The 112,459-nt window shown below is 36.8% G+C and overlaps 5 protein-coding genes across 7 annotated transcripts; 2 read left to right on the top strand and 3 right to left on the bottom strand.

The window, feature by feature from the left end:
• Window positions 1-4,498: 4,498 nt before the first annotated feature.
• Window positions 4,499-19,478, bottom strand: LOC149078359 (gamma-glutamyl hydrolase-like). Its single transcript, XM_089242010.1, has 10 exons — window positions 19,368-19,478; window positions 14,863-14,977; window positions 10,562-10,676; window positions 10,015-10,065; window positions 9,732-9,816; window positions 8,392-8,530; window positions 6,784-6,890; window positions 5,981-6,071; window positions 5,485-5,631; window positions 4,499-4,769 (listed from the first exon to the last, which is right to left on the bottom strand). The coding sequence occupies exons 1-10, from the start codon at window positions 19,461-19,463 to the stop codon at window positions 4,573-4,575; spliced, it is 1,143 nt and encodes a 380-aa protein (XP_089098136.1). The 5' UTR covers window positions 19,464-19,478; the 3' UTR covers window positions 4,499-4,572.
• Window positions 19,479-19,680: 202 nt separating this feature from the next.
• On the top strand, window positions 19,681-53,695 carry LOC149078358 (tumor protein p53-inducible protein 11-like). 2 transcript variants are annotated; one of them, XM_089242012.1, is made up of 7 exons: window positions 19,681-19,790; window positions 37,852-37,944; window positions 45,584-45,677; window positions 49,789-49,896; window positions 51,021-51,135; window positions 51,307-51,408; window positions 53,307-53,695. In XM_089242012.1, exons 2-7 carry the CDS (start codon window positions 37,904-37,906, stop codon window positions 53,585-53,587), a joined length of 741 nt encoding a protein of 246 aa, XP_089098138.1. In that variant the 5' UTR covers window positions 19,681-19,790; window positions 37,852-37,903; the 3' UTR covers window positions 53,588-53,695. The 2 variants fall into 2 exon arrangements, with proteins under 2 accessions (XP_089098138.1, XP_089098137.1); XM_089242011.1 differs by lacking the exons at window positions 19,681-19,790; window positions 37,852-37,944 and adding an exon at window positions 41,335-42,739.
• A 1,754-nt stretch (window positions 53,696-55,449) lies between these two features.
• Window positions 55,450-70,977, bottom strand: eIF3m (eukaryotic translation initiation factor 3 subunit m). Its single transcript, XM_089242008.1, has 8 exons — window positions 70,823-70,977; window positions 68,644-68,779; window positions 65,866-66,004; window positions 65,601-65,724; window positions 65,300-65,478; window positions 61,083-61,264; window positions 57,856-57,999; window positions 55,450-55,706 (listed from the first exon to the last, which is right to left on the bottom strand). The coding sequence occupies exons 1-8, from the start codon at window positions 70,862-70,864 to the stop codon at window positions 55,495-55,497; spliced, it is 1,158 nt and encodes a 385-aa protein (XP_089098134.1). The 5' UTR covers window positions 70,865-70,977; the 3' UTR covers window positions 55,450-55,494.
• A 4,058-nt stretch (window positions 70,978-75,035) lies between these two features.
• CysRS (cysteine--tRNA ligase, cytoplasmic) lies at window positions 75,036-104,700 on the bottom strand. 2 transcript variants are annotated; one of them, XM_089242005.1, is made up of 22 exons: window positions 104,334-104,700; window positions 101,247-101,369; window positions 98,621-98,715; window positions 97,367-97,455; window positions 97,145-97,241; window positions 96,130-96,228; window positions 93,828-93,968; window positions 90,386-90,523; window positions 88,499-88,587; window positions 86,958-87,079; window positions 86,531-86,643; window positions 86,306-86,434; window positions 84,844-85,077; window positions 83,574-83,674; window positions 82,443-82,483; window positions 81,889-82,037; window positions 80,967-81,029; window positions 79,569-79,650; window positions 77,098-77,178; window positions 76,786-76,853; window positions 75,771-75,914; window positions 75,036-75,569 (listed from the first exon to the last, which is right to left on the bottom strand). In XM_089242005.1, the coding sequence occupies exons 2-22, from the start codon at window positions 101,254-101,256 to the stop codon at window positions 75,426-75,428; spliced, it is 2,229 nt and encodes a 742-aa protein (XP_089098131.1). In that variant the 5' UTR covers window positions 101,257-101,369; window positions 104,334-104,700; the 3' UTR covers window positions 75,036-75,425. The 2 variants fall into 2 exon arrangements, with proteins under 2 accessions (XP_089098131.1, XP_089098132.1); XM_089242006.1 differs by having other exon boundaries at window positions 104,552-104,700.
• Window positions 104,701-104,813: 113 nt separating this feature from the next.
• Window positions 104,814-112,069, top strand: LOC149078355 (uncharacterized). The gene is made up of 2 exons (XM_089242007.1): window positions 104,814-106,406; window positions 109,499-112,069. Exons 1-2 carry the CDS (start codon window positions 105,180-105,182, stop codon window positions 109,691-109,693), a joined length of 1,422 nt encoding a protein of 473 aa, XP_089098133.1. The 5' UTR covers window positions 104,814-105,179; the 3' UTR covers window positions 109,694-112,069.
• Window positions 112,070-112,459: the final 390 nt, after the last annotated feature.

Below are 112,459 nucleotides of genomic sequence, written 5' to 3'. Positions count from 1 at the left end.
TATGGTTATACCCCCCCCCCCCCCCCGCTGTACAAATTTAGTTGCTGTTGTTCCATTCTACTAATTGATTACTCATTTGTCAAATTTACCTCCCCTCCAAATTTGCTGATGCACCAGTGTAACAGAAAGTGTGATAAGATGACTGTAACACATTGCTACTACTTGCAGAAGCAGATTAAGATTGGTAATCCCCATGGAGGCCCCAGGCACAGAAGAAAATATTGGGCCCCTTAAAAAAAAAATTTAGTTGGGGTTTTTTTGGGGACCAGGGCAAGCACCGTTAAATCCGCTTCTGGCTATTTAGAAAAATTTCTTCTTCATGCCTCATGCAAATGATGGATTGCGCTCGTCAGCAACCAGTCGACTTCCATGCGGGAACAAATTTTCCTATCTATAAAAGATTGTTCTTGATCCGAGTTCAGTATGCATATCATTTAATATAGTTCAATTATTTTAGCATTGATAAGATATTCAGCATGTTCAGTTCAGTAGTTAAATATAGTTTGTCATGTTTATTATTATGGTTTTTCATGCCAAGACCCTGATATGGAATAAAATGAACTTTTTCATTCAAATTTTGGTTTTTATTGAGTGACACTGCGCTAACAAACTGTACATGCACTGCGTGTACATTCCTCTGCTGAATTGCTACTGCAGGAAGACTTACCAAGGGGTTGTTATTGCTCCAACCTCAGCAAGACGTATATTAAAAAGATATGTCAAATGCTGCCATTTGAAATCTGCAATAACCTATAGGTCCTGGCCTAATTATACTGGAATTAAGCCATTGTTTATAGTAGTGCAACAAAAGTGAGCATCGTAGGGCTCCTGTGTCATGCCCAGTTCAGCCCATGTGTTAAGACAGCACTACTTACAAACCCGTCTTTTCAAGTGCTATGTCAGACACAATTGTTCATGAAACTTTCTTTGCAACCTGATACGAACCAGGGTGAAATAAAATGGTGAATTAGAAGTTACAACATTGAGAGTTCTGAATTGTTTGGGCAACAATAATCCTGATCAGTGGTGTGGGACCTGAGGGCATTGTGGGTTCGAGCTCCCGTGATAATTTGTACCACCCTCAAATTCAAGCACTTACAGATGTAATTTACGAATCGAAAATTTCCACATGAAGTTCAAGACGAACATACATCCACAAATTTGAGACACTTCCAACGATCCGGATACCTCGTTCTTAAAGAAGTTTTACTTCTAACTTGTTTTGACGCACACATGTTTTTTCATTGATTTTTTTTATAAAACGTAAGCTTCAAAAGAGTATGTTTAAAATTATTGAGAAAAATAACTTGGTTTTTGTTTCGCTTCATTTATGCTGTTTATCATTTTCATCGTTTCTTGGTAGAGAACGATTTGTTAGCTGCAATGCAAAAATTGTATTTTTCAGATTTGATCAATCACTGTACAAAATGAATGTTTGTGATTGGATTTTTTTTTCTCAATCGTGAAATCTGTGTTAATGTGAATAAATTTATTGAACAATATTTATTTATTTTTAGCCTTTATTTTTTGGGAAGAGATCATCGTACTGCATGCAATGAAAGAGTAAACTAAATTTTAATCCCATGGTTCATTTACGAGGGCTTGAAAGAAAGTAGTAGAAACACATGCGAATGTGCTGTAAACACTCATAATTGTCAGTTTACTGCATGTCTTGTTAATATGGGGGAGTCTTTTTCCCCAGATCTTCCTCAATGGACCATTAATGTTAAGAACCTCATTCTTAGCTTTCTTCTCGCCATATCACATGGACAACGTTTCAAACGGAAGGAAGAGGTTTTATTAGAGAAGCACTGGTTTTTTCGTACAAAAGTAATGTATGCCTTTTTTTTTTCTTATAAAAGCATGTGAAATGTTCTCCATTATAATTTTAGGTCTAATGATAAACTAGTTCCATCCTGGCCAAGAAAGCTGTAACATATCAATATGATCTGTACCTAGGCTGACCTTCTCGATAAAAATATGGTAAATCCATACAAGACATTTCTAATTAAAAAATACTGTCAAGTAAAATTGCAAAACGTTTGCAAAAGTTTTCAGGGTCATTTTTTTTTAGGATCTTGTTGATGAGAAAAGGTGACCAAAAAAATTACCCTGATGCACCACAAACTTGCTCCCAGCTGACCCAAAAAAGTATTCTAATACTGTCTTTCTTCCATTTGATTCTTCAAGTTTCATGATCTCATCCATCTTAAAGAAATTTGACTTCCATACGATATTAGAGCCAACAAATAAACTCACCTTTTTTCACTTCAAAGATCCTATCTCACCCTCCAAAGAATCTGGTATCTACTTTATCCCATGCAAGAATTTCAAAAAGGGTATATTGGCCAAACTAGGAGAAATCTTAATATTCAAATTCTCGAACACAGAAAGCATGTTGAAAAAGGACAGACAAATAGTTCGGCTATTGCCCAACACTGTCTGCAACTTTCACAAAATTTTGATTTTGAGAAAACGTCTATTTTCATAAAAGCAATACATAATTCTGAACTGAATTTTCTCGAAGGATATTTCCTCAGAACTTGCTAGGATTTCCTCGTTAATGATGGAAGGAACACACCACCTATTTCGTCAGCTTAGACAGGCTTTATTAACCTCAGTCGAGACAGAATTTTCAACACTTTGGAACAGATGGCACACCCAATTCGCATCCAAAGACCACTCAGCCTCAGCAAATACAAAGGCAAACTCTCCAGACGACCAAACATAAACATCACCCCTTCAACCACTCACTTGTGTGATTTCTGACCACAAGGTCCTGATGACAGCTCTCTCTTGTTGAGCCGATACGTTCCGACCAATTAAAATTTTATTTGTCTTAAAAGCGTGTCAATTTTTTGTATAAATTAAAACCAGGCAAAGTTATAATTTTTGTGATAAAATGTTAAATATTTGGCAAAAGACAGGAAAGTTCTATGAATGGAAGAAACAAACTTGAAAAACCAAAATTCAAAATCTGGAATGTTAAGATTTTGAATTATATTTCTTCCAGAGTTTTTGTCAGAGAAAGAGCCAGGGAAATTTTTCAGTTGGGGGAAATGATCAATTAGATTTTGGTGGGAATCCTGTAACATCAAAAACAATAAATTAATTGCCTTTTCTTTGAAGTTTTTCCTGAACTGCTATCATTTTCCCTGATCTTTTCCTCTTTATTTCCATTTCTGCTCTCCCCCCCCCCCCACCATTGAAATTTTGTCTATTTTGCTCCCCTGCCCTTCTCTCTTTGCTGTTGTAGACAAAAATGCTCTCTGTTCGTGAAGTGTTATCTTCAGAACAATGGCAATAGCTGTTTCTCATCAAGGCACCAAGACTGAAAATTTATCTAGACCATAAATGTCGCATTGTGAAGCACAGTGTAGTTTGAAGGAAACTGGTGACCTCGATGTGACCAGATGAAAAATCTGGCTTTGCAGATTTACTTAAAATTCTAAGGGAAATATGCATATGTTGCCTAATCTTAAAGTCAGGATATTACATTGTATGACTAACATTTCTTATGCTATTCTTCAGGTGACTGTTGATTTTTGTACTGTTATGTCACCAACTTGTCCTTGATACAGAAAGGCAACATATTAAGCTCACTGTTCCATGCATGGTTTTAGTAGCATGATTACCAACTTGCAGAAAAATCTGATCACTGGTAGACACTTTCCAAAGACCTCAAGTAGAGGGAACATATTTTATAATTACCCCATAGCAGTTTAGAGTGGGGAGATGATCGCCTCCCCAGAGAACTGTATAATATGAAGAGAAATTGGTCTTCTGTGAAATATGGAACAAATCTACACAATCCGCTCCTGCCCCATACATACTGTGATGTGAACGAATTTATTATAAATTAGAATATATATACTGGGTTATCACAAACTTTCCACTGTGAGAGGGCTCTGGAATAGCGTAAAATTTTGAGCATGGCAATGTGCTCACCGTTTATTAAATACAAAAATGTCACAGAACTGCTCTGATAGATGGTGTCACTGCCTCACAAATTATTTTCTACCGTTCAATGTGTTTATCTTGGTTTTTAACAATGCTTGTTATTTTCAGTTTCACAGAGAACAACACATAACACTGTCACATCTGAAAACACTGCATTTTCAGTCTGCTTTAGGAATATACACTTTCTACATGAAAACATGTTTTGCAAATGGAAAACATTGTCGGAAACCAAAGAGGAACATACATTGAACATTCAAAAAATTATTTATGAAGCAGCCGCGCTACCTATTTGAAGATTTTTTACTGTACTTCATTTGAAAAATGACGAGTACATTTTTGGAGTGTGTGTTGTCCAGATGTCGTTAGTACATCTTCCAGAGACCTCTGAGATGGGAAAGTTTAATTTCGATACCAATGTATATAAAATGTGTAGGCTATACGAGCATATGTATATATATAGAATTACATACTAATTCACGTGAATTCTAAACTGTACAATTGTTAATGATTTCTCACACATGCAATACTCATAACTTGCTTTGAGAGTACAATATTCAGCTTTCAATATCCTTGTTACATTTATACAACTCATTTACAAAATATTCACAATAACTAGATATTATACTCTCTCTCTGTTTCACATGTTGCTGGAATTTTTCCTGCCGATGGGAATGACTTTTTCGTGACATTGAAATAATAGTTTTGTGTCTCCGAGGAATGGTACTTGCCAGTGTAGACGGGATTGTAATTGTAAATTAGCGCTTCAATCTCCTCTGTTTTATTTTGGAAAGTGTGGTTGCTTTTCCTTGCTGCAAAAAAAAAAAAAAAAAAAAATGAATATAACGTCAGTGTATGAAAATTGCAATGTTTTTATGGTATCGCATAATAATTACCTTCAACTTGCAATGATTGTAGGGGACTTGTCTATTCCTTTGAAAGGTAATAAAGTTATTGCTATAGATGGAGCTACAAGATAAAAATCAGTTTGTTCCTTGAGAAAAAAATGTATAGCTCCAGCCTACTTTGTTTGAAATAAACAGTGTTTAGTTCACATCCTGTAATGTCAAAAGGGGATAAAATGTCTTCTATTAATGGGAAGGAGAGGGGATAGTCACCTTGTATACTTTTATGGGGGGAGATTTAACTTATTATGAACCCTTTGCGGTCCCATGTTGAGATGGATTCGCCATAGGTGGGGGGGGGGGAGAGACTGTATCAGGAAACAACTGTACTTCATTGTTATAAAACCCCTTATTATTGAGGAAGGCCCCCATTAATTCAGCTTCTCAGTAGAACTCGTACTATACAAAAAAATACAAAGAGACAAAATTCCAACGTTTTCCTCACTGCGGGGGGAGGCGCTATGAAATATGAACTGTACCAACAAAGTGCCAAAAACCTTTGGACCACAAAAGGTTAAAATATATATAAGTCATACACATATGCAATTGCAACTTATAATGAAACTTACAGTGAAATTCAATATACACCTATTGGGGAGAAAAATACTGCGATAAAACTCACCTTCGCTAACGAAGAAGTTTGCAAAGTACTGCGATACTTTCACTGCTTCATAAGTATGGGGTATGTTGGTGTGTGTTCTTGATACATAGTACTCGAATAACACTTTCTCTGGATGGAAGGCAACTGCATAGAATGGGTAGTCATGGGCTGTAAAAGCAATGAAGTTTGATTTAGATGAATGAAAAATTTGCAGGAGGGGGCTTTTTGTGTGAAGAGACATTACAGCTACTCCCCTCTTATATGAACATTCAACTTTGTGAGTTATAAAACAAAATATTTGGCACTTTTGGCATATTTCAGATTGACCTTGGCGATATTTGGCGAAAATGTTTTAACCAGACATGCCTTTCTTCCTTTGGTTTCTGATCCAAATAAGCAAATTGCTATGATTTTTTTCAACTTATTCACCATGCTCAGAACTGATCCTGTTCTTAAGTTGAAAAGTCGTTGCATAGTCATGAAAAATGTTTATCTTGAGAAGAGAAGACTGGCTTACCTTCGATTGCAGAGACATAAAGCAGATTTCTAGCATCTCTGTTCGTGGCTAAAACTTTATAGAACTTGTCCAGGCCAGCGAGAGAATAATTCTATAGAAACAAGAAATTAGGATGCAGAAATTCATTTGAACTTGACTTTTGTCTTGGAAATAAAATCCAATAGGGAATGAAATATATGATGCATATATGTTATTGCCAAAGTCAAAAGTGCGGCCAGTTTGCAAAATGACTGAGTTTTGACCAAAGTCTGATTTGTAGAAATGATTCGGACTTTGGCTGGAGATCCCTGGCTAATGTTCAATGTACTGATGTAACACGGTCCGGTAGGTTACAAATCATTTTTTTTTTTTGTCTCTAATATGTGATATATTGATATATGGCTATATATAGTAGCCATATTGGATTAGCTTCATGTGACGAGAAAAAAAAGGAATTTGAGAGAAAACTATATATAATATTGACGTATAGTTTTTGTCAAATTTTGAAGGGAAAAATGATTACTGCATCATTACTGTGATATGATGGGTTGCCATAGTGGACATAATTATTGTTAACATGGACATAATTATCATGACAAAATTCATCAAATGACTATGACCCACCCGAATCATGCCTTTTCTGTCTGACTTTGGCCAGGGATCTCCAGTCCCTTCATAAACTGGCTGGCCAAAGCCCAAAATTTGGACATCGGGTGGGTCAATTTACAATGAAATCGGCCAATTTGTGAGCTGGTTGATTTCGATCTTTGCCAGTAACATATACATTTATAATGTATATGTTAATGTAGATTATACATGCTTACCTGTGGTGTTAAACACCATCGATGATAATTTATGGATATATTTCGAGTTTCCATCACTCTTGCCAAGTCCTCATCCAGCTTTTGGAGCATCCTACTATTTTTGAATCCTGAAAACCAAGTGGAAACATTAAATGAAAATCTAATGGCAATGAGGTACGATAGACACACAAGGGATAAAACTTGTTAGGATATTACTTTTGCGATTTTGAGATTCAAAGCATGGATTGCATGGCTAAATCGGAACAAAATTCTATAGATAATTCCAAAACTGCAACATCCAACTGTGATTATAAAAAAATACTGGATAGAAAGTACATCTAAGTTACATTTTCTGAACTTGTATCTGTTAGAAAAGTGGTCTCCAACCCTGAACTGCAATTTTTTCCATAGGTGATGGAAAAAATGGCCAACTTATATTGTGGATAGTAATTTGAAAGCCATTTTTGGATCAGATGCCAAGCGAAGACAAGGCATGTACTGGGCCATGCATGCTCAACCCATGGCCTGCAGGCCAAATGTGACTCGTGGTCTCAAACCTAATTTCAAAAAATTGATAAAATCATTGTGCATACGTGGGTATTGTTTGGTTAATCTCACATTGTGACCTTTATCTGTGGATGTCAATGGGTCTGAAGTTAAAATTATATTAAATTCCAATGCTGGTAGCTTCCATGTAAAAAAAAATTATCCATGTTGCTTTTTAATAAGACAATTTTAAAATTATGATTTTTTTTTTTCATTTGTGGCAAGATTACCAGACACTTAACCAGTCAGGTGGCTACCAGGGCATATGCCATTGCGCCAATTTTCAATCTAAATATTTAAATTTTTGGAAACTAATTGGTAATTATTTCAATTATCATAATTTTTTTCATTGTTGATGATTTTAAAAAACAGTTAAGAACACGAGGAAGTCAGTTTAAATGTATTCATAAAATCAGGAAAATTCATTTTATTAGCTTTAAACTTTTGAAAAAAGAGAAATTAATTGGACACTTGGACTGCGTGTAAGTGATCCATGACACACAACACTCAAGTGGCTAGTACAGGGGTTCTCAAACTTTTTCTACCCATGGCATCCTTTCACAGTGAGAACTTCTGGGCTAGTGTGCCACATTTTCAGATCACTTACATGGCCCATGGCATATTTCTAGATCACACAAGAGATCTGCAATGTACTTCCAGATCACTCGAGTGGCCAGTAGTGACACATTTCCAGATCACTCAATATTTGAGTGGCCCAAGACACATTTCGAAACCAATGAAGTGGGCCCCCACTCTCCAAAAGGTTGAGCACCCTTGTGATGGGCAGTTCATATCATTAGCTGACGGGGCAGATTAAAATCCATGACCTGAATGTTAATTTTGCTATGATTGATTGGCTCACTCCCCTCCCCACCTCCCTACACTTGAGAAGCATGGAACCCTAGTGCAATGTTGTTGCTGCTGCATTGGTCCTTTGATTGGATGTCTGTGAAATGAAACATAAATTTGTAACATGTTTGAAAATGTGATTTCTTTTTTCTCGAATTACAGCTGAAAAATCTAGTGAATCATTCCAGATGTGAACAATATCATCATGAAAGATAATGAGATCTCTATACTCACTAGGTGCGAGATCGATCGGAGAAGCTAAATCTTCAGCTGCGCATGCTTTCATCCATGATTTCTTTGCTACCACATAGTTAAACAACTCAAATCCAAGGCAAGTGCCCCACAATGGGAAATAATCTCCTTTCTTGTTTAGCTGCGGAGCAATGTTAAAAACTGTAATGCATTCATATAATATATATATATTCATTTATATGCATAAATAATTACTAAAACAATTTGACATACAAGAGCTTGGGACATTAGTCACGACAACTTTTTTTTTCTTCAAGAATGTAAAACTTATGATTATATGTGGGTCAGTGGCCTTCATCCTTCCACCCAATGTGGGCCACATATAAAATTTCAATGCCACCTGTGGGCTACCAATGCTTAATAATTGTATGTTGTACAGCTATATTGATTATGTTCAGGTCTGTATCTAGGATTTTCGGGGTGGGGGTAGAAAACATAGCACCACTGTAAAATTTGATTTTATAACAATTTTTTTTCCTCCTACCTAAAATTTTCTACCCTGCTAAATTTTTCCACGTGGAGCAAATGTGTCCTTTGCCCCCCCCCCCCCCTACAGATCTGGCCCTGCATATGCTAATCAGTTTATTTCTAAACTATTACTACTTGACCTTACATGGACCTTGTAAATATTTCTCTGGGGAATTTCTAACGAATTTCGGTACAAATCGAAATGTGTGTGTTCTGAGCATATGTGCAGCCTTAACAATTTTTTTTGTTGAAGAGTTATTGATGTTTCATTTTCTCGTGGTGCTGCCATCTTTCACCCATATTTTGAACTGAAGATGGCAGATGCTTGAATTTTCATGTTATGTAAGTGTTGTGTTGAAGATCTGCCTGTCCTTTGTGCAAAGACTTTTCCAAATACAAGACTGGCCTTGATTTCTGAACTCTCTAGTGGGCTACGTGTGGCCTAAGGCTTACACATTAAAGGCCTCTTGTAGAAAATGAGTTTGCTATGTTATCATGGTGATAGAGAATTAATGATTTTCCCCCCCCATCTTTGCGAGCCTGTCAAGGATCTTTGGGGGGGGGACACTGCTGAGAAGCAAACTGATTTTTGCCATACACCACTAACTTCATTCTAAAAGTCGCTGTTGATGCCAAGAAACAATTGTTGTGTTGCTAGAGAGTTTTATCCCCTATTTCTGGTATTTATCTAACTCTGAAAAACATTCAAAGTAGCCTACAGTTCATGTTGGGTCCTGTTTGGTACCTACATACATAAAATTTGCCAGACATTAATAAATGAATCATGGTATTGTGTATTTTGAAACACACCCATAGATTTATAGTTCATTCACAGCAATAAAACAAAAAAATACCTTGAGTGCTATGTTGAATATAATCTTCCCCGTCCGTCCATACCCATCAGTATTCAAAACGTCCCCACCCCCAGTGAAGAGGACCCTGTAACGTATCGAATAAGAAACCTAGAGATATTTGTGTTACAGAAGAGACTGAAGACAACAAACCACACATAAACACACTCAAAATAGTAATTTCAATTATTCTCATTGAGAAATTTGATTTGTTATGCAAGTCTATTTGGTGTCTATCTACTTGCGTTGGAAGACACACGTGTGAGATTTTAGCAGGAAAACTTACCCGTTTATTTTGCTCATGATATCTTCATAATATTCTTCGGGTTGATAAATCCTATAAGAATACACGAAGATGACAATATTTTGAATGTGAATCTAAATTATATACACCTTAACAATTTATGGTCATGATAATAATATTACCATGATTACAGCCAGTTTAAAGGGCACGAGGCTTACATGACAAGTGTTCAGGCCCATGACCAAGCTGGGGCAACTATTCTGAGCATAACCGTTTCAAGAACACCTTAAGGAAAAGTTTGGCCCAGGGCCCCAAAAAGGCATGCTACTCTCCTGCTAGTGTTAGTATTTATTGTGGAAGGATTTCAAGCTTGTTAAAACACACTTTATATTTTACTTTTGTGAAATCGCGCATCAGTACTTGGTCGCACGACCAAGAGCCGCTTTGCTTAGAATGTATTTACAGTAATCCCAAAAATTTTAAATCCTCTTCCACATGAAAAAATAAAATAAGCTTCCAGCGCACTCTTAAGAAAAGTAAAATCAAAAATTGTTTCACAACTTCACGGGTACTAAAAACGATAACTTACATGATTGGCACAACTCTTGCCCCTCCAGCCTCCAAGAACTTCACATAAGATGCAACGATATGACTATTGCCATAGCTTGCAAATTTGCTTCTTCCTATTTCTTCCGCAAATATACCTAAGCATAAATATAGAGAAGTTGTATTGTTTAAGCAAAATTACCTCTTACGAGAATTATTTTTCATCTATTATACTCATTCAAGGGTTAAAAAGCAGGAGGGAGGGAGGGAGGGAATGTTACATCTGCTTAAGTGTAATGCAGTTGTTTTGGCTGATAATATGCCTGATATTTTGAGAAAATACACTTGTCATGATACAAGTCCAGTCTATACCCTATGGTTGTGGGCAATTGGACAATTTATCCCTTTCTCTCTCGGAGGTTAGTGAGTTGTGCCACACACATATACAGTAGAACCGTGTTATAGCACCAACCCTACCACAAATTTTCAGTGAAAAGATCTTCCATATAGGGGTTATAATATAAAAACCTGTTTCAGCGTCATGTCGGAAGTATAATGTAATGGTCATGTAATCATGTTGGAAGGAGTTCTTTCAATATATGAAAAATGGGAAATTTGTGAATATCAAACCAATACAGACTAAAAGCACTGTCGCCATTATTTACCTTTGTTTATTTTGTTTTTACACTTACAAAATGTGTTGCTGAATTTATGCAGAATTAAAATAATTGTGCAAAGTTAAGTGTAGGTGTGTTTCTGTTAAGTTTCATATCAAAAAATATTTATAAGTAAGTAATTCTACAGTGTTTACAATTTTATGAATTTCCTCAATTTAAAATTAAATGTGTATAAAATGTTATTTTATCCATGAAGTAACACTAATAAGACACTCAGATACACTCAGTACTTCATAATAAACTTGCGAATTTATATAATGGAGCTTTTCTGAGATGTTATTCCGACCATGATTCAATGTAATGTCAAACTCGTTATAGAGCCAGAATTCTTTTGGACGTATTTGGTGGCATTAAAACAGGGTTTGACTTATATAAATACATACTGACATCGCCATAATTCCCCCCTCGACCTTTCAAAAGCCTATCTCTGCTCACACATCGCACTGTTGGTCCTTAAACATGCATGCACCTTGTACGCATTTTCTCTATGGAATTTCTAACGAATTGGCACATGCGAAATGTGTGTTCTGAGTGTATGTGTGGCCCCAATGTATTTATGTTGTCAGAGCTGTGCTTGTTTCATGCTCTTGTTAATGCATCATAATGCTGCAAGCATAGAGTGCTGTGTGTCTTCATCTTTGACAGCATTTCACAAAGTGGACAATATTGCTCCCTGGGAGGAGGTATGGAAAGTAGTACACCAGGCGGGCAATAATCATTCTAATTTTTTTTATCACTTTCATTCCTCAAATTTGTAGACCTGCTGCTTTAGTTCGCCCTATAAATATGCCTCTAAGTCCCTCTTTTGGTTATTTGACGCTTTCAAACCTCAGTTTTTTTTTGTCCCTTGCTCCAGGCCCGTCATTTGGGAGGCCCCCTGGCTTTTGAAAATACACTAAAAATTGTATATATATATATACACACATACACTGAGTACATGTGCTTTGCCCCCCCCCCTCCTGAAAAAAGTTGAAATGACAGCCCTGCCTTGCTCACTAGGTCACTTCAGTGCTTAACCCTATAATGATCAGGATAAAATATATCTCAGCCCTGTGTAAACGAAAGAAATACATTCAAGCTCTCTCTCTCCTTTCCTTTGGGACGCTTCATTGGTAATCCTGCAAAAAAAAATTTATTATTTTTTGTCTTAATTGCCTTTTTTCATCTTCTCAACCTCTCTTTCATTTTTGTGAGGACCCCCCCCCCCAGGCCATGCCAGGGTGGGACCATAATGCCGGAACGGCGCAGCAGTAAGATGCTCGTCTTCCACTGAAGATTACTGTCAAGGTCCATGGTTTCGAATCCGGGCATAAAAATCTTTACACTTCAATCATAGTTTGAAAAATATGTGGTAGACGGCAACACTATAACAAGCATTACACAGAAAAAAAGCTTCACGTTAGGTTCACAACACGGACACACACATTCCAACATGTACCAATTCGTTAGAACTTAGAAGTTCGGCAGAGGAATATGGAAGGTACATGTGTGGTTTAGTAGTAGTAGGGTGGGCCCATGCATTAAGCCTATGGAAGTCTGGAGGGAGGGGGCATGATGATGCCAATTCACATAGGCCTATACACATATAAATTAGATCAGTCGACTTTGCCTTTGATGCTCGGGGGACGGGATGACCCGTATCTCTGCCCGTGGTTGAGATGACACTTCATAATAGGGCACTTATACACATATAGCCTACACATTACCCGCATACATCTCTACATGTTGGGAGGGACCATTCCCCATATCACTGCACCCATGCTAAAAAGACATAATAAATTAAAAGCAATAGGCCTAAATTAATAAATTATAGGCATACAAATTTAGGCCTATAGGAGAATCGAAAATCTTGTATATAGGGAGTTAAAAAATATTCTAAATAGTTTTAAGGTCTGGTCTGACTCTCAAGTAGACTTTTATGCTTATGAAAATCTTTCTCCCGCAATGAAAAGCATATTAGATCTCCTCCTTCCCACCAAGGACAGGTTCAAGATTTTTGGTCAGTCAGCCACCCTTGAATATATGCTGTAAAAATTTTAGGTCACTAAATTTTATAGCCCTTCACCAATTTATTTTTACTCTCAGTTCTTTAATATTAATTTAATGTCTAATTGAGGCCTTTGGTGCCATCTATCAACAGGCTGGGAAAACATAATCCGAAACTGATTATAAAACAGCTGTGGCCAACTCTGATATTTATGGAAAAAAATAGAAGATAAAATTCACATTTAGTATCATCTTTCCAAACTAGATGGCAATAAACCCTTCATCACATTTTTTCAGACTATGGACAGGTCAAAGCTGTTCGGTTTTAGAGAAACTACAACTGGTCAAGACCGACCATATATACATCAGTAATGTATATAAAAAGATGTTTATAGATTATTTTGCACTTGTCTGTTACCTAGACAACCATTGCCATATTTTTTCCCAAACTGCAGTTTTTTTAGGGAAAGTTTGTTACATCGATAATAGCCTGCATCATTCTTTTCTTTCTTTCAAACTGCGCACAACTCGAGTCTATCACCATCTATGGGCGATTTATTACCTAGTGAGTTGTGCCGGAAGTGTAACTGTGTGTACCTAACAGTCTGAGTGTTGTGGTTGATTTTTCAGGGCTGCCATCTGTATTTCAAAAGTGAATTGAGTGATGTGTTATGATTGAAACATTTGTACTGTTTGTAGGTCTGCTTTCTTCGTGAGACTTCTTAAATGGGAGATTTCGGCTCGCATTCGTGCCTTGAAGTTGGGAACCACAGAAAACCAACTTCAGCCTACCACCACTGTGGCGACGGTGGGGTTCGAACCCGGAGACCTCGCGACGCGAGCCCGTCATTATGACCACTCGATCCCCAGCCCTAATGTTACTGATGATAGTACAGATACAGGCTATTGCCGCTGTGGTGGTCTCGGGACTACTGGGGGGGGGGGGTCGCGCCCGCGGTGCTGTCCTGACTTTGTCGAGCGGTGGTGTGCCCTGGGATTGGGGGTTTGGGTGTGGTTGTGCTGCTTGGGGGGTTTGCCGGGATGCTGGTCCGAACCGGGTGTGCTTTCCCGGCCGGCTTGCCGATTTGAGTTTTCTCCGGCACGCTCACGATCAATGAGCTTATATCGCAAAAGCGACAGAGCCTGGGCGTGCTCGGTTCTAAACTAAACTATCATTAGTAACATCCCTTCTGAGCCTGGCTGAAAATTCAACATATGGGCTGCCATATTTATTGAAATGTGGAAATTTGGACGGCTTTGACCAGCGCTAAAAATTATTTCACACCATGAATTTGCTGTCATCTATGGTTTATAAATATCAGTAGTTGATAGTTTTTCGATATTATTTCGTTTGCTCTTTAAATTATAGACAGCAACACGAGTCCTATTTCTCTGTTAGTGATTCAATAATGAAGTTCTCAAAGTTTTGGATAGATGGCAGCAAAGGGTTCAGAATTTGACATGGACTTCAAATTCATTACTACAGTTACTAGGCTGGCCATATTTACCATAATTTATCATAAAATCAACATCGAGGGTGGGGGGGGGGGGGCGCCACGGTGCCCAATTCCTGTAACGTATGGTGGTTACACGATAATATCTCATTGCTTAAACTGTATAGAAACCTTAATAAATTTCAGATAATGAAAAATCACTCATGATAATGATCTACTTGCCATACCTATAATAGGGCGATCATTCTCATAGGAATCAGCGGGGATAAAACAAGCGACGATAATTGATAATCCAGCGAGAAATGATGCTGTGAGTGGCGCCATCGTGGTGTCCGTTCTAGCCTTAATAATAGAAATAGCAACGAGAAATGATTAAAAATGGGTCAGATGCGATATAAAACGATAAAGACAGAGATTTGTTTACACACGTGATGCTGGGGGGGGGGGGGGAATTGCTATTGTGAGACGTTGTTATGGTTACGCATGTTAACCTCTGATAAATGATTGCAGACGGAAATTTCTGATAACAACTACGACGAATTCTGATAAACATAGACATTGTGAAACTTGCTAAAATTTTGCAACGTTTTTCTCAAAAAATATACGTACAGGAATCACAAGATTTTTGAAAGTGTTTGACTTCTGGGCTAAATATGTTTTCGTTTGCAGATAAGTTTTCGCAGCCGTGTATACACGTCATGACTATATTTCATCAAAATAAATACGGTATGAATAGGGTGACCATACGTCCCGTATTTTCCGGGGCAGTCCCGGTATTTTCTGGTTTTTTTTGGCTGTCCAGACTTTTTGGCAAAAGTGTCCCGGTTTTCCCCGTATTTTACACGAAGCCTACTTGAATTTTTATTGTTTAAGTCAAAGATTGAAATTATTTTTCAACTTATAAATTATATTATGGTAATTACAACTATAAATGAGAATATTAATCTCCCACATTTGTCTTTTTGAACGTTTTTTTCGTGGAACTCATTTTAATCCACTGCAATTAGCAGTAATGCTGCATTTCTCGCATTTGTGATTTTTCCGTTATTTCAACAATATTTGGGGACTTTTTGGCGTCATTTTTGGCGATAATTGGCGATGTCCCGTATTTTCCCGTATTTGAAATCCCAATTTCCCGTATTTCTCTCTAGGAAATATGGTCACCCTAGGTATGACCTCTGTTTCTTTTTTTTCTGTTGCATGAACTAGGTAACCATAAGACCTGTTTTTCTCGAGACAGTCTTCTAATTTTATCCATCCAGGTCCGTCTTAAGAGCATCATGGGCCCCTGGACTAAGTGATTTTTCTGAGGCCCTACCAGACAAATTCTCGAAAATTTCAACCAGATCTCATTTTTATGAGGCCTTTTTTTTCTTAAGGCCCCCTGGGCCGAGCCTGAGTGGGTCCATCTTAAGCACAGAGCTATAAGTAAACTTTCCTTATAGCTCAGTGATCTTAAGACGGCACTGGCCATCCCAACTTTTTTATAAAAATGTCCCGTGCTTTCCAAATATACAACAAAAATGTTACATGATATTTATGTCGTTAATAGCATTGTGACAAAACTATAAATATTCACAAGTGCGTAGCGAGGGGGGACGACGACTTGGGGGTCTGGTCCCCCCCCGAAATGTGAGAAAATTACCGAAAAAAGGGAAAAAGATGGCCAAATCCATTGTTCTGTCACTTTGGTCCCCCCCCCCCCCCGAATGAAATTTCTGGCTACGCCCCTGAATATTCATCTCACATATTTGTCATGTTAACGTATTTTTTTTTCCTTTGTAGATCAGTGAATTTTCAGTGCTTTTGGCAACTTCGTTCATCTTTGACATCATTGTTGGAATTTGTTATTTCTCGTATTTGGTGCAATAATTTCGGTATTTTTTTTCGAAGATAAATATATGGTCATCCTCAAAATTCACTGTGATTTGCAGTAATCCAGTATTTGGCCTTTAATTTCCCCGTACATCGATGGTTCACGCTCAACTGGCAATTTATTCTTTTTGGCACGAATCAGTGAAGTCCCGTATTTTCGCGTGAAAATGCGTGGTAGGAAAGGACCGTAGGCATAAACTTGTACGGGGGGGGGGGCGAGTTCCCTCCCCTCCACATTTAACACCATCTCTCATATAATTATATAAATAAAAATTCATAAAAGTAGTGCTTGGAAAAAAAATCAAAGTAGTGAATGCTTTGAAAAAAAATTAATTGTCCATGTAGTGCTGGGAAAATTTTTTTCATAGGTAGTGCATAGACAAGAAAAAAATTACCACATGGTAAAATTTTCTTTATGAAGGCACTACTTTTTGAATTAGTATTTTTTTTTTTATCAAAGTAATGTTTAAGAAATTATTAAGTATCCCCCAAAAATTCAAGATAATGCTTGCAAAATAAAGATCAATTTAATTCTTAAAAAAATTATCAAGTTAGTGCTTAAAGAAACAAAATTATTGAGATAATGCTTGATAAAAAGTTATCAAGATAGTTTTTAAAAATTATCAACGTTGTGCTTGAAAAAAAAAGTACTCGCTACCACTTATTCACAAAACTCTTCTGAAGAAGCGTGCATTTTACTTACCTCATCACAAAATTTTGCAACTCTTTAATACCTAATATCCTTATTATTACTAATTCGAAAGACACGTGAACAATATATTTTTTCAATCAGTGACATCGAGAGTTTCTTTTGATCTGTCCTATGCTCTTTACTCAGTTAAATTACATAGGTCTACAAAAAAATACTTTTCAAAAATTGTTTTAGTTTTCATCACTGGTTCTTATACACTACACAGCGTGATTCAGAAAAGATGTGAAAAACTACTTTAAGAGGTGGTAGTACGAACAATTTCATCAAAGAATGCATGGTCTAAAATGAAATATAAACATGCTACAGAGCGCAACATAGTAAAACCGAGGATACGATGAGAAAACAAGAATAACGTATACGTTAAAAAAAAATTTTAATGAATAATTTACAATAATATTGCTCAAAAAGAGCGACCGCCAACGGTGATGCAAGAAGAACAGTGGTGAAGGGAGGCTACGGCAGCTCCGTAAATGAAATGCGTGTCTCCTTTTTCAGTACTACTAAAGTGCGCCATTATCTCGTACATTACGACTGTTAGAACGCGGTTGCACGCTGGAATAACTTCACAGGGCTGGCATCCGCGTCTTTTATTCACTGTGACGCAGATTTACATACCGTTTCTTCTTCTTCCCCAGGTTACATTTGCATGCATTGTGTTCTCTTTCTCCCGATAAATTTCAACAGGAATGCCGTTTTAGCGTTTGCGGAAACACTCTAGTGCGTTTGCGTTTCATGTTAGGCCATGCATTCTCTGATGACAATTACTTGTAGTGGTGTGTACTATCACCTCTCAAAATTTTCCCCATCTTTTCTGAATCACCCTGTATTGTTTTCAATACTGATTCCAAAAATGAAATCTATTTCTTTTCCATCACGTAAGATTTTTTTAACAAAACGATTTCATATTTTGGGGGAAATAACTCAAATCCAGATATTTTGGAATTTTCCTTATTGTTTTATCAATTCATGAATACATACTTCACAATTTATATCGTAGCATTGTCATTATAATTATAGATCCTAAAATCACCATAAAACCAATAAAATATATTTGGCAATGATTCAATGTATTTATTCATAGCGCACAGTTTCAATGTCATTTGTATACTGCTTATGTGTTACCATTGAAATTTGATTTTCTCTCTATCTCAGAAAGTAGAGCCAATATAACAAAACGAATGCCAGATTTGGAATCAGCACCCCAAAATCATTCTAAAATCACTGAAATATCTTTGGATATGATTCACTATATTTGTTTATAACGCACTGTTTCAATGCGCTTTATACGCTGTGTCTATGCATTACTGTTGAAATTTAATTTTCACTTTATCTCAAAAACTAGATGTGATGGAATTTTTTAATTATTTTACCAGTAATTAGCATCCAAAAACTATAAAAAAAACCACTTAGTTTTAAGAGAGTTTTTTTTTTATCGCAGACCTGTGTTACGAATCTATTCGATCTTACGCATTGCAACATTATATTGATTCTTTTTTTTTTTACTCAATTGAAAATCATGCAACGTATACTTCATATAGTTGCACATTCCTTGCTGTTGCCAAAAATACTACAAATCATGCGGAAGTTGTTTTGATATTTGATTGTTTTTCTCATATTAACCACTACAAAAAAAGAGGGGGGGGGGAGGAAAATTTAAGTATTAAATCCCCCTTTTTTACGTTTTTTTAAATATTTCTTTTTAGGTTGTTGATATTGTTCATTAATAAGTAACTGTGTTCATTAGTATTCATTATAAACTTGCAATGTATCAACCAGTATGGGCCTCTAGACCCCTTGGCTGATTCTTTTGTCTCATGTTGTATTTATGTAAGAAATTGAAACAAAGTGAATTGAAATTTAATTAATTATCGAGGTAATGCTAAAAAAAATTATTAAGTAGCCGTTGAAAAATTCAAGATAATGCTTGAAAAAAAGATCAATTTAGTGCTTAAAAAGTTATCAAGGTAGTGCTTAAAGAAAAAATAACAAAACAAAATATTTATCTGGGTAGTGCATAGGAAAAGAATCATCAAAGTGCTTAGAAGAAAAAAAATGAAAATAATGCTTTTGAAAAAGAAAAAAAAAATTATCTTGGCAGTCTTTAAAAAATTGGCAAAAAGTAATGCTTGAGAAAATGCTTGTTACCGTGTTTCGGCAATTCGGAAGTTCTCGCGAATTCCTCAAGATACTTCGACTCCTCCTCAGAGAGGCGCGCGCCTCGCAAAAATGTTTCGAAACCATTACTACAACCTATACATGCCTGTATAATGTAATCTTATGCGTCCGTGGTCATTCCCGTGATCAACATCTCTTTCACTTTTTCCTGATCCAGGTCGATATTTCCTTGTGAGTGAACTTAAAAGAAAAAAAAATGTAAAAGCCCCCCCGTAAATCAGCGCCATCAAGTGGCCGGATCTAGAAAGTCCGAAAGAGGACGTTCAGTCATTATAGATAGTTTTTCTTTTCCTATCAAAACAAATCGTCCACAACAGCTGCTAGACGAGTGGGCTCAACTCGCACAGCATCAAACGAGTCCTGCAAATGCATCGACGACATGACTCTCCCAAGGTACGTATGCATATTAATAATTGTTAAAAATTGAAGTAAATGAATAAAATAAATTGAGAAATTCTAGCAAAATATGTAAATAACCACATCGAAGATCTGCAAATTACATTGCGACCGGCGGGATAATTGAATGTCGACCCCACTCATTCCAAACTACAGGGTGACACTTTGACATGGGGATGGGGCTTCCTGGGCGTAGCAGACTAGTAGCCGGCCGGACCATAGCATAGACCTCCTACATAACCTCCTGTATAGGAGGTCGTGGGAAGGGGGGGGGGACGTCTGAGGGTTCGACCTCTCCTCCCGAAATGCGAAAAAAATTAATAGGGCCGTTTAAATTCATGGGCCTGACCTGTATGGCAAATACCTCATAGATATACGTAGTACCTAGGAGGTATTGGTATGGCCGGGGGACCTCCATGATAATATCTGGTACTATGATTTTTGAGCGTAATTATGTGAATTGCTGGCATTTCCACCCACGGTGAAGCCCTCCCGTGAACATCACATTTGCTCGGAAGCTTGTGAGCAGGGTTTTTTTAACCTTTGGATTGTGGGGTGGGGGTTCCAAGATGGGTTGCCCAAATCCACAAACAGCGAAGCGATCTTGAGGTATGGGTCACGACCCGAACTTGATTCGCAGGGTGTTTTCTGAGAAGGGTCGTACAAATCCACTTACAGTCCTGTTATAAATGCACTTATCGCGTCACTGGTTTCACTAATTTCGAAAAACAACTAACAGTCCCATGGGTCACGAAGCTGACCGTTTTGTTGATTTTCGGGTCGCGGCTTGGAAAAAGGTTAACTTTGCCCTAGAGATACATGGGAGGCTTGTGTATCCATAAAGATGCCCACGAAACTTTAGCATCCCTAGTGAAATGCGAAAAATGCTTGCGTATCCCTAAAAATGCATGATATTTTTACCTACCGCTAGGCATAGGATACTTATCATGGGCGGAATATACGAAAGGGGGGGGGGACAATGCCCCCCCCAGCATCAAAAGTGAAGTCATATCTAATGTATATATGTATAGAGGAATGACTTCATCATCATCGTGCCCCCCCCCGACTTCCAAGTCTATCTCCCCCTGTGATACTTATATACTCCTGAAAAAATTCACAGGATTTATAAATATCCCGGACATGCGTAGGATGCTTTCTTACTCCTAGAAACGAGCAGGATACTGCAGATAGCTTTTATAGGTATAATATAAGGGTGATTCAGAAATGATGGGAAAAACTTTAAGAGGTGATAGTACCATCGAGTTTATAAATGTTTCACTACTACTACTAAACCAGACATGCACCTCGTCCATAGTCTTGTGCGGAACCTCTAATGAATTGGTACATGTTGGAATGTGTGTATATGTATGGTGAACCTTCCGTGAACTTTGCTTCCGCGTAATGCTTGTTATGTGTTGTGCTGCCATCTGCAATCAATTTTTTAAACTATGAGCTTTCCCTCAACTCACAGTGCTTGAAGTGTAATGAATGAATAATTATACCCTTGTACCCGAGACTTTTTAACGGGGAGATCGGCTCGCATTTGTGCCTCGAAGTTGGGAACCGCAGTAAACCTACTTCAGCCGATCACGACTTCGGCGACGGCGGGGGTTGGACTCAGCTTATATTATTGGAGGGAGCATCGACCCGCTGCGGCGGGGTCAAGAACGAATGCAAGGAAATCACGTGACTCGTTGAATAACACAGTTCGTGCCTGGCAATTTCCACATTGAAATGTACAGTTCGGTTTCTAAATATTGCGTTTTAAAGATTAAAGATAAAGAACTCATCTAAAGATAAAAAATAGATTAAATTATTCATTTCATTAATACGTACTGGAATTATTTCTTTCTTCAATTCTGGAATTTTCTTTCATTAATTCTGGATTTATTTCTTTTATTAATGCTGGGATTATTTCGTTCATTAATTCTGGAATTATCACTTTTGTCAATGCTGAAATTATCACTTTTGTCAATGCTGAAATTATCTCTTTCATTTGTTCTGGTGTGACCGTCCATTAATTATGGAATTATCTTTCATTACTACTGGGAATTATCGCTTTCATTTATTTTGGAATTATCACTTTCATTTATTTTGGAATTATCACTTTCATTTATTTTGGAATTATCACTTTCATTTATTTTGGAATTATCACTTTCATTTATTTTGGAATTATCACTTTCATTTATTTTGGAATTATCGCTTCATCAATGCTGAAATTATCTCTTTCTGTAATTTTAGTGTTTTTTTCATTAATTCTGGAACTATCTTTCATTAATTTTTGAATTACCGCATGCAGGCTTTCGCCGAAAAGAACATGCATGCAAATGTAACCTGGAGAAGAAGAAAAAACGGTATGCAAATCGGCGTCACAGTGAATAAAAGGCGCGGACGCCAGCCCTGTGAAGTTATTCCAGCGTGAGACCGTTCTAACAATTGTAATGTACGGGATAATGAAGCACTTTAGTAATACTGAAAAAGCACAGTGACGCAGATTTGCATACTGTTTCTTCTTTCCCAGGTTTCATTTGCATGCATGTTGTTCTTTTTCCCCCAATAAATTTCAACAGAAATGCCGTTTTAACGTTTCAAGAGCGGCCGTTTCGTTAGACCATGCATTCTTTGATGACAATTGTTTCTATTGGTGTGTATTATCACCTCTCTTAAAGTTTTCCCCATCTTTTCTGAATCACCCTGTATAAACTCCCACGGGCTAGTTTAAAGATATACAGGGCACTAAGAGAAAAAATTCTCAGAATGTGATGGTGGGATAAATTACTTTGAAGATTCTTCTAGACCAGGGTCATCCAAAGATATTGAATTTTTAAAATGAATCAATGTAGGAAATGATTACCATCCGGCCGACGGCGATGCTAGGAGTGATGCAGTATATTGTGGCACGAGGCCGATCATCCTCACAGAATTATTTTAGAAATTAAAATATCCTACGAAAAGTTCAAACAGAGACACCACCAAGCACACAGATGTGAAACGATTTTCTTTTTTCTAACGCTTTTCGATAACTAATTATAGATATCCTGTGTATAAGAGGTTCTCAACCTTTTCCGTTCCGTAATTGTTAAAAGAGGTCCCTTGTAACAATAAAAGGAAAGTCATGGACCCCCCCCCCCTTTACCTAGAAAATTAAGGCTCTTACACCAATAGAATGAAGGTCATAGACCAACACCACACTAGAAATACAGTCGAATCCCGTTTTAACGAATACCGTTATAGCGAAAATCTCGTTTTAACGAACACTTTTTCTAATCCTCCAGATATGTGTACATACGAACAACGCAAAAACCTAGAATTCCTTTATAACGAAGTGATTTCACTTCGGTCTCTTGGAGTTCGTTATAACGGGATCCGACTGTATATATCTTTAGTGTGGTGTTACATAGACTTGGTCGGGGCGGGGGGGGGGGGTGCAGAGAAGAGCCACGCGTGCTCTTGATGGCAGACGGGGCTTAAGCTATGCAAACACCAAACATGGCCCCCGCTCTGTCACTTGTGGGATATAAGCAGGCTAGGGCTTAAGCTATGAACAGAGGCTTGATTTTTTGAAAATGTTTACCTTGGAAGGGCTCAGATGTCGGGTGATATGATTGAAATGTTAAACAATTTTCAACGGGGTCGATAAAATGGAGATGAGATATTAATAGGCTCCCGTCAATCGACTGCTTCGACAAGGGGGGACATCAGTATCGATTAATAAATGACAATTACAGGTTGAGGTGTCGCAGGGAATTTTTCTTTAATAAGATTGGGAATAAATGCAATAGCTTACCTCCTGGGGTCGTGAATTTTAACACAGTTGACACGTTTAAAAAGAAATACGATAAACATATTGGAATAAATCGAGAAGCTATCCATACTTAGAATAAGACAATCATTTTTTTGTTGGGAGTATATTTATATTTTTGCCATAGTTATTATTTTTTTATTGCTCTTATTGGGTTGCTGTATTTTTGATATGAGCTAAGGCCGGGATTAAACTATAAAAGTTTTATGAAAATCCTTTTATAAAACATAAAAAATTCCACCAATAAGCTTATCGGTTGCATTTGCTCGAATGTAACCTATGAGCTTTATTGGTTGGATTGTTTTAAGTTTTATAAGAGGGAGTTTATATCAAACTTTTATATAGTGTAATACCGGCCTTAGATATATATTCGACAACCATATTTCTGTTATGGGTATTTTTTTTTTCAGCCAATTCGTTGGACATTTTGTCTGTTGTGGCCTTTGTATTTTACTTTCTGACTATATACAGCAGGGGTTCTTAACCATGGGGTCGATAGAGCCCTTTGGAAGCTTTCGGGGGCGGGGGTTTCTGTAAGCTTGGATGAGAAAATAGTTAACTCATTTTTTTAGTATAGGCTAAATCAGAATACTATTCTGAAAAACGGGGACATAGATTTCATTTTATTGGTAAAAGGGGGAGGGGGGTTCCGTGGCCTTCATTTCATTGGTACAAGGCAGTTCTTAATGTGTGCGTCGCGGCTCCTAGGACCATTGCCAACACCAGCTGAAAAGCAGAGCACCGCCAACCTTCGTCAGGGGCGCGTTACAGTGAGCTGCCGATATTGGTGGGTGCCTGTCCGGTGCTTTGAGGATTCTGGGGAGCCGCGGGAAAAGGTTTGAGAACCACTGGTATAAGGGGGTCTCCGATCTTCATCCTATTGGTAAAAGGGATCCACGGCCTTCATTCTATTGGCGAAGGGATCTGTGGCCTTCATATGTTGGTAGAAGGGATCCGTGGCAGTGCCGTCTTAATGCATGGGCTCACCCAGACACCTCAAGAGAAAAAGGGGCCCTCACAAAAATTAAATGTGGTTGAAATTTCCGAGAATTTGCCTGGTAAGGCCTCAGAAAAATCACTTGGCCTGGGGGCCCATGATGCCCTTAAGACTTCCCTGATCCGTGGCTTTCATTATATTGGAGAAAGGGGTCCATGGCCTTCATTTCATTGGTATGGGGAGGCGACTATGACCTTCATTTCATTGGTATGGGGAGGCGACTATGACCTTCATTCTATTAGTGCAAGGGCATTCATTTTCTAGGTAAAAGGGATCCGTGGCCTTCATTTTGTTGGTAAAAGGAGTCCGTGGCCTTTATTTCATTGGTATGGGGGGGGGGGGGGTCTATGCAACACCACACTAAAGATATTTCTAGTGTGGCGTTGGTCTATGTCTCTGTAGGTATGGTCTCCAAAACCTGACGGCATACTCCAATCCAGGACGAACTAAGCCCCGGAAAAGTGAAAATATCACTTTAGGAGAACGCAAAGAGACCTTTTGAGAATGAAACCAAGCACCCTTATTTGATTTTTTGAACCACCGCTGAGCAATGTTCAGAAAACCTAAGCCGCTCATCAGTAAGAGTACCCAGATCGGTGATTCTAGTTGCATCCGGAATAATAACACCAGCATTATCGTATCCGATTCATTATATTCAACTGAAGGATGTCAATTCGCTATACATATCAGTCGGTGCTCACGCAAGGGAACTTCAACTTGATAAATGTACATAAATCCTCCTTTTATTCGCGACTGAAGAAGCACGCAATCTCTTCTCGCTCGCACGTGTATATTCGATCGATCAGCACGCATTGTGATCGACTTACTCAATACCGTTGAATACCAACCATCTGAAAAAAAAAGAGGATTCCCACTCTTTTGTCACCACGCCCATCAAAAGGATTCCATCGCAGTATTTAATTTAACCGTTAATACTCAAGATGAGTCTCACTATAACCCGGCAGCATCTAGAATATGTATGCATATTAATATATAGCATATCCAGAATTATGCATACCCATTTTTCAATATTATTTAACTCTTTCTAATAAGTTTATTCAATTACATTTTTTTCACGTCTGCAAATCTCAGTCTATCGACGATTTATTCTCTGATAGAGGTGAGTTGCGTTGATTGAAACCTACCGGCTAACGTTGCGAATTCTTTGAGTGCTGCCATCTATTCTATAAAAAGTGATAAATTGATGAGTGCATGTCTAATAAGCGCTAATTTGTGTTGAGGAACTGTATAAAACCGTGAAAAAAAACTTTTTTTATATACCCTAACAACTAACACATTTTTTTCCTGCAAAATAACACTATAATCTTGGCTAAAGGGGGGGGGGGAGAAGGGAATAGAACCTCAATCCCCTCCCTCGCGTACACCAAGGCCCGTGCCTGTCGGCGGTTCCGGAATCCATACACCTTTTTTTTTTAGGTTCCTGATGTTCTATAAAAATTCGGCATCCATGTATTTTCTCATAATGTTGAATGAAATGAAACGTCGTTTAAAAATAATTCCATGATTATTTGAATTTTTTTTTCAGAATTATTGAGGGAAATAATGTCGGTACCGAAAGCAATTTTAGAATGAATAAAAGAAGTAATTAATGAAAACAAAATTTCAGAATTTAGGTAAAAAATAGTTTCAGGATCGATGAAAAAAGGGGCGCGCTAGCCCAGGTCAATAAGATACTCGCCTGAAGTACCAAAGGATGTTTAAAGGTGTCGCGAGTTCGATACCCGGTTCGTCTTTGTCAGAAAACTTTCCTTACACAGGGGTGCAACAAAAAACGGCGACTTGACCGCAGCAAACAATTGCTACCGCAGGGAGTCCCCCATCGAAGGGTTAGCGTACCAACCTCTCGATGAGTATAAAAAAACAAGCCTGCCGTTCGGAATCGGCAATAAATAGTAGGTCCCGGTCTAATTAGCCCTCGTGTGCAGAAAATGACCGTGGTGCGACAAAAATGATCAAATGAAGGAAAAAATAATATTTTGAAAGAAATGGTTAAAGAATTAATTCAAAGTCATGTTTAATAGAAATAGTTTCAGAATCGATGAAAAGTTATTCATTGACAGAAATGGTTTCAGAATTAGTGAAAAATTATTCAATGAAGGAAATGGTTTCAGTTCAGGCAAAATGCCACAAATGCCTTTTTTTCGCCTATTTTCAATTTTTTTGTAAAAATGCCCTTTTTGAACTTTTCCTGCCATAAATGCTTATTTTAACACAGTTTTATGTTTATTAGTTAATTTCAGAGGCCATAATCTGCAAAACTTGGATATTTTGAGCATTGAGAACAAAATAATTGCTCTTTTAAAAATTTTCCAACTCTCAATATTGGTTAGCATCAGAAAGCTCCCCCCACAGCCTTCATTCAGGCCCATTTAAACGCGAATAAGTGGTCTGAGAGATAAGGAACTTGGTGTTGCCAGCTTGGATTTCAATGGCTTGTAATTAGACGTGAATGATTTTATTTCAGTTGAACGCAGCTCATATTAGAAAAGCAGAGAAAAATTCGAAATTTGCTTCTCCACATGCTTCACATAACATGTTTCGCTCAGGCATTAAACCGCATTGTATATGTATAGTTGACCGATGACTGTCCCAAGAGGTCATCAGTTGACACATTACAGCTCACACAAAGAGAGGTAGGAGCAGACAGGGCTCTGAGGCCCAATGTTTTGATTTTATTATTTACACTATAAATTCACTATAAACAACCATGGCGCTATTTATTGTAAATGCATATTTAGTATTCGATTAAATTAACCAGTCACTCTCAGGGTTGTGCGACAGATGCGGCCACACAGGGACCCGCGCTTGAAGAAGTCCCGCATATGTAGGGCGACCATACGTCTCAGTTTTCTTTCTTTTTCTTTCCGTCCCGACTTTTTTTTGCAAAAGTGTCCCGGTTTTACCCGTTTTTTACACGACACCTACTTGGATTTTTATTCTTTATTGAAGTCAAAGATTGAAATTATTTTTCATCTCATAAATTATATTATGATAATTACAACTATAAATAAGAACATTAATCTTCCACGTTCGTCTTGTTGAACGCTTTATTTCGTGGAATTCATTTTAATACACTGCAATTTGCAGTAACGCTTTGTTTCCCGCCAGACGTGAATTAGACGTGAATTTGCCGCTGTGGTGGTCGAGTGGTTATAGTGACGGACTCGCGATGCGAGGATCCGGGTTCGAACCCCACAGTGGTGGTCGGCTGAAGTTGGTTTTCTGTGGTTCCCAACTTCAAGGCGCAAATGCGAGCCGATCTTCCCGTTAAAAAGTCTCGCCACAGAGAGCAACAGTCCTACAACGATAAATCATTCAATCATAACACTTCACTCATAGTTAGAAAATCTGGTGGCAGATGGCAGCACTACACATAACAAGCATTACAGAGAAACAACAAAATTTCACATCAGGTTTCACTACACGTACACGCACATTCCCGCATGTACTGATTCTTTGGGGGGGGGGTTCCGCGGGGGGGGGGTGCATGTGTGGTGTAGTAGTAGTAGGTAGGGCCTCGAAAAAATGGCTCGGGGATCCATGATGTTCTTAAGTCAGCCACCTCGTTGGGCAATTTGCCTGTTGTGGCGTTGTATTTGTATTTGATTTTTTAAAATTATTTCAGCAATATTTGGCAACTTCGTGCACTTTTGGCGTTGTTCTTGGCAATAATTGGCGATGTCCCGTATTTCTCTCGAGGAAATATGGTCAGCCTACGCATATGTGATAATATAAAAAAAAAAAAATTACAACAAAAAAACAAAGTAGCTGTATGTTTCAGCTATAGAAATTATAATGATTATTCCACATAAAAACACAATAAATAAGCGAGAATTATTCACAACTCGAAGGAGCGTCCCACAGATAATTTTCTCTACGGGCTCCGCGTCTGCTAATGGTGGCCCTGGAATTGACCCAATCCTGACGGTCCACTAACATTTAATTTTGGGCTTGAAATCAATTTAACTGGGATAAATAGTTTCAGTGCCTTTTTGTCATAGGCGGAGATGACTTGGAAGTCTGGGGTGGGGGGGGGGCACGATGATGTCGATTCATCTATACATTAGATCTGTCGACTTCACCTTTGATACTGGGGGGGGGGGGGGAGCAGTGCTCCCCACGTCCCCTCGTATCCCCGCCCATACTTTTTGCCTGTCTGTTTCGGCTATTTTCAGTGCCCGAACTCTTCCCCGGGCTCCATTCATCATTAAATGAAAGAAATGATTTCAGAATAAGTAAAAATGTGTGTAGAATAATATGAAGGCCTCCCCTTGTTTTGACTCGGAGCCCGTATGCCCACTCGTTCAGACGCCACTGCTATGAAACATCAATGCCCTCGAGGATGTGGGATATCGTGTTGAAATTCTAAGAACCGCAGTACTGTATGACTTGTATGGCGTAGCACGTGAGCTTAATTGAAATATTTTGGCCCGCGATGCCTAAAAAGTTCAAGCAAACCCCCCCCCCCCCAAGATTTAAGAGGCTCGACCAGAATCGTGCGTTTTCAGATGAGGAAAATTGCTGAAAATCATAAAATTCAATGTTTCATAACTTTGTTAGTTTTGGTCGTGAAAGAATGGAATTTTTTTGGATTCGCCTGTCAGTTAATGAAAAAATTCTCGTACTTGGGGCTTCACTTATAAGACCCGAGGACTGTTTGAAAATTTAAATTTCGTAACTTTTACTTTTCTAAATTTTTTTTTAGATTTAAAGGGTTTTGGAGATAATGTCTGACAACATTTGAAACAGTTTTTCGTTATGATTGAAATTTACCTCTAAAGCAGAGGTTCTTAACTTTGTGGGTCCTAAGGACCGTTTGTGTCAACCAGATTAAGTTCATGAAACGTTTAGGAAACCCCTGCTTTAAAGATTCAGGGATTAGCTGTGGGATAGCGATAAGAGCAAGGGTGCTCAACCCTTTTGGAGAGTGCGGCAACTTGAATGATCTGCGACATAGGCGGAATAGACTTCGCAGGCTGGGGAGGGGGTTTGGGCACGATGATGTCAATTCATATACATTATATGTACGTACATTAGATCAGTCGGCTCAGTCATTGACGCTGGGGGGCATCCCCCCCGTATCTCCGTCCATGATCTGTGAATTTGCCGCGGATCAATTAATTGATCTGAGAATGTGCAGCGGGTCACTTGAACGATCTTTCTTTCTCCCAAACCGAACTCAGATTTAACGCCGTGGGCATTTACTACCCAGTGAGTTGTGACGGAAGTGTAAGTGTGTGTGTGTATCTAACTGTCTGAGTGCGTATCTACTGCTGCTTCTGATTTTTCAGTGCTGCCATTTATATTTCAGAAGTGAAGTGTAATGATTAATTACAGGCACAGTTTGTAGGCCTATTGGTCTCTGTGGCGAGACTTTTTAAAGTGAATGATTTAAGGACTTGAAAAGGACATTTTAAGGACTTGAATGATCTGAAAATGTGCCCTTGGCCGCTTAAGTGATACGGATCTGCACCGTGGGTCACTTAAGTAATCTGTAAATGTGCAGGGGAATCGCTTGAATGATCCGAAAACGTCCAAAGAGTCACTTGAGAATGTGCGCAGGCCACTCAAATTCTCTGGAGCTGTGCTGCGTATCACTCAAATTCTCTGGAGCTGCGCTGCGTATCACTCAAATTCTCTGGAGCTGCGCTGCGTATCACTCAAATTCTCTGGAGCTGTGCTGCGTATCACTCAAATTCTCTGGAGCTGTGCTGCGTATCACTCAAGTGGTCTACAAATATACTGCGGGTCACTTACGTCAACTGGGAATGTGTCGCGAGGCCACTCGAGAGATGTAGAACTGTTTCGCGAGTGACTTGAGTAGCCTATGAATCCGCCGCTTATATATATATATATTTCAAAATTAGGTTTGTTGGTCGCGAGGAACATCAGGTAACTACGACATAGGCGGAGATGGTCTTGAAAGTCTGGGTGGGGGGGGACCGCGATGATGTCAATTCATGTATACACATATACATTAGATCAGACAACTCCACTTTTGACGCTGGGGGGGGGGGGGGGTTAACAATACCCCATGCGCGCCCCCCCCCCCGTATCTTCACCCATGGCCACGGGTTGAGCATATATGGATGAGAATGCATTGGAATAGATTTTTTCCCACTTTTAATTAATAAGCTTTTGTAGCTCCGTTGTCCGGAATCGAACCCCTGAAATCAATTAACGACCGCTTTTCCGTCTCGAGTAAGTACGCGCGTAATGAGTTTCCTCCCGTGAAAAGAGACTCGCGACGCCATCTTGTTGTTGTTGTTCTCCGTCCAGAAACTAATAATGAACGGGGGGGGGGGGGTTTCGTTGCCCAACTATTGAATTCCGCTTTGATTAAAATCGTTGGCGGACCTCATCTCAGTAGAACCTGTTGATTATTATTATATTGAGAAAGCTCCAGTATCGCGCCTGGGAATCGCAATCAATCGGAACGGCGTTGTTCGCATTGGCATCTTAACAAGAAACCTCCAGTACAATAGGAGGCCCGTCGAAATTATGTTTGAGCACTTCGATTAATTCTGAATTGCCATTCAATTCTGAAATTATTACTATTTTGAATTCTGAATTTCTAATGATGACGAAATATGAAATAAATACTTTCCCTGATTCTGTAATTTTTCTAATTCCCCCCCCCCCCTTAATTTTTCATTACGTAATTCTGAAATTTTATTTCTTTTATTGATTCTGAAAATATTTCCTTTAAGAAATTCTGAAATTATTCATTTCAAAAAATTCTGAAACCATTTCTTTTGAAAAATTATGAAATCATTTCCCTCATTAATTCTAGATTTTCATTATTTATAAACTTTGATTAATTCTGAATTATCAATTCTGAAATCAATTGCTTCAAGAATTCAGATTCTCATTTTTCTTTCAATAATTCTGATAGAATTTCTTTCACTTATGGAAATTATTTATTCATTAATTCTCGATTTTCATTATTTCTCAGCTTCCACTTATTTTTGATTTTCATTTCTTAACTCTCATTAATTCTGAATTATCAATTTTGAAATAATTTCTTCACGAATTCCAACTCATACATTTCTTTCATTAATTCTGAAACAATTTCTTTCATTAATTTTGAAACAATTTCTTTCATTAATTCTGAAACAATTTCTTTCATTAATTCTGAAACAATTTCTTTCATTAATTCTGAAACAATTTCTTTCATTAATTCTGAAACAATTTCTTTCATTAATTCTGAAACAATTTCTTTCATTAATTTCCAAAATATTTTTCATTTATTGTAAATTTATTTCTTTCATGAATTCCGAAATTATTTCTTTTATGAATTCCGAAATTATTTCTTTCATGAATTCCAAAATTATTTCTTTCATGAATTCCGAAATTATTTCTTTCATGAATTCCGAAATTATTTCTTTCATGAATTTGAAAAATGTTTCATTCATTCTAGAATTACTTCTTTCATGAATTCCGAAATTAAGTATTTCATGAATTTCGAATTAAGTATTTCATGAATTTCGAATTAAGTATTTCATGAATTTCGAATTAAGTATTTCATCAATTTCGAATTAAGTATTTCATCAATTTCGAATTAAGTATTTCATGAATTTCGAATTAAGTATTTCATGAATTTCGAATTAAGTATTTCATGAATTTCGAATTAAGTATTTCATGAATTTCGAATTAAGTATTTCATGAATTTCGAATTAAGTATTTCATGAATTTCGAATTAAGTATTTCATGAATTCCGAAATTAAGTATTTCATGAATTTCGAATTAAGTATTTCATTAGTTCTGTAATTAATCGTTTTTGAATGTTTTCAACCACATTCTGAAAATGACCGGCGGGCCACGACAAAAAGCTCCGAGGGCCAAATGTGGCAAGTGGGATAGGATATGCGTTGAATGCCCTAGGCCCGAGAAGAATGACCACCTTCCTGGGGCCCACCACATTGTTTTTGAATAATTAATTGAACATCCGATCGATATGGTTATAGCCAGATCCATAAATTAGACATATTTACTGGCGTGACATCGATGGATCGATGTCGCTCGGCGTCGTTTTGTCGCTAGTCGGTGTCGTCCGCAGCCATTTTAAAGTCATGGAAGACCCTAAATGTCACGATAATGAAAGATAATTACTAGAATCGTTATTTTTCTTGAATGAGGGCCGGGGGGGGCGACTTTGACTTAATGGGGCCGCTGTGCATAATAAGCATATGACTGTCCAGTTTTTTTTTTGGGTCAATTTGGCGTGATAATAATGATAGGAAGGCACTATTTGGCGATTGCCTGTAGTTGGCTCGACGTTCCGTTTCCGTCAAAATTAAATATGATCAGCCTAACGCGATAAATAAATGTCCTTATTACACGCGAGATCCTTATCACAAGGATGGCACAAAATGTAATCTAATTGTCAATTGACACCCCGGTGCCAGAACTGCCCAGATGGGCCTCATGCAGTAAGCTAAGTTCTACAGAATAAGGACATGATTTTTGTGGCTCATTAGTGGATCAACTGTGTAGTTTTTGATCTATAGAAGTAAAAGAAATACTACCAGGTGTAAATTGCAAACTTGAGAATGTATCTAAAAGAAAAAATACTCAATATATTATTATAAAACGGTGATTCGTCAGAAATACGATACCTACCTACTGGCAGGGCCGCAACTTGATACTTGGTTAGCCGGGGCAACCACTCATTTAGGCATCCCCCCCCTCGTAATGCTGAAGGGTAGGTTGAATGGTGAAACTTGCGCCCCCTTTTATGATGCGCCCGGGGCACCAGACCCTACTGCTCCCCCCTCCTACTTGCGGCCCTGCCTATCGGTAATATTATGGCCATTCTAACATTTAATGGTTCCTCCTTGGAGTGTTGTTACAGCCTTTATCTCATCAACCGTTCGTCGTAGTGGTATGGTTCTAATTTTAAAAATTCTCAAAATGTGGCCAGAAATCACCCTGTGCGAGTTTTGAAGATGAAAATATAGTGTACACAAAATAAAAAATTTAAATTTTTATACTATCCCCCCCTCCCCGTCCTCTAACTTAACCGATGCTAATTTCAGCATCGATGAGATAATTCCAAATTAATGAAAGAGATAATTTCAGCATTAATGAAAGATAATTTCAACATTAATGAAAGATAATTTCAGCATTAATGAAAGATAATTTCAGCATTAATGAAAGAAATAATTTCAGCATTAATGAAAGAGACAAATCTAGAATTGATGAAAGCAATTATTCCAGAAGTAATGAAAGAAATAATAATTAAGAAAGGAAATAATTCCAGAACTAATGAAAATTCAAGAATTGATGAAAGAAATTTTTTAGCATTAACGAAAACAATTATTCCAGCATTAATGAAAGAAATAATTTAATCTTTTTTCACCTTTAGAAGAGTTCTCTATCCTTTTTTTAATCTTTAAAAAGCGGTACTTAGAGACCGAACTGCACATTTCTAGGGGCAAATTGCCAGGCGGAAACTTTGTTTTCACTGAGTCACGTGATTTCCTTGCAGTTGACGTCGCTGCCTTCGCGGCGGCTGGATGCTCGCTCCAGTAATATAAGCTCGATGCCAAGCCTCAGAATTCTCTGTCGTCTGCTTCTCTCCAGGTTACTTGTTTCGGACGTCTCCTTGTGTCCTAAAAAAATTACTGAACTGGAAGTTCAAACTCCCAGTTCTGTTTGTGAGCTAAGCTTGTAGGGAACCGACTTCTTGTCTGTCGTCTGCTCATTAAGAGGTTCTTTGTTTTGGACGTCTCCTTATGCTCAAATAAAATAGCCGAACTTTTAGTTTGAATTTCCAGTTCAGTTTATGGGCTCTGTTTATAAGGAACTAAACGGAATAAAGGATATAGTTTTTTTAATTTAAACTTCATCATCACCACATCAGTCACTTTTAAATTTGAGATTAGATGGCAGCACATTATATAAAGTATAGTGTGGATAAATTCACTTTTTACGATCTTATTCGTCGTCTGCTTGTGTGGAGGTCCTTTGTTTTGGATGTCTCCTTGGGTCTTGAAAGAATTACTGAACTGGAAGTTTGATCTTTCAGGTCAGTTTATAAGATTCTTTTACAAGGAGCAAAGCTGAATGAAGAATTTAGTTTTTTATACCTGACCTTCGTCATCACCACATAAGGCACTTCTGATTTTGAAAGTAGATAGCAGCACCAATAATATTTTTAAAAATGAATGCCTTAAAGTATTCTAAAATATTAAATTAATTTTAATTCCCTTAAAATTGTTAGTGCCATTGTGAATTCGCTGCAAATGCTAAAAGGGGGAAAAAATGCTATTGGCGGACCGCGTAACGTTTCAAGTCACCCGGTATATACGGGACTCATTACTTCCTAGATACAATATCTATAGGACGTACTGGCCTAGTCGCGACTGGGTGCATTTATCTCACCCACGTCCTGCATCAGGGGGTCGTTAGGCTGGGATCTTTGTTGGGGTCTCAGAGGCCAGATTTTTCACTGGTCTCTCGATAAAAAAATTTATAGTATGAAAGAAACAAAAATTATAAGAAACTAGGCTGAAGCCTTTCAGCCCCCACAGAGTCCGTGCGACCTGTGCAGCCACAAGGGGCACCTCTCTAGGAAAGGGTACCAAATCCGAGTTGGAAGGTAAAAAAAATTTGCTGAGCTGAGAAACGTCATCGGGGGCTAGTTTGAGGGGATGTTAATGCTTTTCTGTTAATGCAGTACTGTTATATAATCCAGCTTATGTTGAAAAATTTCGCTGCAATGTAAATTTGGAAACAATTATTTTATGCTTTACAGCAAATTCCAAATTTTTAGGGCCCATTAAAGTACTACATAACCACCCATAACAGGGGGGAATGAAGACGGGATCATCTTTACACACACTCACCCGATCAATCATTCGGTCACTCACTTCGTAAATCACACGGTCACTCGAATGGTCACTCATTTGATCACTCACTTGATCGCTCATATGGTCACTTGGTCATTCTTATGGTCACTCACTTTGCCACTCACTTGCTTATTATTACGGTCACTCACTTGGTCAATCACAACTATTCATATGGTCACTCACTTGGTCAATCACAACTATTCATATGGTCACTCACTTGGTCAATCATACAATTATTCATATAGTCAATCAAGCGGTCACTCACTTGGTCAATCATACAATTATTCATATAGTCAATCAAGCGGTCACTCACTTGGACACTTACATGGTCAATCACTCGGTTACTCGCTTGGTCACTCATACAGTGAAGCACTCGGTCACTCATGTGGTTAATCAATTGGTCACTCATACAGTGAAGCACTCGGTCACTCATACAGTGAAGCACTCGGTCACTCATACAGTGAAGCACTCGGTCACTCATGTGGTTAATCAATTGGTCACTCATACAGTAAATCACTCAGTCACTGACTTGGTCACTCATACAGTAAATCACTAGATCACTCAAACGATCAATCCCTTGGTCACTCTCTTGGTCACTCATACGCTCAATAAATTAGTCACTCACTTGGTCACTCATACGCTCAATAAATTAGTCACTCACTTGGTCACTCATACGCTCAATAAATTAGTCACTCACTTGGAAGCTCATACAAGCATTCAGTCGGTCAATCACTTGGTCACTCATATGGTCAATCACTCAGTAACTCTCTTGAACACTCATACGGTCAATCACTCAGTAACTCTCTTGAACACTCATACGGTCAATCACTCAGTAACTCTCTTGGATACTCATACCGCCATTCACCTGGTCACTCATACAATCATTCATATGGTCAATCACTCGGTCACTCGTACGGTCAACTACTCGGTTACTCATATGATCACTCAATCACTCACTTAGACAAGGTCATTCACTCATACAGTCAATTCCACACTCTTCTGTCACTCACTTAGTCATTTGTACGGTCACTAATTCATTCCTAAAGCAGATTTCACACTCACTTGGTCCCTCATCCACTCATGTGGTCACTCATGCGTTCAGGGCAGGTAAAATATCAGGTGCGAAAATTTCGGGGGTGAAACGTCCCAGGGGCCAAATGTCAGGGGTGAAATGTGACGGGGACGAAATGTCGGAGGCGAAATTTCCGGATCCCGGTCCACCCAGGGACGTATCGTGCCTTCTAGGGGTCCCGGGGCAGACTTTCGTAAAAATATTACTGTCTTTATACCACGCATCGTGTTTAGTACATATTCTAGAGTCAGTATCACTTATGCATATATATATGCAATATGCATGTAAATATGTGCAATACAGTCGAATCTCGTTTTAACGAATACCGTTATAGCGAAAATCTCGTTTTAACGAACACTTTTCTAATCCCTCAAATAAGTTTACGTAGGAACAATGCAAACAACCTGAAATTCCTTTATAACGAAATTTCATTATAACGAAGTGATTTCTCCGGTCTCTTGGAGTTCGTTATAACGGGGTTCGACTGTATATACAATAAAGTCCCCCGACATGGTTCCACAAGAACAATAGCTAAAACTAGCAAATTTTGCTGGTAGAGCCAGGACTATGTACGGTATGAAATTAAAAAAAAGGTGGGGGGGGGGGGGAGAGTAAAGGATATCGTTGTATCGAGAGAAGTTTATCATTACAGACTGTAGGCTATTCCAAACAATATTTGAAAAAATACCGTTGTAGAGGGATTTAGCGTTATATCGAGTATCGTTGTAGCGAGGTTTCACTGTATATGTATCTGTTTTGTGGGCATTGTAAGTAAATTGAGCATAAGATTTTTTTTTTGTGACATTGAAAACCGTTATTTTGACACGTCCCCATATAAAATGTGCTTTTCCTTTCACACAACCCCTATTCAGCGGTGAAGTGCACTCTTTTGTGGAACGCCGAGTGGCCGGCTTAGAGCAGTGTTTCTCAACCGCTGGGCCGCGGCCCAGTACCGGTCCCTCCCATCAGCCAAACCGGGCCGCGAGTGATACAGTGTTTCATTTTTCCCCCATGAGTAGTGTGTATGACCGGGCCTTCCACTACAACAAAATGAATCAACCGGGCCGCGGGCTTCCAAATGTTGAGAATCGCTGGCTGAGAGGAGTATGTTCACTGGATTTGCAATTTTTTGGAGTGACCCGTAATAATAATACCGCCGGATATTTCTATATTTTTGTGCATATTTAAATGAGTAGAATTTGATGTGTAATTTTTTCGAAACTTTTTGAGGGTGACACCTTTGGAGCCTTTACTTGTCAGTGATGACCGATGAGTACCATAACATTTGTTATTGTGTGTTTTACTTTATATAGATTTGAATAGCATTGTTGGACGAAAGGAAGGTCATAATCGAAGGTTAATGACATGGACACCCTCGAGCAACCTGAAGTTTTTATTCCATACAGGTAAGCTCATGTTATGTTTTTAATAAGGAAATTCAATGTCCTAAATCTTCATTTTACTTTACTTTCTCGCCCCTCCCCCGTATAGAATTGTCCCGGTTGCCATGGCAACACGTGATTGACGTTTCCCCCCCCCCCTCCCCGATATAGAAATATTATTCATACAGTAATCGTATATTTGGAATTCTTGCTATTGGTGAGTGATGGATGGATTGCAGTTTCTTGAAAGAGTGTCAAAAAAATGTGACGTGTTGCTGCTGGCTTCAGGTTGGGACCCAGACCAGTATCCCCCCCCCCCCTAGAGCAGGGCCGTCTTAAGAGTATCAGGGGCCCCCGAGCCAATTGATTTTTCTGAGGCTCTTACCAAACAAATTTTCCAAAATTTCAACCAGATCTCATTTTTGTGAGGCCCGGGTGGGCCCATGCCTTAAGACGGCACTGCCCTAGAGATAGAAGGCCTCCGCACGCTGCTCGTAATGACGTTGCAGATGAACTAGGCAACCAGTGTAGAGGCCTTCTATCCCTAGGATGGGCTGCCCAGACCCAGGTACGGACTTGAAGGAAAGGGTCCAAAGGTATGTAGAAATGTCCTCTCCACTTGTCAATACAAGATTCATCGAAAGACTGGTTATTTGTGGAGATGAAGATTACAAGGAAGAAAAGAGAGACCGGGGTTCGAGTCCCCGTGGAGGCAGTGATGAATTTTCTTCCTTGTAATCTTCATCTCCACAAATAACCAGTCTTTCGATGAATCTTGGGTCCAAAGGTGTCGTCTTCAAAAAACTATGGAAAAATTAAAGTACATTCATCTCACACCCAGAAACACACAAAAACAAAACATTAGCGGCGGAATGTAATTATGAAAGCTACAAAAAATTATTAAAAAATGGCAACAGTTGGCTACTCATCATCTCTCTCGCGCTTCTTGGAGATATCTATAAAATCTTTTCTCCATCCTTTTCTTCTCTTTCTTTGCTGTATTTAATATTGTGTTGTTTGAATGACGTCGCTCTAAGACTTTAGGGTTGCGGGATTTTTTATTTCATTCTTGGCCTCTATTGGCGTTCAAAATAATAATATATATGTTTACTTATTTTCAGTGACGCATAATAATTCCACCGGATAATTTTGTTTGTATTTTTGTGCATATTTGAATAAGTAGAATTAGTGGTAATTTTTTCGAAACTTTTTTGAGGATGACACCTTTGGACCCTTTCCTTGTTAGTAAAATGCAACGGCTGCGATCTCGCTAGGCCGGGAAATGTTTTGGATCAGTAAAAATGGATTTTTTATTACATTGACATGCGAAAATACCCGGGTTTTCTGCTTATAAGTAATTTGGAGCATAAGAGAAGTGACAAAAATAATTGTAAAGAAATAAACATGTTTGAAACGAGTAGTTTGGGAACCACGTGGTAACCAAAATAAATGTTCCGAAAGTCATTGTTGAGCACCAAGAACCATTGTTGCCTAGTTCTGACGAACTTTTGAAGTAGACTATCGTTCACAAGTCGGCTCCCGTTTGTTATACAGTGGAATCCCGTTTTAACAAATACCATTATAGCGAAAATCTCGTTTTAGCGAACATTTTTCTAATCCACCAGATAAGTTTATATAAGAATAATACAAATACCTGGAATTCCTTTATAACGAAATGATTTCCCCGGTCTCTTGGAGTTCGTTATAACGAGATTCGACTGTATTCAAGAATCACACTGTACCGGTTTCGATAGTGAAAATACAGTGTGTCGCAAAATAAAGAATTTCAATTTTTATACGCCTCCCCCCGTCCTCTAAATTCCAATCAGTAAGTTGTTGTCTTGTCTTTCCCGAGTCCAAAAAAATTTCCATGTTTCTTAGTGCAATATTCACTGAGATATTTGAATTCAAAATCAGAGAAACGGTTTGAAAATAAGAGCATACATGAGGGGAAAGAAGTAAAAGAAGTATTGCCCGTCAGTTTATGTTCTTTCCCAACTTTTCTCTGCTTCTGTAATTAAAATATCTCAGCGAATATTTCAGTTAAAAATGTGGATTTTTTTTTTTGTTGGTTGGGCTCAGAAGAGACAGAGCATTATGTTCTGTCCAGCAACAACTTTGCAATAGGAAGTTAGATTTCTCTCTGAGATGGGAAGCGGGGTGTGTCCGGTCTTCAAAGGTCAAAAGTCTAGATGAATGGTTCTCAACCTGGGGTTATATGGCCATGGCCTCCTTGCGGTACTGGAATATTCTCGGGAAGGTCACGGATGAAAGGGGAGCCACGACAGGTGTGGAAGGGGCCAAAGAGAGCTGTGATGTAGTTTTCTTCTGCGATATGGTGAATCGTGCATAAGCACAAATAGAACCAGGGGATCCAGAAAATTAACCCATGGGCGGATGGGCCTCCCATGACCCAGAGCCTCATATTCATAAAGAGCTTTCACGTTGAGATCCGATCTGATGTTTTTCGAATATAAGTATGTAAATATGCAAGCGCTGTCACTTCAGCCAAGTATTGGGGGGGGGGGGAAGGAGGAAAACTTTGCCCAGGGACCCACGATGTTGAGACGGTCATGCATAAAACTCCCCACAAACAAGAAGGAAGCTTACTGAACTCTAGCCCAGTGTAGGTGTAGATCCAGGGTGATGGGTTGGGAAGGTTGATTTATTATGTAGGTTTGTTGGACTGTCCCGTATTTTTTACACGGACCTATTTTTCCCATATGACAGTGGCATCATAGCCAGGGGTGCTGTGGGTGCTCGACGGAAATTTCTATAACAGTTCCGAGCACCTCCATATTTATAAATAAAAACTTCCTACGTGAAATTCAAGACGAGCACCCACAGGTTTGAAACACTTTCGACGTCCCTGCCATACGATTCGGCTCTCCGGAGGGATGATCACTCCACTTTCTGGACCCACCCTTGCATTGCCCAAAATTCCAGAGATCGATCTCATATATCAAATTTTTGTTCATTTTTATAAAGTTTTTATAAAATTCAAGTTCCATAAGTAGAAAGTGACTCGTTCTTTTATGAGTGTAGGGCCCCCGAATAAGACGAGGAGCTACGAGAAGAAAATATAGGGGGGGGGGGGGGCACCGACTGAAAAACGTTGGGAAACACTGGTGTAGATTATGCAACGCCTAGATACCACGTCTTTTACAGACGGGGAAAAAAACCCCATTTCTTAACAACATATGGCTTACGTCAACTCACAAAAGGCTTTTTTATGCTTAAAAAAAATGACCTTCCTTTAAGTTTTTTACCCCCCTCGGGAACACGTGTCAAAAACACACGCACACATAACGCTCAACATAGTTTATTATTAAGTCATGTAAACATTCTTCTTTCTCACTTCCCTCATTGGTCTCTGCGTAGAAGCGATTTCTTCTCCCAAAAAAAAACCCCCACAGATACGTCTGCTTCCAACAAAGCCAATATTTCGAGAATATTTGACTGAACTTGACTTCAGGAGAATATATATTAACTGGCATCCCGAGATATCGACGTCATTGAAGCTACTTATAATTACGCCAAGAGTTAACCTTTTTCAACCACGACTTAAAATCAACAACAAGATGAGCTTCGCGACCCATGTGGGAACTGTTTGTTTTTCGAAATTAGTGAAACCAGTGACGCGATAAGTGCACTTACGCCAGGACTGTAAAAGTGGATTTGTACGACTCATTTGGAAAACCCCTGCGAATCAAGTTTGAATCGAGATCCATAACATGGTTCAAGAGGCCCTGGATGTTATTGGATCTGTGTGACCCACCTCTGAAACACCTGCGAATCCAGTTTGAATCGTGACCCATAGTAGATTTGTACGACCCCTCTCGGAAGCCCTACGGATTAAGTTTGGGTCGTCGTAGGCCACTGCGAATCAAGTTTGGGTCATAGCACATAGCTCAAAAAACCTCTGGCTATAAGTGGATTCGTATGACCCTTCTCGGAAGCCCCAGCAAATCAAGTTTGTATCGTGACCCATAGCTGTAGAATTCCTGTCTGTATAAGTGGATTTGTAAGATTCTCTCGGAAGCTCCTGCAAATCAAGTTTGGATCGTGACCCACAGTTCCAAAACCGCTGGCTATAAGTAGCTTCGTACGGCCCACCCCTCTCGGTAGTCCCTGTGAATCAAGTTTGAGTCGTGACTCGACCCATCTCTGCAAAGCAAGTTTGAGTCGTGACTCGACCCATCTCTGCAAAGCAAGTTTGGGTCGTGACTCATAGCATCAATAGCCTCTGGTTGTTAGTGGATTTGAACGACCCATCTCGGAAGTCCCCTGCGACCCATAGGTTAAGAATCCCCTATTATACGCATGAAATACTGTAGTTAATGTGTGTGACTGATTATTCAAATTATTTTCCAAAACACTCTTGGATTTTGCTTTGAGTGAAAACGTCGTTGAGGAAATAATAAGACCCTTCAATGCCAAGGCGATGTTATAACGGAGCTTCTTGGATGTCCAAAAAAAGACACATGGTCACGAACATTTAAAGGGATTTTCTTATTCAGTTCTTGGATGATTAAACTCCAACAGTGGAAAGTGTTGGCCTCGGAGAATGAACGTTCTCGAATCATAGAGAAGAGACGTGTTTCGCTACTTATTCATGTACGGGTGCGACTAACGGATATTCAACTCCTCACAAAAATCGTGATGAGTCTTTGAAATTATTACGAGTTTTTTTTTTTTTTTCCGCCAACGGATCTGATATCACCCCCATCATCGTGAGCATACCAGTCGCGGAAATGAGTGAGCACGGTGGTGATAAGACTCCATATTCACGATTTCACAAAGGTGAACTCTTAAAAAAGTGAGTAATAATAGTAATTCTTTTTTTTGTATGTGATCGGTATAGACTTTTATTTTCCGAATCTTCGGGTATAGTAGCGGTTAAATCAGCCATCTTCAACCTGTTGCTCGCGAGCAACATGGCGCTCCCCTGAAGCACCAATAGTGCTGAATGCTCATGCACGATTTCGTGCTCGCGAGCACTTGATCAACGCTTCAATTGAAACGCCCTGTAAAAAAAAAATTCACTCAAGTATTATTTTTAACGTGTGCAGATTTCTGGCACACATGAATGATGGTGGGAGGGGAGAGGTGAGTGGTACCCCCCATGATGTTGAGACAGCCATTGATAACCCTTCACAAGAAGGAAGAGCACTGAACTCTAGCCCAGACTACTAGGCGCAGACCCAGAGTGATGTCTAGGGTTGATTGTAGATTCATTGTAGATCGTCCCATATTTTACACAGACCTATTTTTCACTTTTTATTCTGCTCTCCGAAGGGATGATCATCTTCTGGATCAGTGCCTGGCCTAGGGTTCCAGAGAGCAATCTTATTTATAAAATTTAGTTTTTGTTAAATTTAATTCCAGAAGTAGAAAGGGTCTCGATCACTAATGAGTGTAGGGAGCCCCTGGATAAAACAGGAGGCCTGAGCACCTACTCCATTCGCTCATGCGAGAGGCAGACCCCTGCTTCCTTGGCAAAAGTAGGCTCTCCATGCAAAACCCTACACGCGGGTTTGATGCCCCGGGTGATGAACCAGATAAAACCAGACATCTTCAGCTGCGAATGAAGCCTACGGAGATATCTTCAGCTTTGAATGAAGTGAAGGCCGATATCTTCACCTACGAATGAAGCTGAGTTAAACGTATTCCCCAAAGCAGAATGTTTAGCATTTTTCTGCAGCGAGCCTTCGGCTGACTGGAAATGTTCTGCAGTAAAAGTTCCCGTAATAGTATTTTCTTCGTAATAGTGTTTTTTCTTAAAATTCTTCCAGATTGTTCTGCAGTAGCGCTGATTGTTCTGTGACGTACGTCGCAGATTTCGGCATATCCCGCTTTGGGGGACATATTTGGCTTCAAATTGGGATAAGGTGGGCATCTTTAGCTAAGAATGGAATGGAGGCCGCGAATGAATCCGAGGCAGATATCTTCAGCTTCGAATGGAGCGAAGGCAGACGTATTCTGAGCGATGCCTCAGAGCATGGTGGACTTATTGTGTAGGTGCAATGGATCATCCCGCATTTTACGGGACAGGCAAATTTATCCGAAGTTGTTCAGCTCTTGGGAGGGGTTACGGCCCCACCGTGCCCCTCCCCCCCCATACTGGATCCGTGCTTATCCTCGGATGCTAATGTAAACCTGGCGTGCGTCAAAGTGCCGGAGATAATGGAAGACCGGGAAAAATCATTTTAGAGAGTAGCAATGCTGTTTTCGCACCGGGCGCCAAAATACTTAAGCCCGTCCCTGATGTCAAAATGTCTAGACTCAATGATTCTAAAGAATTAAAAAATTCAATTTTTCTGAATGATTAGTCAACACGTTAAGATTTTTTTCTCCATCTCACAAAAATGTTTTACCGCAACCCTGGTTAGGAACCACTGGTCTAGACCTCGGACATTGACCGTGTAACATATTCACTGACTAACCCAGTGGTTCTTAACTGGGGGTGCGGTAAAACATTTTTGGGAGGTGCGAAAATTTTTTTTTCAAGTGTTGACTGACTGACTCTCTCTCTCTCTCACACACACACACACACAGATTTTTCAGGAAAATTGCAATGATGAGAAGAATTGAATTGACTTTTCGAATTTTTTGAAAATATGAATCATACCAGCGTTTGATATCTCAACTTTTAGTTTTCCTTTTCAATTTATTTTCGAAACTAGCCATAAATGACTATTAACCATTGGCCAAAAAAAAATGAACCCTTATAGCGCTAATCCCGAGATATCTCGTCGTCTTAAAACTCTCATTTTAGCAATCCCGAGCCCAGCTAACTCTTTACAGAGAGCTTTGCCTGATAGCATGTTTGCTTTTCCCCCATCCTGTCAATTAACTGCCTATGGGCGGAGTCGGCTTTTGTTCAAAGTTAGATAACAGGAGAGAGGCGGTATCCCTCCACCCCATGTTTTCGGAATCGTATAGAAATAGACGTACAAATGATGGGAAAGATATAGTATTTAACTTCTTCGTTTTTTTATTATTATTTATTATTTTATTTTATATTATTGCGGGGGGAACATTCATCACTACGCGAGATAATGGAAAAAAATATTCTTCTTTTGAAAACGGGTGACAATTTCTGGAAGGTTTAGTGATTTTCACTATGGCAGCTATAATGGATCAGGGAAATTTTAAAGACCGGTAAAATAGAAATAAAAAAAAATTATAGAAATTATTGGATGCACAATGTACAAAGAATTGCATAAAAAGTAAATTTCACAACAAATAGAAAACGCATTATCCAAGGGTGTGCGGGGCGCAGGGCCGCAACTAGGGGGAGCAGGCGGGTCTCGTGCCCCGGAAGCTGGACCCGAGGGGGCGCAAATTTCATTCTGAAACCTCTTCTTCAACATTACAAGGGGGTCGTCAAAATGCACGCTTGCCCCAGGTGACCAAGCATCTAGTTGCGGCCCCAGCGGGGCTGTAAATAGTATTTCACTGGGGGTACAGGATGGGAAAAAGGTCAAGAACAACACTGGACTAACCTTTGACATCTTTGATATAAAGGGTTGCAACTAGGATCAAAGTCCCCAGATATTGGCTGAAACTCGTGCCAACCAGAAACGCGTAGAACTTTCGTGATAACCTAATTATTATTAAAAGCGGCATCCTTGATCGACCTTATTGTTTTTCTTCTCAGGAAGCACAGCAGTGGAGACCTGCAAAGCCGCTTGAAAACCAGAAAGATATTGGGCGTTGGTGAAATCAACAACGGGGATGTACACAGGTCGAAGGTCAGTCAATGCCCAATTGTGGGATATAGTAATACAGGTCTACATAAAAAAAAAATTTTAAACAATTTCAGTTTTGATTTTTATGCTATTTTGAGCGCTGATTATAAAAGATGAAATGAATTTTTTCATTTATCACGTAAGCAGTGCCGTAATTAACCATTCCTGTGCCCTCTGCAAGAATTTGCATTTAGGCCCTTTCTAGCCCCAGAATGGCTCATTTAAGCCCATTCTGGCTCCCCTCCTTCCAAGTGGGCACTTGTGCGGGTTCACCTGCATAGTTACGGCACTGCACGTAAGGTTTTTTCACAAAACGATTTCATATTTTTGGGGAAATAACTTGGATCAAAATATTTTGACATTTTTATTTTATCACTTCATAAATACATACTTTACTTTCATATCCTAGCTCTGTTATCATAATGATTGGCCCTAAAATCACTGAATATCTATGGCAATAATTTACTACAGTAAAACCCCTATTAATGAACACCTTCCCCCCCCCCCCAGATGCGGTCACCCCCTCTTTTACGGCCGAATAATAATTTCCCTTTGTACAATTAAAAGAATGCATTCAAACCCCTGATTAACTGTTACCCCTCTTCTTTTGCAGACGAATTTTTTTTTTTGTCCCGCTAGTAATGGCAAAAGAGATGTTTTACTGTTTATAAATTTAAAATCCACAGTTTCAATCTGATTTGTATGTTGCTCAATGTATTGCTATTGAAATTGAATTTTTACTTTATCTCAAAAAAATTGGAACCAATCTGACAAAATCAATGCTAAATTCGTAATCAGCACCCCAAAATCACTGAAATATCTTCGGCAGTAAAATCAATGTTGCGCGCAATTCAAGATTTTCATAGCACTCTTTTAAATCAACTGAATGCCTCACAGGTACAAAAAACCTACTTATTTACATTATGTAATAGTACTGCTTTTAGACATTTTTTGACGAATCAATAGTGAATTATTAATAATTTAATGATAATCATAAATATTAGTAATTGTCGTTTAAAATCTGTAAATATGTTTAAGGTCATACAAGTTTTATTACGTTGCTTTTATATACAGTAAAACCTCGTTAAGTCGTCACCCTGATAAGTCGTCACTCCGGTTAAGTCGTCATTTTTCTTCAGACCCTTCCAGCTATCATAGACCACAATGTTATTCAACTCTCGTTTATTCGTCGCTAATTTCGGTTAAGTCGTTGCTATGAAAAAGTTTGAGAAAGGAACAGACTATTTTTATGGCTCCCATTAAAAAAAGAGCTTGTTAACAGCATTGCCATATGCTTAAAAGTCACCATAAAATCCTATATACCCAAACGGAACAGTTTAAGTAACGAAAGTTACGCTGGGGAAGTTCATTTGCCGAATAAGGTTTTTACAACGTTGGGGACTGTTCAGGCTAGATCTCATTTCTGCCTGGGCTCCATTGGAGAAACTGGACAAACCGCGAGACACCCAAGCTCTGCCGCAAGAAGCAACGTAAGCACTTCGCCCCCGGGGGCGCAGGGCATCTCCGGCAAAACCAAAATTTATTGATACGTCAAAGATTACATATAGTGCAAAAAATCAAAAATTATGTAAATCGAAGAATCGAATTAATCAAGTTAAAGTGAAAGTGCAACGCGGGCACTCATAATAAATAATCATAGGAAGCATGGGATCTACTAATTTAGGGCTTGAAATTTAAACAAAATATCTTTGTTGAAAAAAATTATACATTCTTTCCCAAGTTGAGGTCTTCTGTTTACTTTTCCCTGCCCTGGGCCCCTCCGACAAGTCAAAAGTGTTCGAGATTACTTTGTAGTTGCATCATGAACTACTGATGAAGAATTCAAACGCTAAAATTAAATTTGATGTACTATATGTAAAATTAATGTGCAATAGAGAGTTCTGTTATGAAGAAAAGCTACTTATTCAAACGGTTGCTCTGTTAGTCTAAATTAAAAATTACTAGTATAAATCAAAGTGTACAGTACATTTCACCACAATAATTTAAGTAATAAGAGATAAAAAATTGCTATTATTTTTTCTTTCGCAATCTATAAATTTTATTAATATATTGTTATTTTGATTCATTCTTTAATAAATGTCACATTACTTTAAATTTATACGATTTTCATAACATCGCACATTAAAACTGACGGAACTCCGCCTAAGTCGTCACTCCGCTTAAGCCGTCATAATTTTTCGGTAACTTGAGGTGACGACTTATCGAGGTTTTACTGTATATAAATACACGAAATTCGTACACATTAGACCTGTGATAAAACGACGCGATGGAATTTTTAAATTATTTTTCAGAAAACATCCAAAAAAGTATTTAAGAAAACTAATTATTTTTTAAGGCAATTTTTTCCATCGCAGACCTGTGTAATTCATAGTATTAAAAAATAATTGCGTTTTGGAACATGTAACCAAATAATGATTTGCAAGCAGTTTCCGGGATATTAGGCCATGGTCTAAGGCAGTGGTTCTCAACCGGGGTTCCGCGGCGACTCCAGGAAAATAAAATGAATCAGTAGATTTGATAGATAAGTAAATAAGAAAGGCCTACACAAGGTTCTGCCATAAAAATTATGTACAAAAAAGGACTCCTCGAGTCAAACAGGGCTCCGCTATAGAAATTATATACTGAAAAGTGCTCCGCGAGTCAAAAAAGGGTTGAGAACCGCTGGTCTAAGGCAGTGGTTCTCAACCTTTTCGAGCCTGCGGTCTGGTTTCATTCATTTTTGTGAGTCAAAGGCCCGGTCAAATACACGACCAACGGAAAATGGAAAATGAATAAGGGGAAATTGAAACGCTAATCGCTCGCAGCCCGGTATGAATGAGGTCAGGGCCCGGCGGTTGAGAAACACTGGTCTAAGGGATTTTCTTCCTGACGTTATGCCCACATAGACATAGGTTTCCGCGACAAGCGAGAAAGGCTTTGTACCCGTTTCTCGCTTGTCGCAGAAACCTACATCCGTTTAACCTCAGAAGATGGCTGCCACAGATGTGGGCGAAACGTTCGGAAGAAAATCTTAGACCATGGCCTGATAGCCCGGAAACCGCTTGAAAGTCATTGAACGCGGGCCATGAAAACCTCAGACAATACTATAACACAGCGTTTCTCAACCTATGGTCCGCGACGATGGCATAGGTGATCTTCAGGAAGACTTGAAAATTCAATTCTTCTGAATAAAAAAAAATATTCATTTGTTGCAATTGTGATATTAATAATACCCATATGATTACAAATAAAAAGTGCACCTTCATATTATTCGGTTTACCATACATCAAGGAAAATGCGAAAAATTGCAATCTTGAATACTGTATATCACTAACTGTAGTCAAAAGATAGACTTTACCAGTTGGCTAATTACTGCATAAATAGGTGGGGGAAATAAAGGGCTGCAACAACCCCCCCCCCCCCAGTGCTTAAAAAATTAATTATTTATGGTTATTTATCAAATGACTAGATGGCCATATTTCATTGAGAAATATAAGAACTGGGATCTTAAATACGGTAAGTTGCCAATTGCCATCAAAACCTTTCCATAAGCTGACAAAATCCCCCTATTGTAAGATGGATACTACTATGGTTTTACTATGTAAGATGGATATTTTATTTACAGTTATAATTATCACACAATAAATTATGAAAACACCGTTTATTCATGATTTTAGTAAACACTACAAATCAAAGTAAGTACCATTAAACAGTTCGGGGGGGGGGGGACCAAAGTGACAGAACAATGGATTTGGCCATCTTTTTCCCTTTTTTCGGTCATTTTCTCACATTTCGGGGGGAGGACCAGACCCCCCAAGTCCCCTCCCCTCGCTACGCCCTTGTCATTAAAAAACGGGACAAATGTCTAAAACAATTCGGATCAACAGAAATACGGGACACAAGTGGTCCGTCGAATTGTTTCAGACATTTTACTGGTCCTTGGGTTCAGAAAGGTTGAGAAAAGCTGCTATAACCAAATAGATCGCTCAGACTCTTCATTGTCATCAATTCCAGTTTAACCTATCGCCATCAAGACAATTCACACACTAAATTGACCGATCAGACTGGGTGGGTTAGATCAGATTTTCAATGACGGCCATACTTTTTCTTACAGATAAGCCAAGTTCTCGGCCACAATGATCACTTATATATAAAATTCCCAAGATGCTACTCGCTATGGCATTTCTTGTTGGCGTCGATGTACACGCTGTGCGGTTTATCTGTAAGTACAAGTCTTCAACTGAGGAACTTTAATATCCAGGTATTAAAAAAAAACCAAACGTAGAATTTAATGGAGCCTTGTTCTCTGTGTATTGTATGAGGAGCTTTTTTTCAAAATGGAACATTTCCACTTTTGCTAAATTTACTGTAAAAGTGAAAAACCCTTTTTCTCTCACCGGAATGGACTGTTTCACAAAAGTAGAAAATAGCGCAACAGGTAGCATAAGGAAATGGTATAAGAATCTTTAATTACAGTAGATGTTCGTTCTAAGGACCCCACGTTACAGCGACCATTCCCTCACAACGACCGGTAGGATAGGTCCCAAATAACCTGTATGTTTTCCTTTCGATATAACATCCATTTTCGACGGGATGATAGGATCGTTATAACGAGAGTCAACTGTATTATGTTTCTTGATCAACATTCAAGGGAGTTATATTTACATTTAAATGTCCCGTTTCGTCTGAAAAATTGGGAATTACATCACCTGTTTGTCCCAGAAGGTTTCACCTAGCCAAGTAAAGTACCCTTACTTCTCTCTCGTGAATAGCATAAAAAAACATGATCATTTTACAGTGGAACTTCTCATAACAGACTTTTCTTTTGAATTACATTGACGGGACTTAATGTATTTTACTATCCATTAAAACGAACACTTCTTGATAGCGGATAAAAATTTTTGGTCCCATGGGTGTCCGTTATCAAGGGGTTCTGCTGTAAAATATGACTTTAAAAGTGATTCTGAAAATGTGCCATTATGTGAAAAAAATCCCTTAATACCAGTAGGACAACCACTTTATTCCCCTTCTGAATGAAAAACACCAAAGTGGATTATGTTTCCTTTTGGTAGAAACGACCAACTTTATATTGTGATTTTTACCAAAAATATTCACTTTTGAATAAAACCCTGTTGCAGAAATGTGTCAGAGCTCATCCCCAAAGATCCAGAAAAAAGTGGAAATGTTCCATTTTGAAAATAAGCTGTTCATATATTAGTGATGCTTAAAAGAGGTATTTCGAGGCCTGGCATCATAACTGTTTACACATTTTTTTTTTTTTTAACTTTCTCCGCTATCAAATTTTTCTTCTTGATATATATTGATTTCGTACAACTTTCTCAACAGAATTTATTCTGTCTTCATCGAAACTGTGAAGCTGTTCCATCACTGACGGAAGTTGAACAGAAAATGCCCCAACATATGGAAGAATACGAGCGATTTTATGGTTGTAAGACGTTAGGTAAAAACCATTTACAGCTAGATTTTTTTTTTGTCAAATATTTCTAGATAAGAATTCACAAAATAATAAATCCTTATGAATATTTCCCAGTGATTAGATATCATATCATATTTTGTTGAAATAAAAATTCCAACTCGAGTCGAACTCATCCATCAACCAACTTTTACGTAGGTTTTGGTATTCTCTTGTGGATTCTCTGGGATAAGGCTGACAAGAGTCTAGCGAGAGCCCTCATGGCAACGATAGCTATCTGTGAATTTCTTCAAGTTGGAGGTTTGTTGAATGTTTTTTTTTACTTTAAAATTTCTTGCACACATCATCCAGATCAAACCCTTACACGCGTGTCAACTGTCATTCAATGGTGACTGCTTTTCGGTCAGGTAAGCGAGCACTACGGTGCTCCCTGAAATACCCAGAGTGCTTGCAAGAACTTGATCAACGTTCCAATTGAACACTTTGTACAACTTGCATTCAAGAATTGAAATCATCCTAATTGTATGCATTCGTGAGTCAAACTTGCCGTAAGTTGCTCTTCTTTTTATCATGTGTATAGGTAGTGCTCGCGAATGGAAAAAGGTTTAAGACCTCTGCACTACACTGTTAGGTAGCATGTATATTTGGGTGGCCCTTATTTTTCAACATTTTAAAAGTTTAGCTCCCATCTCCCCTATCTTATCTAAATAAACAAAAAAAATGATCAGTGCAAAATTTCGGCTCAATCTGACAACTTTTAGCCGATCCTCAAATGCCTTGAAGTTGAAACAGAGCAAGGTTAATTCCGTTCTCTCTCTCAAAAAAAGCAGTATACTCTCCACAATCTCGAAAATTTGTCTCTTCTTAGAGAAATTTATGAGGACATGTATGTTCAGGCAACCCTAGCAATTGTTTAAAAAAAACATTCTGAATTTTATTTTGTAAAAAATACTCAACTGCCACTGAATCCTCTTTTAGGAAAAAATAATGTTCAATGTTCGTTCGTACCCATTATTTCTGTGAATAAAAATTCTCTCTTATAGAATTTGTGTTATTAAAAAAACCGAATGTTTAATGTTATTTCAGGTATTTTTCGAATCGGGACAAGTTTATTTTTAGGAAATTGGATTCAGAATGTTTTTAAGCAATTACTGGGGTTGCCTGAATGTGTCATCATAAATTTTTGTAAGAGAAAAAAATGGTTGAGACAGGGCAGAATATATAGCTTTTATGAACGGAATTACTCAATTGCTTATAGGGAATCGCCATCGCTTATTATGTTCCAACTTCGATGCTTTGAAGATCGTCTAGAAGTTGTCTAATTGAGATAAAATGTTGCACAGATCGTTATTTTTCCTTTTGATTAAAACAGGATTTTTTTTGGGGGGGGGGGGAGAGAGGAGAACCAGCAAAATTTTAACGTTCGGAAAATTACCTATAGCTAAGGGCCACCCTAATGTTTATGTTACAGTAAATGAGATAAATCCGGGTGTTTTTTTTTGTCATAACAACTGCTTAGTATGAATAATCACCAACCATTTTAGTAAGTTTAATAAACTTCCCTAAATTTATCACTTTTTACAGTGATTATGCATAGCACCCAAGCGTTATTGGTAAACATGATAAATCATACTAAATTAATCACATTTGCCAGTTATTATGTATAATCATTATTTCGTTTTGGTAAATATGATAAATTGGTCCCACTGCTGCGATAAGATTTATTTAGATGACCGTACTTGGGAGCAGAGTCTAAACTGGACATAATGAACTCTAATTTAACAAATTTTTCCTAACATCCCCAAAATAACTCCTATTTGAAGAGTTCTGAAATTAGACCTTAATATAATGTACTCCCATTTAACACAGACACAAAAATAAATGGGGAAATAATTTGCAGACTGCAAAAATAAATAAATGTAAGAAAACATTTGCAGAACTGCTGACGGCTAAGATAGAAATAAAAACCAATAAATAGAACATGAAGAACTATAAACATTTCCCAAAAGAAAAGGTAAAATATTCATTGAATTTAAAATTACGTAGCGATTATGAGAAATGTTTTGCGGACTAGAGATCACAGGTTGAACACTGTTACAATGGTTGACTAGTGAATGTCAATGATCTGGATAGCATGTTTATTTTTAAATATCTTGTTAAATCACAACTAATTTATAACATTTCTTTTTGTCTCGAAGTGATATGTTTGTCCCTGTGGAAAGGAGAAATTCAAAGCTACGAAACAAAATGTCACCTCATTCTCAGCACAGCATTAGCACTCGTCAGTACACATTTCACAATGGCAATAGGCTCGAGTACAGCTGGATTGAGAAAAGCTCTATCCCATAGAGATATGATGGAACAAGAGGTTACTGACGATGTCATTACATCAAGCCAGGAATGTAAAGATGCTCGCACTGAAATAACCCCCAAACCAAGCGATACAGAGTATTGCAGCCTTAATAAAAAGACGGAGTAGATGAATCACCCCCATGAATAAACATACTATGAATTGTATGAACTAGCTGTCTCTTTTTGATAAAAATTTTTGTTTGTATTTTCAATACAGTAAACATCTCTAAAATAATGAGTATCTCGCTATTCTGAGTGATTAGCAAAGCACCATCAGCAAGCTAATGCTACACACACATGCCACTTACTAAATTGGGTAACATTTGCTATAACTTCAATAAAAATTCTAGAGAATGTTGGCTTTTCTTTCACAAGATTTGCAAGGATGGACTACTACCACCACTACTGACTGCACATGCTACTTAAAAACAGAAGTGAATTAATAATTTTCCCACCTATGAGCTATACAAATTTTTTCGCCCCCTTAAGCCATTCGTCTAATTTTCTTGTGTGTGATCACTCATTATTTAAATTCGCTGTCTTGGGCTATAGCCCAATTAGTCCCTCCTCATCTCTCCAAGTCACTTGATCACTCATGTTTACACACGCTCCAGCTCCATTTACATGTGTAAAATTGGGGGTAACTTTGGTGATTATTACCTGCACTGCCACTTTTTTTTTTCATGGGGGAAAAATGGTGGGACGGAGATCCGTCAACAGTCCCATCTTTGTTGCAGAATAATGGTGGGTGACTTCGACCTCCTCTCTCATAATTCTTTTTGCACCACGAAAATTGCTGTTAGCTTCTTTGTCGGCCATATTGAGCCAACCACCAGTTCAACCCACGTGACCAGTGATGACTTCTGAAAAAAACAGGAAATACCGGCATAAACTTAATGCCAAGTAAACAGGTTGTAGTGAAAATCCCTGTTACCGGGAACTTCCCGGGATATTTTATTACACATGTAAATGGGGCTTCTCTCATAAAAAGAAATCAACCAGGCGCAGGCTTTTGAAGGTTAACTGCTGCTCTAGATCACTCAGCCATTTATTGACCCGCCGCTTTGCTTTCTAGGTCACTCAGACTTGTTCACCCACTACTCAGGTCATTCACATGCCTGCACACACTATAGGTCACTCACTGATCTGTCTCACTCTCTAGGTAGAGGCGGATTTATGGTTTTTCCATCCTTTTCTCACTTCATTTTCTTGACCACTCTTTCCACAAATTTTCCGCCCCTCTGAATTTCACACACTGGACTATAGGTCCCCCTTCAAATATGCCTCTGCTTGCAAGCGTTCTTTCCAAATTCTAATGGCTGAGAAACCATGATAATCTTTCACTGGCAGAGCTTATTTGTTCATATCGAGCTATTTTTTACATGGATCTTACAGTTGCAAATGATTTCTGAGACGTCAGGCTGAGTGGAAAGATATTAATGAGCTCTCGTTACAATTATTACGTTATTATTACTCGTTACAGTTATAGTAAAACTGATGTCTAGTGAATGTTCACAATCACTGACTATTGCGGGGTGAGGGGGGGGGGGGTCAAAGCATTTTTCCTACAAGAACTGGGTGGGGGGGGGGGGATATTCTTAAAAACAGGTGGCATTTCTAGAAGAAGGTTTAGTGATTTTCACTATGGCAGTTATAATGTGGATCAGGGGAATTTTAAAAACCACTTAAAATAGAAGTATTTACAGAAATTATTGGGTATATAATGTAATTAAAAAAACAAATTTTTGATTTAATGTTCTTAAATAAAAAATTTATCCCATTTAGCAGCTACTATGACAATTGGTGACTATGCATAATAAACCAGTTAATCACTTCTACTATATTATATAATTCACTTGTGAGACTAAAAAACCTGATCTACACAGCATAATAAAAAAACACAGGCAAACAAAGTTAATGGAATGCAACAATAAAAAGATTACTATTTCACTTTTTGCAAAACACACTAAAGGAACTGAAGCAATTGCATAGTTTTAAAATTTTTTATCTACGAATTATTCGTATATTACAGCCTCAAGCTTGCATCGCAGGTAAGCCCTCAAATGGTGCTCTAAGAACAGCTCCCAAACTGGTTTCAACCTGAGACATGTTGTTACGCCACTGTAATAATGTTTCACGCAGCTGTTGCCACTGTGGCTTTCCGAAAGTTCTGTGCATTGTTGAGCTGACGAGTATACGTTTGTTGGGTTGATCCACCTTAGCTCTCACCAATTTTGTTCGTAGCACTTGTAGAAAAAGAAAAAAAAAATCATATACCATTGGTTTTCACACTTTTAAAGCAAAGTTTCATGGCCATAATGTCAAATAATGTTTTTATAATGATTTATTTCTAAAATCCAGTGGTTTTCAAAGTCTGCCTCGTGGCTACTACGGGTATCGGGAAACTTGGTATGGCAAGCATCATCATCATCAGCACCATATGGCAAGCTGGTGATATTGATGTGTGCCTGTTTGGTCTTTGAAGCGATTCTTCATAAGACCATTCTAGAAAGCAGAGATCCATGTTGGCAAGGGAGCCACCGGAGACAAAAGTTTGAAAACCATTGCCCTATGGGGATCATGATACCCCCTCCTAGGGCAGTATTTTCAACCTGTGGTCAGCGGACACTGAGTACTTTGTAAAGGGGCCACAGGATCACTGTTACTACCGTTCCATGACACATTTTGTGCTGTGAAATTAAATTTTTTATGACTTTAAAATCGTAAAAAATATACACTTTTGATTTTACGGATAGGGCATCCAAATTGACTTTAACACTGCTGGGGGTCCACGCAGAAACCACTGACCTAGGAGGCAATGGAATGGCCCAGTAGAAGCATGGGTATCATACAGAATCTTATGAGCTGTCCTTATTTGTAGGGGGCAATGAAAAAAAAAATTCTGAAGGGATGATAGGGTGGGGAAAGTTTTGGAACCTCTGGCCTAAGCCATGCACTTGAGAATGCTTCATGTGCACAAAATCACAGAATACAACCTAGGTGCACAACACATATTGTCCTATAACAGGAAAAAAAAATTGATGGATTTTAAATAAAACATTACAGGAAGCGTTGGTCGAGTAATTGCCATCTGTTTATTCTTTGAAATACCTCAACAAGCCATTGACCATGACAATGATTCCTTTCTTCGCAATAAATCTGAAATTCATAGTAAATAAGTCGCTGAAAACAATAAATTTTGGTCTCATTCCAAATTTCTGGTTTTCTTTTTTTAATTTTTGAATGACTGCATTTTCCACTTTTTATCCAATCAAGGGCAAAAAACAGATGAAATACAGAAAATGTGATTCCAAAGCACAACCCCCCCCCCCACTACAACATTTATTTGTGAAAATATTTGCAGAGATATAACTCCCAATACTACTTTTACCGTAAACTTTTTAATAGTAAATAAGAACAGTGAATCCGCGCTCAATATGACTACATCGGCACTATTTCGAAAAAAAAAGGAAAAACTACAACCGTGGCGACTTCTTAAATGGGAAAAATGCCCCAAGTGGGTTCCCATTGTATCTTACACATTAAATATGCTCAAAAATTGAAATTAAAGTTATACAGTCACACACACGTGTGTGTGACTAGCCACAAGGTAACTTAACCAATGTAAAAGCCCCTAGCAGCCATAAAAATCAATGAATGCAAATGAAAATTGAGATACTAGTGTTTCAAAGTATGCACTTGAGAATGAAGAGGAAAAATAGAACTCTAGTTCTTGCCCACAAATTTTAAAAAATTTGAATGGCAACACTCACTTTCACGCATTACAAAGTGGTCAACATAGTAAACAATCATAAATGGCCTTGGAACGGTACCTATAGTACCCCAAAAGTCAAAGCGGATAAAGAAAGATCTCGCCAAGGGGTTTTTCACTTCATCAATTACTCAGCAATACATAAAAAAGTGTTGCCATTTTGATTTTTCAAAATTTTGTTGCTGTAACTACTGCAAACACAAGAGCTAGGCTTTTTTTCTTTTCTCCTTCTCCAGCACATACTCTGAAACACCCATGTCTCGAATTTTATTCACATTGGTTGATTTTTGCGGCTGCTAGAGCCTTGAATATCTGTAAAGTTTATTTTATGTGCACCCTGTATATACCAGATACATACTCCTATCCTCACAGGAAAAAATTAACTGCAGACGGAACAAAACTAAAGATGTCCCCTACCCCAAAGCAGAATATACCGCTATCTGCGACATACATCACAGAACAATCAGTGCTACATCAGAACAATCTGGAAGAATTTAAGGAAAGTGTAGAAAACACATTATTATGAGAATTTCCTACTGCAGAACATTTCCAGTCAGCCAAGGGCTCATTGCAGAGCAATGCAAAACATTTTGCTTTGGAACGGAACCTGTTTACATACATACCATCGATTATGAAACCTTCAACATCTTCAGGCTTAATCTTCAGCTCCTTCGCAATCATTTCAAAAGGAATTTCTTTTTGGGTTTCGGCCATCTGCATAAAAGTTAGCAATCGCATCTTCTGCACATTTTGCTCATGCGAAAGACCTGAAAATAAAAGTAATCCTGTCACTGAATATTTGAAGAACAAACACACACAAGTAGTTCAAGTTCAGTCAAATTTTATGATCAAAGAGCAAAGCTATGCGTGCAAGATATTCCATTTTTGCATCTCATTATACGCCCACTTTTATAGTCTGGTTCAGATTTTTATGTAATGTGTTTTGTAATAACCCAACGATATCTGTGGTTAAAAATCCAGAATGATGCCACATATTTTGTCTACATCTCTAGCCAATATTCTAATTACTAAGTGTTCATGATTATTTTGATTCCAATCAGATTTTCACATTCAATTAAAAGAATTTTTCAGGATAAATGGCCATCATATATCAGGATGTCTACCATTATGTAGAAGTCATAAAATGAGAATAAGGTTATGGGAAGTCATGTAAAATGAAACCTCCTAAATGCTTGGCTGAAGTTGGTTTTTTGTGGTTCCCAACTTTGAGGCACGAATGCGAGCTGATCTCCCAGTTAAAATTATTGCCAGAGAGAGCAACAGGCCTACAAGCAGTACAAATATTCAATCATTACACTTCAATCCCTTCAATTATGAAATATAGATGGCAGCACTGAAAAATCAGACAACACTAGATACACACTCAGACTGGTACACACACACTTACACTTCCGACACATCTTACTTGGCAGTAAATTGCCCATAGACAGCGATAGACCTGAGTTGTGCTTGGTTTGAAAGGAAGAAAAGAAACCTTTAAACAACAGCCACTAACCGGACAGAGTAAATCTGGCCATTATCGGGAGGTTACCCGTTGTTAAGAAGTTCAATACTTCTGCAAAACATAGATTAAAATTTTTGGCTGCTTGTAAAATTATAACAAGAATAAGCTGTTTTGTAGCACACATGACATTTACTTTACATTGAAGATGTGCAAATTTTTCATGAATTTTATTCATGATTTTCTGTTGTTCCGGATACTTTTTTACAAATCCTTGAAATAAGCACAGGAGGGAAAAACTTTGCAGAACGGTATGAATTCATTCACAGAACAGCAATTTTTACATATATTTACAAGCAGAGATACACGCTAGCCAGACCAGAGTTCTATTATTGAGCATAAATTCCAATAACTCATCTCTTGATTACATCATTTTTATAGATTCATTGAATGTTCGAGAAATAGAAGATTTCAGCATCACTCATAGTTCTCGAAGAGTGGTGCTTCATGACAGGGGAAGACTTTTGAAGGAATGTTCTCAACCAATAGAATGGTCTTTTTTTTTCCTCATGGCTTTGTTAACTTTAAGTCGTCAATAAATTACGCTACCGATATTTTTCGTAATACCATGTTAATTTCAATCAAAAATTTCATGAAGAAAAATGCATACAGCTGCGCTGTAATTCCACTGTAATTCTTGTATCCTAGCATATGTATTCTTCAGATAAGATTTATCCTCTGATGTAATTAGGTATTTTCTTGTTTTTTACCTCTAGGACGGTATTTTCAATTAATACTTACCCGGACATCCTAAGTCAAGCCAGCATGGAAAACAAGGACTCTCTGGTCTATGACATAGCCACTTGCCAAACTATAACCTAATTTCTGCTTTAATATTTCTAAAACACATCTAGTGCACCTGTTAGCATATACTTGAAGACCCCCCCACCCCGAGTCCGCGGACCACATTTTGGAAACCACTGACATAATAAAGAACTCATAGTTATTTTTATGTTCGAAGGGTTCAAGGAAAGTAAAACTCTTTCAAAGCAAATCTTGAGGGCTATTTTTCATCATGATGAAATGCATATAATTTTTCTTTCATTTTAATTCCCAAAAGTGGCTGTTACTCGGAAATCATTGTTTGAAGTTTAACCTTAATGTTAATCCAATGGGATGTGGCAGTTGTTCAGAGGTTACCGTTATGGGAGATTTTACTGTAATAAAAAAGGTGGTCACAGATTCTTTTTTAGAGAATCTATTTTTGGATTTTTATCCCAGCAAGTTTTTGTTTTTATCCCCCAAACAATCATGGAAACTTATCAAACTTCCCATCGTGAAAGTCAGATAAATATCTGCGATCGTGAAGTGTTGGTCAGCTGAAGATGGTTTCCTCTGATTTTTACAACTTTAAAGCACAAAATGTGAGAATTGGTTTTCAGAAAAAAATAACCACAGGGAGCAGCAGAAATAACCGAGGTTTCTGTTGTTCAGCGTCATTGTGTCAAATCTTGAACTGTTTAATTTTGTGAGAAAAAGAGCTATTCTGCATAATGAGTGTTAATTTGCAGATATAGCTAAATGGTGAGTGTTAAATTGCCTGTCGCCAAATAAGTCAAGGAAAAATCAAATTTTTCTTCAGGTATGTGGTAGGCACCTATGTGTTATTTGAGTGGTTAGCCTACTTAATGTCTTTTAACAGTTTTCAGAGGTGCATACTGTTATCATAGGCTCCTCTGAAACTGTCAAAAAGGTGCACGTGCAGCGACAGCAGCACTGTAAAACCCCTCTTTTCAGACAAAGGTGGGAGAAAAAAAACTTGTCTGTAAAAGAAGGGTGAACAGGGGTGAAAAGATCAGGAGATGGGAAATTAACACTTTTATTATACAAGGGAAATTATTTCCATAAAAGTGAGGTAACCAAATCTGAGGGATGACAGTTAAGAGAGGTTTTACTTATAGTTGGTTTAATCATGCCTATTCAATATTAATGACATCACAAATATTACTCTGCATGTGTTAAAAATCTGACTTACCTCAAGGGTTTTAATGATATTAAGGATTATAAAAAGCCAATGTTAAAACCCAGGAATATTAAAAATACAAAACAATAAGATGACTTCGACCAATTTGAATATGTGGTATATACTGAGGTCAAAAATGGAAAATATGAGATGCCATTTGGATTATACATAAAAAAACATGTTATCATAACTGTATAATAACATGAACCAATATGGGAGGGAGCCCTCTCCTAAATATTTAATGCAACAGCTATTGACCAACTACTTCAAAAGTGCATCAACTTGAATATATAGATTGCGATCACTGCAATTACCAAAGTTACAAACCAAAACTAATATAAAAGTCGAATTATCATATGACTTACCCAAGGAATGAACAAAATCTTTGTTTGCCACATAGAATGCCATGTATGATGAAAGTTTTTCCGAGACAAAGATGGTTAACAGATCATGAATAAGTTCACCTTCAAGAAACCTAACTGGCTTCAAGGCAAGCAGATGGTCCATCAAAAATGCATTCGGATCTCCCAAGCAACCCACTATACACCTAAAAATTGAAAATTACAAGCGCAAATAAGTATAAAAGTAAAAAAATTATTCTACTATCTTTCCACTTCAAGACCTAACCACTTTTCACATAGCAGGGTCTGTCTAGACATTTTTTTGTAGGGTTGTTTTTGTGAAAATTTTCCTTATGTTTTTGAAAAGATAATTTTATGAGAAGCAAAATAATCTAGTTAATTTATCACAAAAAAATAAATGAAATGCCAAATTTATGGTTTCCTTAATATGAATTTTGTGAAAGGTCCGTTTTTCAGATTATGAATTTTGTGACGGTCCCAAATTTTGGCTGGACAGACCCCTGTATAGGTGGACACGCTCACATCAGGGTTTGAGAAATTGTGAAGAAAATTAGGAGGTAGCTGAATTTCCTAGGAGCCAGATATTTTTTATTTTCAAGGCGGTTTTTCTGGAAAAAACTAGAGTAAAAAACATCCTGACAAAAATAGGTTTTTGCAAAGCATAAAACAAATAGATATTTCCCACATCCTATTTATGTCCAGTATAATTTTTAAAAAAATAGATGTAAAAGAATTGTATATTTCTATAACGATCCCGGATGACAAGTAGTCATTGCATGGAAAGGAAAAATATAGGATAGTTGTTCTATGAAAACATTAGGGACTTTTCCTACAGTTGTAATGGAATGATCACTAAAACGTGGGGTCATTATAATGAGCATAGACTGTATTTATTTATTTGTAAACATATTTTCCACCAGATTACTTCACAATGCAACATTATAAAGTTGATTGTTGTAATGATTCCATTGTCTTACACACATAATACGCATTGTTTTATGAAAAACTCAACTTTACCTTAATTTTTACTGGTTTTTTTACTAGTCCCAGCAAAATACTCAACCCTGATTAAATGAATTCCAAACATTTTACATGGTCTTCAGACTCTGAAATGGTAACCACACATAGAAAATTTCAGATTCCAATACAGATTTTAGATATTATTAGTCACCATGGTGAATGGAATTTGTCAAGCCCTGGCATTTTAAAAATGTTATGTTGTCCCCGAACTATTTAGTAATCACACCAGGGTTCGACAAATCAAAAAAAAAAGTGTAACGGGCCCAAAAAATTATGTTTCTTTCAACTTTGCTACAGCATAGCTATCTCCTTCCATGTTGGTAGGTATGAATTCCAAAAATTGTTTGTCCCGACTCAAATTTAGTAAACACATACACATGGCTCTTACTCTTTGAAAGTAAAAAAATTCACGGGCTATTCAAGCACTTTTCCAGGCAAAATTTTAAAATTGAAGGACATTCATATCGCATTTGATCAAAACCATGATTTTGTACAAAAATGAAATTACATGGATTTTTTAAATTTATATTCAACATTCACTCATTTTTAATTTTGAAATGATAATTTTTTTTAAAACAATTATAATTTTCATTTCAACTTGTAGACCAATGTCAAGTTCCAAAGGTCTTGCTTTTAAAAAAAGCCATTGCAGTTTAGTATGCAAATGATATTTAAGCAGAAATCCTTTATGTTTGAAATAGTATTGAACTTTGCCTTCTATAAAAAAAATAGGAAGCATATAATCATACATCTAGAGCATAGTCTCCCAAACTTTTTGTTCCATCGTCCCTTTCATCAGAAATTTTTTCCTCTCATCTCCCCCCAACTCAAGTAAATCCATAGGATCCTATGTTAAATCAGTAGGTTCAATCGCCCCCCTGGACCATTCTATTGCCCACCAGGGGGCGATATTGCCCACTTTGGGAAACACTGATTTAGAGCAACTGTATGGAACTGTATTTCCTGGAACATTTCCATATCTTCATGTAATTTTAGCCATCTCAAATTTATCATGAAAATGTCCCATTATTTTCCATATATTTTCAACAAAGCCTATTGAAATTTTTATTCTTTACTGAAATTAAGCATTAAAATTACTTTCCCGCTTCTATAAATGTTCAAATAATATTACGATAATTATGATTTTAAATATTGTCACATGTTAATGTTTTTTTGGAGGAGTCATAGTACCTATCAAGATGAACAATATTTACAATGGAACCCATGGTTGCAATCCACTCAGTGTCAAAAAAGTGTAACTAAGTGTAATCCACCGGAATTATTCTTGTGGGGGACACATGAAAGCATTGGTGTATGCAGGGGTGGGAAGTGACTAAGTCCATTTCGGAGCAGTTTTGGAGCAGCAAATTCTGGATTTGGAGCAATTTTGGAGCAGCAAAATGTGGGATTCGGAGCAGATATTTATAAATTGGAGCAGTGAAATTAACAAGAATATTTTCGTTAACCTTCAACCCTTTTCAAAATAAAACTGCACTGTCTTTTGCTATGAAACATCTCTTCATCAGCTTGATTTTTGTTTTTGGTGTTTTAGTCTTTTGACACCTTGTTTGAAAGAGCGGCTGTCATAAAATTTTTTGCACCCGTCTATTTAGGATGATTTTTACTTACTGAGGGCACTATTTGCTGCCTTGAACAGCAGCACTTCAAATGAGCTAAAAAAATGTTTATAAGTTTTTAATTTTTTTATACTTGGAAAGAAATTGTTGCAAAATGGGAGAAAATTTCGGAAGTATCAACTCGATGTTTGGCGATTCAGCACTCATTATCTGGCGAGATTGGCGATCTGACACTCGTTATTTGGCGAGATTGGCGATTTAACGCTCGTTATTCTGCACCATTGGCGATTTAACGCTCGTTATTCTGCACCATTGGCGATTTAACCCTCGTTATTCTGCAACATTGTTGATTTAGCACTCGTTATTCTGCAACATTGGCGATTTAACACTCGTTATTCGGCAAAGTTTCTAAACTAACATTCGTAATTCGGCGGACATGCGCTTTTTACTCCCGGAATGACAATTTTTTTCACGAAACATCGGGATTTAACACAATGACAATCGACTACAGTAATTTCTGCTGCTTCCAGTGACGACTTTTTTTTTAAACGGAAACACAATTTGCACTTCAAAGCTGAAAGGCACTGCAAACCATCTTCAGTTCCACGATCACGGGCAATATCGGGATTTCGCAATGGAAAGCCCGATCAGGGGCCGATAGTTTAAGTATAGTGGAATAAAACACGCTCTTTTCGTAAAGAAACGTTTCGTGGCTAGCAGGAACAAAAAAACTTTTGGCATCCTTTCCGAAATTCCAGGCATACTGAAGCGAAATTCGCTATTTGGCGCAGAAAAATGCGAAAATACACTATTGGAGCAGGATGGCGCAAGATATTAGTTTTGGCGCAGTGCGGCGCAATTGGCGCAGAGTTCCCACCCCTGTGTATGAGACACTCCCATATATTCTACAGATGATCTTGCCGTAAGATTCTTTGTTGCAGCGGACAAGACACCAGAAGTTTACGAGATGGTGCGCCAGTCTTTCATTCGCCGATGTGAACTGTGCAACAACACCCTCAAACATTTCTTTGGACATCTTTGTGGCTTTTGCTGATCTGCAAGGGATTGCTCAACTCATGATTTTGTTGTCTTATTTTTGATTGTTGAAACTTCAGAGTGGACAATTTATTTTATGCTTTTTTTTATATTCTGAGTGGATTAGGACCATATGTCTCATTGTATACAGTAATCTCTCACTTATGTATCGGTGAAAGGGAACAAGGGGAAAAAACTTATTGGTGTATAAGTGAATAACATTACTATGCTATATGTTTGACCAGGAGTGCAGAAAGTAGTCTTATAACTGAGAGAAACTTATGAGAGATCACTGTATTTAGAGAGCAATGTCCATTCCAGTTTTTTTAATACAAGATTTTCAGAAGACTGGTTATATCTGGAGATGATTTAGGAAAGAAGACGCATGTCTGTGTCCACTGCTCTCCATTCATCATATACACGTTCGAAGGAGGAAATATTCTGCTTCCATAACTGTACAGCACTCACCTGGCATATGAGAGACCACTTGGCCTGGGGACCCATAATGCTTTTAAGACAACCTTGACCCTGTATCATATATATAAAACACTAAAGCAACTCATTGTATTTGATCAACATCAATAATACCTGTGTGCATCCTCTCTGGCTTGCGAGGCATTATCTTCTGTGTAAGTGCCCAACAACTCAATCATCACTTTTGAAGTGAGTTCACACTGTTTGCTTTCGACCAGAATATCATGAAGGGCTCGCAGCAATTTTTGCTTCCTTTCTGTGTTTATCTTCATTTCGGTGAGCCATAACTTCAACTACAAGTTAAAAGATTATAAAAGACATAAATACAAAAATTTACATTGCATGAAACAATCATTATTTTTGACACAAACACAGAATTAAATAATGAGATGTACCTTTTTTTTACAAAACAAACCTTATCAAGATCTTTGAATACTGACTGGATGCTGTCTGTTTGCCCTGCAACTTTAACCAGGCTATAATATACATCATAGCAAGACGGCGAATGCTCTCCGATAGCAGCATGCAGGTTCTGTAATCTGGAAGTAAAATTAAAAATTTTCATGAATTCTAATTGGTTGTTTTTTTAATTTTAACATTTTGATATTATATAATATATATATATATATATATATATATATATGAATTTTTTTCCCCAAAACAAAAATAAAACTACTCACACTCGTAAACACACATTGATCATCTTAGCAGTAGGCGCTCTGGTCATCTTCTCACAGAATGAAGCTATTAAATGCTCGCCTTCCCCTTGAGGAAGCATGATCAACAACGAAACTATGCTGTTCAGGGCAGCCTCCACATCTGTGAATAAAAAGAAACATTTTTGGCAGATATCAGCACTGAAAAGTGACTAAAATTTAAATAAAGATTAAAGAGGCTGTCTCAAGCCATGGCCGCAAGTTTCTAACATGAATGCTTGAATTAGTAAAAAATTACAGAGTTCAAAGGAATCCCCACAAGCCGCTCAATCCTCTCCAACCGTTTTAAATGTTTCAAAAACAATTCATTAGTCATATCTCATTATTTTGAGCAGAAATCAGAAGTTTTGAGATTTTCCACCATAATATTTTTCCAAATGCTCTTTATTGGCTTTCGATGGTGACGAATTTCTCAACCACATTGTAACGAGAGATGAAACTTGGGTTTCTTACAAGATTCTGGAAAACAAGCGTCACAGCCTATGGAGTGGCAACACACAAACTCACCCTCAAAACTCAGAAAAGAAAAACAATCGCAACAGTTTTTGGGACTGAAAGGGTTTGATCCACGTGGAGTTTATGCCAAGAGGAGTCACAGTAAACACAGACGTCTATTGTGAAACTCTTCAACAACTTAGACGCGCCATCCAAAACAAGAGACGTGGAATGTTGTCGGCAAAGGTGGTTTTGATTCACGACAATGCACGCCCTTATGCATCAGCACGAACACAGCAAGAACTTCAACGTCTTAAGTGGGAAATTTTTGGTCATCCTCCTTACAGCTGACTTGGCACCAAGTGATTTTCACTTATTCCCGAAACTAAAAGAATGTTTGGGTGGAAAACAGTTCGCAAACGATGAAGACCTCAAACAAGAAGTGACATCCTGGCTCAAATCTTTGGCGGTAGAAGAATACATAGCTGCCAACTTTTGAAAATGAAAATTCGGGAGATTTTCGCGCAAACCCGTATTTTATGCTAAAACCACTCCCTAATAAATACAATAGGGATTTTTCCAAATAAAATAGGGATTTTCCAAATAAAATAGGGATTTTCCAAATATAAAAGTTAGAGCGTAGGGAATAAAATACCTACTCAAAAACTGAAGTCAAATTAAAATAGGGATTTTACACACATGGAAGTTAAACCCTTGGGAATAAAATTCCTACGCAAAAAACAAGTGAAATTGGAGGCCAAAACTTCAATGATGTAAAAATAAATATTCTGTTCAATCAGAAACGCTGTGAACAAACATTCTGAGCGAATGACCCCAAAATCATCGGAAGATGAAGGAAAACACCGTCAATTTTTGAAGAACACTGACTTTTTGTGACACTTGCTTGATGTTTTTTTTTTTCATTTCACGAGTGATGATGGCAGTCTTTCCATGACCGATGTTTATGTCCGTAACACAACTTGTACAAAAAGGAAAAGTCGGCCCTCTTCTGGAACGTTTGATGAAAGGAAATTCATCGGAATAAGTATCTTTAAAATTGATTAAATATGTTTTTTCTTATCATTATTCATGCTTTGTTATATCGCACGTACGTAACTTCAACAAAAGAAATTTTGACCATATGTGCGTCACTATAATCTTCAATTATTATCCAGGACTATTGGCTGCTAAGCCATTTCCCTGCACGATAAGGCAAACAACTTTCTTGTTACCATCAGAGGGTTTGTAAAACTTCCTTAAAAAGGGAATTTCCCCATTTAGGACGTGTGACGTCATTTCGAAAGGGGAAAAAAAGAGGCTTCATGCCCCACAAGAAATTCCTTAGGGATTGTTTTCATAAGCGGTGATTTTTTTAATGAAGTAGGGTATTTTAAGGGACAATTAGGGATTTTTGTGATTTTCGTAAAAATTCGGGAGATTTAAGAACTTTTTGGGAGGTCGAGCGATGAAGCTAAAATTCGGGAGATTCCCGAAAAATTCGGGAGACTTGGCAGCTATGAGAATATAACATCAGAATTGAAAATTGGTTCACATTACAATAAGTGCTTTGACAGCTATGGCAACTACATTGAAAAATAGAGTAAGGTACTGTGACTTTGTAAATAAAGTTTTGTGTTGTTGATATCGTCCGTTTTTATTTAGTTATGCCAAAACGTTCTTTACTTCCTTGACGACCTCTGTATTAAGCCTGAAATTAGTGCTAGTTTATATGAATAAATGAATTGTGATAGAAAAATCCTGTTTTTCATTTTGTTGTCTGCTATCAATAGATAGACTCTGGGAGTGTACCGGTCCCGTACAGTATCAGCAATACTGTAAAAAACCTATTGATTGGGATCCTGGATATAAGCTCTACAGATGAACCGCTATCCATGTTAATGACTACTACTATTACTGTGTTGATGACTAGAAATCTTCTCCAGTCACTTAGACATAAGACAATGGGATAATGATTATTACTGCCAATAGGCAGTCGTCCCATCAGACCAGTACAAAAATTTGGACTCTGCAGTCGAACATCTATTCAACGAACCAGATAAAAGTGACAATTTCATTAGTTAAATTGAGGGAAAATTATTATATTGGGGGTTGAGTTGATACAAATATACGCACAGGAACACCCAAAAAAATTTGTTAAATTGGAGTTTGTTATATCGGGGCAACAGTATGCTTTTTTTTATTTGTCAAGCCCTTTGCTTGAACGGATTCGCAAAGAACACATAAACAAATAAAAAATTTTGGGAGTTTCACAATTCCTCTAAAATAAAAACACAAAAAGATAATCACCTGATTCATTAGTTTCCTTGAAACACACATTGCAGACTTGGACAATATCATGTAAGTCAGCTTGAAAACCCTCTGGCGAGTTCTTTTCGGATAAGCTTGCACCTAAGCCGTTGAAGTAGCACCTCAGATCTTGAATCTTTGGGGAATGTTGAATAGAAAAAAATGTTTTAACAAAACAGATAAACGATAACCATATAGTATTATGATAAAAGGAAAATTAAAAAATTTCAAAAAACAAATAAACCAATGAATGGGGATTTATCAACACAAACACTGTGGAAGTCTGTTATAACGAGTGCGACTTATAATGAGAATCTCGCTATTACGAGAAATTCACAAGTGATTGCCAGAGCTAATATTTAAAGACACAAGAAATATGTATTTATAACAGGGATTGACAAATCAAAAAAGAAATTAGGCACTGGTCAAAACTTTCTAGGTGAGTCAGTTTCTTTTCAAAAGGAATGCGAAATTTTTTTTTTTTTTTAGGCTTTTCTGAGACTTGCCGATCTTTGTGGAAATGGTTTTTATTTATAATGCAGAGAGTTTTTATTTCAGAATTATATACTTTCATTACCTGAACTTGTTAAATGAAGTTGATGTTAATTTTTAATCTGTATTCCATATTTGGTTTATGGATGTTACATTGTTAATCAATCGTGATCCCTTATTTAGTCCAGAACAGGGGAAGCACAACCTTTCCAATCCATGGGCCAGATATGTGGTATATTCGCTAGTGACGGGCCAGAAACTGAAATATATAAGGCTGCCATAAAGCTGGGGGTTTTCCTAAGAGCAGGGGTTTCTTGTGCCACATAAAACGTAAATCGTCCAATGCAACACGCCATCCCACTCACTAATAAGAAAAGTGGTACAACTGTTTTCTTACAGAGCCAAATCTGCCTCACTCCAGTGCGTTATGTTGGGAGTGATTAGCGACCACTTCTAGAGGAGTCAAATGTGTCGTTCGCCTTACGTTTCGCCAATTCATTCTCTTCATTTTTCCCCTTTTTCTTCAGATTGGAACATATAGAAGACAGAACAGCTGATGTGCCACTCTAGGAAAACAAACCCACAACATGATAAAGTTACATGTTTCTGTCGACCTGAAATAATCCTATTCAGTTGACACTGCACAAAAAAACACCCTGCTCCAATAAAAACCTAGCTTAAGACCTGTTTATGGGATATTAACGTAATTTTGATTAACGTGTTCTTTTGCAGAACACTTTTTTTTTTTTTTCAAACCGAGCACAACTCAGGTCTATCGCCATAGGCAATTTACTACCCAGTGAGTTGTGCTGGAAGTGTGTGTGTGTGTGTACTTATCAGTCTGAGCACCTATCTAGTGTTGTGTATGATTTTTCAGTGCTGCCATCTATATCTCAGAAGTGAAGTGAATGATGTGTAGTGACTGAATATTTGTACTGTTTGTAGGACTGCAGCTCTCTGTGGCAAGACTTTTTAACAGGGAGATCGGCTCGCATTTGTGCCTTGAAGTTGGGAACCACAGAAAACCAACTTCAGCCAACCACCACTGTGGGGCTCGAACCCGGGTCCCCACGATGCGAGTCCGTCACTATGACCACCACAGCGGCTCTGCCGAACACTGAATAAATGAGTGGCACCCCATACACATACTCTGACTTTTTTCTTTGGAAAGAACATCCGTAAGCATGACTCCATTTCACTCTTGGCGATCTTTTGTCATGCTTATACTTTTCTCGCCAACACATCGCCAAACAAAGATTATACACGGCTGTTCCACATATTTTCCCCTATTGGCTAATTTTCGGAACTAAAAACTTTAGAGTGATCTTTCTTCCCAAGTCATCAGAGGAGACACATCCACCACCAAACTTTGTCGTTGCGTGGTTTGATCGAGCTACAGATGGCTTTGAGCAGCGTCTCCATAAACACCCCGTATATCGCCATATTTCGGTTTTGCGAGAATTATATTGGTTGAAAACAATCACCAAATTGTCGCCAAATATCATAGATTGGTACCGCTATTGCGTGAAAGTTCTCCTGTGGGGAGGGGGTGGGGCTGACAGGGCTTTTCTCAATAAAATGATTCCGGGTTTCGAATTTAGGTAGTTGGACACCATACTATAAAGAGGTTAAACCAGCTGGCCTAAATGTTTTGACATAAAAAAAGACACCTATCAACACACGTTACCTGTTCTTCTATTGAAGCGTCATTGAACGTCACGACATTCATTTTTCATTCGATGAATGTCCAGTTTTTAGAATTTCATAAAATTCACAGCCCCACACCAAATGCAAACACCACATGCACAAGTAATTACCGACATATAAGCGCTATTTTCCTTCCAGATCTCAGAGATCTCCATACTGTTGCCATCTGCCTTTTTCTATTTGAGTTCTCAAATCACTCTATGTTTCACGAAAAAATATGGTCAGCTTAATAAATGTGATTTGCAGTCTATGTTGAAATTTTGTATCTTTTGCTGTCATCTGTCGAGAAATTTCAAAACTGACGAATCATTTCACAGAAAAATACACTGCCATCTTTTATTTAAAAAGCAAACGAAAAACCTACAAACTAGTTTTATTTCCACACACACCATAGATGACAAACAACAAACATACAAGGGCCCCCAGGCAATACCTTCTAAAGCAGATATACCTTCTTGCTCTAGAAGGTGTTGGCCCAGGGGGTACCTTTCGTGGCAGCAGTTGTTTGTTTGTTTTTTTTTTTTTGTTTTTTTTAATTGGACAAAACAGAACACGTTACAAAATACATAAGAAAGACAGATGACAAAACAAAATACATAATAAATAAACAAAAATGGACAAATGGACATACATATACACCCACTCTGTGACCCTCAAGGGACTACTTGTCCTTCCAGAAGGTCGAATAATAAACATTTTTTGAAAAGTGTGAACCAAAGCCGCTTGAAAGATCTAATCTAACCTCTAGAGCCAGGTTTCCCTACGAGCAGGTTTTCTGTGCCGCGTGCAACGTGAATCGCCCAGCGCGACACGCCGTCCACTGACCAATCAGAAAAGCCGCAGGACACGGTTTTCCTACCGAGCGCAATACGCCTCACGACAGCGCTTCAAGTCGGGCGTGATTGGCCGGCTGCTACTGGAGGAGTCAAATGCGTCGTGCGCTTCCGATGTTCCCTTCCACGCTAGAAAAACACAAACGCGTAGCATGATATTATGTAACACGTTGCTGCCGGCGCAAAACACCTATTCCTAATAAAACCCGGCTTTAATGTTGCTTTGTTGTGAACCAAATAAGACCATTTCGCGTCAGCAGAAATGTGTAACTTCATCATGCTACGTGTATCATATGCGTGTTCACTTATTTTAGACATTTTGCACAAAAATGAAAAAACCGAAAGAAAACACAACAAAAGTAAACAGAAGATAGGTGAAATGAGTGGCGCACGACTCACCTGACTCCTCCAAAAGCTGTCGGCCAATCACACCCGACGTAAAGCGCTGGCGTGCGACGTATTGCGCTTGGCAGGAAAACAGTTATGCTTTCATCTTGGCGAGTGGACGTTGTCACGCTGAGCGATTCACGTAGCACGGAATGTTACTAAAGCCGGGTTTTCTTAGGAGTAAGATTTTGTATATACAGTAATACTTTGCGCTGTATGCAGCGTGAAGGAGGGGGATTGGTTAAAAGAAAGAGTTAACATTGGTTAAAAAACAATGTCACGTTTTTAACCAATCAGAGTTTCCACGCTGCACGGATAAAGCCGAGTTTTCCTAGGAACAGGTTAAGCCGGAATTTCTGCGCCGTGTGCATCGTGAAAACGCTGGTTGGTTAAAAATCTGAGATATAGGTTTTTGACCAATCATCATTTTCACATTGCTCACAGTGCAGAAACTCTACTCCTAGGAAAACCTGGCTTTATGAAATGTTCCAGACAGGACTGTCTTAAGGCATAGGTAGCCATGATGATGGCAATTCATATATATGCACGTACATTAGATCAGTTGGCTCTGTCATTGACTCTGGGTATACCCACCCATGTCTTAAGGGCATCATGGTAAACTTCTCGAAAAATTCAACTGCTTAGTTTTTTTTTGAGGCCCCTCTTCTCTCGAGGTCTGGGTGAGCCCATGCATTAAGATGGCACTGATTCCAGATGATATTGGTAATACAGTGTACCATAGATGCAACAAACTCTTCCTAAAACCGGGTTTTCCTAGGCTTAGGTTTTTGCACCGTGTGAACCACATTGGACCATTCCGTGTCGGCAGAAACATGTTACATAACCACGTTACATGTTCGTGCTTTCCTAGCTTAGCACATCAGCTCAGGGTGGCTATATAGTATATGGCCTTGGCATCAAATATTCTGTTGTCTGCATGCTCCGTTTTGAAGGAAAGGGAAAGAAAACACAACCAAATGAAGAGAAGATCAGCGTATTTGACTCCTCATGAAGCAGCCGGCTAATTACACCTGACATAAACAAGCTGGCGTGAGACTTATTGTGCTCTGTAGGAAAACAGTCATACCACTTTTCTTATTGGTAAGTGGACAGGTGTGTCATGCTGAGGCGATTCAAGTTGTGCACGGCACAGAAAACCTGCTCCTAGGAAAAATGTAGCTTAAGAAGCTACAGTAGTAAGAAAAACTCGATAATGGTCCTCCTAATAGCCAACAACAATAAAATAATCTCTAAACATCCAATTTAAATACATTACTGATGTAAACACTATCAGTCGTGACTTGTCATTTCTCCTGAATGGCAGTCAAGTGAAAAATATTTCCTGGTTGAAGGGTTTATTTACTGCCATCTAGTTTTCAAGGATGATATTAGATGCGAGTTTTACTATTTTTTTTATAAGTGATAGATGGCAAAAGATGTTCCATAATCGGTTTCATTTTCATGATGATGTTTTCCAGTCTGTCGATGTATGACACCAACAAGTCCCAATGTTTAGACAAAAAATAAAAATTGAAGAACAGAGAGAAAGGAAATTGGTGCAGCCCCCCCCCCCCATAATTTAGTGACCTAAAAGATTATTGTATTGTATTACTGATTGAATGCTGTTTTTATTAGTCATTTTTATGTGTATGAATAATTGTGGAATGAATTATCAGAATTTTCATTATTTTCAATGGGAACGTTTGATTCAATATACGAGTGATTCTGATAACGTGTACATTCACTGAACGAATTATGCTCATTAATCAAAGTTCCATTGTATCTGCCTTGTGTGATAGATATAGAAGTTGGGGGGGGGGGGCAGTAGTTCTTAGTGATGTTCCCTGAAAAAAAATGATCATGGCCAAAAAGTCCTTTCTCAGATCTTTTCTTCTTCCACTGTAAGTTATAAGCCCCATTCACATCTGCAATAAAACATCCTGAGAAGTAGTCAGTAACGGGGATTTTTGCTACAAACCATTCACATGATGTTTACTTTATGGTGGTAATCCCCCTCTTCTTTCCGGAAGTTGTCACTGGTCACGTAGGTTATAACGGAAGTGGTTGATTCAAGATGGCTGACGAAGAAGCTTACAGTAGTTTTTGCAGCACAAAGAATTATGGGAGAGAAGGTCTGTATCGACCACCAATCCACCCCAAGAAAGATGGGCTTTTTTTTATGAGTTTCTCTCCCACCTTTATTTTCCCTATGGGGGGGAAGTTGTCATGCCGGTAATTATCACCAAAGCGACCCCCAATTTTGCACATGTGAACGGGCTATAGAAATATTCAAATTAAATGCCCATATTAGATATGCCGTTTATTTTATTAGGTGTTGAAAATGTACTGAAAGATGCAAAAAAAAAAAAATTCAATTTTTTTTATGCATTTTTGTCATATAATTTTTAATTAGAGAAGTTGTTGCCCTGTCTCTTCTGAGCAAAAAAAAAAGGAAATCTGTACTTCTAAATTGGCTAATTGAGAGTTGAGGACACATCTCAGAATGTAGAAAAGTTTCAATAAACTGGATATAGAAAGAACTTTTTAAATTTTTTTCTGGAGTTTGTCCCTCGTTACATGATGTTTCCCGCCTCATTTTTAGAGATTTTCGAACTCAAACATCTGGACTAATATTGCACGTAGAAACATGGATTTTTTTTTTGGGGGGGGGGACTCAGGAGAGACAGCACAATAATTTTTCTAATTGCAAGTTAGAGGACAGGAGGAGTACACAGTATTTTCTCCGGGGGGGGGGGGGGTTCAAAATAATTCTTCTTCTGAGGGGGGTTTTTACAGATTTTTCCTGGAAAATAACACGACAATATCTCTGGGGGTTAATACTTTTTCTAATTGAACAGGCAATCGCAGCAGTTAACTTTGTTCTGCTAAAAACAATCAATATTTCAAATTTTTCTTGTTTTTCATTTTCTCTCTCTCAGAAACATTTAAACTACAATCCTTTAAAAACATTTTCAGCAGCACTAGAAAAACTTTTATTTTCAACATGGATCATTTTTATTTTGTTCTGATACCACAAATAGCACTGTAGCAGTAATATCCAAAAGGAGGGAAAAGACCACGAATATGAGAACCGTGAATGATGAAACCTACAAATACCCAGGGCCAACTGTATTTGAGAAATTCACAACAAGGGGTCATTGAGATACTGAAAGCATGAATACAGTTTATAACAATACATACATGAACACAATATGCTTTATATACTTTCTTCCATACAACTGAACATCTTGTAAAATAAGATAAATCTACATAACCCATATTAAAAAAAAGATTTTCATATGGAATGCAAAACAAGAAATATAGAAATAAGTTAAACAGAATTGGGGAAAAGTCCTATTGTTTTTATTGACTGTCAATATTACCGTTATTTGTGAGGCTATTCAAATAGTCATTATATTTTTTCTCTTGCGCTGTATAGAGTTTCGTCAGTTTCTTTAGTTGACCCTTACTTAGTTCTTTACCTTCAGAATCGTGCGTGGGGATTCCCTAAAATGAAATATGTAAAAAATTCAGGAAGAAAACATACACAAAGGCATTCATATTTTCATCACTGGTGTGCCACATGTGGGCAGTGGGGCTGCTGTCAGCCAACCTGTTCCATTAGATTTGTACATGTTCAAAACATACAGCAATATTTGAAAGAAATTCATGAATGAAACAATATGCCTACTGTATTCGAATACACACCTTCTCATCAAACTTGGAATATTTGTCTGATTCACATTTGAAGAGTTCAGAAGGAGGTATTTTCCTCTGAGCTTCTTTCGCAGCTTGAATCTCTTCCATTTGTTTTTGTTTCTTTTCCTTTTCAAGACGTTTTTCTTCTTCCATCTAAACAATGAATGATAAAAAAAACCAGCTCATAAAAAGTTTTAGAAATAAAAAGTTGAGACACACTACTTATGTAAAAACTACTACTATCATGGGAAATACAAATTGAGATAGTAATGCAATTCAAAACTGGAGCAGAAGTATATACAGTCAACTTCACTTATAACATACCCTCTTGGTGACTCAAGAAGTGTATGTTATAACCAACATTTATGGTATAAGCGAAGTCTTGAAATTAGCTTATCTATAGCAGTGTTGTATACACGCATAAAGTGCATTATTGAGATTGTCGCAGACAAAATAAGCTTATGCAGCAAGTAATTTAATTTAATATACAATGAATTTATTTTTTGGTTGATATAAGCCTGAGGAATTTTAAAAATTTACTAGAGTACATGATATACTGAATGTCCGTAAATTTTTGCTTAATTTAATTTAGTTGACTGACATTATTTGGGTAAAGCAAATGTAATTTTTTGAGTAAATTTTTCATTATATTAAAATGAATTCCAACAACTTTTTGTGAAAGAATACGTCAAGAAAGCACTTGACTACAATAAATGTTGCACAAATAAGTCACTTTTAGGCATCATTTTTCCAGGTTTTTCTTTTCAGCATTCTATATCCAAATCCTTTTCTAGAGAATGTTAAGAGAGTGTTTTCGGTATGTTATATCCACGGTGAATGTTTCAAGCAGGCTATGTAATAACAGAGGTAAAAATGCATGGAAATGAATGGCCATAAATCTGGGATTACAAAATCATGTTATATCCAGGATATGTTATAAGTGTACTCGACTGTATCACTATAATGTACATAATTAATAATCGAAAACAATGTATGAAATTTCGAAATTCAAAAGGGCTAATACCAGTAATTTCATGGCTCTTTCCTTCATTAGAATTTCTTTATTGACCATTTTGATTATTGGAGCTCTGCCTGAATAATGAAATGAGACATATTTAAATTATATTTCAAGGCTGCACAGAAGAGAAACTGAATGTACAAAATTTTTAATTACTACAATAATTCTTAGTATAGTTCTGTCCATATTTGTGCATATAAATGGTATATACAAGAAATTATGGAGATTTGGAAAAATGCTACAAATAAAGACTGCAAGATTCCAGTTCAAAATTCAAGAACTTAAATGAGAAATGTACAAGTATAAAGAACTGCTTACCTTCTAAATCTTCAAGACGAACACCCAACTGTGGAAGAACATCATCTCTAATATTATCGCACAATTTCAATATATTAGAAGCTATAATGAAGAAAAAAAATATTTTTCAATCGTAAAGAATGTTAGAATGAATATTTATAAAATTCAAGCATGTCTGGAAACAAAAATGATTCAACAGCATATAATAAATTGTATCATACACAAAAGCATGTTGTACATAAAGCTATCTTATAATGCATGTGAAATGTTATTGAAAATAGAAAATGATTATTGCAATTATTTCATTAATTTTTGATCCATTAAATACTGAATTATTTGCGTGTATAATAGTCGTTTAAGTGAAATAGACTCATAAGACCAGACATGGCCCAGGCTCTGTCCCATGGGGAAAAGTGATGCCAACAGCATGTTGTGTTCCCGGGTGGTCACCCTCCAAGTACTAATCGCACCTGATGTTGCTTAACTTCGGTGATCAGACCAGAACTGGTATTTTTAGCATGGTATGGCCTTTGCAGTGAACAGACTGGTGTCTGAAAAATTACAGATACTTTATTGGGAAATGAACACACACATTGGGAATTGAACACACACATTGGGAATTGAACACACACATTGGGAATTGAACACAGCAATTGAGAAGTGTAATAATGAGGCTTTGAGAGAGCCTACAGATAATTACTCCCATTGTTCAGGCAAATGTACCAACATGGTGTACAAGTTTTCGTGATACCTTCCATGAGGAAGAAAGAAGACTGATGATGGAATCACTCACCAACATGTCCACACAAGAAATTGTTTCTCCATCTATTACAGGCCCCTGTCCAGGGCGAGGGAGGTCCGTCGTACTGTGTCACTCCAAAACTGGGCACACCACTTAAATACAGTGCTTCATTTGAGGCTTCCCCATAGACGATTTGCATTTGACGAAAAATTTTACTTGCTGTCTCACCTTCTTTGCACAAAAATTAAGTAACGCCATGCTGTACTTGCTTGAACGTATCCATCACACACCTCTGCTACCACAACTAGTTGCTGTGCTTAACGAAGTTGTCTCTGGAAATTCACACATTCCTAACAGTTTTGTTACATCTCCAGCTCGCCCATGCAGCCATCTTGTGGCCGCATGACAAATATTTGCAATATTTTGCCCATGTTCCACTTGAATTACCCTTACACATACAAGGTTTGTTAAAAAGTATCTGCCAAAATTTTTTATACATAAACCAATGAAGCTAGGGAGGCATGGTTTGGTGCACAAATGTAGGTGATCCTAGTGCACATGCTTGAATTTTTCTTGCCTGCAGAACCTGCCAGTTGACTGCCAATAAGTGAGTACGTGCGAATGCTGTTGCATTTTCTATCTTTGACAAATTGGCAGAAAACCATGAACAATGCTACTGCATTAAATTTTGTATGAAACTTGGCGATTCCTACGAGAAAGCAATCCGTAAGATTCACCAGGCCTTTGGAGACTCTCAACATCTATAAATGACATTGCAATTGACAAAGTGAGGACTCTGATTACGCAGGATCCTCGAACAATGACCAGAGAACTTGCAGACTAGGTGTGCATCAGCATTGGATCTGTTCATTTTATTTTGACTTCAGGAGAATCTCAACAAAGTTTGTGCCGAAGCTGCTAATGATCTAGCAGAAGCAACTCTGTTTCGAGATCACACAGGACATGCTAAAGTATGCATTACACAGCACAATAATCACCAAGGAGTACTACCAAGATGGTTGCTCCATCACAATTAATGTAGTAGCATTCAGGTTTTTCTATTATTTTATCAAAAACCGAAAATGTGACGACACCCACTTTCACTTTTTCACTCATCTGCAGTCTACCGGCGACTGGCAGCTTCCGCAGGCAGGAGAGAATTCAAGCATGCACACTAGGATTGCCTATATACATGCAAAAAACCATGCTTCTCTAGCTTCAATGAAAAATTATGGTCAGATACTTTTTGAACAAACCTCATATACAGAAATATATTACAGCGAAACCTGTCAAAGACAAACACTGTATGAGACGAAAACTTGTCTTGGACAGAATCAAAATATGGTCCTATTGATGATTAGTGCTTCAATGTGCACTTTTATAAATGAAAGCCTGTCTAAAATGGGATATTATATGGACGGCTTTCATATAAAAAGAACCAAGTGCCATCAAATCAAAACTGAGAAAAAGCTATTTAAAGTTATCTTCGATTCAGTTATCTCTTCAGTTTGGCAGTTGGTTCAAGATCACACAGACGGCATCATAGCCTATATGTCACTTGGTTCTATTTAGATAAAACATCCCATCTCTTTCAATAGGCCAGATGCCGGTATATCTCAAAAATGTTAAAAATTGCACTTCGTTCCTTTTATATAAAAGCCGTCCATATGTCTCTTGATATTCTATTTTTTACAGATTCTTCTGCATTAAAAAAAACAAGCAACATGATATCTGTAACGAATGTTCATACCTTTCAGCTCTCTAGCTTGCTGTCTAACCTCCTCTCGAAAACTAGCTACCATTTCCAGGTACGGCATAAGCTCATCCTCCAACTATTGCAATACAAGAAAATACAGATTAAAAACAAACACAAGTAGTAATGTATACAGAATAAATGAGGAAATTACATTCATTTCTGATGAATAAGCAGCACCAAGAAAATAAGGAGAAAGAAAAAACATTTTGCATAAATGTCACAATTTTAAATACACCACTGCCTCTTATAAAGATGCACACAACTTTCATTCACAAGAACCAAACAGAAAAATTATATATATACATATATTATAGATAGTGATACCTCTGTTTACAAATTTTTCGGCTGAAGAAAATTTTTTCGCAATATTTCTACCTCGGCTAACAAACATTTTTTTAAATATGGTAGCACACACTAACCCAACACAGCCATGTTGTGAGCTAATACAGTAAAACCCCTCTTAACAGACACCCCTTAGATGCAGTCAACCCTCTTTTATGACCAAATAATAATTTCCCAGTGTATAATAAAAAAATATACATTTCAAACCCATGATTAACATTCACTCCTCTTTTACAGACAATTTTTTTTTACCTGCTGGTGTCTGTTTAAAAGAGATGTTTATTGTATTTAAAGCAATATTTATCAGAATTACAGTAACTCATGCGCAACTAATTTATTTCCGCCTTGAAATCATGTTATAGATCAGGGTGATAACTAGAACTCAGCAGACATGATTTTGTCTCCCCCCACTGCGAATTTTTTCTTTGTTTCTTTAAAATTTGCCACCGCCCGGAAATTTTCTGCCTGGGGCAGTTGCCTTTTTTGCCCCCCCCCCTTTTTCTAGTTCTGGTTCTGTTCCAGATATACCTATATTTGTTTGTCTTTCAACAAGGTTTTTAGCAATTCCATGCAAAATGGAAGATTAAGTTAATACAACATGCATTAAAAAAAATAAAGGAGCATAGAACTGACTTGGAATGAATTGAATGTTTATCCAAAAGAAACCTATGGGAAATAACATTTCAGTTAATGAATGTGATTCTGGAACTAATTATCTTAGTTAGCTGTTGCATCACTGTGAAATGAAATTAAATGGTAACATTAAGTTTTGTTTCTGATTTCTCTCCTGTGCTTATTTCAGTAAACTTTCCAATTTTAACGCTGATTCAAAATAAATTTAATATTGACATTATGGAGACTACAAGTGTTTGGGCTATGATTAGCTGCTTGTAGAGGCTGATAGTGACTAGTTGTTGGGGTCAGGACATACATTTCCAAGACCATGGCTTAACAGCCTGGAAGTTGCATACACATTTCACTGAGAAAATTCATGAAAGCTTAGGTCAATACTTAAATGCTTTTTTACTTTCAAATCAATAGAAAACTTACCATCAGTGATTGGTTCTTTCTTTTTTGAGTGAGACAAAATGCTGGATTTAATACTCCAAAAATCTGAATAGAAGATACAGAACAAATGAAAAGCAGTAAATTAATTTTGAAAATGTTTGATTTTAAAATAAACATTTAAAAGACAAGAATACAATATGGCACAGTTGCGATTTATATATCGCAAATTTCCCATAGAATGAATGTTTCTATTTTCTGAAATTTGCACCTGAATGCTTGAATTTCCTGTAATTCACACAACTTAGAAAACTATTTCCCAGTATCCTAACAAACTTTCTATACAACGTTTAAAAAAACTTTGACACATGGTGACAATCATATTTCATAAAACTACAAAACAAATGACATGCGCTTTTATTTACATTTTTCTGTGTATAATCCACAGCAGCATATAACCTACAGAGATTCCTAATTTTACTTCTCTGAGAAAGAAATGTTGTATAATCTGTAAAGGCACATACAGTCCACATATACAAATTCCACTCACCAATAATGAAATTTTTAAGGAATGAAAGGGATTGTGTTGGTGAATGTTTTTGAGATAAAATGCCTACATTCACATACTCGCATCTATACACCATCTATATATCTTTCAGAAATTATTTAACGAAAAAGTCAAATGTTTTTTTAACATATAATCTATGGATTATATGCATTAGGAAAATATGGTTGACAAGACTCATGGAAACACATAATTTAAATTACACACACTCACATAATTTTCTCAAGATTTTAATGGAACAGGACCGATTTTAATGGAACCCTAGGTGTCCAACTTGGACAGGTTTTACTGTACATTGCTTCATAGCCTGTATGGCTTCACTAGAAAAACTTTAATAAATGAACAAATCACACTTGTATCCAAATGTATTCAAAAGTCAAGATAATAATATTTCAATCTAACCTGCAGGATCTGAGAAACAAAAGCACATATGTTTCTTAGCAGAAGCTGATTGCAAGGTTGATGGTCAATAGTCTTCTTCCTCATGTGAACATTACACATGCTAATCAGATCTCGAATACTATCTAAGGCAGTTCTAGTATCAATATTATCTGTAAAGTAGGGAAAATAAATATAAATACAGAGAAAATTTATAATATAAGCCATAAAAGAAATATTTCAGGTTAATTTTCCAGTTGAATGAATTTTGAAGGCAGCGTAATTCCTATATATAACAATAATCAAGGGACCAGAGAAAAATATCATTGCTAAATAATTATCGTTATGGATGGAATTCACTAACACTATGAAAAGTGCATTTGGACCAGAGAGTAGTATTGTTATATAGGTGATTATCATTATAGAGGATATTTGTTATTTAGGATTTTCCTTTGTATATTTCACATAAAAATTTCTGGTTTTATTTGAATGAAAAAAATTTAAATGGTATCTCATAAGCATTTCAGAATTTTAACATATTAAAGTAAACAAAAAAAAAAGCAGTAGTAAAAACACACCACAAAGAGCTGAATGAACAGCAGCCTTCTTATCTTGGAATCTGAAAGAAAATGTGAAAAATCATGATAAGTCAAAAATTTGCATACATATGAATAAGTGAGGGATAAGTGTAACCTGTGATCTCATCATTCAAATATATATATATATTTTTTTCTCTCTCTCTCTATTATAGCTAATGTTTATGAAATTGTATCAAACTTAAGTGTCAACTACTAATGCATCTTTCAAAGAAAAAAAAAGACCACAGTATAATAGATCTCTGATCAGAATACTAGGTTTCTTGGAACCACATGCAGTCAAGTTTAAAGAAAAGTAGCCAACAAAAGCAAAATGATGCGATTCCTCATGCACTTGATGTAAATACAATAATACATTTCGTTCAACGTCACCTTATAATGAAACCTCGTACATAAAAAAATTCCCAACCATTAATTTTTTTAAAAATAAGTTTTATTTTAAAGGCTTCAATGAGAACTTTTTTTCACGTCACTCCTCCTTTTATGGAAAAAAAAAAAATTTAACCCGCCGTCTGCAAAAGAGGAGTTTTGATACAGTGAAACCAGTGGAAAACAGAACGTCAAGAGACTGAAATAAATTTTGTTTTACACAGAGATTTCTGTTCATAAGGTTCATATCAAAGCGCTAATCATCGAATAGACTATCTTTTGATTCTGTTTGAACCAGGTGTCCATCTTAGGGGGGCGCGCGCGCGCGCACACACACACACACACACACACACACACACACACACACACACACACACACACATAATAATTTCTCAAAGAAAAGTCACATCGTGCATGGTTTTGAAAACAATGTTTAGGTATTATTGCTCATATGATGTAGCATCTGAAAAAAAAAAATCGAAATTTTTTTTAACAAACTGGACTGACACTATAATGATCAAAATCCAGGACTGTAAGCAGCATTACCTATGTTCCCAATCAGGCAAGAATCCATCTCTGCAAAGTGTGGGAAAGCTAACTTAAAAGTGCAAGATAAAAAATTGTTCATGATATAAGTTACAATTGAAGTTCATCAGAGATATACCAGAACACCAGGTCTAGAACTAGGCATTCAATAAATTAAGTATATACCAAATATAATGATTATGATTAAAAAAAACTAACACTGAATTAAGATTGATCTCTTCTAAATCCCATTTCACAAAAGCAGATCTTCCACTGGCAGGTATGGATCGAAGAGCATCCTTCACATTTAGGAAAAATTCCTGGAAAGATTTTAAATCACTTGTGTTTCATAAAAATTTTGCCATGTGTGCCATTAAGTGTTAGGCTTTGCCAAAAAAAAAAAATTAACTCTAATATGAACTGAATGAAATAATATTAATTCTTCTTAATATGAATCAACTTTCCACTGAATTTTTGTGTCTTTACATAACTTTAAGCATAAAATTGACAGAGAAATGAAAAATAACTTTTACTATTATTGAATGATTAAATTTAAAGGTTTAAAGAAAAAAAATTGTGATAAAATTAAATTATAATTAAAAAATGATTAAAGTCTTGATAAAACTGACGGTGAAAAATTGAAAAATGAAGCTTTGAGATGAACAACCAATAGTGTTTATTAATATACATAACCACTCTCAGAGAAAGAAATAAAGAAAATAACTTTTACCAGTTACCTGAGTAAAAAACTGAAACATAACCAGGGTTCCAAAAAAAATCTGCTTGATCATTTCTCGGACCAAAACTAAAAAATTTCCCTTATCAAAAGGCATACCCGATATTAGCTTTGGCCAAGCACTGACTAGTGATGACACAATAACATTCTCTCCCAAGAAAAGCATATACAGTCGAATCCCGTTATAATGAACGCCAAGAGACCAGAGGAATCACTTCGTTAAAACGAAATTTTGTTATAAAGGAATTCTAGGTTACCTAGCATTGTTCCTATGTAAACTTATTTGGAGGATTAAAAAAGTGTTCGTTAAAACGAGATTTTCGTTATAACAATATTCGTTAAAATTGGATTCGACTGTAATTCAAAATTCTAACTTTCTAAATTTTTTCCAAGTTTTGTTTTCAGATTTTTCCCCTGACTTTTACCAAATATTTTACATATTGTCTGACCAATTTTTAATTTCCCTTACTTTCCAGACAGGTGTAGACCCTGATAACACAAAGGAAAATTTATAAACCTTTTCTGTTACCTGTCATCAACTTACAGTTCATTTTACAAATCTCTGTAACATCAGAAAATGATGCTATGTTAGAGTTATTTCATAATTTTATATACAGAGACTAAGTTGTGTCAGTAAATAAAGCACTGAAATAAGAGAAAAGACACAAGTATTTGTAACATATTCCAAAACACATTTTCATCGAGAGGCAATTATCATATTCAAAATATAATATAGTAAAATTACCATCTCACCAGTATCATTTTTTCGTACTGCACAGCCATGTCCATAGTCTTTGAACTGTAATCAAGAGTATCTTTCCACGAGTGCAAAAGAAATGCGAATCGAAGCTGATCGGCTGAGTAATTCTCCAGAGCTTGTTTGATGGTGATGAAATTTTTCAATGACTTTGACATTTTGCATCCAGATATGGTCAAATGCCCAGAATGCAAGAAATAACGAACCCAGTGGTCATTATCGAAATATGCCTAAGAAAAAAATTTAAAGCAAGTGTATGTTTTTTTCCTCTTTAGCATTTAATAAAATTACTTGTGGACCATAATAATAAAAATATAGTCACATAAAGTAAAACAAATTAATATTTCGGAAGAAAAAGAAAACTTTTCTGGGTGGTTATAAATTTTAAAATCAAGATGAGATGATGGAAAGCTACAGATGACAACATGGAACAAAAAAAACCCAAACTAACCATTAAATAAGGAAAATCCAAATATATTTAACTGCATTACTGATCAGATATATCTATGATAAGAAGAATTACAACTTACGCAAATTCCTCATCCAAGAAGAAAGGGAAAAGTCATATGAGACAAGATTGAGGACTAAGCTGGGAATGAGGTGTGACATGGGATATTTTTCAAGTCACAAGAAATGTGATGAGCAACAATAGAAACACTTGAGATTACGACAAAAATAAGAATTTAATTTGCATTTATATCTTTGTATGAATGCTGGCACAGTTGCACTGGGTAGCTACTTCGAAAAAAAAACCCAGCAAAAACAGGTGCAGTAATGTCCAGCATTTAAGTCTTCTCATACCAGAATTATTATTTTTTAATTAGACACATTTTGAGCAAAACTTGAAGGCTTTTGATGTTGCATTCTAGGTGAGAAATATTTCCAGATAAGGGTCACATTAAAAAAAGATGAATGGATAAGAACGAATATAATTTGAAACTCTACAAAAACTTACCACTCGTCTCCTCTTGAGGAGGGAGGGGCATTACCATTAGAAAAGATTACCTCTACTTACGTCCTCAGTCTAGGAACAAATTAACCATGTAAGTTGGGATGCAGTCAGGGCTGGACAAATCATGAAAAAATCTAGGTTCCAAAAAAGTATTTTATCCAAAGAAAAAGGTCCAAAATAATGCTGCTTTTGACTTTTTCAGTGTTTAGTGATATTCATGTTGGCAGATATGCTGCTATAAATTCTAAACATTTTGTGTTGCTTTCAGCCTGCAATTTAGCAACTATATAAAGAAAATTTTAAGCACAAATACCAATTCTTTAGTTGGCATGGCAACCTGGCTCATGTGATTTGTTCAGTTATGGATATGACTGTATTATCTGCCTCATTGTCTCATTCTTAATTAATGAGAAAAAAAATGTTCTGGAACTTTTGGAATGCATTAGTAGTAACATAGAAATATTAAAAAATAAGTAAAAAAAAACAATAAGAGATTTATAACTTACTTCAGCTTGTGCCAATTCATTGTCATGATGGGGGAACTTCAGATCAAATCCACCTGTATGAATGTCTAAAGATGAACCCAGAAGAACACTGGCCATTACAGAACATTCAATATGCCATCCTGGCCTACCCTAAAAAAAAATTTAATTTAATCAAATTATGTACACTATATGAAAAACCAATGAAATTTCAGTGAATTGAATAAAAAGAATACAAATTCCTCTTACTTTACCCCAAGGAGATTCCCACAAAGGTTCTCCTGGTTTAGACGTTTTCCAGACAGCAAAATCACTAGGATTACGTTTCTCATTCAATCTTTCTTCCGATATGCTTAGGTCTCCTGTAAACAATCATAGGAATGATAAGTTACATAAAAAGGTATGAAAATGCATTAAATAACCTGAAAAAACTAAACAGTTTTTTACTGTTTACTTTTGAAATCAAACTTATTTTTAATGGATCCATATGTGCACATTGGAAAATCATACCAAAAATATAATAATTAACATAACAGAAATTCACACATTGGATGTGTTTAAACAATTTAGTTACTTTAAGTTAAAAATGGTTACTGTTTATTTTAACGTATCAACATAGTTCTATTCAATGAGTTTATGAGGATAGATGTTAAGTGTAACACAAATTGACTTTCACCTTCTCCTTCATGCAATGATTTCAAATCACCAAAGGCTTCTGGAACAAGTTTACCATAAAAATGCCCCTCTGTTTGATTAAATTTCACAGTGTCAAAGTAAACGGATCCATTGGATTCATACCTAAAAAAATTATTCAACAGAAAAATCAACGACAGAAATTATTAATCTTCTGCTTAGACAAGGATCTTACAACAACTTATTAATATAAGAACATTTTTACTATAAATATAAAGACATATTATATCAAGAAATCTAATTAGAGAGACAAACACTTTTTTTTGTGATGCAAGTTGTATCCTCTTCACACCTGAGCCAAAACTGGCTGTTAAAAAAAAATTTTTTTTTGATTGATATGTGCTTATTTATATATATATATATATATATATATATATATATATATATATATATATATATATATTGTAGGTTAAAATGTCCTTTAAAGAGAAAAACCTAATTAATTAATTTGGGTTGATATTTTTATTTGGGCCATTTGAGTTAGGTAGACATATGCGCACCTCAGGTCCAAACTGGAAAAAAAAAGAATCATTCAAAATTCAAAACTGTTATAAAAATAAGGTACACACATGTGTACCTCTGGAGCGAGGAGGTTATGTACAGTAAAAGTCTGATATAAGAAGTACAGCTTATAACGAGAACCTTGCCATAATGAGTGATTGTTTAATAGCTAATGTTTGAGATACAGCTATAACAAATTTGGTCATAGAGAGTTGAAAATTATGAAGCTTTTGTTATCGGCAACAAAATTCTCCAAAAAGGCTAATTCCCCCCTCAAAAATTTAACTAAAAAGACGAATTACTAGTCTATCACTTACTATCACACATGCTCCTCATAAATATTACTCTGAGGTACAGGGCTTATTTGCTCAGAATTTGTAGCTTAAAATTGTTGAACAGCTGAATTAAAATTAAAAAGAACAGCTGAAAAAAAAACAGCAAAAAAATTTTAACGAGTTCATAAAGCCATGGAATTGAGTAGTGATAACAACTATTATGAACATTATAATTATTCAAATTCTCAACTACAATTGAGAATCTAATTATTTGGTCTGTTTGCTAAATCGTTTCCAAAATTCATTGAAGAAATTCTATGCAAGAACTCCACAGAGAATCAACTATGCTGTGAAACAAAAAATCAACTTAACGATTGGAATCCTGTTCATTCCCTAATATTAGTTAGAAACAAATCATGGAATTACAATGCAGATATAGCAGGGGCTTTCTATAATTTAAAACCTCACAGAGCAAAAAACTGAAATCGGTTCATAAAGAAAAGTCTTGTTATAATGACAATTTTCTCCATGATCGTGAACTCTCGTTATAACAGACTTTTACTTCATATATAACTATCAAAATATTTCCCCAGTTGACATTTCTAATCCTCACAAAAATATATTTGAGAATTAATGTTTAATACATGACTTCTACATATTGTGATCTAGATAAACACGTGTCAGACCTTTTTAAGATCTTTAAAACTTTGAAAATTTCCAAATCAAATTACTTTGATAGAATACTTACGCCATACCATTTTCCATGATCTTTTTGATATAATCAATTATCTCAGGAACATATTCGCTAACCCTAGTCACAACATCTGCTGGCAAAACCTAAAATAAAATTAGAAGATATATCATTCGTTACATCTAAAATTTCCACAAAGATAAGCGGCAATATATAATTTCAACATTATTCCAAAAATTTGGGAATTTCCATATTCTGATCCCCAATAAAGGAATAAAATACAGTAGATACTCGTTATAACGACTCCCCTTGTCCTGGCGAAAATGGACACTATATCAGAAGTTTTGTTATATCAAAAAGTAAAACATATATAGGTCAGTCATTATAAGAAAACATTTGTACGTGCGTGCGTGTGTGTGCACTGAAGAGCCAAAAAAACTGGCCACCTGCCTAATAACGTGTAGGGCCCCCGCGAGCCCGCAGAAGTGCTGCAACATGACGTGGCATGGACTCGACTAACGTCTGAAGTAGTGCTGGAGGTAATTGACACCATGAATCCTGCAGGGCTGTCCATAAATCCGTAGGAGTAAGAGGGGGTGGAGATCTCTTCTGAACAGCACGTTGCAAGACATCCCAGATATGTTCAATAATGTTCATGTCTGGGGATTTAGGTGGCCAGCGGAAGTGTCTAAAGTCAGAAAGTGTTCCTGGAGCCACTTTGTAGCAATTTTGGACGTGTGGGGTGTCGCATTGTCCTGCTGAAATTGTCCAAGGCCGTCGGAATGCACAATGGACATGAATGGGTGCAGGTGATTAGACAGGATGCTTACGTACCTGTCACCCGTCAGAGTCGTATCTAGACGTATCAGGGGTCCCATATCATGCCAACTGCACACGCCCCATACCATCACAGAGCCTCCACCAGCTTGTACAGTCCCCTGTTGACATGTAGGGTCCATGGATTCAGGAGGTTGTCTCCATACCCGTACACGTCCATCAGCTCGAAGCAATTGGAACTGAGACTCGTCAGCCCAGGCAACGTGTTTCCAGTCCTCAACAGTCCAATGTCTGTATTGTCGGGCCCAGGCGAGGCGTAAAGCTTTGTGTCGTGCAGTCATCAAGGGTACACGAGTGGGCCTTTGGCTCCGAAAGCCCATATCGATGATGTTTTGTTGAATGGTTCTCATGCTGACACTTGTTGATGGGCCAGCATTGAAATCTGCAGAAATTCGCGGAAGGGTTGCACGTCTGTCACGTTTAATGATTCTCGTCGTTGGTCCCATTCTTGCATGATCTTTTTCCGGCCGCAGCGTTGTCGTAGATTTAATTTTTTACCGGATTCCCGATATTCACGGTACACTCGTGAAATGGTCGTACGTGAAAATCCAAATTTCATCGCTACCTCGTAGATGCTATGTCCCATCTCTCGTGCGCCGACTATAACACCACGTTCAAACTCACTTAAATCTCAATAACCTGCCATTGTAGCAGCAGTAACCGATCTAACAACTATGCCAGACACTTGTTGTATTATATAGGCGTTGCCGACCGCAGCGTCATACTCTGATTGGTTCCATATCTCTTTATTTGCATACGCATGCCTGTACCAATTTTTTTGGCTCTTCAGTTTATATATATATATATATATATATGCATTTTAGATTTCTACTGAGTTAGAATTCAGAATTATGGCCTCCGCATAGTGCAGCAGCACCCCTAGACTAGTATCTTTGGTGGACCCTGATAAGATTTTTCATGGCCCCCAAAAAAGTGAATTCATAGTGTGAAAAACAAATAAATGATAAGAACTATCCCTCCCCCACCCCCCAGGTTGGAGCCCTGTCAGCCCCCACCCTTGTGTGGGGGCCATGTTAAGAATAGACAGCGAAATCAGTTTAAATCAAAAGGAAGTTATTATATTTATGTAAATATATGCTTCCTCACATTTAAAGCTTCCATGTCATGATAGAATTCTTCTTCCCATTTGGCTGGAAGTGATGAGAATATGGAATTTTCCATCACTGTAGAGCCATATGCATCATCCAACATATTGCACAAAACATCTTTGGCTTCTTCAATCAACTTATGGGTGAAAAAAAGAGAAGAAAAATTTGCCATCACAAAAAATATACATATATTAAAAATGGTATATTCCTCACATCCTGCAAAATAATTAGCTGTTGATAATAACTTACTGAAATGATAATGCATGGTTATCTGCAATACTGTAATTCGGGGCTACTTTGCACCAATCCAGAAGAAAAAAAAAAATTCCATGTTGCCTAGCAGCTATTCTAATGAAAATTTCCAAACAGTTTCGATTTTGCCTACCAGGGAGACCCTATCAGTTAACTCATGTATTAGAGTTAGTGATGCATCCAACATTTTGGATATTGTTTGATAAACCTATCTGTGTTGCTTGATTCCGCATAGAATTTTTTATCAAGAAAAAGGTGAATTTTGCTATCACAAAACAACTTAATTAGAAAGAAAAATTTGTTTTTTTTTAATTTTCTAGAAACTAATTGTTATTTAAATCACTTATAAATTTGTAATTACCTGGCTATTAACCATCATATGATCGATAGTAATTTTATAGTTATGTTCTGAGCAAAACTGGGGCTACTTTGCACCACCCAAAAAGTCATGCAAAGTAACCACACAATTTTTTTTACACTTTGTTTTAGACTTAATTCAGATCGCACAATTGATATTAATAACCAAATTTGTCTCTCATTTGTTGATAAAATAATATCTAATTTCATTCATATTTACATGTTAAACGAGATGAGTTATACTTTTGTGAATTCTTATATTTTTTCTGTTCAAGACCAAGGATGGGACAAATAGTGACATGGCCAAATAATGAATATTAAGGTAATTTTTTTGTATGAACATCAATTTTCTTAAAATTCACTAATTATAAATAAAATTTGTGTTTTTAATTGAAAATAAAATTATTTGTAATTTCAAATGATTGATATTGAATTTTGACAATGAAATTTATTATTCAAATATTAAAAAACTTGTAATTGAAAGATTCTTATTGCCACAATACTGAGAATCAAATTTAAAATTTATTGTACTAATATTACTTACAAAATTAATTTTTTTTGATTTTTTTACATCTAATTAAGAGAATGTGTCAACCATTATTTACACCCAACTAGTAATGCATCATAAAATTTATGACTTTTTTTCCTCTTTAGATGTTGTTTGCCCCCTTTTGTTTCTTTCAGTAGCTCAATATGTATCTTGTTTAGGTACATTCTTCACCTTATTGCAGTAGGATTCTATTTTCAGTTTCCTGTTTTCCTTATTCCATAAATTCACACTGACATAACCTCTTTCACAGAAAGGCATATACACCCCGCGATAAAATATAATCAGTAAATTTTTAATTTATGGGAAAAATTCCAATTCATATGATTTTTTAAAATTAGTTTGATGTACTTAAATTTAAACAGATATTGGGCTGAATACCTAAGCATTATTCGGCCAGGCCAAACAGTAGCCAAGTATTCCTCCCATCTCTAAGACAAAAAAATCAATTTCCTGTCAGTTTCCCATAATACATAGTGGTAACAAAATAAGTTTTAAGTGGGTCAACAGTACTCCAAAATATAGTCTTGCTTAGAAATAATCATTATACAGTCGACACTCATTTTTATGAACCCAAAAATAGTTTAAAGAAATAATATATTGTTGAGACCAGAAGATTAGTTAGTTAATTAGTTTATTAAAAACATACAGTTCATAAAATCAAGCGTCAACTGTATTAAGTGGTACAGAGTAACCTGCTCCTGTGGGTTACTTTGCAGAAATTTTAAAAAAGTTCGTAAAAATTGAAAAAAAAATTGTGATGCCTTTTATGGAAGCAGATCTGTTCTCACATTTTCTTGAGAGAGAGAGAGAAATATATCAACATTTTTTTCAACAATCATTTTACATATTTGCTATGCCTATCATGAGCTTTTCCTAATAAATTTTTGAAAACAGTGAAAATTAGCACTGTGTTATGGAATTTTTTATGCTACATAGATTCTGGGATGTCGCAGCATCATAAAAATTGGCTTTAACCCTCGATAGTTCACACCTCATAAAAAAAAGTATTAAAAAAACTGATGTAAATTGGTGCTGTTAGCATATTTTCAATTGAAAAAATATATCAATGCAGCTATTCAATCAATTAGAGTGGATTTTTCAATTAGCTAAAATGGTTAATTAAGAGTAAACTATACAGTTTGCCTGGATTCTAATGTTGTGTATAAACAGATAAAATCTTGCTTAGCAGAGATGAATTAGTTTTACCTTGAATTTTATTTCTAATTTCCTCCCAATTTATGTGCAATCTTATAAATCTTTAAGCATATAAAAGTTCAGCAACTCTTAAAAAATGATACAAACAAGAGACAAACGCTTTATAGATAAAAAAAATTACTAAACTTATACAGGGAGATTCAGAAAAGTTGGGCAAAACTTCAAGAGGTGACAACACACACCAGTACAAACAATTGTCATCAAAGAATGCATGATCTAACATGAAATGCAAATGCTGTAGTGCGTTTTGAAACAGCTGCTCCGCAAACTCTAAAAGAGTATTCCTTTTGAAATTTATCAGGAGAGAAAGAACACCATGCATGCAATTGTAACCTGGGGAAAGAAGAAAAAACTGTATGCAAATCTGCATCACAGTGAATAAAAGGTGCTGACTCAGTATTACTAAAGTATGCCAGTATCCCATACGTCACAACTGTTAGAACGGTTGCACGCTGGAATAACTTCACTGGGCTGGTGTCCATGCCTTTTATTCACTGTGACATAGATTTGCATACAGTTTCTTCTTCTTCCCCAGCTTACATGTGTATTCATGGTGTTCTTTTTCAACCGATGAATTTCAACAGGATTGCAGTTTGTGGAGGGGCCGTTTCGAAACATGCTTGTGCATTTGTGTTTCATGTTAAACCATGCATTCTTCAATGACAATTATTTGTATTTTGGTGTGTACTATTACCTCTTAAAATTTTTCCCATCTTTTCTGAATCACCCTGTATAGCCCTATTTTGTACTGAAATGACACTAAAAGATATACTTTTTAAAACAGCAAAAAATAAAATTGAGGAAATAAATTGGTACAATGGGTTTTTTGACCACATGTATTTTTGTCATAAATATTCATTTATACACAGGATCAGGCAGGGTTAAAAAATGCAATAGTCCCTATTTCCCTATGAAAATTATTTGTAAGACTACTGTAAAGTGTAAATAAAAAAGTTATCATACCAACTGTGTTTACTCAAAAAACTAGTGGCAAAACGTTTTCTTCTTAAAGGATGAAAATTAGTTGCAAAATCTAAGTGGATAATCATTCATAATCAAAACTAACCCTTTCAACATCTGCAGACACTCCATTTTCTAAGGAAACTTGCTGAGCACTATTCAAAGCGTTCTTCGTCTTTAAAATTATCTTTTCTAACATGCTCTTTTTGTCGGAATCGCCAGTTTCTGCCAGCTGCTTCATAACAGGCTGTAAATATATCACACACAAACATTTTTATGAATATCACCGCTAATATGTCATTATAGCAGTTTAAAACTTTTCCCTTTACAAAATAATAAGTTTAACAATACTAGGATATAGAAATTTAGTATGAAGATCAGATGATACATACATACATCAATCTCCAAGTATATCAGCCAAATCTAAGCAAGGATCTGATAAATCTCACATTGAAAATTGGTTTTTAATGGAACTACTTTTGATCCTTTCATTCAATGAATGAAAACTAGCAACAAAGGTGGACACTAACCAAAATGAATACTGTTTTTAATAAAAAAATATGAATATTATAGTATTATAGTTTTACATCAATCAAATTTTGTTTTCATTTAAGTAAACCGACAAGAGAAACATGGAATGATGAAGAAAGCAACAAGATGTTGTATTGTCCGCTGCAATTGTTCCAACTTTTGAAAACTATGGCAATCAATCAAAAAGAGGGGTGGTACAAGTGAGTAGTGCACATAGGATTTTTCACAAGGAGGGAGAAGAGTATATATTTTTTTATCTTTTCCTGTGTGGAGGGGATATCGCTTTTCACTGGAAAAAAATAATACTCTGATCTTATTTTCCCCTTGTATAGGCCAGTAGTCTCTGAGTGTCCCCAACTCAAGTTACAGAAACCCTGATTAACACATTCATAAAACCTTCCTCTTTCAGTCTTCGAAACATACGTCTCATTATCTCCCCACACTTAAAAAAATGCTCTCAGGGCTTCCTCTTCCCTCTGCTAAGCGAACACATTAGATAACATATTGTAACTGGAAATTTTGCTGGCCCCGGTCTGTTCCATAACCCCCTCCTCCCATAAAGGGTAATACTGTTCACTTTAGGAAACAATGATTGAAAAGTTTGACAAGTGTTTGATGCATTAAGCATTTCAATAAGTAGTGTTTTAACAAATCAAAAATAAAATTCAATATCGTATCCATAAAAAAAGACCTAAAGTAATAACATAAGTGTTCTAAATGAAACACAAGTAGAGGAACTGCAAAAATTACCTACAGCAAGCATTCCAAGATAAGATGAAACGCTCACACAGAAATGTATTAATATTACACGAGACACCTCCCTCCCTGCTAATCCAAACTGATTGGAACTGGGACCTGTTCACAGATCACCAGGGTTCTTTTAAACACGTTTTATTTAAAACTGTAATAATGGTGAATATTCCTATAGGTGGTATAAGAATTACAGACCAGGTAATTCTGTTTAACAATGACAGTCAATAAAAACCTGATGTTTATCTATTTTTCTCAATAATGCAATAAATGAGTTATTTGAGAGAGTGATAACTTGCATTGGAAGGGCATTGTAGGCAAGTTATGACCAAAACATGCTTTTGACAATAATTGAGAAACAACAAAAGAATCCGATGAAGTCCTCCAGCTTTTAAAAGAAATACCTGGTTACGAAGAATCAAAGGAAAAATATGTGGGTGAAATGCTATCATTAGAATGTAACAGTTATGAAATTTTCACAGATGCAGAAATCATCTCCAGAATTTCACAACTGGCAATGACTAGTCAAGCGATGAGTTAGATCAGTGTTTCCCGAAAAGTGTTCAATTTTCAATTTAACAATTCCTAGGGGACGGTAGAAGCTATAAGTATAACATAGGATCCCATGGGTTGACTAGAGATGTGGGGGGAGGACAAGAAAATTTTTTGCAAGATGATAAAACGATGGAACAAAAAATTTGGGAAACAATTGATTAGGTTATGTCCTCCATCACCAAAGACTCGTTTAAAAGATGTGGTTTTCTTTAAAACTGCTCTTCAATACATGGAGCAGTATGATAATACAACCAAATACAGATTGTGTTGCTGAGAGACAATGGTTATGCACTGCACTGTCTGCTAGGTATCATCCCTTCCTCAGATAAAGATAGATTTGTTTTTTTCAAGACAACTATGCATAATTCATCATTTTATAGGGTAGAATCATGTATTCATTAACAATATGTAAAATATGTGTTGCAATACAGAATTTATGAGCATTTATTTTTATGTGTTGATTCAACTTTCTCACTTCATCGAATCAACATGGTTCAAATTAGTGGGGTTCTGGTGTACATTGCTTGGTGAATACTTTGAAAATGGATAATTTAGATGAAGAACACACTAACTCCAATAGCATCCTGGACATCGCCGATTACTTTAGTTAGTGGATGACCCTTGTTTGCGTAATCTTCCAATAAGTAATTCTGTCTTGCTCTCTTGATAATCTGGAGAGAAAAATGAAAATTTTGGCATGAGAGTTAAAATTGGTGTGCATATAGATAGAATATAAACTGTGAAACGTTTTGACTAATAATCAGGTATCAAAACAATAATAAAAGCTTCATCCTCGACATCACATCACTGACTCCTGAAAAGACTTTGGAAAGAATTCTTTCTTAGAATAAGAAACAATTCTTTAATAAGGTAGAAGTCTTCTTTTAAGAGACTTTATCAGCATTCTAAAGTACTTTGGCCACAGTCACACCTCAGATGTGGAAACCCCTTCATTTTACGATCAAATAATTTCCCTTGTATAACAACAGCTACCCCTCTTTTAATGAAAAAGTTCTCTTGTCCTACTGGTGTTTGCAAAAAAGGGATTTTACTGTATTTGTTAAACAGAACTTATTGCATCTATCACTGTTTTTGTGGTTTCGAAAGTGCATCTATCACTGTTTGAAACCACAAGTTACAAGTAATGCTTACTCTAAGCCGGCACAGAAAATTTCCATCAATTACACAGCAGTGATATGGTACTATTTCAATACTACTACTACTACCACTTAATCATACATGGACGTTGTACAGATTCCTTTGCCAAATTTCTAATAAATTGATACATACCGGAATATGTTACATGTGTATGACCTTACTGCGTTTATGTTGTCAGAGTTGCAATTGTTTCATGTTCTGCTGGTGCTGTCACATGCCTTTGATATTTTGAAAGTGAATATGATACATGCTTGGATGTTTGTTATGTAAGTATCATGTTGGAGAGAGGTCAGCTTGCTCTATACAGAGAGACTTAGCATTTTAATACTACACAGAGAAAAAATAGGACTGCACACAGGAATAAAAAAGTTTTAAAGAGAATGTTATTTAAGAGTATCATGCATACATTAATGCATTTAAATATTTCACCTTATCATCTATGTCAGTAATGTTCATGACGTAGAATACATCATAACCAAAGTATTCCGACAAGATTCTTCTCAGGATGTCAAATGATATATATGACCTAAAAATAATATATATGCATTAAAATTAAATTCAAACTTCATTAAGAAAAATATAGGAAAAAACACAATGCAAAACATATAGCATCAAAGACAGAAGTGAGCGAAAACCACTTCAAATAAGAACCTTGCATGGCCCATATGAGATGCATCGTAAACAGTTGGTCCACAGCTATACCACAAAACTTTATTGCCGTTCTGTGGGACAAAGAGTTCCTGAAAGAAATGACACTATATAATTATCATAAATATTCACAAATTAAGAACACCAAAACAAAACAAAAATGGTCTGATTTCAATGGTTTATGCAGTGATACCTTAGCTTACGAATGCCTTGGAATACAAATTGTTTGGCTATCAAAGATTTTTTCCGAGATTTTTCTGCCTCTGCTAATGAATACGGATTCGGCTAATGAATATTTTTGTTGCTATTGATATCATGGTAGAATAAAACACCCGTGTCATGAGCTGAATTTTTTTATCAATCATCGGAATTACTGTTGCTTGAGCCTGATTAACTTATGTCCACCTCAGAATCTTTTTTACAGATGTACCACCACTTCTCTTTCTGAAAATTTTTCAACCATTTCATATAAAATGTAAAATTCAGCTAGTAGAAAATGTATAGATAAAAAAGAGAGCCTATGTTTTCAGAGCAAGTGTTCTTTCAGTACAAGACTGTTTGGTATTAAGCTGAACAGTCTGGATTTTCAAGGAGCTTATCTTTTCCTCCTGCATGTATTAGACATAGAAATATGAGCTGACGAATCACAAATGGATGGGGACACTCATGAACTTGACTGTGTTGTGTCAACACCCCAACTTTAATCCACTAAATATTAGTTGTACATAGTGTAAAACGAAAAGATCTTCACTTATTTCATCTTCCTGTAAATTGTCATTAATCAATTTTGAAGCTGTTCATTTCAGCCTCTGGTCAGTTTCTGTCCTTTTGACATTTAAAAAAAAAATCCATATTTAAATTTTGGGCAGTGACTGGAAAGAATTAAACAATTTTCCATAAAAAATCAATGCGAATCTTGCCGCCTGGAAGTCGAGTGGTTAGAGAGCTAGCCTCTCACTGTGAAGGTCTGGGTTCCAATCCAGGTTCGGGCATGGATGTTTACCAGCACTTACCAGCAACAAATTCCCTGGGAGGATCATGCTGATCTCTCAAGAACACGTAAGAATTACGGTTTTTTTTAAACTGCATTCATGATTTTGGCTCACAAACATGATTCTGAAACTAATTATCTTCACCAGCCAAGGTATCACTGTACTTGGAAAAAACCCTATAATTATTGATTCATTCAAACAAGGTTTTAAAATTTTAAAGCTGTTACAACAAATAGTTTTTTAAGAAAACACAAAAGATTCAAACCTTCTTCCTTGTGAGACTGTTATAAAGGAATAGTTTTGGCTTGTTACATGGATCAGGATTTTCCCAATGCGGCTGAGCACGCTTCTCTACCTTAGCTATGGAGAAACATGTTAGAAAATTTATGTAACAGATCAAACGAACCGACTACAAAAACCACATAGTAATAATCAGGCATATTACCAGGTATACAAATATGAAATGCGGATTTCAGAAAACAGATAGTGCACCAATGCAGTTTGTGCTACAAAGATTTGACACTGCGCCATTTTGTTGTGTCATCAACAAGTGTCAGATGCGCACGAGTGATAAATTGGAAAAGTGTGTGCATAGTGTTGTATTGTTGTGTTCAATATGTCGAAAGTTATACTGAACAAAGAGCATTCGCGGACAGCATTCATTTTTTTGTTTTCATTTGAAGAAAACTGTTGCTGAATCATACCGATTACTTCGAGAAGCTTATGGTGAACATGCTCCATCGTAAGATATGTGTGAATGATGGTTTCAGTGTTTCAAAAGCGACTTCGATGTTGCAGACAAGGAACATGGAAAACCACCAAAAAAAAAAGAAGATGAGGAATTAGAAGCATTGTTGGATGAAGATGATACTACACAGACACAAAAACAACTCGCAGAGCAATTGGGCATTAGTCAACAAGCTGTTTCTAATCGCAATGAACCATGACAATGTGAAATGCTCCTTGACAATGTTCAATGGTCAATGTGCAATGCTCCATCACATACGGCAAAAGCGGTTCGCGGCACGTTGGAAGCACTCAGCTGGAAGTTCTACCCTATGCGGCTTACTCACCAGACTTGGCTCCTTCCGATTACCACTTGTTTGCATTAATGGGTCACATGCTTTCTGAGCAGTGCTTTGGTTCGTACGAAGATGTGAAAAAATAGCTCGATGAATAGTTCGCAGCAAAAGGGGAAGATTTTTACTGGCGTGGTATTCACAAATTTCAGGAAAGATGGGGGAAATGTATAACAAGCAATGGAGCATACTTTGAATAAAGCACTTTTTATCATTCTTCCGAATTTAACGGTTTTTTTTTTGAAAAAAAATCCGCATTTCATACTTGTACACCTGGTAGCAGATAATTGTTTATTATTCACCTTCTCTTAAATTTTATGTGATGTAATTTTGAAATACAGCAATGCCCTGCAATTATGAAATAGGTGGGGCCAATGATAACTGTATTATTATCGAGTCTGAGTGCGATTTTGTATACAAACACATATAAATATGAGTAAATTCGAACCAAAATTTAGAAGAAAGAAAAAGTCATTTTCCTTCTTCATCTAATGGCAAATTAAACTGCTGTTATAGAGGGATAAAACTCTCAAATCAAATTGGTTCACTGAATCCCATTATAACGAATGCCAAGGGACTGAAGGGACTCTTCAATATAACAAAATTTCATTAGAACCAACTCCCTCATCACCATCAGTTGCTGGTTTGTGTGGTCGTTTCCCAAATAGAAACTACATGGTTGCATATGCACACACACTTATGAACATTGGATCTGAACTCACTGTGATACCAGCAAAGATTGTTTTGAAACCTTGTGGAGTTTGAATCTTTGTAGCAGTTTCGATTGTACAGGCATTATGGTTATCTACATTTTTCCCAAGATCTGCATAGTGCGTCAACTTGCATTGTCAATGTCTCTATTTTTGCTGTCAATTGTTGCACGTCAGGATGAGACCAGTAGGATAAGTCCTGAATCTTTTCATAGAACATGATTATTATCATGTATGTTTTATTAAATTCCATTTTTGACAGGATGAATTGGGTTGCTATATCGAGCGCTGACTGTATAATATTTCTCAGCAGAGGCATCAGAAGAATTTGACCTGTGGGTTGCTGTGAATTTGGTCTTTAAATATTTCGATTTCTTCTGGGGTGCTCAGACAGACAGTGCTAAAAAATACTGTGGATGCTTGAACACCCTAAGCTCTGATGCTACTGTAACTCTGTATGGCACAAGAAAGGTCCTTTTCAGAAGCTGCCTCGTCACGTTTTCATGTGAAAATATGTACTTTAGCAAGCAAAAAACTTTTTTTGTTCATTCATACATTTGATCATATTTGTTGCACCACAATAAATTTTGTGCACACGAGGGCTAATTAGACCCCCCCCCCCGGGACCTACAATTTATTTCCAATTCAAAATGGCACCCTTTTTTTTAATACTCATCGAGAGGTTGGTGTGCCAACCCCTCGAGGGGGGATTCCCCCCCCCCCTCGTGCCTTAAACAAGCACTCAGTCGCTCTCATTACACACTGTACCCGACATCCATGTATAAAGAAGCTGACTCGAGCTACAAACAATCATTGTAATGGATGCTCACGCGTTCCAGGAAAGGACACAAGTAGCCATCTGTGGGACTAGACGCATCACACTTTGAGAACCACTCCCCTTAACCACTGCAGCTGTTACTTTCGTTACGTCAGATCCAAACATGGAAAATCAAAATTAAATTATTGTAATGTCTAACAAGAAAATGATTTCATCCCAATTCAAAAAGAGAAACCCAATTAAAGATTCCTTAAAATAATCATTGTTTTTCACGCAACAGCGAACGAATACAAAATATAGAAAAAATAAAGCAATTTAACTCACATGTTGACATATCGGTGCCGAGATCTGAACGGTTTTGACCAAGATACTTAAAATTTCGTAGAAAGATGGAAAAAAACGTTTCAATTATTATTATTCAGAGCTATTAGCTGTTGAGGCTTTTTCCTGTAGGATAAAGAAGGAAAAAAAAAAAAACTTTTGAAAAAAGTAGTTTTTTGCTCAAAATAGTAAGAAAATATAAATTTTATTACTTTGCAAATTAATAAATATTTCCGTTCCCAAAAAATTTCACTTCATTTCGGAAAACTGATCAACTATTTGGCACATTTCCACTAGAATTTTCGCTAAAACTGGTATGATGTATTGGCTGACTTGGCATATTCCGGAAACCATTTTCGATCTAATTTAAGTTCTTTTCAAATATTTCCGAAAAAATTTTTTTAAAAATTATTAATTCGCCCTGAAATATTATTTGAATCGTTTGTTTCGAAATCAAGCTTTCTCACAGTTTATCACCAATCACCAAATTTCTTACAATACAATACAATAATAATTATACAGGGCTCTCGGCTACTATGACCATCCCCTGATCATTAAAAAAAAAAAAAATTGAGAATAGAGATGCCAGGATCATAACAAAAACATCTAGGAAATTAGAAAAAAGAAATTATGCCTATCAATTATACATTAATAGTCAATAATAATAATAAAAAAATAATAATTGTCAAAATTGAATGATAACAAAAACCATGAATAATACATTGTCGCAGGTGATGACAACAACAAAAGCATAAGAATCATAGCACAAATAATGACAACAATAAAAGTATTGAAACAAAGCAAAGAATAGTAATACTGAAAAATTTATACACATACATATATATATATATATACACACACACACACACACATATATATATAGTGAGTATCGATAGGATGAAACTTGAATACCAACAACTAGACGAAACGGGAACTACGAGTGACGAAACGTTCAAAGAGAGGAATAATAATATTAGGAGGAGTCGACGCAAAATCTCGCCAACAAGAGACCGGAAAATGAAGATTGCGGAAAGTAGCATTACGCACAGAATCATAATGACTGCAATAAAAAAGAAAATGAGAAGCAGTTTCCAAATTGTTACAATGGCTACACAATGGACTATCCGCCCTATTAATACGATGTAAATACTCAAAAAGAGGAGCCCTGTTACAGAGGAGCTTGTAAAATCAAAATGCGAATTCCACGCAGAGAAATGGGCATTAAAATCACCAAGAAGAACAAAGTCCCCGGAAATAAAATTGAAAATTTCATTAATAGCTGTGAAAGAGAAAGGAGATGAGGGCCGGTAAGCATTGATGAGGTATAACGGACGATCTGTAAAAAATATTTTGACAATAAGGAGTTCAAACGATGAATCCACTCTTTTCCAAATAAATTGGGAGGGGTAGATTGAACGAACTGCAAGTACAAGACCACCCCCGAAATCGTCAGGTCTATCAGCACGATAGATATGATAACCCGGAAGGAAGAAATTTTTTGATGGCTTCAAAAAAGATTCCTGAAAGCATAAAGCATCATAATCTAACATATAATTATGTATCGCTAAATATTTAGATGAAATACCCCTAACATTCCATGAGATAATCTTGATATTACTGTCAACATTATTCATTATATAGCAAATAGTAAAAAAAAAAAGGTAAGGAAAAAACATAAAAATAACCGACTTTAGGGGAGGGAAAAAAAAACAACAAAACAAGTTTGAGCACAATAACAATGAAATCTTTTCACTGAATGCAGAAAGAAAAACAAGGGGGGAAAAAAAACTACGCACATAACAAAGGCAAAAAAGACAAAAAACATCGCTATCTACTTGATAACGATCGGGTGCGGGGGCACTCAAGTTCAGGATTGGGGCTCAGACCCCTTTTTTTGTCTTTTAATTGTTCGGCGTTGCTTCGCTCTTTCCGCGGGCGAAATGGAGAAATCATTACACTCGAATTCACTAGAAACATCGGAGATTAGACCTTTCTCAGATGATAGTGTGTCATTAACGTTTATACCAGAAGGACCGGAGGCCTCCATGTCCATAAGTGCACCGTCTGAAGCTGGCATGCACGTATTTCGGAGTGATGACTGAATTGAGCTCACGATCACCGGTATCAAGGATTTAATTGAGTTGTGGAGAGATTCTTGGAGACTGGCATTTAGCTCCTTGAGAACGATTTCTCTAAGAGCGTTTACCTCTGCATGAACAAGGGATCTGATCTCCTGTTTCAAAGAGTTAATGTCCGACGAAGTTGAAATATTGGCTCGACCAGCATACGACGTATCATTGGATTTGCACCTGGCTCGCGCAATGTTTATGGGGACATAATTTTCAGCTTTGTATTTGAGGACTTTCGCTTCAAAAACAAATGTCGGGCAATTACGGTCAGTGGCAAAGTGAGAAGCTTTGCAGTTTATACAAGAAACAGAGTTTTGACATTGGTCATAGTCATGGTTATCGCCACCACACTTTTTGCAAATTTGATTAGTAGCTCTGCAAAACTTTTTTCTGTGCGAATAGTTAAAACACTTTTGGCATTGTTTTGGTTGATCTATGAAACGGCGTGGATGGAAAATTAGGAACCACAATTTAACCTCACTTGGTATATTTTTACCAAGAATCGTGACTAATACCGTCTGCAAGGGATTATTGTCTTTGATGAAACGACGGACACTGATAACCTGGAGGTTTTCACTTTGGAGCTCATCTGCGATTTCGCAAACCGGAATATCAGTAGGGACATTATTGAGAACAAATTTAGATGAGATGGATTCTGTGAGAAGGAAAGGTTTGACAGGAATATCAAATATATTGACTATCTTCAAGATCTCCTTAGCTATTTGTGGATCACCTGTGGTAATCAGAAGCTCACCGGCACGGGTGAAGCGAATTTCATGAATATTTTTGGGGTTTGAAATTTGGCCACAAATGTATTTCTTCAAATCAATAGGTCTTGTTTTCGGAATAGCTTGCGGACCGGAAAGTTTGAGAGTAAAAAGACACGCTAGTTCGGAATGATCGATGATATCCATGTCGCAAATCGAGGACGACCAAACATTAAAAGGGTTAGGCACCTTACCTGTGCTAGACGAAGCGAAGGTCTCTGACTTGGCAGAATTCATGGTTGTTTGGAACACTTTAATACTATTATCCAGAAAATCTATGAAATTATCCTTGTTCTTGCGAAGGGCATTGTAACCACGTGGGGGAACAGAGCCCTTACCTTGAGTCCGAACTTTATAAGATTTCACTTTAAATCGAAAAAATAATTTACGAAATATCAAAATAAATAATCACCGAACCACTAGAAAAGTATAGAATAATTCAAACACGTTGAAAAGAAAAAACGAGAAAAAAAACAATTTTTTTTTTCGAAAAACGCGAATTAACACTAAGGAACTACCACACGTGCCTTCTCGGCACCAGCCACATAAACCAAAAAAGACACCAAATTTCTTTATCTTGCATGAAAATGGCAGCCAATAATATTTTTTTTTCCTTTCATGGAAACCCTAATCATTATCTGGAAATGTTTTCTCCTCCTCCTCCTCCTCCCGCCATTTACGTCACGGCCGTTTAGATTTCTGATGCAATAGCACACCTACACAGCAGAAAAGGCTTCAGATAAAAATATTGCTACGTTTACAGTGGAAGATAATGCATCTTGGTGATAATATGTCTGTTGTATCCGGTAATTTTAGTTCCATGGCCGAGGAATTCGACGAAGATATTTTCGTAAAAGATACGATTTGTTCCAGAAAAGGTTTGATTTACGATATTATTCTCTTGCCTTGTCTTCAAGACGACTGTGTTAAGCCTAACGAGAACTCTCCTAACGTATGGTATGGTTTCCGCGCTTCGAAGATGAGATGCTCTATTTGAAAAAAAGAAATGAATTTCACGATGGAGTGAGGTATTTTCGTCGATGTTATTGATTATGATGTGCCTCGATAGCAACGAGAATATTAGTTACAGAGACCCTCACAGGATGGCGCCCAATTTCCAGAGTTATTTCGCTTCCTGTTTACAAAGGTGCTGTGCTATATGGGATTCGATTTGGAACCCGTTGGGAGCTGGTAGAAACGAGAAATTACATTTGATGGCGAATGAAAACAATAATAATGCCTGTGTAATCGGTGAGCCATACCTCAGTTATGGTATAAAAATATACGACACGCCGTACGAAAATAACATGTCTACCGAATCTGTATTGATTGATATGCTCGGGTCTATTCGTCCGGCCTTCACGAGCGAGTATAATGCTTTCAACTGTGTCATGATGCCCGTGGATTTCAGGTATAACAATCTCCGTGGTACCTACAGCAACATGAAACCTATGAGCGCTCTGTTGAAGCAATCGTTGATAGTGAAAAGTATGCTGAATCGTTGTGACATTCAATTACCGAGTGCTGAACCTGTTAATAAACCCATGGCAGAGTTTAGAGTGGAGACAACGGCACGGGAGTGTGTCCCGAAGGCACTTCCTGTCAAGACTTTGGAGTCTCCCCAGCGTAAACAACACAAAAGGACCTCGGCTTCCTTGACTGTGTCTGTGGTGAGAGTTCAAAGGAACGCTGAAATTTTGAATCGAGAACTTATTAATCGTAAAAACCGCGAGCTAAAGAAATGCTCCAAGAAACGGAGGCGGCGACAGAAGAAACAGAACAACAAATGCGACAGTAGTGTCTCTAGTGCTGATAGCAATCATAAATGTGTTTCCGAGAACAATTCACATCAGAATGGTGATGATGAACACGCTGAGAAATGTCTTCCAACGACTCGGGAAACAGACTTTCCTGTGGATAATCACGACATTGTTCCAGAGGTGAGGCTATCCCGTCAAAACTGCTCAAATCCATTGATTTCATTCATATTGGGACATATCAGTGAAACGGAAAGTGAAAATGAATCAGATTTCGGATCCGAAGATGATAGGACAGACATTGAACTTTGTTTCACCAACGCTCTTAGCGCTGTTACTGTCGGGCTGAGGTCCGTCAATGTAGCACCAGAAGATTCAAAACATAGTCGAGCAGATTGTACCATCAGTATTGTTAGTTTTACAGACGTATCGCCAGAGGTCATCGATGCTAATAAGCGGTGGAATCAAAGTATGGCTGATATCAAACCAAAGCCAGGTCACGTTACGAAGGTTTGTGTATTGGAATATCTTTTGAAATAATTTATAGACCAACCTATATCCCAAAATTCAAAGAAAAAACACGTTTTGGAGCTATAGGCGAGCACTTCTTGAATGTTTTTAAAGTCCACATCACATTTAGCCTTTTTTTTTCTCTTTTCTTTGAATTTTTTTATACATGTTGGTCTATCCTTTATTTCAAGCTGTTGCATAATCCAAAGGTAATTCTCTCTACATATTATGTTTATGGTCTATTCCTGTCAAATTGAATTTGCTAAACAAATAAAATTTGATTTTAATTGGAAATTGTACAAATAGATCCCATAAAACGCCTTTCGGTTTATGAAGTCTTATTTTCAGATTTAATTTCCCAAAGTCAAAAGTTACAAGGGTTATAGTAATAGTAGCGTTCACCTATAAGGTAAACATGATGGCCAGGTGTTGTGTTATCTTGTTATTGTCTAAATTGTTCTCAGGGGTCTGTCCAGCCAAAATTTGGATCCATTTTCCTTACCCTTCACAAAATAAAAATTAATGAAACCATAAATTTGGAATTTCATTTCTTTTGTGATAGATTAGATTATTTCGCTTCTTACAAAATTACTTATTTTTCACAAAAATAAGGGAAATTTTCATGAAAACAGGAACCTATAAAAAGTCTGGACAGACCCCTGGTTTTTCAGCAGTTGCTTCACTGGTGTTGCAATGTGCATCTCGATAAAAGTTGTGTTATCCACCAGAGCTGAACAAATAAAAAAAATTTAGGTGCCAGCTAAATTTGTTAAGAGTGAAGCATGTTTTTCCCCTAGAAAAACAGTCCTGGGTAGTTTTTTACTTTTCCGGGACTGTATGACCCATTTTCATGTTGGAAGACACACTATTACAAAATAAAAAAAAAAATTCTAGTACTTATATACACTTCATTCTAGCAAGGATGCATATAAAATTTTAGGTGCCAAAACTGATTTTCTACTCACCCTGGCATCTTGGATTTGACCAGCCTTGCTATGATGAAGATGATGACGATGCCAAGTACAGCATCATCTTGTACATTTTAAAGTTTTTTTCTTTCACCAAAGAAAATTCCATGCAATGGACCCATGTAAATTTTCTAGCCATTCTGACCACAGCAGTTCTTATTCGTGTTTTGGAATCAGAACTTTAATTATAATCACCTTGTGTATAGCTGATTATTTTTATTAATCACTTACTATACATCCTAACAAAACTGTGACCCATCTAGATTTCAAAAAATTTTTAACTGAAAATTATTTGGACAGGGATCATCGGTCACTTCACGAACTGGCCCCAACCTCAGGCTTTTACTGCTGTGGAGTAGAACCTTGATTAACTCGGGGTAATGCTAAAAATATGTAAAAATGATAATTTTATATTAAACCTGGTGGTGATATACTGTACGAGATGTGCTGCTTCCTATGGAAATAAAATGAAAATGAGGTAATGTAACTACTATAGTACACTGGTCCTTAAGGAGCAGCTGGTCTTTTGGATTGTAAGACCACCTGCACTTAGCATGCCAGTGAAGTCACTACTGTTGTTGCTTCTTTGTGAAAGGAAAAAAGGCCTGTGAGATAATACACCACCACCACATGCGATGCAATCTTCATTCATGAATTTGCTTAAGATAGGGCATCAGAATGTAGCCAAAGTTAGAAAATGCAGTAAGAATGAGAAATTTTAATACTGTATGTAATTTTCAGCAACTAAGGTAATATGAAAGAAAATTTATATTCAGGTCTCTATGAGTAGAAATAAATTACTTTTTGGGTTAGATAAGACAATTGAACAACCAACATTAGTTGACCCAAAATTGCAAAAAGGAACCACGGCTATACACATTTCCGAACTATATGAAGTTTCTTCATCAGTAGCAGAGAAATAGTGAATTTTGGATCAACTAAACATTGTTTGTTCAATTGTATTTACTTTTATGAGATTTTTTTTTTTAAAAAAACCATGTATCATCTTACACCGTTTAAAGATATACCATCAGAATGTACCCCAAGAATAGAAAATGTTTTAAGAATAAAACATGTTGGCTATATATATATAATTATGAGCCAATGAGGTATTTTTAAGGGGTGGGGGATTATATTTAGGCCTTTTTCGTGAGTTGAAAACCGCTTGTTTAAAACTAGCGTGGTTTAAACCAAACAACCCTGATTTTTGGAGGGGAAGATTACAAAAAAGAAAATTCATTTGTCTCCGCAGGGACCCAAGCACCAGACACTTGTTTGCCAGCCGAATGTTCTGCCAACTAAGCTATGGAAACAGAATATTTCTCCCTTGGAGCGTCCCATCGGGGGGCTAGAGACAAATTTTCTTCCTTGTAATCATTCCAAAAATATAACCAGTCTTTTGAGGAATCTGATATTAACAAGCGGAGAGTACATTTCTACATTAATGAAGTGCTATTGTGAATCAGTAGATTAAGGTGAATTTCATTTGAGATGAATTTTCATAGTCGTAATAATAATTCAGCTTGATTTCAGTAAAGAATAACAGTTCAAGTTGGCTTTGTGTTGAAAATATGGAAAGAGATGGAGCAATTTTTATTTTTTAAAATTATAGAGGGCGTCAAAGTTACAGGAAAATATGGCTCTGTCCCAGAAAAACAGATTATATGGTTAACCAGAGAAATCCCAATTTCCCTGTTATTTGCATATTATATTTTCTTCGGTAGCGAAATATTTCGTCATATGACAAATTACAGATTGGTACCGATGTATAGGTGCAGATCCAGAACTAGAAAGGGCCAACAAGGTAGGGAGCAGCACCCAACATTTTGTAAGAAACAAAAAAAAATTTCCTGTTACAAAAACCCATCAAATTTCAATGGTTGGTTGCAAAAATGTTTGTCACTCCCTCCCCATAGAAAATTTTTGCTACAACCCTGTATGGGTGGCTTCACCTGAAGATGAAGACAAATCACACAGCCGGCATATTAGAAAATGGAAAAATTACAAACTTTTAAATTTCTTCCTCTATTTTAGCACCGTTCACAAGGGTTGTCGTTAAAATTGTTTGTGCTGCTTTTGCCTATTTACACAATGTTTACAATTTAATTCTTTTTATCATTGAAGGTGGCCTTTCGACATGACAGTGAGCTCACCACTATATTTCCTGTAGAAATATATGACAGAAAAGGTGAATGGGAAATATTTGCCCTGGAAAGATTTCGGTTCAAGAGGCGAATCGACGAAGCAGAGAGACTTCTATCACCTATCCTTGCTTCAGGTCATAGAGAAAATATTCTTCAGAGGTTGGATATCATCTGATGTGATATAGTGACTGAATATTGCGGAGAAAAAAAATTAGTTTTTTTAAATATGTGTATAGTAATATATTTTTTAAGATATGTGTTGGGTGTATATATATGTATGAAGTCTAATTCGAAAACTGTCTTGTTATGAAGTGACAAAAAAAAGCACATGTTTTATCTGTTCTTGTAGTGATATTTTTGTTTCGTTACGAAAGAAGAATTTGTGAAATTTTAGTATTGCGCGTATGTTTTATTTTTTACTGTGCAGCTCTGATTGGGGAAAAAAAATTGTTTATTATATACAGGGCTTGACAAATCAGAAGAGAAATTTAGGTGCCTGCCAAATTTCATAGGAGCCAAGCATGTTTGTTTTTTTGCAACACAAAGTGTCTTAATGTTTTTTTTTTACTCTTCTGGGACTTGATAACCCTCTTCCCATGCTGGAAGACAGTGTATTGTGAAATCAGAAAATTTTGATCCGTCCCTAAACTATGATTTAGCAATCACATATGCAAAATTCCAGGCACCAATACCACATTTTCTGGTTGCCATGGTAAGACCTGGCGCCTGGGATTTGTCCAGCCCTGGTTTATTGTAATAACGTATATGGTTTTTCTTTGGATTGTGGCAGTTTGATTGAAATGTGGAATAGTTGTCTTAATCTCTGTGGTGAAATTTTGTTTGAAAAAAAAATGACGAGGGTTATTTTTGTGTTATTCCTGAAGCATTTATGTAATATTTTTTTACTTATATTGAGAAGAGTATTTTTGAAAAGAGTATATCTCAGGAGTCATTTCAAGTCTAGTCATAAAAGGGAAATAACAGATTCCTTGCAGTACGATAGGAATGCGAGGAATTTTGTGTGTGTGTGTCGTCTTACTGAGAAAAACGATAAAAATTGGCTTGAAATGGCTCTTTATGGTCATTTAAAGTTCAGAGGAAAAAAAAAATTCAAAACTTGCGTACAGTCGAATCTCACATACATTGAGGCAAAGTTAACAGGCTCGCTGAAATAAGATGTCATGGAAAACTATCGCCATGGACTTTGCTTGAGAAAATGTTGAATATTATTTTGAAATTTTGTTGCTTCTCTCTCTCTCTCCTCCAGATGCTGGGTTGATTGGTTCATTTTTTATAAATGGTTTTACGTATCCATTATTTCCTTTGTGATTCATGTCTATTTTGATTCGAACAGAACTACAGTCGTACCTATCAAATCCGGACTCCTCAGGACTTGAGCAATTCTTGATTTGGGAATATTACAGATTCTGTCTAGTTTACATACTGTTACTAGTTATCCGTAGTGGAAAAAATATTCCTTATCCTTTAAAAAATTTTGTAGCTATTGCTTGGATTCAGGGGGAAAAAACTGAAATCTTTGTTTCTAAAGATCGTAAACAGATTTTATGATTTCTATTCAGTATTCATACTGATGTTTTGCATTCTAGCTTTTTTCAAAAGTTCAACTTTTTCATGGAGACATAAGGACGTTACATTTGTTTGCAGCTTGTACCTGCCACGTCACTTGACAATTTCGCCATGTTCAGAAATTCACTTAGATAATCACAAAAAAATAAAATAAAAATAGTGCTGGATAAATTCTAAAACATTGAGATTTCGTATGCAGTTCTGAAATATACAATTGAGAAAGAAAAGTACTTTTAGTCAAAGCTGACTTTCTGACTAATCACACTCGTTGAAACACGCAGTTGCCATCATTGTTTCCCAGAAGTCTGAAAATCGCGGTGGACACCATCGATGAATGGTAAAAGAAGAAATAAAATGTGGGTGATGTATTATATATATAAAGGGCGTAAATCCAAATCATGAGTGTCTGGATTCGGAAGGTCCTTCTGTACAATATACCTTTGCTGAGATATTTTCTTTAATTTATAGTAGCTGGTGAGTATATGTTTGTCTTATATTTCTTGTGAATATTCTTGCAAAATGTTGTTCAGGAACTGAATCTTTATCTTTAGCAAATGTTTATAAGAGTGAAAATTTGGTCAAGTGTATTGAATGAACTGTTGCATCTTCATTCTTGAATATTTATTGCAAGAATTTTTTTCCAGAGAGTTTTCTCAGAGCTTATACATTTTCACTTGATTAATGTTGAGTATTTTAGTGTTTCGTCTTGAAAAATGATTTCACCTAAGAGAGCACACACGATTTTTCTATTTTCTAATATTAGGCGCAGAATGAAATGTGGATATTTTTCAAGCGCCATGTGCAGCCATGCACAGGCGTTATTGGCATTCTGTAATAGATTGCAATTTTTGCTTATGTATGTGTTTATTGCATTATAAACTAAAATATTTTGTCAATTTTCCTGTCTGTGTGTATATATATAATGAAAGTTGAATTCATAATAAATTTAAATTTGGGAAATGTGTTTTTGTAATGGGCATGAATTTATTGGACATGAGAAATTGGCTTTGATTTCGTAATTCTGATTGATAACAGCCATATTTTAATATCTATTTGGAGTTGTCTCTCATATTTCATCAGGAAAAGTATGAGACATTACCAAATACTGTTAAAACTGCGGAATGCTGGAAGTACCAACTCAGTTATAATGACATTGAAGATCCCATGAAATTTTTATTTGACCAAGGTTGGCGTTTTTAATACGTTTTTGACGAGAAATATAATCGGAGTCAATCAAATACTGTGCATAAAGTGATCAATTCGATCGAGACTGCCGATTCTCGTTAAACATAAAGCAGGGGTGCAAGAGCTGCGCCGAAACGGTTCTCTTGCTACATGGTGCGCCGAATCCCTG

This window comes from Pholcus phalangioides, unplaced genomic scaffold (genome assembly GCF_987345545.1).
Source record: "Pholcus phalangioides strain wild (caught in Gottingen) unplaced genomic scaffold, Ppha-v1.0 ptg000014l_1, whole genome shotgun sequence".
Lineage (NCBI taxonomy): Eukaryota > Metazoa > Arthropoda > Arachnida > Araneae > Pholcidae > Pholcus > Pholcus phalangioides.
The sequence above is the reverse complement of the archived record's forward strand: the minus strand, read 5'-3'. Positions and strand labels throughout refer to the sequence as shown.

Bases quoted from the DNA above. Each gene is read 5' to 3' on its own strand.
- LOC149078359 (XM_089242010.1), bottom strand. From the start codon at position 19,463: ATGGTTTCGAAACATTTTTGCGAGGCGCGCGCCTCTCTGAGGAGGAGT. The intron at 14,978-19,367 runs GTAACAAGCATT...TCTATTATTAAG, and splicing joins TTCCGAATTGCCGAAACACG to GCTAGAACGGACACCACGAT. The intron at 10,677-14,862 runs GTATGGCAAGTA...ATTTATGCTTAG, and splicing joins GAATGATCGCCCTATTATAG to GTATATTTGCGGAAGAAATA.
- LOC149078358 (XM_089242011.1), top strand. From the start codon at position 42,675: ATGAGTGAGCACGGTGGTGATAAGACTCCATATTCACGATTTCACAAA. The intron at 45,678-49,788 runs GTCAGTCAATGC...TTTTTCTTACAG, and splicing joins GGGATGTACACAGGTCGAAG to ATAAGCCAAGTTCTCGGCCA. The intron at 49,897-51,020 runs GTAAGTACAAGT...CTTTCTCAACAG, and splicing joins ACACGCTGTGCGGTTTATCT to AATTTATTCTGTCTTCATCG.
- eIF3m (XM_089242008.1), bottom strand. From the start codon at position 70,864: ATGAATGTCGTGACGTTCAATGACGCTTCAATAGAAGAACAG. The intron at 65,479-65,600 runs GTTTGTTTTGTA...TTTAACTTGTAG, and splicing joins TATTCAAAGATCTTGATAAG to TTGAAGTTATGGCTCACCGA. The intron at 55,707-57,855 runs GTATGTATGTAA...TTTTTCTACAAG, and splicing joins TGAAGGTTTCATAATCGATG to TGCTACGAACAAAATTGGTG.
- CysRS (XM_089242005.1), bottom strand. The intron at 97,456-98,620 runs GTTTGAATCTTT...CATTTCTTTCAG, and splicing joins ACAGTCTCACAAGGAAGAAG to GAACTCTTTGTCCCACAGAA. The intron at 82,484-83,573 runs GTTAGTTTTTTT...ATTTTCTTTCAG, and splicing joins GAGATCAATCTTAATTCAGT to ATTCCAAGATAAGAAGGCTG.
- LOC149078355 (XM_089242007.1), top strand. From the start codon at position 105,180: ATGTTATTGATTATGATGTGCCTCGATAGCAACGAGAATATTAGTTAC. The intron at 106,407-109,498 runs GTTTGTGTATTG...TTATCATTGAAG, and splicing joins AGCCAGGTCACGTTACGAAG to GTGGCCTTTCGACATGACAG.